This window comes from Polypterus senegalus, chromosome 12 (assembly GCF_016835505.1).
Source record: "Polypterus senegalus isolate Bchr_013 chromosome 12, ASM1683550v1, whole genome shotgun sequence".
Classification (NCBI taxonomy): domain Eukaryota; kingdom Metazoa; phylum Chordata; class Cladistia; order Polypteriformes; family Polypteridae; genus Polypterus; species Polypterus senegalus.
The window spans coordinates 146,837,108-146,981,286 of NC_053165.1; the positions used below are offsets into that span (position 1 = coordinate 146,837,108).

Sequence of the window (144,179 nt, forward strand, 5' to 3'; positions counted from 1 at the left end):
TCTTGATGAACTCATTTTAAAATACAAGTCTCGATCCACTGTACTAATTCCCTTCATAATTTGAAACACTTCAATCATGTCACCTCTTAATCTTCTTTTGCTTAAACTGTAAAGGCTCAGCTCTTTTAATCTTTCCTCATAATTCAACCCCTGTAGCCCTGGAATCAGCCTAGTCGCTCTTCTCTGGACCTTTTCTAGTGCTGCTATGTCCTATTTGTAGCCTGGAGACCAAAACTGCACACAGTACTCAAGATGAGGCCTCACCAGTGCATTATAAAGGTTGAGCATAACCTCCTGTGACTTGTACTCCACAGATCAAGGCGCTATATAACCTAACATTCTGTTAGCCTTCTTAATGGCTTCTGAACACTGTTGGGAAGTTGATAGCTTAGAGTCCACTATGACTCCTAAATCCTTCTCATAAGGTGTACTCTCGATTTTCCAACCGCCCATTGTGTATTCAAACCTAATATTTTTACTTCCTATGTGTAAAACTTTACATTTACTGACATTAAATTTCATCTGCCACAAATCTGCTCAAGCCTGTATGCTATCCAAGTCCTTCTGTAATGATATAACAGATTCCAAATGATCTGCTAATCCACATATCTTGGTATCATCTGCAAACTTAACCAGCTTGTTACTTATATTCCTATCTAAATCATTTATATTTATTAAAAATAGCAGCGGCCCCAGCACTACCCCCTGTGGTCACCACTCTTAACATCAACCAGTTCTGATGAGGTTCCTCGCACCATCACCCTCTGCTTCCTGTGTCTGAGCCAATTCTGCACCCATCTAAAAACATCACCCTGACCTCCCACTTCTTTTAACTTGATGCCCAACCTCTCATGTGGCACCTTATCAAATGCTTTCTGAAAGTCCAGATAAATAATATCATGTGCTCCACTTTGATTGTATGCTTATGTTGCAACCTCATAGAATTCAAACATATTAGTAAAACACGACCTCCCTCTTCTGAACCCATGCTGACTGTTCAGAATAACTCCTGTCCTTGCCATGTGTTGCTCAATCTTATCCTTAATAATTCCTTCCATTAATTTTCCTGTGATGCATGTTAAGCTTACTGGCTTATAGTTGCTTGGATCTGCCCTGTCACCCTTTTTATATTTAACCAAGCTTCAGAATTCCTCTGCTTAATCGGAGACCCAAACAGAATGACTACCATCTTGCCAGCAATGCATCAATCTGGTGTTTATGGTAAAGTGGACAAGATGGAAGCCACTCACACTTGAATAAAAGGTTGGACACTGAGCATGAAGTAAAAAGATGCTCTGGTGTGACAGGACAAAAATTGAACACTTTGGGCAGAATTCCACCTACTATGTCTGGCAAACGCCAGGCACTGCTAATCATCTGCCTTATAACATCCCTGTGGTGAAGCATGGTGATGACAGCACCATGCTATGGGGTACTTCTCAGTGGCATGGACATGGAGACCAATCAGATTTGAAGGAAGAATGAATGCAGCCAAATACAGAGAGGTCTTTGAAGAAAACCTGCTCCAGAGTGCACAGAACATCAACCTGGGGCAATGGTTCACCTTTCAGCATGATAATGATAATGACCTGAAACATACTGTATAGCCCAGACAATACTGGAATGACTTAAGGGAGAGGTTTCTAACTGTCTCTTAGGTGGTTCATCCAAAGCCCAGACTTAAATTCCATAGAACATCTGTGTGGAGGCCTAAAGATGGAAGTTTAGAGATGCTTCCCATGCAATCTAAAGAAGCTTTAGTGAATCTGTCAGAAACAACAAATGGCCTAAATCCAGGTGTGCAGAGCTTGCAGAGACTTACTGAAGAAGACTCAAAGCTGGAACTGCAGCCAAAGAGGCTTCTACAAAGTACTGAATCATGGCCTGAATACTTATCGGAATGAGAGATTTCTGGTTTTGATTTTTATTAAATTTGTAGTCCTTTCTGTAAACATGCTTTCATCATTATGGGTTATTGAGTGTAGATTGATATTCAAAAATGGCAAATGTATCCATTTAAAATGAAATGTACAATACAATAAAATGTGCAGAAAGTGAAGGGGTCTGAACAGTTTCTGAATCTGCTGTACCCTCCAGGACCCTGGAAGATGGCTTTGGTTTATTGGTGTGCGTTTATCACATATGCTGGATGTTTCTTTTGTCCTTAGCATTGTCTTCCTTGTTCTAAACTTAAAATTATATTTTTTGTATTGGGATGTTGTGATGCTGGTTGTCTGGTTTTTACTAGACAAATGTTTTCATTAGAATTACTTTTATTATCGTTTCATGATTTATTACTTTCACAATAAAAATTGCTACCCAAACAAAATGTCGCTAGGTGTTAAGAATGTGCTCCAAGCCTTGGCTACTTTTTATGTTTGGTCTGTATAATAAGTTTCTTAATAATTTTTATTATTCATGTATCACCATTTTCTTTAGTGGTGATGATATTTTCTGATGTTTTGACATTGATATGACCATATTGTTTGTGATGACAATGCCCATTGCTGGTCACGTGGTAATGACCTATGACATCACACGGGCATGACTTACAATATCACCACAATGTTATTATGTAAGATGGTAGGGTACAGTGAGATGTGTCCAGAAATTTGAATTAACAATAAAATGCTCTCAAAATTTCTTGATAGACAGGGATTGGATCATAGATCAAGTTTAGGACATTTGAGCTGTTTGTTTTAGGGTTTATGGACACAGGGTGCTTCTCTCATTGGAAAATGATAACTATGATTTTTCAAGCTCATGTGACAATTGAAGGCTTCCTTTCTTAAGGCAGTTTACTTGGCTTTATTACTGAAGGGAAAAGTGTTGGTTGGTGGTATCTGTGGTCATGTTTCTTTACAACATGAGTGTGAATTTCTTTCATTTTTTCTTCATCTAGTACATGGCATATCATTATTTCCAAAATGAGTCATCTCAGGGCCAAGTGAACTTCCTTGCTTACGTCTGGGTTAATTGAATGTACTGATATAAGTGAGTTTTGCTGGATTTCTAATTAATTCTTTACTTTTGTAGACTTTTAGGATTTCTGATCCCTTTGCTGTTTTTATGACAGTTCTTTGTATTGTATTTTGGGGCTATTTGCTGTTGGGTTGCCCTGTAAGGCAGCTCCTTTTGCCTTTTGTGCTCTTTAGAGCTTCCTTCTGCTACAGCACATTTTTTTCTATAATAAATAGTTTTAATTTATAAAGATTCTATGTTTGCCCTCTCATTACTAGATGGAGTTTGACGGTCCCCTCCACCTCTAGTGGGCTTTTTTGAACCTACATTATTGTGACCTATCGTACTCAGGAACCTCCAGTCCACAACAGTAGTACATTGAAGACCCTTGTCTACAAGCTTATGTTTGTTAACAGTGACTGCTCAGCTTCCTGTAATTTTGCTAACCTCAACCTACAGCACCAAACTACTGTGATGTAGTTTATGTGATGTGTTATTTTGAAATGGCCTGTGTATGGAGCTGTGTTTTTTAAATGTTCCGTGTGTATGACTCGTGTATTCCATTAGGCTGTTCTACTCATTATATAGGCAGGGCTTATTCTTGCTGTTAATTAAACCTGTTATTTAATTCCATGGCCTGTTGCTGCTCTCATTCTGCCATAGCAGACATTTCCAAAACTGTTGATTTTCTGCTTTTTCTAAGAACACCGTCAAAATGTTTTGGTGACCTGAGACATCAATCTTACTGAGACCTTCACATTTCTTTATTTTTAGATATTGTGTGATGGGCACAGGTGAGCTGGTCATGTGGCGGCTTGTTTTGTGTCTCATTATTGTTTGGTTGCTAATTTAGGAAAAAGAAACAATAAAGGGGCCTGGGTCAAGTTAATTAAAAATAAAGAAAAAGAAGTTAATTAGCAGCACTAATGGTCACTGGTCACTAATTAAGAACACGGTTAGAATGAAAACATGCAGCCTCTGTGGCCCTCCAGGACTGGAGTTCGACATCCCTGGCTTGTACTAAAAAAAACTTCCAAAAATGCCGACTAGAGGAGAGTATATCACCAAAGCCTAGCTAGATACAAGGGCGACACAAAATCTTTATAAAGAATAAAAATGTTTATATGCACAAAAATGCTTTGAAACAAAAGCATGCTCCATATAGTGCACCAAAGGCAAAACAGAATCGCCTAAAATAAAAGGCAATCCAGGTGAACAAGTTCCCAGTACAGATATCCAGAGCATGGTCAAAAACATCGAGTAATCCAGGAGTTCACAAAAGCTCAGAGAAAGACATAAGTAAACTCACCACTCCCAGGTATGTTTGAGATGCACCACCAGGAGCTGTGGAAGACGTTCCAAATTTATAGACGAGAAGTGATTGGCAGCTGGCCATGCCTTTTGGGGGATCACCCACAAAACACACAGAACATAGCAAAGGCAACTAATATACATAGTGTGACAGATTAAGGGCTTGCTCGCACTCTTGCACCCTCAGACACCATGTCAGACACCAGGTAAAAGTCCAATAGTGATATTTATTATAACAATAATGTGCACAAAGCACTCTCCACTCCCAAATACTCCAATAACAATACAATAAACCAATAACAAACTTGCTAAGAAGGCAGGCTCCATTGTAGGATTAAAGTTGGACAGTTTAACATCTGTGGCAGAGTGACGGGCACTAAGCAAACTCCTGTCAATCATGAAGAATCCACTGCATCCACTTAACAGTGTCATCTCCAGACAGAGGAGTAGCTTCAGTGACAGACTTTTGTCACTGTCCTGTTCCACTGACAGACTAAAGAGATCGTTCCTCCCCCACACTATGCGACTCTTCAATTCCACCCGGGGGAGTAAATGCTAACATTAATTTTATTTTAATTCTTTTCATTTTTATTACTATTTAATTTAATATTGTTTCTTTGTATCAGTATACTGCTGCTGGATTATGTGAATTTTCCCTTGGGATTAATAAAGTATCTATCTATCTATCTATCTATCTATCTATCTATCTATCTATCTATCTATCTATCTATCTATCTATCTATCTAATAATCCTCCACTCTCCCAGACGCTTAGCCACCCTGCCTCCCAACTCAGCTCATTGCCTGGGAGTTCCCACAGTCCTTTTATATTCCCGACCGGAAGTGTTCCCAATCCAACAGTCCACAAGTCCTTATTCCTTCCGGGTCAGGGTAAACAATACTTTTTCTCACCCCAGAAGCCCGTCGCTCTTCCTATGACGAACTTCCGGGTCATAGGGCACGAAGAACTCTTCGGTCCTCCCTGCAGCTCCCTCTCGTGGCCCCCATGGCATCCAGCAGGGCGGTGCATAAAAACTCCATTGTCCATGATGCCCTGCTGGTCTTCTGGGGACCTCCATACTGCAAGGAGGGCTCCACCTGGCGGCTTGGGGGTATTGGCCGGGGTACATGGCCAGCCATATCTTACAATAGATAAAACTAAAAATAAAGAAAGATGTACAGTATATTATCAAAATAATTCAGATTATCAAAAATGAACAAAAGAGACATAAAACATGAATTTAGACCCCCCAGCTGATACAAGAGAGTAGTTCTCTGAGTGATACAATAAAATTGGAATTCCTTTTGCGTTCTCCTTCGTTAGCTGTGCTATTGAACACAGATACTGCTAATGGTATCATTCCCTTTTTAATAACAAAATTAAGCCAAATCAAGGTCATGTGACTCACAAGGATGCCGGTCCCACTAACTGAGACCAATGAATTAAAAAAAATAATTTTCCAAACTATAGTGCCAAGGAGATAAGTAAGAAACCAAGTGAGACTCTTGCAGATCAACTGAAAAATAAGATATGCGCAAGCTGAGTAAATGCCCAACAGAGAGAATGAAAATGCATAAATTAAAGGGAGAAAGTAGGGCTAGATGACAAGAAACACAAGGCTCAAAAGGAGCTGCAAAATGGCTGGCTATTCATCCTGCATTTTCCTACAATACATACTTTCATTATTTTTTCACAGCTAATTTACTTCAGACTTGAAAAACAGCTGACTTTTTAAAATTAAACATTTATATCATTAAGCCATCTGTTTTAGGCTCTGTGAATACACAACAGCTAGCATTTTACCAGGTATAATCAGTTGTGATATTTTTATTTTTTATGTAAGGCTTTTTGAGTTGGTTGTGAAAATATTTTAATGAATTATTTTTAACTGGGATACAAATTGCTAGACATACTGTATATGTTTTTATTTTTGATGGTTTTGTAAAAAGATGTGCCAACCAAATTAACAGTGACTCATTTCTGCAATAATTGATTAGCTTTTATAGTTTTACAATTAATTGTTTTTAATTTAAGAAATTCTAAGCCAGCTAAACTTAAAATTCTCAACTCATTCTCAGACCCACTGTGGTACGGTGCGTCAGGGGTCCATGGTGAATCTGGAAAGCCTATCTCACCTGCACTGGCTCCTTACAGGGATCTCACATAATGGCTAATTCATTAGACTTTAAACTTCATGGCTGCCAGTTCAATTCTGATCTGTGACTCACTTTTCTGTAGTAAGCAAGTCATTTAACCTTCATGTTTTTCATGTGTATTGTAGCTATTTGTACAGTATGCAGATCATGTAAGTCAACTTATTTAACGGCATATGCATTCGCTCATAAATGAAACCATTACTTAAACAAATATGTAAGTCTACATGATGTGGCTGGACTCTGGAATATCTGGAGAACCCACAAGGACATGAGAGGACTAGGATCGATTCCTGGACCTGTACCATCATGCTACCCAGTATTATAATCAATCAAGTCCTTTTATAAAGTGCATTAATCACAGGAAGTACTTCACAAAACATCTAAGAATACAAAGCAAAGCAATAAGAATATTTACATACATGATGATGTATGGTGATATAAACATCTGTAAATACATTGAAATGTTCAGTTTCTTGGGAATCTGTCACATGGAATAACTGTCATTCTACAAAAACAACACTCTGACATGCTGAAAAGACTGTTTCATTGTGGCTATTTGTGTACACAGAACTGAACTTTAAGAATGCCAGTACAGAAGAGAATAACAGGTTACAGAGGTTATAACATTATTACAAAGGTTTCTCTAATAACTAATTAGCAATTAAAAAGATTAATTAAGGATAAGCTAAGGGAGTTTATCATTAGGACACTGAAAACACAGTTGCTGAAAACAGGGCTTTGTAGTTATATGTGAATAATAAATTAAAAATCAATCATTTTAAGCAGAAATGGCCATTAGCCAGAAGACAATGATCTGGAAGAGAAGCAATGACCTCAACTCGGACATTGCCTCTTGCCCTGCTTCTTCTAGTTTTACGACTTAAAGGTTCCCCTCCGGAGGATAATGGTGTCATTGCAGACTAACCACAGAGAAAGGCGCACCAGTGTGTGTTGCCTAGTTCTGTTATTTTCTCCTTATATTTTTATTTCAACTTCTCCTCATGATCAGTCATTAAACAAGGTTACCTAGTAGTACTGTGACAGAAGTAATTATATACAGTATAAAGGACTACATGAATAAACTGTCTGAGACAAATGCCTTGAAAGTGGCCTGACTTCATGCAATAAAAATCAAATATTACTTTAGTGAAATGGAACCTTGAAACCTGCAAGGACGGGAACTTCTGTTTTTGCAGTATATGACCTTTGCTTCACCTTTTTTTAATAAAAAGGGTTTTATTGATTGGAGTATCATTTTCAATTCTTAAGACCTGGCCTTGAGGGTCGGGGAGAAGGGAAGGTATAAAATAAAGAAGGTGAAAGGGTTACAGTCCGAAGAACTATGTTATGTTGTTCAGACATTTACTCGTCTTACCATTACTCATTTTTTCTTGTTTCTATTACGACATAAGAACTTTCAAGCAAAGCTAGGTCAGATATAATTTTGAATCATTAGGAAGAGATCATTAGGAGTTAAAGACTGGGATTTAAATATTCAATGTGAACTTGGCTATAAACTAGCAATGTCAGGATCACCCTGACAGAATAGCCATAGTATTTTTATTCTGCTCTCCTGGTTGACAAGCTGAACAATAAAGTACTCTCTGACCTGCCATCTCATTTTTACTGAATACGTTAGTGAAATTTTACCTTAGTGATCGCGTTTTTATATTTGTAGTTAATACCGACATATTTTAAATTGTTTACTGGGTGTCTAATGAATATTTTTGAGAAATAATATATTAGTATAATTTTTATGCTTATAGGACCAATACTGTATAATATAACACATTCAGTTTATTTAGTTATTATTTTTATTCCAATATTTTGGTAAAAGTGATTTATTGATTGGAGTATGCTATTTTATTTACTGTATGTTTGCATGATGCTCTTCACTGAATGCAGGCTCCTCCACATCAAGCAGTTACAGCCTGATTGTCGATTCCTTCACTGACCACATGGGAACAGTCTTGTGTTCTTGTAGATGTCTAACATTTACAAGATCTGACTGCATCTAACAGAGACGCAGCACGACTCCTGGTCCAGTCATCGGTCATTTCACATTTGGACTACTGGAACTCTCTCCTGGCAGGAGTACCTGTATGTGCCACCAAGCTGCTGCAGATTATACAAAATGCTGCAGCATGTCTTGTGTTCAACCAGCCGAGATGCGCACATATCACTCCTCTTTTCAGGATACTATATTTGCTCACCGTAACTGCATGTATTAAGGTCAAATCCTTGAAGCTTGTCTAAACAGTCGTCAATGGGTCAGCACCTACGTATGTAGAAACACTGGTGAGGTCCTTCTTGCTCACTTAAGTTTGCTAGTGAACAATGTCTGGCATTGCCACCTTTGTTTGGCATCAAATCATCAAATCTTCAGAGTCTTTTCATGTGTAGCTCCTAGCTGGTGAAACAAACTGACCATATCCATGTGAACTGCTGACTTGCTGAATTTGTTTAACAAGTGCTTCAGGACTTTTTTGTTCTGTAAATATCTAATTGATAATGGCTTGATAGGTTATTGTAACTAAGGCTAGACTATGTGACAGATTAGGGCTTTCTCGCTCCCTTGACCCCTCAGACCACTCGTCAGACACCAGGTAAAAGTCCAATAATAATTATTATTTATTATAATAATAATGTGCACAAAGCAATCTCCACTCCCAAATACTCAATAAACAATACAAAACAATAATCCAATCCTCCAGTCTCCCAGACGCTTAGCCACCCTGCCTCCCAACTCAGCTCGCAATCTGGGAGCTCCCATAATGCTTTTATATTCCCTGACCCGGAAGTGTTCCAATCCCCAGTCCATGTGATCTCCTATCACTTCCGGGTCAGATAAAAAAAAAGTCTTTTTCTTCACCCCGGAAGCACGTCATTCCCCTTGTCCATGTGACTCGGACGTACTTCCGGGATGTAGGGAAAATAAACACTGTCTGCTAGCGGCCCCCACGGTATCCAGCAGGGCTGCGAATAAAGACTCCAATGTCCATAATGCCCTGCTGGTCTTCGGGGCACCTCCATACTGCAGGGAGGGCTCCACCTGGCAGCGTGGGCGTATTGTCCGGGATGAACAGCCAGCCATACATCACAACTACTACACTTTCATTTAAAACTAACATTTTTAGATGAAAAGGATCTCCATCCACACTACACTATCATTTTCACATCATCTACAAAACTGTCTCCTACAACATTAAAATGACCAAAAACACATATGATGTAGTAGTGTCCCTACGCATGTCATGCATACATAGACAGAAGCATTTATTTGCAACGGAGAAAATGTAATGAGCAGAATCCAATCAGGGAAGGGACATGTAATAAGCAAAAACCAATCAGAGCACGATTAGAGTCTGAATTTTAAAAATTCTGCGTTTTCACCTATCACATTATAATGCTGACATGTCATTTTCAGAAGTCAATGGCTATGGGGAGCATTTTCAAAAGTCTCCATTTTTGGGGATGTCTACGTTTTAAACGAAAATGTAGCAGAGTGGATGTAGCCTAAGGAAAAAGTAAATTAGTCTTGTGTTTTGTTTGGTTTAAAGCTCTTCACTTGCAACGATCAATTGTTTAACTTTATCCTGTAATGCTTCTTCCTAAACAGTCCCCAAAACTGACATTTACTCGAGTATGTTGACGTCTTATGTAAGTCACTTTGGATAAAAGCATCTGGTTAATAAATAAATGTAAGAATATCTTTTAACATAATTGCTGAACTATAGCATTCATTATAAAACTGCAGCCAAAAAACAAAACAATAAAATGCAGACACGGATGTCTAAAGAAGTGTACTTGTGCCATTACATATCATGATGTTATAAATTTCATAAAATGCAATATTTTGCAGGAGTGAAAGGTAAAGTGTATAAAGCAGTGGTCAGACTAGCATTTGTATAAGAATCAGAAACCTGGAAATCTAAAAAGGTGCATGAAAGGAAACTGGATACTACAGAAATGAAGATGTTAAGATGGATGTGTGCAGTAACAAATCTTTATAAAATCAGGAAGGATATCAACAGAATTGGAGGTACATTTAAAGTGTTAAAAAAACACATACTGTAAAGAAGATTAAAGTGGTAAGGGCATGTAATGAGAACAGAGAAAAACAATGTTACAGAATCCAAAGAATAATGCAAAAGGAAGAGATTTTCCAGGTATTTAGCATTCCTTACCTGATGGAGGACATGAGGTCAAAAAGGGGGGCATGTCCTTTTTTGTCAGATATCTGCTGAAACTTCTGTAAATTAGCCACAAGCTAAATCTGGAAAAAAATGAAATCTCAGTCATTGGTAAAAATGGAAATAATGAGAGTATTAGAAATAAACTTGATCCCTTAGTATTAAAAAGTCAAAATAGAAGTTAAGAGTTTAGGTGCAATCATGGACTCATACCTAAACTTTAAATGCATTTTTCCATTTAAGGAACATTACAAAAGATGACCCCTTCTGAGAGAAATTAATTTGCAGTTGTGTTTTTAGTTGACTAGATTACTGCAATGCACTCCTAACAGGACTAATTAAGAAAGAAATCAATAGGGTGGGGCGGCACGGTGGCGCAGTGGTAGCGCTGCTGCCTCGCAGTTAGGGATCCGGGTTCGCTTCCCGGGTCCTCCCTGCGTGGAGTTTGCATGTTCTCCCCATGTCTGCGTGGGTTTCCTCCGGGCGCTCCGGTTTCCTCCCACAATCCAAAGACATGCAGGTTAGGTGGATTGGCGATTCTAAATTGGCCCTAGTGTGCGCTTGGTGTGTTTGTGTGTGTCCTGCGGTGGGTTGGCACCCTGCCCAGGATTGGTTCCTGCCTTGTGCCCTGTGTTGACTGGGATTGGCTCTGGCAGACCCCCGTGACCCTGTATTCGGATTCAGCGGGTTAGAAAATGGATGGATGGATGGATGGATCAATAGGGTGCAGTTACTTCAAAACAGAGCAGCATGAACCTTAAGCAGAAAAAGAAAGTTTGAGCAGATCTATCTAGTCTTAGCATTGTTACATTGATTATCTGTGTCATTTAGAATTGACTTTTAAAACTCTACTAGTGGTACATAAAGCCTTAAATAATCTAGCTCCTTCCATTATTTTGGAGTGCCTGTATCTCTACATTCTAAATTGTAATTTTTGATCTTCTAACAGTGATTTGCCTATTATTCCAAAAGCTAAGTATAAAAGAAGTGGTGATGCTGCTTTGTGCTGTTATGCACCAAAAATATAGAATAATGTACCAATAGAGATATGCCGGACTAACACTGTGGATCATTTAAAAAAATCTCCTAAATACACACTCTATTTTTTTTTTTTCATTGCTACATTTTAGTTATACTCCTAAGTAACCAAATATAGAAGGAATTAACTTTTATGAATTTGCAATTCAAAGGTCACAAAAAAAAACTCTTGGGGATTAATAAAAAAAAAATCATTATAAATCACTACTTTTCTGTTTTTCCCCCTTTTCCCACGGTGGAACCACCTGATCAAAGTCCTCTGCAGCCGTTTGTGATGTGGGAATGAAAGCAGATAATTCAAGCTTCCACAAGACCCACTTTGTCGAATCCTCTAAGATGAAGTCTAAGAAACAATAAGGTACTACTTAAGAACATTTATGTTTAGTAAAATGCCCAGTGAGAGCTGGGTGGTCTTTTGGTGATCTTGGTTTTTTTTTTCCCAGCCTATCTGGATTTTTATTATGACCTCCCCAGCCATCCAACCTTATCATCGGACTCATCTTTATAGACTTAAAAAAATTATTCTACATATAAGGATTTTTACAATTATATATCTATTTTCTGTAAATGTGTATTATTTCTTTTTTATGTTATTTGTCATGTATTTGTAATGCAGTACACTATCGTTGCCTTTTTTCCTTTGATAAGAACAGACGAGCAGATAGCGCGTGCCTTTTTCTTTCTTGTCTTTATTGAACAACAACCAACAAAATGTTTTTATTTTTTTACCTCAGGAAATTTTTCAATAAAATTTCATTATAGACAACATTTTTTGTAAACACTCTTGTTCAGGACCATCTACAACGTTGACAACAACATCTGTAAAACTTCTAACTCTTGATAATGCAACATATAACTGACCGTGGCTGAATGCTGGTTCTGGCAAGTAAATGGCAACTTTTTCTAAGGTTTGCCCTTGAGCTTTATTAATTGTTATGGCAAAGGCTAATGTAACTGGAAATTGTCGCCTTCTTATGGTAAAGGCTAATTAAGTAGAGGATAGAGCCAAATCAATACGGGGAATATTCTGACGCTCATTTTCTTTTTTACAATCGATCTATTTGCTCGTATTTTTTTTTGTCTTTCAGCCTTTCTTTTGTTGATGTTTACTTGATGAGCTGACCGTTCTTCCAGGAGATGTTACTTATATACAATTTGAGTGTCTGTGTCTTTTGTCCTATTTGACGTGTCCTTTTTTTGGGTGGCATGTTGTTAGTAGTTAGTTAGTAAACATGCACGGGGCAGTATGTTTGGCGTCTCCCCAGCAATGGATTTTATGTGCACGGCCGCGACTACCCAATCAGCACTCTCCCCAGCAATGCTGTCCTTTATTTGCTTATCATGCGCGGCAGCGGCTATGCCATTCACTATGTGCTCAGCTTCCAGTGTATGTGCGTCCACAATGCCAGTCGTGCGTGTCGCACCGAGCCTTGCACATGCGCACTTCTCCAAAAGTCACACACGGACACCTGGACGCACACAGGGGTTTTATTAAAGAGGATATATATATATAGTGCCATTCGGAAAGTATTCACAGCGCATCACTTTTTCCACATTTTGTTATGTTACAGTCTTATTCAAAATTGATTAAATTCATTTTTTCCTCAGAATTCTACACACAACACCCCATAATGACAACGTGAAAAAAGTTTACTTGAGGTTTTTGCAAATTTATTAAAAATAAAAAACTGAGAAATCACATGTACATAAGTATTCACAGCCTTTGCTCAATACTTTATTGATGCACCTTTAGCAGCAATTATAGCCTCAATATGAATATGATGCCACAAGCTTGGCACACCTATCCTTGGCCAGTTTAGCCCATTCCTCTTTGCAGCACCTCTCAAGCTCCATCAGGTTGGATGGGAAGCGTCGGTGCACAGCCATTTTACGATCTCTCCAGAGATGTTCAATCAGATTCAAGTCTGGGCTCTGGCTGGGCCACTCAAGGACATTCACAGAGTTGTCCTGAAGCCACTCCTTTGATATCTTGGCTGTGTGCTTAGGGTCGTTGTCCTGCTGAAAGATGAACCGTCGCCCCAGTCTGAGGTCAAGAGCGCTCTGGAGCAGGTTTTCATCCAGGATGTCTCTGTACATTGCTGCAGTCATCTTTCCCTTTATCCTGACTAGTCTCCCAGTTCCTGCCGCTGAAAAACATCCCCACAGCATGATGCTGCCACCACCATGCTTCACTGTAGGGATGGTATTGGCCTGGTGATGGCGGTGCCTGGTTTCCTCCAAACGTGACGCCTGGCATTCACACCAAAGAGTTCAATCTTTGTCTCATCAGACCAGAGAGTTTTGTTTCTCAAACTCTGAGACTCCTTTACGTGCCAGGCGGGCTGCCATGTGCCTTTTACTAAGGAGTGGCTTCCGTCTGGTGGATTGCTGCAGAGATGGCTATCCTTCTGGAAGGTTCTCCTCTCCCCACAGAGGACCTCTGACAGAGTGACCATCGGGTTCTTGGTCACCTCCCTGACTAAGGCCCTTCTCCCCCAATCGCTCAGTTTAGATGGCCAGCCAGCTCTAGGAAGAGTCCTGGTGGTTTCGAACTTCTTCCACTTACGGATGATGGAGGCCACTGTGCTCAATGGGACCTTCAAAGCAGCAGAAATATTTCTGTAACCTTCCCCAGATTTGTGCCTCGAGACAATCCTGTCTCGGAGGTCTACAGACAATTCCTTTGACTTCAGGCTTGGTTTGTGCTCTGACATGAACTGTCAACTGTGGGACCTTATATAAACAGGTGTGTGCCTTTCCAAATCATGTCCAATCAACTGAATTGACCACAGGTGGACTCCAATTAAACATCTCAAGGATGATCAGGGGAAACAGGATGCACCTGAGCTCAATTTGGAGCTTCATGGCAAAGGCTGTGAATACTTATGTACATGCGCTTTCTCAGTTTTTTTTATTCTTAATAAATTTGCAAAAATCTCAAGTAAACTTTTTTCATGTTGTCATTATGGGATGTTGTGTATAGAATTCTGAGGAAAAAAATGAATTTAATCCATTTTGGAATAAGGCTGTAATATAACAAAATGTGGAAAAAGTGATGTGTTGTGAATACTTTCCGGATGCACTGCATATAACATTATTAACTCATTATACAGAATTGAGTTTAAAATTGAACTGTTCATTTTAAGCCCCTGAATGGTTTAGCCCCATTTTATCTTACTGACCTTTTACCTTCCTTCATGATCATTGAGGTCCTCTGACATCCCTTATCTTTTAAAACTTGAACGGTATTATTTATTTTTTGGGGTATTTATATATAAAGTATATTAAAAAATATATATACAGTGGTGTGAAAAACTATTTGCCCCCTTCCTGATTTCTTATTCTTTTGCATGTTTGTCACACAAAATGTTTCTGATCATCAAACACATTTAACCATTAGTCAAATATAACACAAGTAAACACAAAATGCAGTTTTTAAATGATGGTTTTTATTATTTAGGGAGAAAAAAAAATCCAAACCTACATGGCCCTGTGTGAAAAGTAATTGCCCCTTGTTAAAAATAACCTAACTGTGGTGTATCACACCTGAGTTCAATTTCCGTAGCCACCCCCAGGCCTGATTACTGCCACCCCTGTTTCAATCAAGAAATCACTTCAATAGGAGCTGCCTGACACAGAGAACGCAGAGACGACTCATCCGAGAGGTCACAAAAGACCCCAGGACAACGTCTAAAGAACTGCAGGCCTCACTTGCCTCAATTAAGGTCAGTGTTCACGACTCCACCATAGGAAAGAGACTGGGCAAAAATGGCCTGCATGGCAGATTTCCAAGACGCAAACCACTGTTAAGCAAAAAGAACATTAGGGCTCGTCTCAATTTTGCTAAGAAACATCTCAATGATTGCAAAGACTTTTGGGAAAATACCTTGTGGACTGATGAGACAAAAGTTGAACTTTTGGAAGGCAAATGTCCGTTACATCTGGCGTAAAAGGAACACAGCATTTCAGAAAAAGAACATCATACCAACAGTAAAATATGGTGGTGGTAGTGTGATGGTCTGGGGTTGTTTTGCTGCTTCAGGACCTGGAAGGCTTGCTGTGATAGATGGAACCATGAATTCTATTGTCTACCAAAAATCCTGAAGGAGAATGTCCGCCATCTGTTCATCAACTCAAGCTGAAGCGATCTTGGGCTGCAACAGGACAATGACCCAAAACACACCAGCAAATCCACCTCTGAATGGCTGAAGAAAAACAAAATGAAGTCTTTGGAGTGGCCTAGTCAAAGTCCTGACCTGAATCCAATTGAGATGCTATGGCATGACCTTAAAAAGGCGGTTCATGCTAGAAAACCCTCAAATGAAGCTGAATTACAACAATTCTGCAAAGATGAGTGGGCCAAAATTCCTCCAGAGCGCTGTAAAAGACTCATTGCAAGTTATCGCAAACGCTTGATTGCAGTTATTGCTGCTAAGGGTGGCCCAACCAGTTATTAGGTTCAGGGGCAATTACTTTTTCACACAGGGCCATGTAGGTTTGGATTTTTTCTCACTAAATAATAAAACCATCATTTAAAACTGCATTTTGTGTTTACTTGTGTTATATTTGACTAATGGTTAAATGTGTTTGATGATCAGAAACATTTTGTGTGACAAACATGCAAAAGAATAAGAAATCAGGAAGGGGCAAATAGTTTTTCACACCACTGTATATATATATATATATATATTGTGAACCCGGCCCGGACGCAGACAGGCGGACATGTTGTTAAAACACCACCACACGTTTATTTACACTATATACAGATGATATGGTCACAAAGACCCCAGTCCATTGGTCACTCAGACCCCAGTCACGTGCACAAATACCCCAATCACAGTCCTGGCGGTAATGCCTTCCTTTTCGGGCCTCCTCCACAGCTCTCCTGAGCTGTGTCCTTCTGCCTCCCGACTCCAGCCTCGAATGAAGGGATACGGCCCCTTTTATACAGTCCCCGGATGAGCCCCAGGTGTTCCCGGCATTCCTCTTCTAGCCACGCCCCAATGTGGCGGAAGTGCCGGCTGTCCTCCCGGCAGCTCTCCAGGCGCCGTCCTAATTCTTCCCCCCAGCACTTCCTGGTGTGGCGGAAGTGCTGGGGTAACAGGTCCCCAAGGCATTGGGGTGCCTCCTGGCGGTGACCACGGGCCCCTACAGGGTGGAGCTTCCATGCCCTGTACCCGTGGCCCCCAAAGCAACCAGGAAGGCGACCCCCACATGATCCAGGGTGGGCACAGACCCACATCCGGTCCCTCATGGCGTCCCGGCCGGGTCATGGCTCCTGGCATCCCTGACAATACATACATATATATATATATATATATATTGTGGAGGCTGGCCCAGACACAGACAGGCAGACACGTTCATGTCACCCACAGCATGTTTATTATATATTATTTACAACGTCCAGTGCCACACAAGTCCCCAAAGTCCTGGCCACAACACCAGTGCCTTGCCTCTCCTCCAAGACCTTGTCTCCTACACTCCAGACTCCAGCCATTGTCTGAAGGGAGGTGGCCCCTTTTATAAGCACCCAGATGTGCTCCAGGTGCGTTCTGGCAACCTCCTACCGACACGCCCCAGTGTGGCGGAAGTGCCGGCTGCATCCCCGGAAGCACTCCAGGTGTCCCTGCTCTTCTTCCCCCAGCACTTCCGCCACACCCGGAAGTGCTGAGGTCCAGGGTCTGCAAGGATTTGCGGCGCCCCCTGGTGGTAACCATGGGCCCTTCCAGGGTAGAGCTTCAAAACTCTGTACCCGTGGCCCCCAAAGGAACCAGGGCGGCCGCCCCCACAAGGTCTGGGGAAGGAGTAAGCCCTCCTCCAGTCCTCCTGGGTGTCCCAGCTGGGTCGCCACCCCAGCCATCTCTGACAATATATATATATATATATATAAATACACTAGGGGGCTCTGCCCCCCGCTTGCCAACCCTGTGCGGGCCCTAAGCGCTAGTCATTTCCCGGATCTGCCACTTGCAACGAATCATGATGTGCTTTTGCATAAACACAAATATCAGCTCTATCTTTGATATCTCTGTCTTTCTAAACTGTTATCGCTGACAATTTCTCACATGTTGGTTTATTATATACTGTATGTGAGTGTGATCTTTCGGGTTCATACAGAAATCCAAGAAAACTTCTTTGTCCGTGTTTTTCAGAAAAATTTTGTGTAAAGTGCAATACTTTTGGACGTATGGATTTGTATCCATTATTGGCTGTAGAATTTCTAATACGTCCGATCGTTTAACTCTTTTGATTCTATGTTGCATCGCTTCTCCGTGATCATAAATATAAACCTGCCCGAATTGTGGTTTCTTTGAAATTAAACTTGTAGTAGCTTTAATTGCTGCGGGACCACAGATTCCCATAGCGTATGGTCCTGAATCGTGTAAATCTACATTTTGAGCATTGAATGATGCGAACGCGAACAGATTATTGTAGATTCGGATATTTTGCCTGTATCTCTGCCAGAAGTAGCTTCAACTCCTACCTCCGGCAGAACTTCGACCACGTCCCGAGGGAGGTGGGGGACATTGAATCCGAATGGGTCATGTTCCGTGCCTCTATTGTTGAGGCGGCTGACCAGAGCTGTGGCCGTAAGGTGGTCAGTGCCTGTCGTGGCAGCAATCCCCGAAGCTGTTGGTGGACACCGGCGGTGAGTGATGCCATCAAGCTGAAGAAGGAGTCCTATAGGACCTTTTGTCCTGTGGGTCTCTGGAGGCAGCTGATAGTTACCGGCAGGCCAAGCGGAATGCGGCTTCGTTGTTGCTGAGGCAAAACTCGGGCATGGGAGGAGTTTGGGAGGCCATGGAGAACGACTTTTGGACGGCTTCGAGGAGATTCTGGTCCACCGTCCGGCATCTCAGGAGGTGGAAGCAGTGCAGTGTCAACACCGTATATGGTGGGATGGCGCTGCTGACCTCACTCGGGACGTTGTGGGTTGGTGGGGGGAGTACTTCAAAGACCTCCTCAATCCCACTAACATGCCTTCCAATGAGGAAGCAGAGCCTGGGGACTCTGAGGTGGGCTCTCCCATCTCTAGGACTGAGGTCACCGAGGTGGTCAAAAAACTCCTTGGTGGCAGGGCCCCGGGGGTGGATGAGATACACCCGAGTTCCTTAAGGCTCTGGATGTTGTAGGACTGTCTAGGTTGACACGCCTCTGCAACATCGCATGGACATCGGGACAGTGCCTCTGGATTGGCAGACTGGGGTGGTGGTCCCCTCTTTAAAAGGGGACCGGAGGGTGTGTTCCAACTATAGAGGGATCACACTCCTCAGCCTCCCTGGAAAAGTCTATTCGGGGTTCTGGAGAGGAGGGTCCGTCAGATAGTCAACCTCGGATTCAGGAGGAACAGTGTGGTTTTCGCCCTGGTCGCGAACAGTGGGACAGCTCTACACCCTTAGAGAGTCCTGGAGGGTGCATGGGAGTTTGGCCAACCAATCTACATGTGTTTTGTGGACTTGGAAAAGTTGTTTGACCGTGTCCCTCGGGAATCCTGTGGGGGTGCTGGGAGTATGGGGTACCGGACCCCTGATAAGAGCTGTTCGGTCTCTGTACAACCGTGTCAGAGCTTGGTCCGCATTGCCGCAGTAAGTCGAGCCCGTTCCAGTGAGAGTTGGACTCCGCCAGGGCTGCCCTTTGTCACCATTCTGTTCATAACTTTTATGGACAGAATTTCTAGGCGCAGCCAGGGTGTTGAAGGGGTCTGGTTTGGTGGACTCAGGATTGGGTCACTGCTTTTTGCAGATGATGTTGTCCTGTTTGCTTCATCAGGCCGTGATCTTCAGCTCTGTCTGGATCAGTTCGCAGCTGAGTGTGAAGCGGCCGAGATGAGAATCAGCACCTCCAAATCTAAGACCATGGTCCTCAGTCGGAAAAGGGTGGAGTGCCCTCTCAGGGTTGGGGGAGAGATCCTGCCCCAAGTGGAGGAGTTCAAGTATCTCGGGGTCTTGTTCACGAGTGAGAGAAGAATGAACCATGAGATCGACAGGCGGATCGGTGTAGCATCCGCAGTGATGCGGGCTCTGCATCTGTCTGTCATGGTGAAAAAGGAGCTGAGCCGTAAGGCAAAGCTCTCAATTTACCAGTCGATCTACGCTCCTACCCTCACCTATGGTCATGAGCTATGGGTAGTGACCGAAAGAACGAGATCGCAAATACAAGCGGCTGAAATGAGTTTCCTCCACAGGGTGTCTGGGCTTTCCCTTAAAGATAGGGTGAGAAGCTCAGTCATCCGGGAGGGGCTCAGAGTAGAGACGCTACTCCTCCGCATCGAGAGGAGTCAGATGAGGTGGCTCGGGCATCTGATCAGGATGCCTCCTGGACGCCTCCCTTGTGAGGTGTTCCGGGCACATCCAACCGGGAGGAGGCCCCGGGAAGACCCAGGACACGCTGGAGGGACTATGTCTCCCGGCTGGCCTGGGAACGCCTTGGGATTCTCCCGGAAGAGCTGGAAGAAGTGGCCGGGGAGAAGGAAGTCTGGGCCTCTCTGCTTAAGCTGCTACACCCACGACCCGACCTCGGATAAGCGGAAGAGGATGGATGGAAAATGTCTTGTCCCAAGGTTTTTAATATAATAAAGAGATATACTGTATATACTGTTTGCATTGGTGTATTTATGGAAGCTGTACAGCACTTTGGTCAACTTTTGTTATTGAATGTGCTCTATAAATAAAATTGACTCCACTTCACTTGACTTAATTACTCAAATCAAATTTTTATTTTTTCTCATAGAGCATTTTGAGTTACATCCTGCATATGAAAATATGCTATAGAAGAGTTATTGTTGGCCTGGAATGAGAGCATGTGTGAGCAAGTGTACCTACAATGACAATGAAACTATTAAATCCAGGTTGGTATCTTGTGATCTTCTAATAAAATATTAATAATAAATGGAACACCTGATAAAGGCAACACAGCCAAAACGTTGTGTCTTTTACTTTATTTGTTTTTCAACATTTAGATTACTTTATCCTTTTCCCCTTACTTCAAAAAAAGTCATATTGCACATTTCATATGTGTTACCCAATATGAAAAAAAATTGAATGCTAATTATCAGTATTAAAAACTGGCGTAGGCAACATGCAAAGATTAGTGTTTTTCTTACATGTGTGCTAAGCCATTTTTTTTTTTTACCACAAATGCAAAGCATTAAGTCCCATGTGATTTTAAAAGATTTTATTATTTTTGTTTTTTTCCCCCAAACGCCTAATTGCTTTTTAAAATAATAAACACAATACTTTCTCAAATAAATGCTGTCATTTTCAGCAATCTCACAATGTTTTGAGCAAAAGAGTGCCCTAGTTGGTCGACGTCTGTGACGAGCTGACATTTTGTTTTTTCAACAGCATTCTAGAATCAAATCCCTCCATGTTTAAAACGCCGATCGGCACGTTTTGTTCTAGGTAACAACGAGCATCAGAAGCGAAGAACATCGCGACTGCAGGCCGAGCTTCACTTCTGCAGCGAGCGGGTGGATGGGGGAGGTGCGTCTTTTCCTGGGTTTTTTTTTTTTTTCTTCCCGGGAATGAAAAATAAACCCGAGTCGACCTGAATTACCCATCATCCACCACAGTGCGTTCTAGCGATCTCCCAGGGAAGGCGTCCCGGTGCTACCTAGAAAATGCTTTCTGTTAACAACAAGAGGCTTTTCATCTAATTTGCTCCGTGAGATCGCACGGTAAGCTCCTATTTCCTCTACCTTGGCCTCTTACACGAGCCGGGGCGCTCTTCCGCTGCACTCGGGATACAGCGGTGCATCGGGCAGCCAGTCCAGGCTTTGGGAGAGGCGGGCAGCGCAGCCTGCCTCTTGTCTGTAACCGAGCCGGACGCCATTTTTGGTTGTTTTTTTTTGCGAGAACAGAGCGGTGTCGCGTTGCCTATTTAACCAGACGACTGACGCCGCGAGGAAGATGATCGGCGAGACAGGAAGCTGAAGCTGGAGCGGGAGCGGGAGCTGGAGAGTCCGTTGCTTGGTGGCAGGAGGCCTCTCTCCTGCACTTTAGAAGTCGCACGTAAACGTTTCGACGTGCCTGCTTTTGTGTTGAGGATGTGCGGTGCTTCTGTTCGGAGCCCTCTTGGACCCGGGCGGGGGTTTGCAGCGCCAGTTGAATGCGTGCAGCGCTGCGGTATTGCACGATATTTGCGTGGGTGGAAACGCCGCAGGTTGTTTTTGTTCGGTGAATATCACGTTTAGATGTTGCGTGAACTAGGAGCCGGAAACACATGGCGCAGAGTTGCGGGAGATAAATGGGAAAATCGCAAACTTGTCCGTAGCGCTGATCTGTGCATTGCACAAAACGACAATTGTTTCAGAGTGCACCCTAAATGCTGATTTGCCAAGTGTAACATAACACCTCGACATGGGCTGCAAATGGCATTTGAAGCACAGTGCCATGTCTGGAATGTTTATTGTCACGCAACAAGCACATTATGAGCAAATGAAGAATCGATATATATTAAATTAGAGTTAACCAAGAGTTCTTTCAGATGACATTGTTCGACGGGTGCATTTGTTGACATTCTCCTAGTATTCTTAAGCTATTTTCAGAACAATGAAGATGTAACCTACCCTGGCAGCATTCCGTGCAAGGCAAGGACCGGTCCTTGATGGGGCACTAGTCCAAGGGCTAATTTATTATCATGAGTAACCATGCCTGACTTGGGAAGTAGGAGTACCTGAGGAATACCGTGAATAGGAGGTGCAGGGGTTCAAATTCACGATGCTGGAAGCACAAGGTGACAGGTGAAGTGTTGCACCACCCTGTAGAATAACTGGTCTTTTTTAAAATACAGTTGGACCACTGGCAGTTTAAATGGTCTGCTTTCGCTCACAGAACACTTGTGCGTAAACAAGCTTGTAATTAGAAATATTGGCTTAGCTTGCTGGCCACACTAGAAGTGAATTTACTACAGTCGTGATACACTTGCAAAAAAATAATAAACATCATGAACATTCTTGTATGTTTTAAGGATGAAAAATATTACGCAACAGCCATCATTGCAATAATAATGCGCAGAATGATGGTCAAAATATTAATTAACCAAGAGTCAGTGTTGCTTTTGTTTTATGTATGAGAGAAATCCTACTTGTGTGTATTTTAGTTTTCCAAAGTACAGTCATGGCCGAAGGTTTTGAGAATGACATAAGTATTGGTTTTCAGAAAGTTTGCTGCTTCAGTATTTTCGATCTTTTTGTCAGATGTTTCTATGGTATACTGAAGTATAATTATAAGTACTTCATAAATTTCAAAGTCCTTTATGGACAATTAGAAAACGTTTATGCAAAGAGTCAATATTTGCAGTCGTGGCCCTTCTTTTAAAAGACCTCTGCAATTCGCCCTGGCATGATATCGATCAACTTCTGAGCCAAATCCTCACTGATGGCAGCCCATTCTTGCATAATCAATGCTTGGAGTTTGTCAGAATTTGAGGGCTTTTGTTTGTCTACCCAACTCTTGAGGATTGACCACAAGTTCTCGGTGGGATTAAAGTCTAGGGAGTTTCCTGGTCATGGACCCAAAATTTCCATGTTTTGTTCCTGAACCACTTAGTCATCACTTTTGCCTTATGCCACGGTGCTCCATCATTCTTGGATGGTTGGGAGAAGTTGCTGTCAGAGGATGTTTTGGTACCATTCTTTATTCATGGCTGTGTTCTTAAGCAAAATTGTTAGTGTGCCCATTCTCCTGGCTGAGAAGCAACTCTACACGAATGGTCTTGGGATGCTTTACTGTTGGCATGACACAAAACTGATGGTAGCGCTCACGTTTTTTTCTCTGGACAATCTTTTTTCCAGATTCCCCAAACAAACAGAAAGGGGATTCATCAGAGAAAGTGAGTTTACCCCAGTCCTCAGCAGTCCAATTCCTGTACCTTTTGCAGAATACCAGTCTATCTCTGATGTTTTTCTTGGAGAGACGTGTCTTCTTTTCTGCCCTTCTTGACACCAGGCCATCCTCCAAAAGTCTTTGCTTCACTGTGCGTGCAGATGCACTCACACCTGCCTGCTGCCATTCCTGAGCAAGCTCTGCAATGGTGGTGCCTCAATCACGAGCCATGAATAAAGAATGGTACCAAAACATCCTCCGAGAGCAACTTCTCCCAACCATCCAAGAACAGTTTGATGATGAACAATGCCTTTTCCAGCATGATGGAGCACCGTGCCATAAGGCAAAAGTGATAACTAAGTGGCTTGGGAACAAAACATGGAAATTTTGAGTACCTGGCCAGGAAACTCCCCAGATCTTAATCCCATTGAGAACTTGTGGTCAATCCTCAAGAGGCGGGTGGACAAACAAATACCCACAAATTCTGACTAACTCCAAGTATTGATTATGCAAGAACGGACTGCCATTAGTCAGGATTTGGTCCAGAAGTTGACAGCATGCCAGGGCGAATTGCAGAGGTCTTGAAAAAGTAGGACCAACACTGCAAATATTGACTCTTTGCATATACTAATTGTAATTGTCAATAAATGCCTTTGAAACTTATGAAATGCCTGTAATTATATTTCAGTATACCATAGAATCATCTGACAAAAAGATCTAAAAACACTGAAGCAGCAAACTTTCTGAAAACCAATACTTGTGTCATTCTCAAAACTTTTGGTCATGTCTGTATGTGAACTTTTGGTCATGTCTGTATGTGTGTGTAATTGTTTATTATTATTTTTTCTTTCACATATCCAAGTGGGTTTTATGTATATCTCTCATGTTTTGGTGGATATAAGGAAAGTAGCTTTGTCCTGAATTGTTGCCATATTAACTTAATAAAAAAACAGTAAACTCTGTAGAATTTCCAGGTTGTATTTATTTTTTGAGTGGCAGAATATGGAAAGAAAGCAGGAGCGTTACTAAGGTTTATTTTCCATCTGGTGTTCTACTTAACAAGGTCTAAATATTTAATTAGCTATTTGGTTAAAACTTTGTGGATATTAACAAAGTGAGTTTATTCAACTAAATGGATACTAAGGTGCCACATAGAGATTGTTTTGAAAAGTAAAGTTTTAGTCTTTAGGTTAAAGAACATAAGCTAAATAGACTGGTATTAGTAATGTATATTGGTTAGAATTATTAAGCTGGTATTCTATCCCTGCGTATGGGTCATGCATTTTCTTATCCTAGGAGAAGGATGCAGTTCAAGAACTGTCTGACAATAGTTTGTTTATATGACAATAGTTTGTTTTACCCTCTGAATGGATCTGCATCAGATGATACCAAAGCAGTAAACTTTCTTGTAGTACTGTACAGTCCTTGTTTTTAATCTAGATGTTTGATTGAAGGCAGCCTCATAATTAGCCTGCCTTTAGTAGACTTGTGTAAAGCACTTGTATGAACAACAACAACATTTATTTATATAGCACATTTTCATACAAAACAGTAGCTCAAAGTGCTTTACATATTAAAGAATAGAAAAATGAAAGACATAATTATAAAAAATAAATCAACATTAACATCGAATAAGAGTAAGGTTCAATGGCCAGGAGTTACAGGACACATCACTTGAAAGATGAGTTTACAAAGTGTGTGTTGAGCAAAAGTGAAAACCTCATGTGCTGTATCAGTTTTAAAAAAAAAAAAAAGGCAGTCCTTTTTCACAGTGCACTCTGTCTTTGCCTATATTCCTCTGTTTTTGTTACTATCCAGCTAAACTGTAAATTCTCCATTCTACTCATTTCAATTTGATCAAGGTCTAGTGTTGTTGCCTTGTGTCTGGTGCTACTTAGATTGGACATGGCACCCCGTGACCATGAATGAGAAAGTGTGCTGCCTCACAACCTTAAGAATAAACTGTAATTGTAATATTTTCTTTCTTTACTCACTGGATTATTCTGGATCAGGTGCTGTTTAATCATAAAAAGGTGTGTTTGCTGTCCAGCCTGAGTATTTTCAAGCACACTGCTAAACTGGTTATGCCACACATACTCCCAGCAATTGTTATATTCCAATCATGTCGGGGTGCAAAGTCATATTTATTCATTTATTTTTTAATCTTCCTTCCTTGAAGCATGGAGGAAGACAAGCATCAAGCCAGGGTCTTTACTCATTCAGTCAGTCAGTCACTATCTGAGTAAGAATACATTCTACAGAATTGGATCAGTCTGAACCTGTATTATCTTATGAAACTAATTGCAGCTATTTGATCTCACCAGGTGATATTTGAACTGGATCATACATTGCATATTCAATGTATTTTAAGCCTGGTTTACATATAATGCTAATTACTTTTCCTAAGTTGTCACTTTGCATAAAATTATTCTCAAAATAATCAGAAGGGAAGGAATTAAATAGCACACATTACCTGAATTCACATCTGATGTGGCTTGCAGTTCATCACTTTGTATGAAACCTGTGCCTGAAAACTCAAAATCTTAAGAGATCTACAGTAGTCTTATGACCGAAAGAAGAATGTATACATTTTGAGTTCCCCTGTCTTGTAACTGAATTGCCCATCACAAGGATCATTTGCATTGCATACCTAGTTTGGAATCCCCTGGTTGATGTTACAAGAGGTTTTGCCTTCTGTAGTAGTTGTTAGCTCATAGTGAAATTAGGCTTTGCTCAGATTGTAGGTGGTTATATTTTGCATGACACAGTCATATTTACAAGTATTTTAAGTATTTTTCTTGGTTGCAGTAGAAATAAACGCAAGATGTTCTTCCCTCAGAACCTTGTATACTGTATATCCCAGGTTTGTATCTCTGAATGGCACATTTTCCTATGTCGTAAAAGCTATAATAGTTTTATTCTATGGTTCTCTGCCAGAAGAATTAGCAAGTTTATGAGGCACGAGCCAAAAAATAAAATTATACCAAGACTTAAACATATTAGTTTAAATGTCAGAAACTAAAAGGTTTTTATATAGACCATACTTCTGTCTAGTGAACTGATATCCTTTAGATGCTTCTATATATTAAGATGGATTTATTGTTAGTTAATATCCATCCATCCATTTTCTAACCCGCTGAATCCGAATACAGGGTCACGGGGGTCTGCTGGAGCCAATCCCAGCCAACACAGGGCACAAGGCAGGAACCAATCCTGGGCAGGGTGCCAACCCACCGCAGGACACACACAAACACACCCACACACTAGGGCCAATTTAGAATCGCCAATCCACCTAACCTGCATGTCTTTGGATTGTGGGAGGAAACCGGAGCGCCCGGAGGAAACCGCGCAGACACGGGAGAACATGCAAACTCCACGCAGGGAGGACCCGGGAAGCGAACCCGGGTCTCCTAACTGCGAGGCAGCAGCGCTACCACTGCGCCACCGTGCCGCCCGTTAGTTAATATTAATATTTAAATTTAAACTGAACATCTACTCAACTTTTCATTTGTTTGTAATTTAGTCCTTGGTCATCCTGCAGCTACACAATGTTTTTCACAACATCACTCCTATGTGGCGTATCATAGGGCAAAAAAAGCACAAGTAATATGTAATTGATTTGAAAAAAAAAATATGTGTATTCAGGGAAGTTTTGTTTCAAATCGGTCTTCATTTTTATGTAGTACTGTTAAAAGCATGCACTGTCACATTGTGATTTACAGGGTAAAGGACATTAAACATTATCAAATTTGACATACTTGCCAGCCACGTGTTGACTTAACAGTGCTCAGTTGTTAACGTTCATGGCTATTTTAATATATTAGCTGGCATACCATTTAAGACCATTTCCAATCTTATGCTACTGCTGCCAAAACAAGCTAACAGATTGGTGGAATATGTAAACATATATGTTGCTTTTGAAAAATGTATCATACATATGTAATTTTTGCTTTGGCATGTAATATTATGCATGAACAGAATGTTTTGTTGGTAGTTGTAAATCCCCTTGATGGTTTGGTGTGCTGAGTATGTGTCATGCATTGTGCTGCTTTTTTCCCCGTTTCCAAGGAATCATTAACTGAGACATCATGGGCTAAAATTGATACAAAAAAGCCAAGCAGTTTCTGTTGTTTTTTATTATGATATTTCAACTTTTGTGACCATGACATACTGCCAACATTTCAGCAAATGTAACTCTAGACTTTGCTTAGATTTGTGCTAGATTTTTTTCACTTAGGGCTTGAATTTCTCATAAACTGTAAAATGACTCCGTCCTGTAATATGGTTTCCGAGGCTGTTTTTTTTTTTTTCAAGCATGTACAGTTATGTTGCTTTTGTTTACTCTTGAAGTGTACTTCCAAATCACTGTTACATTTTCAAGAAGTATGTGCAAATAATATAACTACATGTAGCCAAATTGAAATATGGCAGTAATAATGGAATCTTAACAGCAAAGATGTTTTTTTGACCAATGATTTTATTTATTATTATTTTTTTTGTTTGTTTTACTGATGCTTTTCTCTAACATTGCTGCATTGTTAATTCTGGGTAGATCTGTAGCTACTAGGTCTTGCTCCACCATCCTTTATGCTGGTGCATCCTATATACCCATGACTAAAACACAGTTAAACATCTTTGGATATGTTTAGTTTACCATGTATAACTCACTAATTGTTTTTGGGCTTAATGGCCTGTTTTAGTTAATATATTTTTATGTACTTAAACTATGGTTTGGTCCATGGGAATTCTGGAGTTATCTGATGCCATGATCCTTTTTCAGTGTTGTTTGATTACACATTTCATAATACTTTTTATTCAGTTTATCTTAGGCTTTGTTCACATTACTACTTACTTTTAAAAATGGTGTTTTTAAATAAAAACTTTCCACACCCACACTAAAATGACCAAAGATACATATGACATAAGTCGGTCATCTACACTGGACTTGTACCCATCAGGCAAAAACACAAATGTTTTATCCTTTGCACGTGTATGCAGTATTGAAACTTTACAAAACACACTTTAGGTACATACAGGTAAGCAACACAACAAGTACCATGGAAAGCAGCTCCCGCATGTCTGCTATGTCAGGGAATGAGATGTTGTAATGATCAGGATCCAGTCGGGGAAGGGCCACATAAGCACATATCTATCAGAGCACAACTAGACTCTTTGTTTTCAAAACTGTTTTGTCTTTCACCTTTCCACACTGAAATTCTGAGTTGGCTTTTTTGAGAATATACACACTCTGGAAAGCAATTTCAAATGGCTGTTTTTTGGGATTAAAAACGCTGGGGTAGTGTCAACAAAAGATGAAATCAGAAACTAATGTGTGCGTTTCTAAACAAAAATGTTATAACGTGGATGTACCCCTAGTTTACATGTTCAGTTGAGCTCCAAGACAAAACCAATGATGGCACAATTGTAAAGACAACTGTGGGGCATTTGCATCTAATTACAGGGAGATGAGAATGAAAGTACCCTTAATTTCAGACAAAGCTAACAATCATCTACTGTAGTCCTTGACAAGTCCTATGGTTTGATAAATCTGAGCGCACACATCAACGTGACATAACAGATTTTACTTTGTCATTATGTTCTACAAAAATAGCCCAACATGCAAAAAAAAATGAAAGAATAATATGTTCCTGAGTAAATGGGGTTAATGAGGTTAGTAGTTATGGTGAAACAGGTCTATACTAATTGCTAACTGTAACCTTCCCCCAAATTACAACATTGTGCAATACAGTATATAAATATTGTTATGGAATGAAACAAGTTTTTTGCAATTATGCATGGAATAGTGTAATAAGATTAACAAAATCACACTTTCAGGGCAGCAAGAGCCTAAACAAACAGCAGCATGGACAAAGTAGAAATTTGGCTTCATCAGCTCTACAGGCTATCACTCAATGCATACAGACACTGTAGCACTATTTAGTATTGACAGCCTTTGTTTGAGCAATTGGAGTTAGTGTGAGCCCACAGAGGTGAGTTCTGAGCAGAACACTCATCTGCAAACTAAGCCTTTAATGCAGAGTTTCTATGTGCATATACATAATGAGGCCTGTGATGAAATTGAGACTCATATTAAATAGAATTTTATTGTAAAAATAATTACATGTTGCTTCATGTCAGTTTCTTTAACTCTCTTACTATTGTTGGAAACTGTCCGATTTGTAGTCCACTAATCCATCGGTTATAGTGTTTTGAATATTTTCATTTAGTTACATTAAATTTAAGATATATTGTGTTTAAAATATGTACATACAGATACATATATAATGTGTGTATGAGTGTCTAGGAATTCATATGTGAATGTAATGAGAGTAAATAGGGTGTCAATGTACACAAGAAAGTGTGGTTTTTTTTTAAAGAAGTTTTCACACTTTTATTGTTGTTCAACATTGAACCACTGTGAATTTGTTTTTGACATTAACAGGAAAAGACTCTGATGTCAAAGTACAAACATCTTTTCAAAGGGGCATAAATTAAATATATAACGCACAATAATTGATTGAATATGACATGCCAAATCACTGGTGCTGCAAAGTGGTTTTTGAAGATGAATAATTAGCAAAATGGAGATTACCTGTCTTTAGTCAAGGAGTTTTGCCTGATGATATCTGGAAGGTCCTGGTGGGTGGTGGTATCTGGTGGGGAGCCAGTGTGGTGGCCTAACCTACACAGTGAAGATAAAACACTCTAAGGAACCCTACATTATGAAAGGTGACTGAATAGCAGACGTCGGGGTTTGGATGCAAGAAAATAGCCAAGGCACTGAATATCCTTTGCTATTCATTTAAATCAGTCATTAGGAAATGGAAGGAAGTATGGCACAAGTGTAAATCTGCAGGATGTCCACAAAAACTTGGTGCTTGTGCAAGAACACTTGTGAGGGAGTCATCAAGAAACATCTGAGAACAATGAAGGAGTGACAGCTACAGTGTCTGAGATCAGTGAAACTCTGCAAACCTCATCTTTACCTGGGTGCTTCCTCAATTACAGCTTAATGGTAGAATGGGAAAGAGAAAGCCACTATTTAAAAAAAAAAAAAATGCACGGCATCTCAGCTTGCAGTTGCTAGAATGCTCAGTGGAATCTCTGAAGTTCACTGGAAAAACGTTCTATGGTCTGATGAGACCAAAATTGAGTTTTTTGGTCATCAAACTAAACACTAAGTTTTGTGTAAGCCAAACACTTCACATTATCAAAAACACACCATCCCATAGTGAACAATGGTGGTGGCAGCATCATGGTTCTTTATAGCAGGCCCAGGAAGGCTTCAGAGGGTAAAGGTTGAAATGAATGTAGCATGAGGCAGGGAAATCCTGGAAGAAAACCTGAATCACTCTCCAAGAAACCTGTGCCTTGGGTGAAGATTTGTTTCCTAGTAAGACAACCCCATTCATAATGCAAAAGCTACACGGGGATGGCTTCAAAACAACAATATAAATGTCCTGGAGTAGCCAAGTCAGAGTCCAGAGTTAATTCCAATTGAGAATTTGTTGGTGGACATGATAAAAAGCTGCTCCCTCATGATCTCCATGCAACCTGATAGAGTTTGAGCAGTTTTGTAAAGAAGAATAGGAGAAAGTAGCAGTGTCCAGATGTGCAAAGTTAACACAGACAAAAAAACTTGTACATTCAGGCACAAGGCTGTCATGGCTACCAAAGTGCATCTACTAAATACTGACTGAACACTTATGCAAACAATTTTTTTTTTTTGTTTTTTGATCATTTTAATACATCAGCCCAATTGACTGTTCTCATGAGCTTTTCACGCACAACCATTTCTGGGATTTACTGAAAGTGATGCAGAAGCAAAAAATATTAATGATGGGCTACGCTGTGGATAAAAACAACTTGTGATTGGACAGTTCATATATGAATAGTGTGAACAATACAAGCAAACAGTCCGGTCATAACCAGGCAAATCACAGCCTAATGTAATCTAAGGATCCAACATTAAGGCACTGTCAAATGACATGACTCTCTAGAACAGTATAAAGGGAACACAGTTTTCAAGTTGTAAATGGCAATTTTGTGCCTTCATTGTGCATTGTAGCTGTAGTCACTGTTTGCAAAATAATCGCCATACTCATATTTATCTTGATGTATTCCCATATTTCACCTTTAAATAAACGGCAAGCTGCTAGGAAAATAGAGGCTAAAAAGTTTGTTTCATCTGTTGAGCAGCAACAGCAAATTATTTCATGAATGTATATATTCCATAATAAGTGATCATTCCTGTCATTGTTTTTTGTAATGTTTTTGATAATTCAGCCAGTAAAAATTGTCTTTTAAATTTAACCCTTAATAACAAGATGCATTTATCCTAATGTAAAAACAAAACTGCAAACAAAGACTAAACCGCATACTATTAAGGAGCTAACAAATTTTTCATCAGTACCAGAGCACACTTTTTTAAGTCATGAAATGTACAAATCTCATTGTAAAGAGATGCCCTCCTGAAAAAAGGAATGTTCACATTTGAATAAATATTTTAACCAATTTATATATTTTTATTTTAAAATCAAAGATTCTATATTAACCCACAAATCAGAAATGCAGTACACATTTCAAAATATGTTTGTAATGAATAATATGTCACATTTGCTACTGAAGTACTGGAAGGATATTGCTATTTCGCTTAATAGTAACAACTACAAAGCTTGTAAAGCCTCAATACTCTTACACAATCCAGCAGGAATATAGAAGTTGTGAATTATTGAAACTGTGTGTAAAAAAAAAAAAAAAAGTGTCAAACCAAAAGTTCACGTCAAATTTTTAAGTCTCAGCTTTGATCAAGGACAAATTAAATATTAAATATGCAATCTTCTCTGAACAATTCAGAATAATTTCAGCGTATCAAGAATTTGCTGTGTTACTGTCTCTTTATGTAGTGGTTGTATGATAGTTTGTTGCCGCAATTCTCAAACTTCTGCATGGTTGCCTCTTGGACTTTTTTAAAGCAACCTTAGCAGAATTATTTATGCACTTTTTCGAATTTTTTTTTTTTTCCTAATTAACCAATTAGCCATGAAGCTCTCATATCTATAAATCCTACAAAAAACTACTCTCTCTGGAATTTTAAATTTGTACACTCTCAATATTTCTAAATAAATAGTAAAGTTACATGCCAGTTTATTTGATAGTTATCAAGTAGCATGTTGCACCTCCTTTGGCATTTAGAACATCATAGAATCTACAATGTATAGGATGCCTTGTTCAAGAATGCTGTACCATGCACAAATTGACTGGTGCAAAATGCACAGCTGCAGTCTTACTGTAAACAGCCCTTGACCCAATCACACCAAAGATACTTGATATGGGTAAGATCTTGGGACTGTGCAGATCACTGAAGCAATTAAAAAATATATATGCCGCAACATTTCTAAAACCATTCAGTGACAATGTGTGCCTTATAACATAGTGCATTGACATGCGTTAAACTGTAGGCATGAAGGGTTGGATCTGCAACAGTATTCAGATGCACTCTCCCATTTAGATGTGTTTCAGTGGGTATCAACAACCCAAATGTGTGCCAATAAAACATTTACCACACCAACACATTAACAACACTGACCTCTACTTTTGCCACCAAACGGGACAGCTACATAGGCTAACGTTGCCTGCATCAAATTCTGAACCCTCTATCAGTATCAAGCGAAATGGAACCTGGATTTATCAGACGCAGCTTGTTTCCATTCTTGTTGCTTCCATGCCTACATGATATGCACTTTTTTGTTTCTCGCTGGCAACCAACATGGTCTTCTGTTGCTGCAGTGTTTTTTAAGCACGGTCCCTTAAAACTGATGTTAGGGTGTTGTACGTAATTACAGTATTTGCCGATCTAGTCTTACAAGTATGTCATATTACATGACAAATTTCTGAGGATGTCAAATTTCGAGACTGCATGAGGTCTTTCTAGCAGTTTCATATTTCCAAAGTATCGCAAGCTCACCCATTTTCCTAATAGCCAACAACATTCTGCCTGATGAGTTCCATGGTGATGTGAAAGTTTACAGGTACTGAAATTTCAGCCACAATCTCTGCCCTGCTTTTCCTTTTTCCATTCTGTACAGGTATGGAAAACACTGGACACAAGACAGACAAATCTCTCTTCTGTTTGCAAGGTCCAAAATGCACACATTTCCTTATTATTCATCACTGTGTCAGCTCTCGTACACAGACCTATGACCTTTTTGAGTTAGTTGGGGTGAGTTGCAGGATAGGTCAGACTACCCAACTGTCAGTCACCAGAGCACACAGGATCTGGCTCGCTGGATCCTCATTTTTGAGTACCCTAGTGGCTGGGCTAGGCCAAGGGGATGCCCACATAATCCCTGGCTGTCTGCCTTTTGCCAACTGGTATCCTGTGCAGTGTTTCTTCATGTGGTGGATACAGCAACATGCTGTACCAGTGCATGCTCCCCATCCCGACCTGTCATGAGTATAAACAGAATAGTCACATAATCTTTTACGTTAAGTTGCATAGTAAACACTTTAAAAGTGTTTGGTAGTGTTCCAAAAACAGCAATTTGTGACAGACCAATTTGTTTTTTATGGCATATTAACCAAGATTTAATTAACTTGGCCCATAGTACTCTTGCTTTATCTTAACCTTAAGCCTTTTAACAATCAATCTACAATATTAGAAACATCTTTATAAGTAAAAATGTAAATCTTTTGATGTCCTTTCAAATGTTTCAGTATTGCACAGCCAAGCAATGTCAACCTCCTTTAACATGTTGACAGTTCCCTTACCCGATAGCATGTCATTTGTTCCATCACATAGCCCATGGTGTATTTAAGGCCATCTGACATTTTACCTAGCCTGCAAAGAAGGAAAAGACACTGTACCTGACAGATTTGAGCTTGTGGCTTTCATTTTTTTTTTTGACTAGCACACTGTCCATATATATATTTTTATTTTTTTTTCTGAACCTGGTAAATATTAGAAATTGTTCATTGTGAGTAATCAGTGCCAATTTTCAGTTCAGTTGCACTTACTGTTTCATAAAACTTCTAAAGATACCACAAAATGAAACTGCAGTATTTAATTACTGTTGCATATTTTTGAAATGGATAAACAACAAAGGTATAGGTTTTCACTCCTCTTCATGGTTGACTGTACTTCAAACAGGATTCTTATCTACAAAGTTTGATTTTACAGAAGCCTAAAGGTATATGTTTGCAGCATTGTGTGGAATGAGAAAAATAGAATTACAGCTTGTGTACTTTTTATTTAAAAAAAAAAAAAAAGGGTTGTCTATTTCTTTTAGCCCAAATGTTTTTGTCATTGAAGAAAAGACGCTGAAATAATTTTACATTTTTAGTTTAAGTGTCTTAGAAAATTGAAGTGGCTGGCTCATTCTTCTGTATGGCACACTTTCTCTGACCCGCTTGATTTTTATTTAGGTCTATATTAATTTACATGTATTGTTTTTTTTTTTTTTAAAGACAATGGTGCTGGTGTTTAAAAAGAAAAAAATACAGATTTGTGGGGCTTATATTGTACAATGAGAGAAGAGCAATAATTACATTAGTAACTTCTGAGTACTTCTAAGTGGTCCAGATTCTCATTTCTCAACAATTGAAGCCATGATCGTTGTAGACTTGTTCCTTTCTTCACATGCTATGGTAGTTTTTAAAGTGGATCTCATGATGTCTAATTTTCCCACTTCATTGTCTACACAGGAATTTCTGTTCAAATTTTTGAAAGACACATGAGGATGCTATTGTTGTATGAGTTGGTCTGTACAGAAATAATGTTTATGTGAATTTAAAGAAAAAAAGAAAACCCTTCAAATGTGGTTTTCCAAATACAATTAGAACACAAAAGGTTATTTTAAGCTGACCAGATCATTTTTTTTTTTTAAGTAGTAATAGGGGGCTTCGTCCCTTGCTTGCTTCGCTCGCCAACCCCTGCGTTTGTTTTTCCGGATACACACTTATAAGATTTTTTTTTTCTTTGAATTGTTACTATTTCATTAGTTTCACTTTTATTTCAGAACTTCTGTAAAAACAATATTTGGAATCTTTCATGTCCCAATATGCTAATTCTTTTAAATGAGGTCTTGTGAGACTTGTGTTTAAATGACTTTGTACCATAATTTAGGATAGTTTCTCTGTTTGGAATTTCAGCACAGACAAAACAATCCACATCATCAGCAGTTAATAATTTTTTTGCAAAGTAACCAATAAATGCATGTGAGTTAAACCCCGTTTTTGAAATTGTCTGACTAAAATTAATTTCCTTTTGTTTGCGTCAATGCGATCTGTGCTATCTTTTTTTTTTTTTTGATACTGTAGCGACTCACGTAATAAAGTGTCACAAAAGTTCTACTTTAACAATCGCCGACTGCGTAACCCCAAACACAACTTTCTAGCACCCTCTCCAAATCCTCCTCCCACAGGTCTCGACTCCCCCTTACGGCATCAAAAAGCACCCAGCTATCAGCCTGCCGTGCTGTACTCTGCCCGCCCTTGATCAGACCTAACAGTCACTTGAAACAAAAAAGGCTTCAGCTTGGCTGGGACGCTACAAATACTTTCGACTGTTACTGCTTTCATATTCTGTACCTTTCTCTGCACATGTATCGCGCCTTGGGTTTCTTCTCCGCGCTGCTCTTTCTTCTTTGCTGAGAGCACAGGATCTGTGTGTGCTAAGTGACTTAACATGACTGAATGTTTTACTGGCTGTCCGGACTCTTATTTGATAAAAAGGGCGTGTCTTGCAATAATCTTATGTTCCACGCCCCTACGAGACTGCCCTGGGACAATCTCTTGGCTCCAAGTCTCATGTTTACGGTCCCCGCGAGACACTCCATGGCCAGCCTTTTTTCTTGCGGGTCTTTTAAAATGTCTTTCGAGAACTTTCGAGAAGATCACGTATCGTCGCCTTGCTTTTACATTCCAGGATTTTTATATATATATATATATATAGAGAGAGAGATATTGACAAGTGAAAATTCAGTGTTCGTCTGAACACAGGCTCGTCTTGAGTAAATCCTATAAATTAAAAGTTCTGTTTAAATACTTACAATTTTAAATGTTAACTGGTCAGGTAAAGACCCTGTCAGGTTACATGACTTTTCAAGCAATTTTCACTTGAAGATTTGATCTACAGAATCTTAAAGAGTTGAATGCAGATGTGTAGTCTGACATACCTAGAAATTCCGTCTAATTACTCTTTGACTCCCTGTTTAATTTTGTCTTAAGTCGTATTGGTGAGCTCTGTGTATGCAAGAGTTGAGAACCAATGAGTGCTTAGTCGGAAGTACGATACAAATAATGCAGTAACAAGGAATAAGGACCATGGGTGTTTTGGACCTTGCAAACAGAAGATAGGCGCGTCTGTCTGATGTCTTGTGTTTTACATACCATGGCAGAAGGGATATCATAAAACCTGATACTTCGGTACTAATGTTCAGAAAATATAACAGTATCAGCTTTCTTTCCATTATCGGTACAACTGAGAAAATCAGTACTGCACTCATGCATGACTGCAGGTGGACAAATTACTCCCGAAGGCACAGCGGATTATTCTGTCCGCATATTAATTTGGCAAAATTTTACACCAGATGCCCTTCCTGTCGTAACCCTCCCCATTAACAAATTTTATTGAGTACAGGTAACAACAGCCAAGTAATTTTCAAATTCTGGATTTGCACACAGGCATTAGAAATAACAGTCTGATCATTCACACAAGAAACCTTGGAAAGGGCAAAACAAAGGCTGTATAACAAGACTTCTGAAATAAAGGAATAATGTAAAACTGACAACTTTGATTTCACACAGGAAGCTTTAAAGTTGGGACAAATGTATTTAACACTAGAATTACCAGAGCCTACCATCCCACCTTAAATCTCTTCTTAAAACTGTTCGCACCTCTCCACCAGCGTCTTTTGTTAATCTAAATGTGCTGATTAAAGAAAAGCTGCAAGTAGCCGGCTATTCCATCCCCCACCGACTTAGATCGTGCACAAACTTTTCCCAGCTCATTCCTTGATTGATTCCTGGGAGTGAAGTGGAGTTTTAGAGTGGAAATAATAGATCATTATTTGGAATACATGCATTTCACGTGTGTTCCGTTTCTACAGTAATCCGTGTAAACACATTTTTAAAACAGAAACGTTTTTCATATTGTAGTAGTAAATGACAAAATGTATGCATAAACTATATAATGTATGAAGCCTGAAGTCCAAATATCAAAGAAACACTTTCACAAAAGGTACAAATATAACAGAACAAGTATGCTTTTATTCAAAAATACAACTGCAGAAAAAAAGCCACCTTAGCATGCCACATTGACACACACTTAGTTACAACTACCACAGTAGCGTAATGGTATCAGCTGCTAACTAGTAATCAAAAGGTCATGAGTTTGATCCCGCACGACTCAGTTTTGAGAAGTAAACTGCTCTTATTCTTACTATTTTAGAATAAAAACATACATTTGATTTCAGTGTGTAACACCCAGTGTAATTTATGATACTTGTAAAGGTTATTATTATTTTTTTTTTTTATTCACTTTTCATTCTCTCAGTCGTGTTCAGGATCCTTCCCTACCCGCATCCATCTGACACTGCTGTTTTCACATAAAGATGCGCTATAGCTTTGCAGCGTACTTGTGACTGCATTCTTGTACCAATGCTTGCAAACTGAAGTGCCTGCGTGCAGTTTTCGTGGCATTACACGTCTATTTTTTTTTAGCATGCCCGTGTCGCTAAAACACAGGAACATATGTTGGTGTGCAAGTATAACAAAACAAGTGCACTTTTATTCTAGACTATAAGTGAAGAAAAAATAAAGCAAGTTACAGTAGGCGGTTGATACGACAGCTTGCGTGGTGCAATGCTTAGAACTGCTGATTTCCGATCCGTGCTATATAAAATCATCACATTCAAATATTAACAATTCCTACACACCCTTCCTACATTTACGACGTGTACTTGTTGCAGTGTACATATTTCTCTGTGCTATGGTTCCTATTACACTGAATGAGCACCTGACACTGTACTGTACTTCCCTATATAAATAACATTCGAGCTATAGCACGTCTCCAAATAAATCACATTTGAGCTATAGCGCGTCTTTATGTGAAAACAGCAGTATCAGAGGGGGAAGGGGGATCGTGAACACGACTGAGAGAATGGAACTGAATTTTTTAAAAAAAAAACCTAACCTTTACAATTATCATGCATTTACACTGGCTCTTACCGACTGACTGAAATCAAATGTATGTTTTTATTCTAAAATAGTATAGTACATGCAGTATTATTTGAAAACGAACAGCATCAGATCGGGCGCATATTCAAACCCGATCTGAAGCTGTTCGTTTTCAAATAATATTGCATTAGTGCAATGATGTTTTTACACATATTGTCTCTTTCATTCATCTTGCAGTTTGTAATCAGTGACCGTGTGTTTCCCAATCTTGCCAGTTCAATCATGTTGCTGTATGGTGGTGTTTCTTTTGTACTCCAGGACATGCAGAGGACAGAATAGTACAGAGCAGTAAGTTCAGCAGTACAGAGCAGTAAGTTCAGCGCTACAGTATATGCAATCAGACAGAGAAGTCCCTAGATATATAAATAGGGAAGGCACTGTATAATAGATATATAAAAAAACAGCTAAGGGGATAGATAGATAGGAAGGAAAGGCATAGATATATAAATAGGGAAGGCACTGTATAATAGATATATAAAAAAACAGCTAAGGGGATAGATATATAGATAGATAGGAAGGAAAGGCAATATATGATAGGGAGACAGGGAAGCTCCTATATAATAATAAAATTACTGTTATTACTATATAGATAGACAGGGGTTCAGGCAGGCAGAACGGCGAAGGTTAAAAATAAATACATTTTCTCCCCAGCGGGGAATCGAACTAGGATCTCTTGGTACACCAAATCTGCTGCGCTCTAAGTGACGAAATCTTGCCAGTACGCCACGGGAGCTGTTGTAATACACTTGAACCTTTTATGAAAGTGTTTATTTGATCTTTGGCCTTCAGGCATCACACATTTTATAGTTTATGCCTACATTTTGTAACATTTATTACTAAAATATGAAAACGTTTCTATTTTAACATTGTGTTTACACAGATTACTGTAGAAACGGAACACACATGAAATGCGTGTGTTCCAAATAACTATCTATTATTTCCACTCTAAAACTCCACTTCACTCCCAGATAATCGAGGCATGAGCTGGGAGAAGTTTGTGCACGTTCTAAGTCGGTGGGGGGACGGAATAGCCGGCTGCTTGCTGTATGTTTTTATCGGCACATTTACGTGACAAAGGAGGCTGGCGGAGAGGTGAGAACGGTTTTAAGAAGAGATTTAAGGTGGGACGGATCTATGAGTTTTTTTGTAGACAAATATCAGAAACTCATGGTGTTTTAATTTTCCAAATCTCTCCTGCCCTTTTTTCAACAGTATTGTGCCCTGTCCTGTAATACAGTACAGTAGTACAGTATTTTTTATATGTATTATTTGTGCAGTTCAATTAAAAAAAAATGGAGTAGGATTCCTGTTTTTGCTGCAGTATTGAAAGGTATTCAGTAAAGTAAATTTTCACAGGTATTGATATTGAATACAAAGACTCTGGTATCGTGACAACACCTACATGGCAGAAAAAAGGAAAGAGATTGTGGATAAACTCCCCTCAGAAGAGAGGGGTAAGCTCACGATACTTGGAATATGTCAAACCATACAAGACTCGATGACAGCTTTCCAGCAATTTGTAGGTGATGCGATCAGCAACTGAGTTGTCAAGTTTGACATCAATTAGTTGGAGTCCTATAATAAGCCACCAACTTTAAAAAGCAAAAGTTACTTTAAATTACAAGTAATGGCTGCAGTTGTTTATTCAGCAGTTGTACTTGTGTACTTTTCTGTCAGCTGTAAAGTGTAATGTTATTTTTTTTCTCTTTAATTTCTAATTATCCAGTCTTTCTAAGTAAGGGCACTTCATGATTTATCTGATCAGGGAAAAATATTATTGCATGCAGTATAGCTACTGTTACTTCTGAAGTGGTGATTAAGGTCTTTTTTTTATTTATTTTTCCATTTATCTTATTATTTGTTTCTGCTTGACAGTAAATGTTGTGCTACATTTTTGGAAGTACATGTCTGTTGCTCCAATTAGATCACATTAGTATGAATTGGAGATTAAAACTGCTCTACTATTGTGCAGTAATTTTTAAAAAATATTTTTAATACATTTTTGCATTTCCTTTTTACTTTTCCTTTTAATACTATGGGATTATCTACCATGAGCATATCCTGGCATGCTGTGCTGGATTTGTTTTCAGAACAACTGTGTTGCTCTGCTCTGTAATGTGAAGTAACAAACTTGTTCCTTCACTGCCAAGATCCTGTTGAAGGATTTTATTTAATAAAATGACACTACTTGACATCTTTTAAATCATTAGAATTAAGTATAGCAGCTTGTATATTGCATAATATAAAACATACTGTATCTTGCATGTTTTTATGCTGAAATAGAAATGTTGCTGTTGCACATGTTCTTTAAATGTATTTTTCATTAAAACAGTTTTAGAAACTGAACTCCTTAACTTCACAGTGCATATTTGTGGGGTTACTTTAAGTCCAGTAATCTGTTTCTTTCTAAAGCAAGGATTTGACTTGATTTAAAATGCTAAATAATGCATTCTGGAATTACAACCTAGTCATATTAGCCTGTGTGGGCTACATTATTACTGTGATAGTTATTTCAGTATTGCTGCAATTTTGAGTTTGCCTTTTGGGAAAAAAATTCAGAGTTTGATTGTAAAAATTCTAATGTATAGCTTTCAGTTGTTTTGATTGCATTGTTCAAATTACAGAAAAAATGTCTTTGAATGTATTCTTTGAAAGTTTAAATTTCCATAGCTCCTCACTTAGTCAATGCAAAATTTTACTGAAATTGTTTGTGTGAGATTTTATAATGCCTCCATAATTGATAAGAATATGGCGCAAATTACATACAAATTATACACAAGGGACTGCTGATGCAGTGCTGAAAATAATACAGCTTTGTTTGTTCTTTTCTGTTTTACATCTTTTAACCTTTCAAGCTGTACTGTGATGATAATCAGGTATTTTTGAGTTTCACTGCTACCAGTCAAAGGTTGTTGAAAACTTAATGGTTTAGCATGTTTTTGATTACTTCAGTGCTCAGTTTTACACCAAGTACTACAGTAAAATAACAATCACCAATATTCAAAAGTCCTCAATATGAGAACAGCAAAGTTCATGACCTTGTACCCTGTGGTATTTGTGAAAGGTGGAAAAAAAGGTTGTGTGGTTTTCCTCTTTTTACAGATTTGTGGTGTTATTCTAGTTATTAATCAAATTTCAAGTGAGCAAGTTGGAGAATTAGTGATGAGTGAGTCAGTCAGTCAGTCAGTCAGTGAGGGCTTTGCCTTTTATTAGTATAGATATATTTTGCTGTATATTTTAAACTCTCTCTGTCCTTTGCCATCATGCAAAAATAAGTTCCTACAATTGCTTTTCTTGAATCTGGTCCATTTTTATGAGACCGATATCAGTATTAATGGTTTAATGAAAAAAAAATGTATGTATTTTTCTCTAGCATATAATGGCTGAACTTTTTATGGAATGTGAAGAGGAAGAGCTGGAACCATGGCAGAGAAGACTACCAGAAGTGGTAGATGACGATGATGATGACGACGAACCAATTTTTGTTGGAGAGATTACCAGTTCAAAGACTACAAATTGCATGCCTCAAAGTAAGAAATGTTTTCCGTTTGGAAAATTTTTTTATTTCATTTCACAAACAAAATGATAATTTACCTGCTAAGAACACTTGCATAAATCAAAATCAATTGGGTTAGTTACCTAGTTCACTATATTTGTTGACATTTACTACAAATAATGTAAATTAACTTTTTCGGAAGTTAATGTTCATTCTTATAACCTTAAACTAGCAAAATACCTGCGCTTCGCAGCGGAGAAGTAGTGTGTTAAAGAAGTTATGAAAAAGAAAAGGAAACATTTTAAAAATAATGTAACATGATTGTCAATGTAATTGTTTTGTCACTGTTATGAGTGTCGCTGTCATCAAGGATTTGATTATCATTATTTCTTTCAGTCAGGTTCGTATTTGGAGGATGTGTTGTGTTCAAGTTATGTTCCGTGGTTGTCAACCGTTATAAAGATAACAGGTTTCATTCATCGAAGTGCTCACAACCCACATCGGTACTCGTAAATCTAAGATGTTTAACAGGCATTCCCGGTATTAAGTTGTGGATTCGCTTGTGAATATTTAGCGGTAGCGTGTCTATGAACTTAATTTAAACTTAAGCTTTACACCTTGCTTTCCTATTGATATGTCTACAAAGGCTTGTTCAGATGCATGCAAGGGTTTACCTTTCCCAGTCCTGCAAAGTCAGTTCACATGAGCCACTCGGAGTACATGCATCGAAGCTTCTCAGCTGTGCTTGTGCTATCTTGTGCGATCTCGCGATGTCCACGGCTTTATTTAATGTTAGCTCAGACCCGGCACTTAAAAGCTTCTCTCGCACTTTTGCTGAGTTTGTGCCAAACACTATTCTATCCCTGACCATCTCATCTTCGTTTGCATAAGCACAGTCCTTCACCAGCAATTTTAACTCTGTTACAAAGTGATCAAAAGTCTTGTTTATACCCTGCGTCTTATCATTAAACTTGTATCTCGCGAATATCGTATTTGTCGTAGGCATGACAAACGGCAGCTGCAGCGTGTCTATGAACTTAACTTAAACTTTAGGTTTACACCGTGCTTTGTTTCCGCAGTAGCTGCAATTATAAATATGCTTGTATGCGTCACTCACTTCATATTCTTTTGCTGCCTTCTCAATTGTGTAATGTGTTTTTTGAACAGGTTTCATTCATCAAAGTGATCACTACCCAAATCGGTACTCATGAATCTAAGATGTTTAACAGGCATTCCCGGTATTAAGTTGTGGATTTGCCTGCAAATATTTAGCAGCAGCGTGTCTATGAACGTAATTTAAACTTAAGCTTTACACCTTGCTTTCCTATTGATATGTGTACAAGGGCTTTTTCAGCGTCAGAGGGTTTCCGCAGTAGCTGCACTTATGAATATGCTAAGCACAGTCCTTCACCCGCGTATATTTAGCGGCAGCATGTCTCCCTGACCATCTCATCTTCGTTTGCATAAGCACAGTCCTTCACCCGTGAATATTTACCTTATATGGGCAGGCACGCAATAACATGGGAGGTGTGATGATGCGGGACGCAACTCCGCCTCACACTGCGACCGAGCTGCAGGCTATGGCCGTATATATGGACGTAAGTAGGTTCCAGTTATGATCGTTACGCGTAGAATTTCGAAATAAAACCTGCCAAACTTTTGTAAGTAAGCTGTAAGGAATGAGCCTGTCAAATTTCAGCCTTCCACCTACACGGGAAGTTGGAGAATTAGTGTCACTCAGTCAGTCAGTGAGGGCTTTGCCTTTTATTAGTATAGATAACACAGTACAAATTATGATGCTTGTTTAATATAGGGATTTGCAGACCCTTCATCATCTCACTTGCATATATGATGGTGTGGAGGCAACTTAAATGTATGGGCTTTAGGTGGTGGGTGGGGTAAGTTGCTGAAGACGGAATAGGCGTATTTGCTTATAATTGTGCAGTGTTTTAAATTTTGCATTATTTATTTCCTAATGCAACAGTTTGTCTGTTACATTTTCTTTTACTATCTATAAATAGCCATAGATTAATTCCTAGAATGGTCATTTCTGTTCACATGATGTTTGTGTAGAATAATTTTTTTTTACTCCATGGGCTTTGTCTTGTCTTATGCTTTCTTTAACTAGATGTGTTCTCAAGAATGATTTAAGTGTTGGGGATGGGTTTGGCGAATTGTATATTTTTGCACTTTATGTAAGTTTACCTTTTATGTATGTAATACCTTATAAAGTTAAAGAAAAAAAACTTTCTCAGAAATGAAAAATGTGCACTTTAGAATGTGCTTGTGTGTTTGCTTTGTGTATATAAGTTTGTGATAGCTGTATAATTCCTTGAATTACTGGCAGTTTGAATTGGATGGAGTTTCAAGGATAAGACTAGTAACAAAGATGTAAATCTTAGTGTGGGTCATTTTCATTCCCTAGTTATTTTTGTTTTAATCTGGGGGCTTGGATATTACTGCTGCTGTTAAGAAATTTCCTCAAATGTAATAGCTGTACTAACACTGGATTCTGTTGTCAGAGGAGCAATGTTTTTTTTTTGTTTTGTTTTTTTACCCCTATTTTTCACAGTTTACTGAATGACTTGAAAAGCAAAAGCTTTATGTTTTGGTGTAATGCCTGAACTCAAGTAAACATTTAAAAAAAGACAGTTGGCCTTTTACCATTGTGTAAGGATGTCAGCTGCAGAAACAAAAAAAAAAGTGTTAAAAATTAAGCATGAAATGAATCATTGCATTGCTAGATATTCTGAAACATATAGCATGGAAATTGGGAAATAATTGCTTTTTTTTCATTGCTGAAGCTAGTTTTGCTGTTAGTATAGCACAAACTAAGGAGCTATTTGACAATATCCATCTCTTTTATTCCTTTTATCCCTGTTAAGCCACACCAATAAAACAAGATTTAGCAGAATACCCTTTTTTCCTCCTCCTTATTTTTGGAAGGATTTTAATTGATAGCCTAGTAGTTGTTCACAGACCTCCATAGCCCATGTCACCTTCAAATGGAGCCCTGCCTGATTACAGCACTCATTTGAGCTTTCCCAGGGTGGTTTGTCAGAGGTGGTGGAACAATTTTGCTTGTATGGATGTTTCAGATAAAAAGAACGTCGCTCTATCTTGCTGATTTAGTCAAGCAATCAATTAGAGAATCCTCATATTACAGTGTATGATCCATCTAGCCATCCATTTTCTAACCCCCAGTTTAGGACTGTTGGGTGTTGGTCTTATCTCAGCTGCACTTGTTGCAACGCAAGAACAAAACCTAGACAGGGTGCCAGTTATGCACACCTTCAGAGTCACAGACACTGGGCCAATTAAGAGTCTCCTGTTAATGCAACCTGCATATCTTCAGTTTATAAAGTGTCTTTCACACAGCTGTCAGTTTCAGGCCAATGTTTTTATATATTTATATCTTTATGATCTGTATACTGTATCTTAGTGTTCATAATATACTGTAGCTGCATTTCATATCTACTACTATCTTTCTGCCTTTATAGCAAAGTAATTAACTACAATTCTGTTAAAGTCATAGTTGACCAAAATAAAATACTGATAAGCAGTTTAAAGAGCATAGTGTCATTAAAACAAGTGAAATAGTTTACATTTTGTTAAATGTAGATTATGGTAAGAAAATAGTAATATAGTTAGCTAATTTCTGATGTTTTAATCCTTCTAGTCAGTGGGGGCAGTAGACTAAAGAAAGGCTTTATTTATTCTTCAAATTAAATCAGATTAGTTTAATCTATATGTCACATTATTGCAAATCAACTAATGCAGCTAGAACATTGATCTTGGTCTTGGTCTTAATCGAAAGCTATTACCTGATATGTACCGGAAATTAAATTAAAAAAAAATGTTAGGTAACAGGAACCTGGTGACCACTTTACTGGTCAACACAGTGCCCTCTCTAACTTGAAAACCTCCTTAGAGGCAATTTATACTTCACACTCAGAATGCATACACACATGCGTCATGGCTGCCACGCATTCCCAGCGTTCATTCAACACATCCTCTGAGCATGTCCACAGAAGTTAACGCAACACGTACCTGAGTTTCAATACCAGCTAAAAATTGAGGGGTGCAGTGTGTTCAAGTTAAAACGTGATGTCAGAGTTTCTGTTTACTATCATTGTGTGACCACAAGCTGCTTTGCAGATCCTACAGGATCAATGTTTGTGCTTTGATGTCGTCTGAATAGTTTGATGTGGTGAAGCAAAATGCTGACATCCAAATTTATTTGTGGTGCTTTTATTTTCAAGCGTCGCATACTCCCCATCATAATGACGTGATACATTTTAAAGGTTTTGTATACCATCTAATATGCAGATAATACTCAGCTATACCTTTATTTTAGACCATATTACATTTCACCTATAGTCAGGTCAGGTCAGTTTGGGGAGCATGCACTGGTACAGCGTGTTGCCGCACCCACCACAAGACGAAGAAACTCGTGATCCTGGTTGGCCACCCCTCAGGCAGACATGCAGTCCAGTCCCACCCTCCAGAAATGACTCTCAATCTGCTTCAGCCAGGTGTTACATGAGCGTCCCCTTGGCTTGATCCAGCCACTCGGGTCCTCAACAACAAGGTTCCTGCGAACTGGATCACCCTCGGAGAACTGATCTCGACTTTGACTTAAATAATGAATACTGTTATTAAACAATACTCTTAATAATTACACGTGTGGGTGGCAGGGTTTTGGAGTGGTAGCGCCACCGCTTTGCATGGAGTCATGTCCCTGGTGTTCCCCGCTTGGAGTTTGCATGTTTTCCTGGTGGGATTCCACAGTGTGCTCTGGTTTCCTTTCAAAGACCTGCCGGTTTGGGGATTTGGTGGTGCTAAAATTAAGCTAGTGTATGTGTGTGCTTGTATTCACCTTGCAATGAGCTGATGCCCTGTCCAGGGATTGTTTCTTTCTTGCGCCCGATTCTTGCTGGAATGTGTGTGTCCCTGGATTGATGGATGTAATCATTAAACATCCATTCTTTTCAGAGATACTGTGGCAAGGTGTCCTCTGAATTTAATGGATGTTTCAGGCAATTCACGACACATGTTGTTTTCTCACCTTGATGATATCTTGCACCACCACCTGGTAGAATCTTCCAGATTTACGAGAAGTATGTGTGCAAGTAAAAACAGTATACCGCTTGCGAAGCAGTTGCATCTGCAGGCACACGTGTTACGTTGTGTGAAATATAAACCCAGCCTTACTCATCATTATAGGACGAAGAAGAAGAAGAGGAATGACATCTGCTGAACATCAATTAAAACACAGAAGTTGCTTAAGTAATGAAGAATGAAAAAGAATAAGAAGAAAAGATGCTAAAGCTCATAAATGAGCAAGAAGTAAATATAAAATGTTGAGGTCTGTCTGTCTGTGACGCATATGTAAAATACAAAGCTCTGTGTATCTGTCATGTGATTACACACAAACTAGTGGGTAAGAACCTTGATATTAATCCAAACGTTCTGGCCTTATTATGTTAAGAAAATGTTATCATTTTTAGGTAGTGGCATTCTGGTGGCCACTTTACTAGTAGCCAGAAAAATTTAGCGTATTTACTGAAAGTGATAGAAAAATCATGTGATAACCACTATAATGACAGAAAGAAAAAGAAGAGTAATGTCAATCGGCTGAGGGTCAAGCAAATATCGAAATATAATTAAGTGACAAAGAATAAGAAGACAAGACATTGAAGCACTAAGACAAGCAAAAAGTAATCCTAAATACAGTATATCCAGACATGTTTTGGAAATTAAAAAAAAAAATGTAAGTGGCAATTTTACTGGTGGCCAGAAAGATTTATTGCAATTGCACAGTCTGTGCAAGCCAATCTCCCAGTACAACGATACATATGTATTCAGGATTTATAATCAAGTATAAATATTGTGTTTTCTGATCATCAAACATCATTAAATGTAAATAAGTGATGGCAAGGTTTGTGTGTTTACAGCAAAGTGATTTAAATTCCAAGTAGCAATCCCCATAATGTGAGAAACAAAAAGAACATTGACATCTGCTGACAGCAGGCAAATCGCAGGATATGGTTAAGTGACAAAGAATAAGAAAGAATAAGAAGAGAAGACAATGAAGCACATAGACAAACAAGAAGTGATCCTGAATATAGAGCAGATGAGCAGCAGGCAAATGCTATGGCTCATAGGCATGCAAGACAAAGCCCAGGCTACAGAATGCAAGAACAACAAAGAGGCTGAAATGCTCGGCAACAATTGACATATAAAAGCATTGCACTACTTAGCAAAGTTACATCAATAATGTGATTAAGGTCAAGCTGTATTTTTTAATAATGACAACAAAAGAATGTGTTGCCAAAATAGAAAAGTCCAGCTTGCTGTATATGAGCCATCAGAAGTAGTAAAACACATTATTTCTAGAGGCACTGAAAAAGTAACTATTTAGAAAACTTAAGAAATATCAGCAGCTCTTTATCTTTAACTTGGTATTTATCTGCATTTTTTTAGGACTGTAGGTCTGTGTTTTTCACTGATGCATTTGTTTTTATATCGCTATTCAAAATGAGTTTAAAGTATGTGTTTTATTTTTGTAGCGCCCTTAACACTGCTATCAATTACTCATGTATCACAAAAGTTTAAAGATTTTTTTTTTTTTTTTAACCATTACAGATAATATAAATAGATCGAATTATGTTTCTAACCAACAAGTTCACAATGGAACGCTTAATAGATCTTCAGCTGTTACCCCTTATAATACAGGTGTGTATTTTATGTTTTACTCTTCAAAGACGTCTTGAATATCATACAAGTAATGTAACAATTTTTATGGATTCTTTTGTTCATATCTAGGTTCAAATGTTAATTATAAACCTGCTGTCCAGCATAGCTCTTCTGCTGCAACCAACTCGGTGTCTCCTGCCTTAGCAGTTTATCAGCCTACAGTAAGGCCAGTATTGATGAAGGCTGCACCAAGATCAACACCAGCTTCCCTACCAAATCAATCAGTCTCCCGAGGCCATATCAGCTCCACAGGCTCCCAGACAACAATCCGATCTGCTGCATCGCAGAATGTGGCAAGATCTCTGTTTGTTCCCGTTACAACACAGTCACTGCCTAGACCTGCGACACAGCCTGCAGCAACACAGCAGATGTCTCGATCTGTGGCAGCACAGCCAATAATAATAAACAATCAGGTAATATGTGCTCGTGGATTTATATTATTCTGTTCTTGATAATGAGGCTTTAAGTATGTGTAGACAGCAAGTCTCAATATTTTATCTTCTTATCTTCATTATTTTTCTGTCAAAATACTACATCTACAATATTTTCCACATATCATGTATGCTTTTAATTGAAAGACTGTAGAATTTAAGACCTAAATCTTACAATTGGCTTTTTTTTTCTTTCTTTTAGCAAATCTCAAACCTCTATCACATAAACTTTAATAGCAATGAAAAACCTGAGGTTTATTATCATGTTTTGTCATTTACCCCACTCCTTAATTCTAAATTTAAGTTCAGGTTTTAAACTGCATTTGTAGCAAATACATTAGAATTTTATTTGTACTTGTGTAATAAACACACGTAGACATGTAAAAATAAAAGGAAAAGTACTTTGGTATCTAGTCATACAATGCACAATATAAGTGCTTAAAAGAATCTTTGAAATGTGAGTGACTATTTTGTATTAAAAGTCACTGCAGCACAATTTATACCTTTGAATTTCAAGGAGAAGTAATGTTAATATTAATTTCTGAGACTGAAGATGCACAGCTGGAGTGCAAGGCAGCATGTAAACTATTGTGTTTGGGCCCTTCAGAGTAATTGTGCCCAGGATGGTGTTCTGCATGGCCCTATAAGTGTTACCAGATGCTAGCAGTATTGTGGGATATATTTGTGACCCCAGACTTAATTCTAGGCATTGGCCCTTCAGTGAAACCCTGGTGATTTTAAAAGTGGCACCATTTTATCAGTCACCGGGGGGAAGATTCACTGGTAAGGAAGAAGAGAGAAGTCAGAAGTTCTGAGTTTGACACTGATAACCCAGTGTACCATATCACTCCACACTGTTGTACTGGCCAGCTGTCAGCTATTCATTTTTTCCCCCTCAGGGGTCATATTAGCTTTTTTTAATCAATGTTCCCTTTGCCAAAAAAGGTCCTGAATGTTGGCTGAATGATCTTGGGTAGTGACATATTCTTAATATATCTATGAAACTGTCAGTGAATAGCCCTTGCTAAATCTTGTTCCTGATACACCCATGAAAGTGTATATTGCACTCTTCTTATTTCTGCATTTAAAGCTACTTTAATTTTTCGCTGTGATTATTAAAATCATGCGCAGATAGATGTAGAGAAGGTTCGTGCCTACATGATTTATATAACATTGATATGAATTATAAGGCTACTACTCATTGAGTAGTTTATTCAGTGATAAGGGCAGTCGTACCTAAAAATAGCTACTTAGATTGTCTTTGTTTTCGATATGAACATTTTTTTGTTTGGACTTTCTCATTTTAGAGTTACATTGTGAGTTCAGCTCCAATAGCTGGCAGTTCAAATGTATTAATGGGTATCAGACCATCTACGCCTGTAGGACAATATTCTGTGACTTCAGTTTCAACAGGTAAGAACATATTAAAATTGTAGCCTAATGCTTCATAATATCACCCTCTGTCTGCCACTGAAACATTTAATTTATGATTGGGAAACCTCTTTCTTCTGTTCATTTCATTAAGTACTCAAATTTATTTTAAGGAAATAGATGGATTTATTGTAGCTGGTGCTTTCAATATAAATTATTCAACAAGGATTTTTCCCAAAATATATGAAATTTTCTTTTTCTGAAGTGCTGCAGGCAACTTATTTTCTTAAAGGGAATACCTCCAGTAGATTCTGTATGTAGAGGTTGGCAAGTCTGAAAGAATAATCTAAGGAGTTAATTGACCTTTGATAATTTAATACTAGATACCAAGGATTAAAGGCCAGAGTCCGGAGGGGTGAAATGTCAAAGATGTGGTACACTGAGTATTAAATTAGAGGCCCTCACAAAATGAGTAATGTGAGTCAGAAAGTATTAGTTTACTGCAAACTTCACAGTTATTAGAGAATCTTTTGGTTAAGACAAAGTTGTGTTAGCAGCTAGGAAATTACTGTGTTTCAGAAATTTGTGGAGTGCCACATCGCTATTAACTTTGTGGGCATAGAATAATGGGAAGGCCTTTGTGAATGAGCAGAAAGTCAGATGTATTGTTTTATTATTTAGCAGTGAGCTGGAAAGTCATTACATATATACAATGTATTCAGAAAGTTTTCAGACCCCTTTGTATTTTTCACAAATTGGCTATGTTGTAGCCATGTGTTAATGTCATTTAAATTTTTTTTCAACAACACTTCATACCCCATAACACTTCTCTTTATGCAAAGAGAAACTGAAAACAAGATTCATTTTTTTAAGATTTATTTAAAAAATAATAATAAATAAAATATGAATGATGTGATCCTCAAGCTGACCATCATCAGCGCAAAATTACATTTACATTGCTCAGACACGTTAGTTTATTATGTACTTAATTAAGCATTTATTTGTAGCAGTCTAGACTGCTAGCCAGTATTGTGGATGCTAAATTAGTATGCTTAATTACGTGAGAAATGGGTCTAAAACTTTTACAGTGGAAAACAACATCTAGCGTTCTTTCAGACGGTAGCAACTTTTGCTTAATTTTCATGCCTTCCTGCTCTGCTTCTGTTTGCTTGTTGTGGTCACTCTTCTTCCTCTGTTAATTTCAGCACTTCTTCAACAACAAGTATGTCTTTAGTCCAATCAAATCTCATCTCTTCTCTGAACTCACTTTGATGTCAGCCTGGAGAGCCCACATCCAGTCAAGCCAGGGCTTTCACTCCATGCTGCGTTGGATGAGCACATCAGTGCTGACTGGCTGGCTGCTGTCAGTCAAAATTCATGACTATGGGAATTGTTATGAATCACTAGCTGAAATCCTGGGACTTTGAAATGCATGTACAGCAACACTGGATTTTATGTGAAAAATACTAAATACATTTCTCAAATGTATTTTATGAAAGGCCATGCAGAATTATACCCATGGGTGACAGTCAAGTGGTCTGCTTTTAGATTTGTCTTTAGCAAAGAGATCCTTGTTCAAAACTGTTTGGATAGCACAGAGCTAGGGAATGCTTTATTTTCCCTTTTGCACTTTTCAGTATTGCTAGAGTGCATAATTGTTGTGTTTTTTTTTTTGTTTTTTTTTAATAATTATTTGTCATATAATATGTTTTTAATGGGCAGGTTTACATGTTTCACTTGAGCAGTTGCTGAAGATACCTTACAACATATGGTTTTAGCTTGATTTTTCTTTTAGTAAATCCCTGTTCTGTTTCTTGGGTGTCATTTTCTAATTTGACATTAGAGAAATATAGTCTGTTATATTATCTTTCATTCGTTCATTTTTACCAAGCCTGCTTATTCTGTAATAGGATTGTGAGGATTTGGAGCCCATAACAGCAGCATCAGATGCAAGTCTAGCATCAGCTTCAGATGGGTTGCGTATCTATCAGAGAGCATACTCGCGTACACTCCCATGCTGTTCATACATGGCCAATTCAGAATCAATCATGTCTTAGAATTGTTGGAGTAGACAAGAGAATCTGGGGAAGACGCATGCAAAACTCCAGACAGATAGTGGCCAAATTGAAATTTAAAGCTTAGATTCTAAGGGCATCAGTTTTTAAACTTGACACTACTGTGATGCCCTCTTTTTAACCTAAATTGCCATGATATTATTTACCTGAAATCCTAGTTGTTCTGATTTTGTTCAGAGTAAAGATCACTGAATTAGTTAGTACAGCATGTGTGGTCGAAGATAAAGGATCTTCCATTTTACTCCAGATCACTTGGAGTGCAATGGAACAGAATATAGGAGAACTGCCTGTATATGAAATATCTTTGTATTCCCTGAATGGTCACTTTACTGTATTATGTCCACCCACAATTCTCACATAATTGCTGAGTAACATCATAAACTAAAGCAAGACTTTTAAAATGGGTATCCCTGAATGTGTATGTATGTGCAACTGAGAAGACTTAAGTAAGAACGACGATTTAAGGACCTGTCTCACTACACAACTTTTCCAGTGATATTTAATTTTTTTTCCTTTCTTTCAGTCACAGACTTCATTTACATAACATTACTAAATCAGATGCCATTGTGGCGCACTCTCTGCGACAACCAGTTGTGTAGTCCAACATGTGAGTCCTACCAGTCTTTCACTTGCCCAGACAAAATCAGGCGGGTTTTAGTTTGCCTTAAGTTGAAGTTGTGAGCCCTGTGTGTGTGACAGCTGAGAACCAATGAGTGTGCATACAGGAGTACAACACATATAATGCAGCTACGAGGAATAAAGAATATGGATGTTTAGGACCTCACAGACATAAGAGAGACTTGTCTGTCATGCTTTACATATCATGACAGAATGGGAAATGACAAAATCAAGAGCCAAGATTGACAATGAACTAGCTGTACTTGGAAAGCATTCAGACAGTACCGGCTTTGTCAGGCAACACATTATTGGCTGTTAGAAAAAGGGGCAAACTTGTGATACTTTCAGCATGTCAAACTGTGCTGGCATCTAATGACAGAGCCCTGTAATTTCTACATACGTAAACTGACCTCTTTGGGTGACAAGATCATCAACCGCAGTCATCAACTTTGACATCATTTCCAAATGGAAGTTATGTAATGTGCCTCTGATTCTGAGTTCCTTTGCATGCTGCCAGATATGTAAACTTGAGTGTTCCTGTAGCAGAAAGTCTACTTGGTTTCCATACACTAACTATGCAGTGGGTATATTGGAAATTGGCTATTACTCTAAAAGTCAATCAGATAAGAGACCCTTGAAGTAAGAAACAGACATTACTGTGTCAGGCTCTGAAGTACAACCACTGAACACTGGAGAACTTAAAAGTATGGCCTGGTCTCGGGAATCTGTTTGTGTTTTTATTTATGCTGATGTGGGAGGAGTGAAAGAACCATGAATCTATTGGCTCTGTCCAATAAACATTCTGTCCCTTCATATATGAAGAGCAACATTTAAATGTAGTTCCCAATTAGGTACATCCTTCCTGGGCCGTAGTATACCCATCTGTAAAAAGTTTTTCAGAAGGAAAATCCTTCTTGCTGAAAAGTCCTGGAATAGTTCCAAGAAAATGACCACGAAATACTGCTTACTGCTGTACTCACAGACACTTGCTCAAACAAATATCTATGGGATTAGGTTCAAGGTACAGATCTGATCCCACCTAATCTGCAATAACTCAAACATTTTATAATTAATATGGGCCAGTATTCTTAGCCCACACTTTTAACACCTTAAATCTTTTTCCTGATGAATTCAGGATTTCCAAGGGCATACGTGGGAACGTATTCACACGTAAAGTGACCACTTATGGATATAAAAGTAAAAGTGTTTTAAGATGGCTAAATGTATTTAAATAAGGTTTTGTCATAATTAAGAAAGCATTTTATGTATCTGTGTGTAATGCAGGAGTTTCTCCTAACATGGGCAGACCAATTCAGCCGCATTCTCAAGTACGCCAAGCTTTACCCTCAAGAACAGTATCAATTGGTGTACAAAGACCTCTGTTACAACCTACTCAGAATAATAACGTGAGATTGACAAGTGGACCAAATTCTGCAAAACTGCAGACGCCAATACAGGTGAATTCTCCAAGGATACAGTCTCCTCACATAAGCTCTCCAAGACTTCAGTCAGCAACCCAAGTTGTAAATAGAGCAGGTATGTGCATCTGTTAAAAAAAAAAAAAAAAGTTTGCAGTTACTGAGACAGCAGCTTCAGAGATCAATCTCTGATCCCCATCCTGGCCACTGTCTGTATGGAATTTGCACATTCTCTCATGTCTACACATGGTGGTGTTTGTCCAGGTTAGTCCAGTTTCCTGTCATACCACACTGATTTACATACTAGATTAATAGTCACTGATTTGGTTAATATGAGTGAGTGTACACTGTAATAGATAAGCCTTTATCCAAGACTGACACCGACCCTCAATTTTTGTTGCTGGAATTGACTCCATTTCCCTGCATCCCTGTATTGGAATCATTACTTAAGATGGACGGACAGATGTACATTTGTGATAGTGTTTTTATTTGGTTGTATTTTTATGAATGTTCCTTGTGTTATTTTTATAGGTAGTGTGATGGGCAGTTCAAGCAGTAATTTGATAAAACGTCCTGCTACATTTGAGATTAACTCCACAAATCCAAAAAAGCAAAGTCTTGAGGTTCTTACTCCTCATCAACCATCTACTATTTCATCTCCTCTTCCAAATAATATTTTAAAAGGTAATACCGCTATCATACAATTTCTTTTAGAAAAGCTGTTTGATTCTTCTGTCAGATGTTTTTATGTACTGTGATGTAGATGACAACTTACAATGTACATAAATATGTGTTTCATCTGCTCAGGATTAATTAGTAGAAAAACAATATCAGTTATCTTGGTTGAAGTTTTGCACATTTGTTTCTAAAATGTAGGGATTTATATCATGAGTTCGTAAACAATATCTGGAAAGATTTTCCCATGATCTCCCTCCTTTGGTCCAATCTGAGGACCTCTTTCAATGCAGATCAGGCAATTTGGTTACCTTTAGCACCTAGTATTTCGTATGATTCATGCACATAAGTTAGCAACCGCACAGCCTCTGACATCAGTTTAGTTTACGGAATATAGCTTAACATTGAGTATTTCTGAACTTGACATATTATATAAGGTAACCATTTTCATTCCATCTTTTTATTTCTGACACCAGTTGTGATATTGTTAGCCTTGTCAAGTATGTAGAAGTTGACTACACAACTGACAGTTGATTTTCTTGGCATTGTAAAATAACAAACTTGTTGTTTCTCCTGATTGCCTTTTTAGTATTGGTCTTTAAATCTTTGTTTTGTGTAGTTTCAAATTGACAGATGGGTAATGTTTTCCCCATTTTGCAAAGTAATGAGCATATTACAATGTCATGAAAAAGTATTTGCATTTTTGTGAGTTTTCTCTATTACTGCAAGGATTTTCATGGAATAGTTTCAGTTCTTCAAACAAAATCTAATAGTAAAGAGCACAGGAATGAACAAAGCTTTTAAAATAATTTAATAAATAATTGAAACTGTTCGATAAATAGTTTTTGATGATTTTATCAGGACATTTTATGTCAAAGAATAAAAATATTGAAGTCCATTGAGTAAACAGATACATAATGAAGTCTTATGTAAATTGCTGCAGTTCAGTTATGTTAAGCAGTTGTATCAAATATACACATTTTATCCTTTAAATTTGCCTTTGGAATCCATGTTTCAAAATACTCTGTGCCCCTTAGTATTTACAGAGGACTTTATTTAATCATAGTGAAGAAAGTGATTTGTTACAACATCATTCCCTTACATAATGTTAATTGGCCATTTAAAAAGTATCTAACTAAACAATTTTCTGTTTTAGATACATCTGACTCTACTGGTTATACTAACAATGGAGAACCTATTATTAAAGCTTGTCCAAAGTGCAATGTACATTTCAACCGTATTGGGACCCTTAAAAATCACATAAAGGTGGGTGTGAGTAAACTCCTAAGTCAAAAGGGTTTTATTGCTTGTTGTCTATTTGTGTATTCAGTCTCCAGCACAGTATCATGAGATGGTTGTCTATTGTATAGAAATATTTCAAATAATTTATAAATTCTCTCACATTTATTAATCTATGTTTTGTTTCAGTTTTGTTGCCCTGATATGATGAATGACTATTTTCCTACAACGTCCAAACAAGATATGCCATCCTCTCCTGTTAAGCTTGCTGATGCAGAAAAAGGAAAACTTGTCATGTTAGTACAAGACTTCTATTATGGAAAGCATGAAGGAGACCTGCGCTTTTCTCTGCAAGAGCAGAAAACAAATACCACATTCAAGTGTTGCAGTTGCCTAAAAATACTCAAAAACAACATAAGGTGATAATGATTATTATAATTCTGTAACATTGTTTGATTAATGTTTTTGTTTTACAGTGTGTTGTCCACTTCTTAATCAGTTGAAATTTATTTTACCATAAGAGCTCAGTTTCCAAAGTTAACAGTATCATGTTTAATATTGTGTTGCTTGATGCAACATAATAGTGGGTGCAGAGTTATTATTGTCCTGTAACATGCATTTCAGAAATGTAACACTAATTTAATTTCACTTTTGGATGTAATCATTTAGTATTTTATATATTTAAAAATGTCATAATGGTGTCATACAGAATCTGTAACTTATTTTGGTATAAATTTTAGCCACAGCAAAGCAATACTGTTTTAAAACTCTGAATTTAAAGTAAGAAAATATACAATATGTGAGAGAGACATAATAAAAAAAAAATTACTTAACTTTTTTATGTTTTTTCATAAAATTTGTGATTTGATTTTGGTATACTTTTGTTAATCCCAAGGGAAAATTGTCCTTTTGCATGACCTTTGGTGGTTCAAAGTACATGGTCAAGCATTGTACAGTTCTCCTGGTGCAATCTTTCAGGTTAAGGGACTCCTGGCAGTAACAGAATTTGAACCAGCAACTTTCCAGATATCAGTGCACTGTGCAAGTGTGTGTGTAAAAAGAAAAAAAAAATATGTGTGTGTGTGTGTATATATATATATATATATATATATATATATATATATATATATATATATATATATATATATATATATATATATATATTATTATTATGTATATTATTATTATGTATATATTATATTATGTATATATATATATATAAATATTATGTATGTATGTGTATATATAATATATAGCATAATGAAAATTGCATAATTAGATCTAGACCACCCTATATATAGTTAATAGATTTTACATGCCATTTGCTCAAAAGTAACCCATCATGGCTTTAAGCTCCACATTATTCTTTGAATTAAATATTTAAAAAGAAAAAAAAAAAAGACCCATTGTGGTCAGCATTATAGTCTGAACCATACTGGTGAGCTCTGCTTTTCCAGTGCTTGTTCAGTCAATTTGTTTTACAGTTAATTCTGTGCCCACATATGACACGGTTCCGAAAGGCAAAGTATGCTCCTTCTGAATTGGAATTCTGGACAATTCTTTATTTTGGTTCTTTATAATACCACCTGTTTAAGGTATTGTGGCTGGATTCTAAAGTTATTCCAGAAACATCGCAGTCCTAATTATCAATACAGCCTTGAACATCATTTTTTTAATGTGAGCTTATTTATCTATAAATCTGTTTAATTGGGTCAAATTGAAAAAAAAAATCATTATATGTGTAATTTTCTATTTGTTGCTTTAATGGAAGCTCAAAAATGTAAGTAGGTGTGTGAGTGAAAGTATGCTGATAGACTCTAGGGAGAGTGATTAGATTATACAAGGCTCAAATAGCATGAAACATTGCTGTTTCCACATACAGATTGATGACGTTATCAGTAGACTTCAGCTCAATTCCCTTTTGGGAACAGCCATGAATAATAGTTGGTAGTTTACCCAGTGTAAGAACTGTTCTTTTGATTAAATAACTTTATTTTCAAATGCAGCAAAAAGCTTCTGCAAGCTGTTTTAATGGGTAGCCCCGTTTGTATTGTAGGCGCTCTCTGGCAGTTAAGGTCATAGTTCTATCGCATAAGAATCCCTTTTATAGGAGCTGAAGTAGCAGAATGTGAAACTGAAAAATGGGCCATGCCTAGTCAGGGAACAGCATATAGGATGAAATGAGCAGACTTCAACCAGCAGAAGAAATGTACATCATTAGGTAAAACAAAAGGTTCTTGTAATTGCTGTTATTACAATAGCTATTACATGCACTTAGAAAGTAAGACACAAGGAGCAGCTTTGGTAATTCATCTTTTAAGCAGGTGGAAACAAATGTGCACTGTCAAGTCCCAGAAAGGGTGCACTCTTGTGACTTGTGCATTCTATTTTCTGTGGAATACACAGTCCATTAGTAGTCAGGCGATGAAGTAATTGTGAAGAGAGCATAAAATAGTTGCCACTTGTTTTTTGTATGGTATTGTAATTCTGCATTAGTTTACATTTGTCTGATGCATTTATCCACTGTCACTTACAAGAGAAGTTATTACTGTTTTCATATTTTTTTTTCTTTTTATATTGCCTTATGCAACTTGCCCAGGGTCATACAGTATAGCAGAGGTAGCAATTGAATGAGAAGCCTTTGGGTTCCAGTGCCTTAGCCACTACACCACACTGCCTGAGTATGGATTAAATATGTTACCACTAAAAAAAATTATGAGAATTAAATGCCAAATCCACTCATTGAGATAAGAGGGTTGCTTACTGTTAATCAACTAAGTTGTGATTTGCTAGACTTGTAATAACTTTCTTTTCACTTAGTGTCAGCTTGTTGCCAGAGATGGTAGGCTGTTGATTATAGAATTTCAGCTGCTGAATAATTAAAAAAAAAAAAAAAGATTTCCAAAAGGTTAGTTAAAGAGAATTACAAAGTGAACTGTATTGCTAAACAGCTATCATAAACTAATGATGGCTAAATTCTTTTTTTTATGCAAGTAATACCAGATATTATTCTAGTTAATATGATGCATGTAGAATGTCCCCAGCAGTTTTGGTTTGCTCCTAAAATATTGTACTGTATTCTTTTCACAGATTTATGAACCATATGAAACATCACTTGGAACTGGAAAAACAGAGTAACGAAAGCTGGGAAAACCATACAACATGCCAGCATTGTTATCGCCAGTATGCCACACCGTTCCAGCTGCAGTGCCACATTGAAAGTGCCCATAGTCCTTATGAATCTACCAGTATGCTTTGTTCTTGTATATAAAGTTCATAGACCTATATTGAATATCCATCCATTATTTTTCCACTTACAAGTGTACTGCTTTAATATTTAAAATAGAGGCAAGGGAGTCTTAGATGAGTAATGCTTATTTTTGTACAGCTTATTTATTTAAATAATTAAGAATGATGTCTTTTTTTTTTCTTTCCAGCCACTTGTAAAATATGTGAATTATCTTTTGAATCTGAGCAAGTGCTTTTACAACACATGAAGGACAATCATAAGCCAGGGGAAATGCCCTATGTCTGTCAGGTAAAGTAAAGAAAGAAAACATTTTTATAAGCATCAGTTAGCTTTTCATTTATTCCTTAACACATCCATTGCCACTTTTATAGCAAATCCTCAATTTGTAAATATTTGAAAGGGATAGCAATCTCTTGTTTCTGTTCACAGGTGTGTAGCTATAGGTCATCCATTTTTTCGGATGTGGAAAATCACTTTCGCACAACTCATGAAAACACCAAAAATCTGTTGTGTCCATTTTGCCTTAAGGTGATTAAAAGTGCAACGCCATTTATGCATCATTATATGAGACACCAGGTAAGCTTGGATTGTTGTTAAAATGCAAGTCCCAGCAGCTTTTATTTTTTCCTCCTTTCTAACATGTTACATAATTTGCTGTACTGCTTAGTAGCAGTCGACACACCTGTCACTTGAGTTAATAAGACCGTCTGTACTTGGCAGCTTTTCATGTAAATAGGACATTGTCCAATTGCTCTCTGTTCTTTGAAATACTATCCATCTGTCATTTTTTGCTTGAGGATCTCATAGCTCAGAAAATTTGAACGTAGTCAGCATAACAACATAGGCGCCTGTGAATTGCTCTGTTCAGTTATGTTCTCAACATGGATTGATTAGTATTCCATTGAGCACCTTGCTGCAATATATAATGGGCTGACAAATTCGACAGAAATGTTTTTATTTATTTTTTTTATTTTGTTGTTTAACTTCACAAAACAAATTGTTTCTAAAACCTAAGCTCTCCAGAGCTATTTTTCTTTGTCAGTGGTAATTGTGAGATGTTTCTGAAAGAAAGAGAGCAGTTAGCTGGATATTTATTGGTGAAAAACCATGTCCTGCTTATAGTTGGGTTTACAGAAGATGGAGGGAAGGAAACAACCTATATCTTGCCAGGACAGGTCTTTGTATTACAGAATTACAAAATTGTGTAATTTCAACTATTGTCTTCTTAGTTACTGTTGTTAATTGCCTCTGTTGTATGCCCTTTTAAAGCTTCTTTTTTCATGTACTCCTGTTAATTTTTTTTATTCCCAGTAATGTAAAATATCCTAAAATGGTGTGTACAGTAGGGCATAGTTGTTCCTTAGGGAAAGTTTTGTCTTGGGTGTTTTGAGGGCCCTTTTTTCCAAGTTGCCAGCAACAATTCCTTTATTTAACTAACATTTAAATGAGTATTTTCATATTATTCCCTTGTACCTTTTAAAGTACAAGGTATTTTAAGTTTAAACCCTATCATTTTAACAGTTGTGTGTGTGTGTTTTTTTTTTAAATATATCCTTTCACTTGGTAGCATACTAACAGTAACGAGCTTTGTATACAGTATTTGGAGTTGAGATTTATGGATTGTAAAGATGTATTTATGGCCCTTAAAAAAATCAAAACTGCACTTGTCAAAGCATCATCATGTAATTTACAAAAACACAAACTCATTTTTAATGTTTAATGACAGAAGTAACTTAGTGTAAAGAATGTACCATTGCAGAACTGATAGACATTATTCTGAATGATTTAATCTCTGCCCATACAAAATGTACTGTAAATTATCTGTAAGTGATGCCATTACTACATTACATTCATTTAGTACATATAATGGTGTCACACATTAGTAAAAAGTTAATCGTAACAGACTACAGGTATTTCTTGTGGGTGGTAACTTATTATGCACGTTAAAGAAATTGCTATAGAGTATGAATTTTTTTTTTTTACCACGGGCTAGTCTGTACAAAGTCTTGATGTGTTAACTTGTGTATTCACACATGCATATATAAATTTCAGTGTAATCTCTACACGATAATAATGACCATATAAATGTATTATTCTCAGTAGCATAAAAATAACCATTTCCTCTGTAGTTTAGTAGACAAACTAATATTCTCAGTGAATTTTTATTAATGCTTTATTTAGTAAATGTACTGAGTGTATGGATTTGTTCTGAAAGTACAACACCTCCACCTCTAGTTTTGTTTGTAGTATTTTTTTTTTTATATTTTTTTTTAAGAATCAAGGATAATGTCTGTCTGATTATTAATTGACTGAAGCAAAGTGCAAGAGTTAACCGTGTGTCACTTCCACGTACCTCTGTTGAGAAGGTGAACATAGGCAGTTTTGAGTTATTTTCTGTTACTGTCTAAAAAGCTAGAGCTTGAACAATCATCCGCATGGCGCTTTTATTTTGAAAGGAACCATGTGCCAATGTCATCACTTCTTGGATAACACTGTTAAAGGTTTGCTCCAAGAAATCTGTTGTTCAGTTGTTTCCAAGCCTGCCATCTGTACTAAATAAATCAATGAATGCAAGCCCTTGTTCATTTAATCCTGTATCACTTCAGAACTTGTGCAGAGCTAAAGTGCAATCCTTCCATGTGGGTGATTACTTTGGCTTTAAAGAATTTTGAAATTGCTTTTTGATCATCCTACCACTTTTATACTGCCTTTTAATTAAACATAGGTGGTTTGAAAAAAATGTTAGTCATTGCACTAGATCTTTTGTGTTCACTTCAGTCTTTTGGTATAATGAATGTTGATTTGTACTCATTTCAATTTAATGTTTTCATTGTTTCAGTAGCTTGTTGGTTTTCCACAAGTTTTGTAAAGAAAATAATTTGATTACATAAAGTTAAAAAAAAAATGCATAAAAAAATTATTTTGACATAGGATAGAAAATCTATTGCATGTCTGGCTGGGGTTTTATGTGTTTATAATGTATACATCATGTTATACATGAAAATATATTTTCTTTTTCTTTTTTTTTAAGAAAAAAGGAGTACATCGTTGTACAAAGTGCAGACTGCAGTTTTTAACCTGCAAAGAGAAAATGGAACATAAATCTCAGCATCATCGATCATTCAGGAAGCCCAAGTCCTTGGAAGGTCTGCCTCCTGGAACCAAGGTTAGTTGGTGTCAAGTTGTAAGTAGCCAAGTCCTGAATATTCTAAAGTCACACGTTTGAAAATGTAGGCCAGTATTTCAGTACATCTCATGGTTCTTAACATCCCATGGTTTAAGGCCTCCTGTTCTTGCCTTGTGCCATTTCTTTATCTGTTCAGGTATTCAGGCAACATAAAATTTTGTTTCTTTGATTGAAGTGTCCAAATTCTGGCTATTATACTAATTAGATAGATAGATAGATTAAAACATAGAAGAGTAATGAATCATCCTTTCATAAAGAATAGTCTTTTCTTGAATTATGTTTTAGGTTTATCTTTTTCACTTCTTTAAAATGCTATTTCACAAAAATTCTGATTGCAATTCTTGTCAAAAATAACTCTAAATTGTGACTTTGGTTATCTACACAATTATTAGGCAAGTGAGTATTTTGACCATATCATAATTTTTATGCATATATTATGACTCCAAGCTGTGTAAACTTGAATGCTTATTGTATATAAGCATATCAGGTGATGTGTATTTGTGTAATGGGGGAGGCTGTAGCATAAGGAGATCAACGCCTCACATCAAGGTGTGCATAATTATTAGGCAGCTTGTTTCCTTAGGTGAAATGGGCCAAAAAAGAGATTTAACTGACTCTGAAAAGTCCAAAATTGTAAAAATGTCTTTCAGAGGGATGCAGGAACTTGCTAAGATCTTGGGGCGTGATCACAGAACCATCAAACATTTTGTTGCAAATAGTCAACAGGGTCACAGGAAACGTGTTGAGAGAAAAAAAGACACAAATTAACTTTTGAGAAGAAGATTTGAGAAGAATGAGATGTGAAGCTGCCAGGAACACATTATCCTCCAGTGCTGTCATATCCCAGAAATGCAACCTACCTGGAGTGCCCAGAAGTACAAGGTGTTCAGCGCTCAGAGACATGGCCAAGGTAAGGAAGGCTGAAACCTGACCACCACTGAACAAGACACATAAGTTGAATTGTCAAGACCGGGCCAAGAAATATCTGGAGACAGATTTTTTCAAAGATTTTATGGACTGATGAGATGAGTGTGACTCTTGATGGACCAGATGTAGGGGCCTGTGGCTAGATCACTCACGGGCACAGAGCTTCACTTCAACTCAAACGCCAGCAAGGTGGTGGCTGGATACTGGTATGGACTGGTTTTATTAAGATGAGATAGTTGAAACTTTTTTAGTTTAAGGATGGACTCCGACTCAGCTCCCAAACCTACTGCCAGATTTTAGAAGACACTTTCTTCAAGCAGTGGTACAGGAAAAAGTCTGCATCTTTCAAGAAGACCATGATTTTTATGCAGGACAATGTTCCATCGCATACATCGAAGTACTCCACTGCGAGGCTAGCCAGTAAAGGCATTAAAGATGAAAAAATAATGACATGGCCCCCTTCCTCACCTGACCTAAACCTCATTGAGAACTTGTGGGCCCTTCTTAAGCGAGAGATTTACAGGGAAGAAAAAAAGTACTCCTCTGTGAACAGTGTCTGGGGGCTGAGGTTGCTGCTGCACAAAAAGTTGATTGTCAACAGATCAAGAAACTGACTGACTCAATGAATGGAAGGCTTATGGCCCCTTTATTTATTTATTTATTTATTTATTTATTTTAAATGTCAGAATTTTTTATTTGTAAATTTTGTGTTCCTTGTTTATTATTTTCACTTTAACAGATGAAAATAAACAATTGAGATGAGAAATTTTTCATTTTTCCTTTAGTTGTGTAATAATTCTGCACACTAATAGTTGCCTAATAATGGTGCACACATATGTATTCCCCTGAGAATGATCACAGTCACGTTTCCTTTGTAAAACATTCAGGCTTCAGGTTTATTAACATTTTGGATTGACTGATAGCACTGTTTTTGTTCCATATTAAAATTAATCCTCAAAAATACAACTTGCCTAATAATTGTGCATATAGTGTAAATGCATAACTGCTCTAGATGTGAAATAATTATTAGTTAAAGCTATCCAATATTTAACTTACAGGGTGTTTTAAATTGCATTTCTAATATATTACATTTTTAGCATTTATATTGCATATATTTTATAGGATTTTCTCGGAATGAAATCGGTATACACTTTGTGCAAACCAGTCAAGTCCATATTGGAGTAAACATTAGTTAGAGAGGTTGTGTGAAATGTGCTTGACTCAGACTTTTGGCTCACATTGCCAGAAGTGTTAGTAAATGTGATCTCACCTTGAGTGCTCACATGTTAGTGTGATAAGTTGCACATACAAGCACTCTGGGCATTTTCTAGAAATAAGGTTTATCTGCCTAATGTAGAATGTTTTTGTGTTTATGTTGTCACAACACATTATCAGCCTCTGGGCAATGTTCTGTAGTAATTAAAAAGGCTAATAAATTGTGAGGTTCACTCCCACAAACTGTATAATATAAATCAAGCTAGTCTCTGTTCAAACTCCACAATTTTCAAATAATTCTTCTTTTTTTTATTCCTTAGAATAAATCTTGTTGTTCACTTGTTTGTATGTTCATATATGGCTCACATAAATGTTACGTTTTTGCAATGTATCTGGGCAGCATTGGACCTATCTCTTATTATTCCATTTTCTCATATTACCATGTCTGCTGGAGTTTTATACGCCACAGAGAAAATATACAAACTCCAAACCGACAGCACTCAGGCCAGGATTTGAAGCCATAACTCTAGAGCTGTGAGATACCAGATCAAATCACTGTGCCAGTAATGAAGGAAGAAGAGGAGACAAATATAACCTTATTATTTCTTTCTGGAAACATTTAACAGTAATTAATAATCATTATGCAAGTATAATTTTATTTTTATTAATCTAATCCCTTGTTATCGCTTTATTCTTACAATCCTCATTTTAGCAAAACACTTTTGTATAAATTTATATATAAAAAAAATAAGATGAGTTGACATGAGGAAAATTGTGAGGGTCTCAGGAGAATTTAAATCTTCAGAAACTGAGGTAAGTAAAAAAGAATGTAAAAAAAAATGTTTATAAAAGTCACACCTTCTGCAACACATACTTAACTAAAAACTGGAGTAACTGTTACAGGCCTGTATATCTACATTACTTAAAATTTGCACAGGATTCATAATTTAAAATTTTATTGAGGTGACTAAGAAGGAATGACTAGAGACGTGTTTACATAGCAGACCAATGTCTTCTCCCAGGAAGCTCATCATACCAACTGACAGATACAAGTTTTAAAAAACTGCAGTTACCAAATAACAAATAAATCCTACCAGTGGGAACAAATTAATGTTAGGACAAAACTTTACAATACACTGAGAAGAGACTTGTAGAATTCACGGATTTCCGAACAGTTATGTGTGTTGCTCCAGAGTTTAAAGCAAAAATACTTTAATATTTTTAAATGTTCATGTTCATAATGATACCATTTGTCACATTTTTTTAAATACCTTTCCCATAGTTGATAGAATTTAAAAATGTTCAAATGTGCCCAAGCAAAATCAGGTATGTCTACTAGTTTTAAATATAAGATGTCAATGGTGATGTGTACAGGAAGCAGTCTATGTAAAAGTATTCAAGGTTAAAAGGGACACTTTGTAGAAGCTAGGGTTGTTAGCAATTAAACACTGTCTGATTATCTTCCATTGAGTATAAACCAGATAATCTTACTGATTATATTTGACTCTGGAAATTTAATTGCTTTGCTGTTGTTGCTATACCTAATATATAGGATTTCTTTCATTTAAATGGACACACAAAGGCAGTATTTAAGCCACATGTCAGATCATTTCACGTACAGAAACTGAATAGATTCCTTCAGTCAAAATAAGACCTACTGCAAGCAATTTGAATTTGGAGCTTTACAAATAAAAATGTTACAAAGTTTACTGCAGACTGTGCAATCTGTGTTAAGATACCAAAAAAGCAGGACTACCATGTACAAAATAAGCATGCAGTTTGCATGGTTGGACTATAGCAACCAGTCCATCTTAACAGTACCAAAAAAAAAAAACCTACAAGACAAGATTATAAAGTGTTACACAGTAATAGAACATGACATATTACCCATTCATTTTGGTAACAGTGGACACATTTGGCAGTTAATCAGTTATCTTGAGCCTTGGTATCAAAATCCATCAATGAGCTCCGTTACTAGCTGTATAGAAAAACATTTTACCAAGAAAATACAAGAGCTGAAAACTAATTTTGACATACGGGACTGCAATTTGAATATGATTAAATTATATAGGCTTGTGCTTATATTTTTTTTGCTTGCTTTTTGCACTGGTGTAACAACCAAGAATTACATCACTGTAATGTATCACTATATTGATAAAGCATGGAAAATTTAAATTTATATTCTACGTATACAACATATACTACGGGTGTTTTGCTGGTTAACTGGTTGTGCGTGTCCCTCTTTGCACCTCTTTTTGACTTTTATCAGCGAAGCCTTTGTAGAACCCTACAGCAGGTTCCCAAATTATAAAATTATTTTAATAAATTAAAAGTAGCAGTTAAAAATCAAGTGGAAGTGTATTTAAAGTGGAAATAGTTTCTACATACAGAATAAGAAGTATATGAGATATCTGGATACCTAAATATAAGCTAACCAGACAAGTTTATGATGGACAAAGGATTCCCCTTTTTATACAGTTTCTTAGCTATGACTTTTGTGAATCTCATCATCTCTCTAATATTTTGATAAGTGTTGTAATAATAAGACAGGTGAGAGAAACAGAAAAGAAAAACTGACCTATTGGTATCATCTTGTTAACTGGTTGGGTGGGGAAAAAACTGAACAACCCATAACCATTATCAAAATAAACCCTTTTTTATTACATACGACTTTAACATTTTTAAACTACAGTATATTCACATTGTTTGTAACACTCAATAGCTATCCATTAGAGATCATATAATACGTAGCAGTGAAGTTAAGGGGCTTGTGTCCAAATTTATTATCAAAATTGGTAAAAGTATACATATAAGGTGATCTTAAAACTGTTACGTTTTCAAGGCCATAGATTTAGACAGCTGCCTTTTTCCCTTTTTCTTTGTCATTGGCAGTTATTGGAGCCTGTCCTAACTTTTCCCTGGATTAACAGAATTATTTCTTTTTTTAAAAGAGGACTAAAGTAGTTGCAGTGGTGGGCACAGCTGAGACAGAGCTGAAAGGTTTCTGATCTGGTCTAGAAAGGAAGACGGAAACATCAGTGTTTCTGCTCTCCCTAGTAAACATGGTTGACATTCACCTTTGACATACATAGCACAGTTCATGCCTTCACTATTTTTTAAAAAATAAGTTTAAAACCAATTAGTCTTCAGTTTTGATATATGCTTAACATTTCTGCTTTTGAAACCTCTCAACCCTAAACTCCCACCCCATCCTTACCACCTCCCAAAATATAGATTAAATCTTTTTTTTTTTTTTTTTTTTATTGTCTTCTAGGTTACTATTCGAGCATCTCTGTCTTCCTCAAGTGGTTCACCATCGTCTCCCGGTGCAACCAGCAAATCAGTTGTCAGCCTTGTTCCTGACAGTCCTTCTACTAAGCAGATGATCAGGCCCCAAACAAATCAAGGAAAATCGAGATCAACATATTACCAAAAAAAGCAGGACAGATTTAGTATTTCTAAATCCTCCGAGCAGCCTAATGTGTCATTAAGGAATATAAGGTAATATTAAATTGGTGAATATGCAGCACTGATGCAAGTGGGTTATTTTTTGTATATGTCATTGTTAGTACACACAACCATAGTGATTAATTTATTTTCGACAATTCCTAAAGTGGCATTTTTGCATTCTTTTGAGGTATCTTCTTTTTTGTTTATAGAGTTTCATTTTAATAATTTGGTAATGTACCCTTCCTTTTTAAAAATACGCATATAGTTTTACATATTCTATAGGTTTGAATGGTGTAGCAGTTATTAAATGGCTATATACATTAGTCAACATAAACAGATTTCTTGTTAGTTTAAATTGTCTGCCTGCTCTGGTCCTGCCCAACATAGTAAACTATTGACTGATGATATATTTTGTAGCATATCACTTGATACTGACTCTTTTGGTTGTCATTCATTTCTTGATTAAAGCTTACATTTGCCTTAACCTCAACACCATGTTGTTATTAGGGTTAAATTAGTTTGTGTTTTCTGCCAGGCAAGTAGACCTTCTATATGACTTTATAATCATGATGTTTTACACTTATTAAATTGCAATTCAGGGTCTGCACCACTCTAATGAGACCTTCAAGAGATTAGCCTTTGTACTAGCTTACTAATTAATTATCACTTTTAGAAGTAACCATTCTTAAATCACCTAATCCAGTTGCAGTATGTAGGTCTCTAAATCCTTTGCAGGCAGTATCTGGTGCAGGATAGAAACTAACGAACTCTGTAAGATGACAACATTTCATCGCACTCCCCTACTGTGGGTTTACTATTTAGACACTAATACACCAACAGGAAATCACATTTCCTGTCTCATTTTGGGGGCATGGCACTTAAACTGACAACACTGCATTTGCTCAGTGGCTTTGCCTTACCAAAGACTGACCCTTTTTTAGCATACCCACCAGCTATCTTGCTCATAGTCAGTTTTAACTTATATGCACAAAATTACTGAGTGCTAAATGATAGGTTGGATTGACAGTAACCAGAAAAATAAAGTATTAGGGAACCCCAGTTGAGGCACAACTATGGTGATGACCAGCTAGCATAGGTATGGTTTATCCAAAGCAAATCTGCAATCTTGAAGTTAAATCTTGTAATACATCTTAATAAAGATAAATATGATGAAGAGAACAGCCTCTGATTGGTTTACATAAATTTACCACTGACTGACAGAAAGCAAAGGAAGAAGCAAACAGCGAGGTCTGAAAGGCCCTTCATGAACCAAACAAGAAAATCAGGCAGAACCAGAGTACAAAATAATTTGAGGTATGCAAACTGTTTTTTTAATCCTCTCCCCTCCTGGGTTATCTGGTGCTATACTTTTGAGGACTTGTAAAATTTCCTTTGAATGCTTTTAATATCTTCAGAAATTAAGATCTTGTTTTCCAAATAGTTTCATTTTTTACTTTTATTTTTTTCCAGAGGTGGACCTGGACTCCTGAAATGCATTGAATGTTCTTCTGTTATTAAGGATTTTGCGGCTCATTATCCTTCATTTGTTAAATGTCGTATGTGTAGATATAAAACCAGTTGTAGCAAAGCCTATGGGAATCACATGATACGGTATGTATGTACAACAAAATGTATTTATATAGCACAACTTCATACAAATGGTATAGCTTAAAGTACTTTTCAAGATGAAGAAGGAAAAGTTTATATGAAACAAAAATCAAAATTAGGCAATACTAAGTAACAAAGAATAAAGTAAGGTCAGATGGCCAGGAGGACATAACAAACCAGAAAAACTCTAGATGGGCCAGTGGAAAACAACAAAATCTGCAGGGGTTCCCAGGCCAAGAGACTGCCTAGCTACCACTGGGCATTCTACCTAACATAAATTATCTAAATCAGTCCTTTTTGGCATTCAAACTTCACGTGAAAGAATTTCATGATGATGGTCATGTGGATATCTGGGGGTACTGCCTTCTATCAAATGCCTTGATCAGGTGGGGGTGACACAGATCGTCACTACAGAAAACTGGCAAAAGAACAGGAGAGAATAGTAGGGATAGTACGGATTTTGGAGCCTTGATGAAAATGATAATTCAGTGCACATATAGCTTAACAGGGATACACTAAAATGTAGCTACGAGAAAGCCATGTTAAAATAATGGGTTTTTAACAGAAATGCACCACTGTATTAGCCTGGCAAATGGCCATTGATAAACTATTCTAGATTTTAGGTGCCGATCAGCAGAAGGCTGCCTCACCACTTTTAAGTTTAGCTCTTGGAATTATAAGCAGACACTCATTCAAAGATCTAAGGTTACGATATGGAGTGTAAGGTGACAGGCTTTCCAAAATATAGGACAGAGCGAGATTATTTAAGGCTTTGTAAACCGTTAGCAGTATTTTAAAGTCAATTCTGAATGGCATGGGTAACCAATGTAATGACATTAAAACTGGAGAGATGTACTCAGATTTCTTTTTCCTAGTTAAGATTCTAGCAGCAGCATTCTGCACTAGTTGCAAATGATTGATGTCTTTCTTGGGTAGTTCTGAAAGGAGTGCATTACAGTAATCTATTCTACTGAAAACAAAAGCGTGAATAAACTTTTCAACATCTTGCAGAGTTATATGGGATCTAATTTTTGCTATATTCCTTAAGTGAAAAAAATGCCGTCCTGGTAATCTGATTAATGTGATTTAAAATTTAGGTCAGAGTCAATAATTACCCCAAAATTCTTTACGTCCATCTTGACCTTTAAGCTAGTAGATCAAGTTTATTTCTAATAACCTCACTATATCAATTTTTTCCAATAACTAAGATTTCTGTTTCTCCTTATTTAGTTTGAGAAAATTTACTACTCATCTATTCAGAAACACAACTAAGACATAACTTAATGGAGAATTATTGCAAAGTGAACAAAACACCAGAATCACAAAATTAGGAAGGCCATGTCTGTCTAGCTCCAAAAGACACTTGCCTGTTAACGTGAACACATCTCTAGTCATTCCTTCCTAAAATGATATTTGCATGCAAAGGAGCTCTGAGACATTCTCAAGCAAAACAAAATCCTATTTGAAATGTTTTGATTGGGCACTGAACAAAAATGAAAACTCTCCCTCTATCCTACCAGCCATTATGTAAGTTCATTTCATATTGGAAAGCTATGGTGGCCTACTGTAAACAAGCTTCATAGGCATATCCTTAGTTTAAATGAAGGCTTGTTATATACTTGAATAAGATTCAAATCCTTGGAGAGAGTACTGGTACACATAATAATTAATTTTTACTAAGCGGCTTCGCTCGCCAACCCCCCAGCCTGCGCTATACGCCAGCCACTCAGTGTCTCTGCCGCTCGCGTACATGGATTTCACTTTCTCTGTCTTTACTATCAGTTTCTTGAGACTTTTGAATTTTAGTATTTTCACAATCTCTAATCTGCTCTGCATGTGTATTGCAGCAATGTTTTTGAACCTTTTTACGACATTCTACTTTGTCTTCTACTCTTTGTCTTTTACTTCCGACCCCGCTTGCAGCTTAGAGCGCAGGAACTGTGTCTGACAATAGCATTCACATGAATGAGAAGTGAGTGGAACATGGATTTCACTTTCACCAAACACTAAATATTTTAATTCTCGTGGATGCGCCTTTTCATTGGGAAGAAACGCTACTTTTGCCTGATGGCAACACAAATTAGATGATCTACAAGTCTCTGACTTAAAGTTTAAAGCCGAACAAAATCTAAATACTTCTGTCATATCATCTATGTGCCTGGAGCATGGGGAAAGGCGCTATATAAATAAAATGTATTACTATTAATAATATTATTATGTCCATATATTCAATCTCTTTTCGCTGTTCCGTTATTTCATTGAGTAATAATTTCTGTTTTTTAGTGCTAATGCCATCTTTATTATCAATTTTTTGAGACTTTCAAATTTTAGTACTTTCATTAACAACATTCCACTTTGTCTTCCACTCTTTGGATTTTCTTCTTCTACTGTTTGTCTTTTATTTCCACCCCCACTTGAGCCTGTTAGGTTTTCACTTCATCTCTTGGCACAAAGTCATGTCTTGCAGGACATGAAATTGTCTCTCTGAAAAAGTCTTGTCTCATCCCAAGGTTTTTTTATATAATAGAGAGATATTACTCTTATGAGAATATACTAAATTTGTTACATTCCTTTGCGTTTTCAGTGGATGAAATATCTTTTGTGTGTATGTGAATAGTTTTCTGGGGTTAGAATGAAGTCACTGTTCCTCTTCCTTGTACAAAAACGAGGATGGCATCAGGATGACCATCTAGCTGTAAAAATTTCTGCTCCGGTACTACTTTTAACGAAGAATACTGGGCAACCTGGATGAACCCATAATACTGTCATTATGCAGGCTCGGAAAGAGCGATAGCACAGTGAGGTTTTAACAGTTGCATGTAAAAATTATGTAAAGCTTAGTAAGTAAAGGGATTACAGCTCTCTACTCTGTTTTCTGACCAGTAATGCTTCATTCACTGTTGAAAAGAATTTTCTGAGATATGTTTTGCATAATCTTGTATCATTACTGTGAGAGTTTGGAGAGAATTGTGTTGGTGCTTTTTGCGGTTAGGTCTGCACAAAAATCAAGATTGGCTATAATTTGTATTTCTGGAAATGAAAAAGGAACAGACATGCATTAGGATGGTTTGCACCAAATTGCATCAAATGCAGCATGACTGTCAGCACAGTTTCTGTTTGAGCTGGAGTATTTTTTTTTATTATTATTTTATGAAATGAGGTGATACACTACAGCTCATGAGATTTCACTATAAAATCATCTCTGAATTGTTTAATTGTTTCACTAGAAGCTTCCACTTGCAAGGGCATTTATATGAAGTCTCTCATTACTAATTTCATATTTCCCATTGTGTATGAATTCTGCAGAACTCCTCAGTCTTACCCAGCACCTGTTTTTAAGCTGACAGTCAGAAATGTCCTCTTATCCCTAATATTAAGCATCGTCTAATGTTTGCAGTTTTAATTTGTTGTATTATGTGTATAATTTAGAAATTGTTTAAAAGTGCAAACAACTGGATTTTTAGCAGTGATATCCGCCAACCTCGCACACCATCTCCTATTTTGTTTTCTTTTCATAAAGGCACAGGCTGGAACACCATGACCTGCTGTTTCATTTGCAAATGTGACCCTTCTGGGGAAGCCAAAGCTTTTTTATGTTTGTTTATATATAGAAGTTTAAAATGATATAGAAACTGAGCTTTTTTAAAAAATAGAAATCAGTCTTTTCTATGAACATAATGATACTGATAATCGTTGCATGTATGAAAAATAATGTACAATATTCTTAGTGTAACTATCAAATGGGGTTTTTTTAGTAAACAATTTGACCCTCTTGACACCGTCATATACTTAAATTTTGTTCTTATTCTTTATTTACTTCTGTATTTATTTGAACAGTATTAAAATCACTAGAGCATGGTAAAATAAAGTTTTATGGTTACAGAATTGCACAATGCAAAATCTAATGTATTTTTTATTTCACAAGTAGAAATTAAGCAGCATATGAATGTTGATCATTCAGTAATAACTAAAGAAAACTGCAGATAGATGTAAGTAAATCCTAGAAGTTCTGTTCCTTTGGGCTGTAGGACTGTTCTTTTCAGAATGTCTTGCTCATTATTATGGGGTGAACGTGATTTAGAACTTTTGATTATGTGGCTTGTGTCACCACACCATTCCACTCACAGAGCTCAAGTGCTGTGTCCTTGAGAGCACCTGATGTAAAGCTGATGAACCAACTACGTTCAAGTATTCCAGTCTTGTTAAATGTTACTGTGTTTTATCAACAATATAAACCTTACTTGCAAAATGCTTCATATGTTAAATTGTTTTCCTTCAGAGCAGTTAAAACAAAGCAGGCTTTTAGCCACTGTTGACACAGAGATCTCTGTGGACATGAAAACCGATTTGCCATATAAACAGTGGCAATTTCGTCTTTACTACTGTTTTCAGGAGACCTGAGCTGCATATGAATGCAGCAGGGTAAATGCAGCAGTCATATGAGAAAATAGACTTAATATTAATATAATAATATTCTTTGCAACTTTTTGAGCTTTAGACCACTCAAGGTTACATAGTAGTGTTTAGAAATCAAGCAGCAAGCTTACATTTAAAGTTAGAGGCCAACAGGCAACACTGCCTTCTAACCAAAGATGAATTCATGAAAAAAAACAGTTTATATATGCTTTCTTGTTTAAAATAATTCAATTTTATGTTGGTTGCAGGTTCCACAGTACTGTTTCAAAGGAGCGCCTTCGGAAAGAGAAGAAATATTGCAATTACCCAAGGTATAGGACCTTTCTTTCTATCTGATTGTCTATCTATCTGTCCGGAAAATCCATCTTTTGACAGTTTTTTTTTTATATATAAAGATTGTGTACTTTAAATAGTAAAATGATAGGCTTTGTTTATGGGTAGCCTTTTTCTAAGTTGTGCTCTTAAATATAACAAGCAAATGGATGGATATGCTATTGATAGCCATTAATTTTGCCTTATTCCTATTCAGGCAAGCTAAAAAAAAATAGAAGGAGGCACAAAACAATATTGTAATTGTGAACAATACATATAGTAAGTACACAGTAAAATACATAGATATCGTAGGTATAAGTTTAGATTTTTGCACATACATTTTTTTTGTGAACTAGATTATTAATGCATTAAGTTGTTAATTATTTCTTATTTCTGTCCTTCTCAGTGGTGTCACGCTAGTTTGTCTAAACTGTGATTTTCTAACTGATGCTGCGGGTGCAGATGACATGAGTAAACACCTTAATGACCGACAGAACCACAGCTGTCAAGTTATTATAGAGCCCGGTAAGTGTGTGTTTAGGCACATGAGACCTGGTATAACTTAATGAAGAAGTTTAATTAAATTCACTACCAATTTTCTGTTTTTGTCATAATAGTGCCTTAAATGTAACCTTGCTCCTTTTGGTAAGCATCGCTTTTAAATTGAAAACCAGTTTTGAAATTGACTTGTACATCCTAACTGTTCTTTAAAACGTTTTCATACTTGTCCAGTATAAGTCTTGATGGGTTCAGTGACTTGGTCAGTGTCACCCTGAAACTCATTTGTGGGTACTAAATGGGTAGCTTTGTACTTTAGCATTCTAATTTGAGAGTCACTGCATATAAAGGTTTATGGGCACCACAATGCATTTTGATTTTCCCCTCTACCTATGCTTTTGCTATTGCAATCATTCAGACGCTTGATTCAAATCTACAATTTTGTTTTAACTTATTAAATGAAGCATGACAGTAATTGCTACATTTCTTGATTTGTTTTTATTTCTCTCTAAGTTAATTACTCAAATCAAAAAAGTCGTCATGTAATTCTTATTTAATGTTTTCTTAATATTTTAGATGCACCTAAATCCCGCAGAGAAAAAACACAAAAGGTTATGTAAGTAAAATGATCATCCTCCATTCTCTTAATAGAAATGCCATATGAATTGCCAATAGAAATGCCAATATGCCAATCATATTGATTTTCTCTTAAACTGTAGTATTTAGTTTAATGATATGTTCTTTTGCCACCTAAATTCTTGGTATAAAAGTAATCATTATTTGTTTTTTAATATTAAACTGCAGTATCTATATATTGAAAGACAACTGCAAATCATTGTTACTGTATGCCCTTTGCCTTGGCTAAATTCAAGAGAATCGGAAATGTGCGAGGCTTCTCAGATATTCTTATATGCTTTTTGTTGGGAATGTTCTGTTTAGTCAGTTTATAATTATGAATTTTGAAATTTTAAAGAAGATGTATAAATATCAATGAAATGTTGGTACTTTGTCTGGTATCACTTTGCATTGCCTTGCTCTCTTTGCCTGTTGGTAGGAGGAAACCTAAGCTCTGTGTCTTGAAAGTGTTCCCTTAAGCCATAATTTTTGTAGTACTGAATTGAACTGAAATGTACTTTTCTGAGCACTCTTACTATATCAAAAGTGTAAGAAAAAAAAAGGAACTTTGTAAGTAATAAAGAAAGGGCAGATTCTTGGTATGCTTTTTTTTAGCCACAGGTAAAACCTGAAATGAACAACTAAATTGTGTATGCCATCTGTCAGTTTGGTTGTCCATTTCGTGCATGTTTTCATAAAGAACTGTGTTCAGCTTATGTACGCAGAAAAATTCAATAGGAATTACTTTGTCAAGTATTCTATTATAGGATAGTTTTAGAGCTTATTATATAGGACTTAAGAATTATTTACCATATGATTAGTGACGCTCCAAGCTGAATGCATAAAAATCATGTTCCATGGGGCAGTAAATAAAAACTGGTGCTTTTAGCACCACATAAAAACAGTATGCAAAAACAAAGCTTTTGAAACGTTAACCATTGAGTTGCAAGTTTTCATATATGACTGAATTTTGTGTTTAGATTTCTGTAAATATATAAATATATATATATATATATATATATATATATATATATGAAGTTGTTAATGTGCTTTGTGGTGGTGGTTTTCTTTTTTAATTTTCAGACCCCAAAATACTACTTCAAAGCTGGAAGCAGACACATGTCGGGTAATGCTGGTTTTAACAATTCTCTTTGCTCTCTTCTGTTTCATTCTCAAGTCTTTCTAGTATTTTCTGAAACTTTATACTAACAAATTTGGGCATTATTTTTCCTTTGAGGTATCCTTTATGCAGAAGTATTTCTGTTAATAATTTAGCAAGGTGCAATGAGAAAACACATAGTACTGTTGTCTTTCCTCTTTCAGGACCTTGATTCTGAAACAGGAGGCACTGTCTGTGTGGAGTTAACAAATTCTGCCTTGTTTTTTTTTTTTTTAAATTGGCAACTGTAAATTTGTAACGGGATATCTGTTTGGGTCTTTCCTCAAGGCTTTTCGGTTTTCTTCCCACATCCCAAGAGCCTTGTGTTAGGTTAATTGGACATTCCTAATTGGCATTGGGTGGGTTTATACGTGAGTGGGACTTACAGTGGGCCAACACTCTGTTCAATGCTGTTTTCTGTCTTCTACCCAATGCTGCCAGAATATTTATTTATTTATTTATTCCCTTTCTTACTATGGCACTATAACTGACCAGGTACATAAATTTGGTGAATGGAAGCATCTTTAGAGCTGAATTAACATTGTGCTTCACAACGAGTAATACTTGTGAAGTGTTTTGTGTGTTATACATTATTTGATTCAGTTTACTCTTCAAATGCACTCTTGCTGTGCCACACATAATCCCAGGATACTTTTCTTGTTCCCACTTTATAAAGGACCTACAATCTATGTAAATTATTCTACACATTTCTCAGCTTGTTGAGTGATCTGGATTGGTGAAATTACATTACATTACACTACACTACACTATTTTCCCCTCATGCTGAATCCTTTTCTTTTATTATCTATCCAGATAAGTAGAGTGATCTACTGGATTATGGAGGACAAAACGTTTGTTCTTTTGGCACTAAATGTATACCCATAAAGCTTTGCAGCACCACATAATGCTGATTAAAAAAAAATTGTAGCCTTGAGCAGCTAGTTACTTTCATTATTTTATGGAAATGTTCTTTGTTATGGCTTTTGTTTAATGTGCATTAACTTTATACCATTACTTTCATAAGATCAATATACTTTGCCATATTAAAAATCAAAAAAATATTTATGAAGTTGTGAAATATTTTAATTAACTAATGTGCTAATTTCATTTTACTTGTCATCTTTTTTGATTTCAGACAAGCAAAAGCACAACTGTAGTTCAAGAAGGAGCCACTCCTCTGCAATGTGAAAGGTAATTTACTTTAGCCAGACATAAAAGAGAAAGGGTGAGCTTTGAGGGTGTTAACTCATTACAACACTGGGACTTACCAAAAGAAAATCTACATTTCCCATCAGATTAAGGAAGTTTTTTCCCTGGTAAAATTGTTTTTGGTGCTCAGCATTGCTACTGTTTATTGCACATTATAAATGGTGGAATACTTATTTTTATACCACAACCCCATTCAACATAGCAAGAATGACAGAAATAAGTATTTAGGAAATAAAATCTAATGAGTGCAACAATTTAGTTCTTACTGTGCCTTAGCATTTTTGCCTTCTGGCATACAGACTGGAGTGGCAAAAGTGTATCACTTAGTCTCCTCTGTAGTGTGTGTGTGTTTTCTTTATATGTTCAAGTAATAGTGTTGGTAAAGAAGAATTTCTAATCTCATTTTCATGGAGAACAGAAACAGATTTATGATAAAATGGGAACCCACAGTAAATAACTCGTGAACAACTGCAGACAATATCAATAACATCAATGAAAAAAATCTTAAATTGCTCATGTTGCATAATCCACACATCAAGTCATTTAGTCATATGCATTCAGTGCACAAAATGAATTAATCTTTTACTAAAATATTAATTAAATACTTCTGGAAAAAGAAAGTAGTCAACAAACAAGATGGCTTTAACATTGAATTGCACTTTTGAATTTAAGACTGTAGTCTTGATCAGCAAATGAGGGGAGAGGAGGGTCTTTAATTCAAAAGCATGGCTATCACTAACACACCACATGATGTAAGTAACATATAAAAAATAAAGTGTTTGGGTGGAGTAATGACTGACTATTCCTTTAAGATCATTTGTTTCCAGTTATTTTATGTCTTTATAGTTATAAAGCAATCAATGCAGTTTTAAAATACAGTATGTGGATTAAATGAAATGTATCATTCATCTCTTAATTGCACCTGTCCATGATAAGATGTCAAGATATTTCTTCTTTGATGTTGTAATATTTTATTTACTTGTCTTTTTTTAATAAAACAAATGCTGCACCTTTCTATGCTAAATAACATCCTAAGAGTATTTCACAATTATGTAGTGTAGTTCTTCATAAATATTTTGCACACTTGGAGAATTGGCTAGACAAGTGACTTCCTTGGGTTTCACGCAGTAAGTCAAAAGATGTGAGGACTGAAACCTTGGCCAAAGTCTAGTACCTAAAGAACTAAACCTTGGTCTCGGGTATTAAAGCATCAGTCTGTCCATTATCAAACCTTCTTAATTCAGTTCAGGGTTGTGGACACGGAAACATCAATTTCTAGCAAAGAATTATATGTATATTCAGGGACTGACCCATAGCCAGAAAAAAAAAGGTTGGTGTGATTTATTTGTACCAATTTTAGGTTCTATAGAGTCATCATTGTCACATGTGTAGATCACCGTGAAATTCTAACTTTCATGTGCTAATCAACATGAACATGTCACCACTGACCACGTAGCATGCACTGTGCATACTTCAAGAAGATTAATTCTTTAAAGTCATTGTACCAGTAAATTCATTCAGAGACCAAGACAACTACAAAAGAACTAGTTTGTTCATTCATTGCATATCACTAGTGTTCACTTTAAGAATAACATTTAAATAAATAACTACTTAGTGTTTGTAACAGCAAGATAACAATTCACATAATTTATTAGGGCAGAAAAAATATATTAAATAATTAATTTAAAAAAACAGTAACAGTCCTTTGTGGTATAGTGATACAGTAAATATCATCAAACTGTTACCAGATCCACTTAATTCTATTCAGAATCACTAATCACATTTGACTTCTTGTCATTTTAAACATTTTTATCAGAGTAAACTGTCTATCCTCCACTTCAGGAACAATCAGAGCTGTCCCAATTTTCCCTGCATTATTTGCTCTTATGGCATTCTTGTGGGATGTACTAATATTTTGATCAAGTTTTCCACCTGTGACTGGTTGGTGGCAATGGTTAGCACTTCTGCCTCATAGATGAAGTGATGATGGATTCCATCACCTGGTTACTATCTGAGTAAAGTTTGCACCTTTTCCCTTGTGTATGCTGGAGTGTTTCTCTATATAGTTTGGTTTTGTACATTCCAGACACATGCCTATTAATTACTAATTCTGAGTTAGTTGAGTGGGGTGCAGGTTTATTTATGAATGGTCCCAGCTATCTGTCCGGGAATGGCGGTTCTTGCATTATGCCTATTGTTGCCTAGAACTAGCATCAGAATGTTATGTTACATATTTATCACCAATGGCTTGATACTAGATATCTCCTCTTTTTCAGGCATACATCCTCTAGGTAGGCAATCACTTTGGCTACATCCTCTCACTCCATTAGTTGAGGTGCAGATTCAAAATGTAGCTTTTTCTTACAAGTGTTTGAAAATTAAACATGACTCTAAACACTTCAGACATACTGTACTTAAAAAGAATTACTTCATGAGTTTCTCTTTGTTATACCAATGTTTAATTTAATTGGGGTCTTGCCAAATACTGTTGGCCTAGGGTAGAATGCAGACTTGAACGTTAACACTTCCATGACATTTATACAGTTGTTGTTTTTTTTTTTTTTTTTTCTTCTTCTAATAAAGGCTTTCTTTTTTGTCAGCACTGTAAACGATTCAAGTTTGGAGGAAAACAAGAATGAAAAAAGTGAAGCTGTTCCTGAGGAAACAGACAAGGCAACTTCAGAAAACATAGGAAAGTGTGAAATGCTTGAAGGGTGTGACAAAAATGGAGAACATCTAGATAAATTAAAAAATAAAGACAGTTTTTCAGCCAAGGAAGTGCCAGAAACAACTGAAACTAAAACAGATAATGGTGAGAAGCCTGCATCATGTGAAAACTCGTCCAAGCCAGATGAAAAGGAGGAATTGGAAAGTGAGAATAAACTTGAAAAACCTTCTGCAGCGGAAAAGGAAGAAGATGATGTAGATCAGAAAGAAGATGCAGAAGAGGCTGTTCCCTTTGAACAGTTTTTGCGGAAGGTAGACGAGCCACAGTCAGTTAGTTCTGATGTTAGTGAACAAGGCAGCGTTCATCTAGAGCCATTGACTCCTTCAGAGGTACTTGAACATGAAGCTACAGAGATTCTACAGAAGGGCAATCCTGGGTCTTCTGAAATGAAGACATCACCTGTTTGTGAAAAAGATGATGATGATGATGATGATGATAACACCACCAATAATGATAACAACTCACCAGGCAGCCCTGATGCTTCAGAGGACAGACCTGCTGAAGTAGAAGAGAAAACTGAAAGTTAGAGGATAAATGAGCGTTCTTTGTCACCATTTTTATTTGTCTAGTCTCCACTTCCAAATGGTGTGAAAGCATGTGGTTAACACAAAGCTTTAGGTTCTTTGGAATTTATATATATATATATATATATATATATATATATATATATATATATATATATATATATATATATATATATATATATATATATATATACATGTAAAATATACACACGTCTATACACCTATGTGAGGGTGTAATTCTGCCAGGCTATAAGCTTTCTAAGTAAACTTTCAATGAAAGTTGGACCACATAAGCATTATGTAAATATATCATTAAGCTTCAGTGCGGAAAATAGGACACGTTTAATTGAACAAAAAGCAAACTAGTTAGAAGTTTGTTGGTACTGATTTACAAGTCTGGCTTTGCTTGGGACCTGTTGGAGTGGTTAGTTTAACCAAAGTATAGATCTTGATTTTTCCAGACATTTTTAAAACACTGTATATATTTTTTTAAATGGCATGTGTTTTACCATATGGCAGCTACTTCTAGTTAACTGTATGTTACAGTAAATGGCTTCTAGGCATGTAGCAAGAATGTAAAGTGAAAACTAAAATGCTCCGTAGAATTATGTTGTGTATTGTATATGAGGAGGAAGCTTTGGAACTGTGATCTTGAGTATTTTTGCTACACCTTTGCTCGTAGATCTAGAATTGTTGACCGTGGGTGAGTTGCATAGCTTGCATTATATCAGTTTGTTAAAACTGTTTTCCTCATATAAAAATATTTTTTTCTTATTTGGTTTTAATGGATTTTTTTTCTTATGTGTTTATTTTCAACTTTTTCAGTGCAACATCACAAAATACTGGAGCCTAACCTGTCACCATCCAGCAAAAGACAACAGCCAACTCCAAATGGAGTACCAGTCCTTCACAGGACATACTCTCCCATACAAGGCTAGTTTAGATTTTCCAGTCATACCAACCTTCACATGTTTGGGACAAAGAAGTAAATAGGAATTCCCTAGGAAGAAAACCAGATACTGTAGAAAGAAAAGGGACAGTAACAGTGTAGACCACCATGTCATCCTTTATTTTGAACTGTGGGCCACCAGCACTTCCCAAATGCAGATGTAGCACTGATTTATTTCTTCCACAAGCAATTTATGAACCCTCCTCTGTCATTGTTGATGATATTTAAAAATAAAGATGCTATATGTAACCTTACATTTAAAAAACAGCACAAATATATCCAGCAGTTAGCAGTATTTACAGTAGGCCCTATATTGTTTAGTTTTAGATAGTTTACATTTAAAGTGCCACACTTTCAGACCTACCTTTTACTTCGTCACCAACACCCTAACTGCTGTTGACCTTGCTTACCACTTGTGCTGTGTGCCTCTGGCCACTCCCCCATTCATTTATTTATTTATTTTTACTTTTTGGCCACTCCCTCCTTGCATTCTTTGTACTTCGGTCACATTTCCCAACTTGCACTTGCTTGACAACTGTAATTATCTGGCTTGCAATAACTTGACACCATTTATATTATACAAGATTTAATCATTGAATTTGTGGAGCATCTCTTAGATTTTGTTTAAGCCTTTTTTTTTTTGATTGGTCATACAGTGTTTTTACTTTTCCTCCTCTGTTTATTGAGTTTTGCCTTGGATTGCTTGCTTTTGATTTTTTCTTCAATGTAGGGTTTTGAACTTTTGCCAGCCATCCTTTTTTTTTTTTTTAACTTAATTCACAGGTTTAGCGATTAACCTTTTTTTGTTTTTTGACTGTTTCTTTTCTAGCAGTTTTCAGTCTTGTATCTCCACTTATACCTATAACACACAGCCATCACCCATTCTGTCTTTCTCCAGTCTTACATTAAGAATGGGGTCCAAAAGAGTAAAGAGGGGCCAGTCTGGTGTTGCTTTGTTGTTGACTGGAATAGAAATCATTTTTGCAGCAATATGGAGGCAGGTTGCACAAATGAGCTGTGAACGCTTTTAGGATCTTCACACTGCACCAATAAAGAAAATTTAAAAAAATCTGACTGTCAAAAGGAAATGTTTAAACTTCCCCAAAATACTTATTTAACTTGCAAATTTTGAGCTCCGTATTCAGAGTTAATGTAAGCTGAAGTGTCATGCTCACTGTGGATGAATTGGTGCTTTTTGATTCCATTTGGTTCTTATCAGATGGTTGTTTTTTAATCTAATGAGGACCACAGCTTCCTGATGTTTAAAAAACAAAACAAAATATCTGGTTCCAATGAAACATCAGCTAAAATCAAAATGCCTATTGCTTCAGTTTCTTACCCCATCCAAAGTATGTCTTGTGTGAGTGCAAGTAATAGAAGTCAGAGCGAGAGATGAAACATTGCAAAAGTAGCAGCCTCTCTATTTAAAATTAGTTTTTCTGTTTACACAAGGAATTGGATTTCTACAGTAGAGGGCATCGTGCAGGCCCTTTCACATCAAATCCCAATATGTGTTCCACATGGCAGAGTTGTTTTATGCTATTTGAAAATATTTATTTACAGTATACTTTAAAAGTGACATTATCTCCATCAATATGATGATTTAATAAAAGCAGGACAGCTTCTTTCAAAGTAGTTGGTTAAGAGAAACAATCACAATGCCATTACACCAGAAACGATGATGAATCTGACAGAAGAGGACAGTTGTAAAATAAATCGCTATGGAACTGTTCCCTAGAGTACCCCATTATAAGAAGAATGTGTTTCAGCGATAAGACAAGTACCAAAAAATTTAATAGTGAACACCAAAAGGTAAGTCAGCGTTTCTTAATATATTTATAAAAATCAATAGAGAATACATGTCTGACATGGACTCCTAGTTTATTACAAATGACATTAAAGAGTCTCTTTCTGTCGAATAATTGCAAATTAGACAAATTAAATACACTCATCCCATGTTCTATAATAATAAAATGTGAAATCCTCCAAGGAATGAATGTATTTTAGAGGCACTGAAAATTGTATTCCAGAACGCTGAAAAATGAATCGACTCCCATCAGGGTCATCACTGAGTGAGCCGTGTAGACTAAACTGGCAAATGTGACTCTGCTTCGCATCTTTCTATGGTGAATGGCAGCCCACAAATACAGAACTGACTAAACATTTCACCGTTGGAGCTTGGGCATGTTTGGGGTCAACAATGGCAGGGCAACCAATTGACTGACTCATTATTGGTTAGTGGCGTTTTATGGTAAAAACCATTCTAAAGTGACCAGCCCAACACTATTTAGAGGTTAATGTTTTACAATTGGGGCACATGCTGTGGATGGTGAGCAGTACCATAGAAGTTATCTACAATTTATTTATCTAGACCTGTTGCGATTGAGATTACCCCCTGGTTGTCATCTGTCTTAAGTGCAGGATTAAGTGATCTGCTCAGTGGAGCCAGTGTCCTGTGAATTGAGGCAGCAGCCCTGTATTTTATGTAGCACCTTCCCTAGTGAACGCCTCCCAAGTAAAGAGCAATGGAGTGATTGATTATAGAGGCTGGAGCAGCGGCCGGTTAAAGCGTCTTCTGGTCGTTGTCGAACAAGTCATGTAGACTGAACAGTCAAATGGGACTTTATAGAAAACATTTAGACGGACTGATGGACAGATGCCACTGTATTTGTCCCAAGGCAATTGCGAGGTGTAGTGCTATTGATTACATGTCTGATTTGCAATTGGGAGGTCAGCCAGGCCCAAAAGTAGCTCTCACAGTGAAAAATAAAACCGAAAAGGGAACTGGAACTGGAACTAGCTAACAGTGGATTTTAATATTGTGCCTTTCTATAGGGAATGTCATCTCAAAGCCAGCAACGTCCTTTTTTTTGGTGAATATACTGACAAGGGAGTTGAGTCGCTCAAAGTCACTGGAGATTTTTTTTCACGTATGTATAATAAAAACTGCAAGGCCAGAGTCCTGTTAATAGATGACAGCTCAGCTTTTCACACTGTTGTACCATCAAAGCTGACCACCAAACTCCTCAGTTTAACACAAGGTGTGGATTGGCAGCATCACATCCTCCAGCCTGGTCCTTAACACGGGCACTCCTCAGTTTAGTGTGCTAAACCCCCATCTTTACTACTTGATCACCTTTGACTGTGTGCCCAAACATGGTTACAACTGACCCCAGCAATAATGAGAAGAGGCCTGCCTGCCTGCCGGTGCTGTGATGCTAGAGCAACAATCCGCCACACTTAATATCCGCAACACCAAGGACCTGGTCATAGACATTACAAAGCAGAAGGCATACCACAGTGACGTAAAGATTGGAGGGTGAGCGGCGTGGCCATCATTTAGTAACTACAGTGGACACAACGTATTTTGTCAAGAAATCTTACCTCTTTCTCTGACGACTAAGCAAAGCTTAGATTCCTCCTCCTCCTCAACTCCCAAACCTATTCTGGTGCAGAATGGAGTCCATCTGTCACATTCTAGGATGGTATCTGCTTGGCCCACGAATCAAAGCAATGGAGAGGTGGGCAAGGAATATTACCAGCACCCAGCTGCCTTCTGTTCAGGACAAATTCAACACTCGCAGACCTGGAAAGGTAAACGGCATATAATAAAACCTCGGCCATCCTGTGAGTTCACTTTTATCACTTCCCCGTTCTGGACCATTGGTGTCCACTCGAGGAGAGTCAGGACAGTCTCCTCTCCAAGGTCCTAAGTTACTGAACAGCCAGTCATAATGCCATATGATTTGTTGTATTATATACAGGATGGCACAGGGAAATGGGAAATTTTCAATTAACGTTCAATACACGAATAAACATTAAAAAATATATTTAATGATAAAATGTATCGGATATGCAATTAATGAAGAAAACTTCATGAAAGTGGTGTCATTTCTCCGTAGACATTCCAGCAGCCTGTTGTGGAAATTCTGCATTGCTCAATGTAACACATCAAGAAGGATGCCAGCGATTTCCTCTTCAATCCTCCTTTTGCGTTCAGCTATGGTTGCAGGGTGTGTGCGGTACACTTGGCCTTTAAGATGTCCCCACAGATAAAAAATGACAAACGGGGGATCTCTAAGACAAATGGATTGTCACCGTTGCATGAAATGACACGTCTGCCAAACAATCGTCGATTACCTGCCATCGATTGATTGTTGGGCAGTAAGTGAAGTGGCTCCACCAGGGGACTTCTTTTTTTAAGGCTGAACCCGTTTCTTCTAAATTACACGGCCATGTTGTAATTGCATGAGCAGACCGGACACGATCACGACGTTCAAACTGGTTATGACTCTGAAATTGTCTTTGCCCAGCGGTCACACTATCGCCATTCTTATAAAAGGCTTTCACAGCGAGTGCTCGTTGCGCACCACTCCACTGCTCCATTATAACTAATGGCAAGGGTCCCAAACAACTACCGACACCCCAGGGTCGCCAACACCTAATTCCATCGTTTCCTGTTTCCCTGTCTACTATATGGCCATAAGTTTTTGGACACCAGACAATCGCACCTATATGATCTTACTGGACATGCTATTCCAAAACTATGAGCACTAATACGGAGTTGAACCCCCTTTTGCGGCTATAACATCGTTAACCATCTGGAACGACTTTAAACAAGCTTTTAGGGTTTATCTCTGGGAATTTGTGTCCATTCAGTCAAAACTTCGTTTAGGAGGTCAGGTACTGAAGCTGTACGAGAAGACCTGACTCACAGTCTGCATTTCTGTTCATCCCAGTGGTGTTCAATAGGATTGGGGTCAGGTCTCCGTGCAGGCCACTCGCGTTTCTCCATGTCTTTATGGTCCTGCCTTTGTACACAGGACCGTAGTCATGCTGGACCAGGTAGACGGCCTTCAACAAACAAGTGTCGTCTTTGTATGCTCTAGCATTAACAGTACCAGTCACTGAAACCAAGGGGCCTACTCCAGAACCTGCCAGAATCCTTTCACCAAACTACAGTAGGAGATCTACAGTCCAGAAGGTAGTGCCAGACTGCCAGATAGTGGAGTGGGACTCGTCACTCCATAGAATGTTTCCTCTGCTCCAGAGTCCAATGATGACGTGCTTTACATACTCCAGCCAACATTAGTCATTGTCAATTGAGATCTTTGGCTTGTGTGAAGCTACTTGTCTATGGAAACCAGTTTTAGGAAGCAACTGATGGTTCGGTTCTTGTGCTGACCTTGCCTCCAGGGGCACTTTGGGACCCCGTTGTGAATGCTTATTGATTTTTACACACTTCAGCACTCGGTGGTCCTGCTCTGTGAGTTTGCATAGTCTACCACTTTGTGGTGGAGCTGTTGTTTCTCCTCAGTGTTTCCACTTCACCATCATAACACTTGCAGTTGACCAGGCCAGATCTAGCAGAGCATACTGACAATGAATCAAAGGTGGCGTCCTAACACAATGCCACATTAAAAAGCACTGAGCTTTTCAGTGTGACCCATTCTACTGAATGTCAATGGAGACTGCGTGGCTATGTGCTTGATGTTATGCAACACCTGAAATCAAAAAATTGGAGGGGTGTCCGCATACATTTGGGCGTATACTGTGCATGTATCCACCTTAACAAAAGGATAAGTATCTCTCTGTGTGTCTGTGTGGTTACTACGCCTCTGTCATTCCAACAGACGGTTGTGGCGAGTGCCCTCTTCTACGCGGTGGTGTGCTGGGGTGGCAGCATAAAGATGAAAGACGCCTCACGCCTGGACAAACTTGTTAGGAAGGCAGGCTCTATTGTAGGATTAAAGTTGGACAGTTTAACATCTGTGGCAGAGCGACGGGCACTAAGCAAACTCCTGTCAATCATGAAGAATCCACTGCATCCACTGAACAGTGTCATCTCCAGATAGAGGAGCAGCTTCAGTGACAGACTTTTGTCACCATCCTGCTCCACTGACAGACTGAGGAGATCGTTCCTCCCCTACACTATGCGACTCTTCAATTCCACCCGGGGGAGTAAATGCGAACATTAATTTTATTTTAATTCTTTTCATTTTTATTACTATTTAATTTAATATTGCTTCTTTGTATCAGTATACTGCTGCTGGATTATGTGAATTTCCCCTTGGGATTAATAAAGTATCTATCTATCTATCTATCAAAAACATTTGTAGTAATAAAGTGCATTGCTTTTGCCATTCCAACAGAAGGCGCATCACAAACATTAATGCTGCTGTTACAAATTCCACACCACCAGTACCTCCTTCCTCTGCATCATTTCCCACTTCTGTGTGAGGTCGATGTTCTTGATCAGCCTCCCTAATCTGACTTTTCTCATCGGATCTTTTACTTTATCCATCCACCTCTGCTTTGGTTCCCTCTTGGACTTCCATTCCCATCACTCTTGTGCCCACATTTTCTTTGTCTCTCCTCTTCACATGTCTGTACCACTTCAGTCTACTTTCCTTTACTTTCTTAAGCTATAACCCACTTTTGTTGTACCTCTGATTGTCTCATGTCTTATTCTGTCCTTTTTCATAACTACATCCATCTCAACATCTCTGCGACATCCAACTTCTTCTCCGCCGCTCCCTCTCCTGCCCATGTCTCGGCTCCATACATCATTGCTGGTCTCACCACAGTCTTGAAAACGTTCACCTTTAATTCACACAATACTCCTGATACCTTCTTCCAATTGCTCCATCCGCACTGCACTCTGTTTTTCCATCTTGGGTTACCATTGATCCTAGATGTTTAAATGTATCTACTCTTTTTAATTGCGCTCCCTGCAGGCTAACATCTGAATCCTGATCAGCATGAAACCTAATATCTTCCGTCTTCTTCATATTTAGATTCAATCTTCTCCATTTTTTCAACTTCCCCTCCGTTTTCTCTTTTCTGGTGCTACACAACACAATGTCATCAGCAGAAATGCTGCACCTGGGGGATTGCTCTTTTCCCCTTTGACTCGACACATCCATTACCAGTTCATGTTGGTAAGGACTTCAAGAAGATCCCTGGTGCAGACCTCCTCTAACTGCGATCTTGTCTGTTTCCCCAACCTTGTTTTGAACTCGAGTCCTCACTCCCTCATACACAGTGGTGTGAAAAACTATTTGCCCCCTTCCTGATTTCTTATTCTTTTGCATGTTTGTCACACAAAATGTTTCTGATCATCAAACACATTTAACCATTAGTCAAATATAACACAAGTAAACACAAAATGCAGTTTTTAAATGATGGTTTTATTATTTAGGGAGAAAAAATCCAAACCTACATGGCCCTGTGTGAAAAAGTAATTGCCCCCTGAACCTAATAACTGGTTGGGCCACCCTTAGCAGCAATAACTGCAATCAAGCGTTTGCGATAACTTGCAATGAGTCTTTTACAGCTCTGGAGGAATTTTGGCCCACTCATCTTTGCAGAATTGTTGTAATTCAGCTTTATTTGAGGGTTTTCTAGCATGAACCGCCTTTTTAAGGTCATGCCATAGCGTCTCAATTGGATTCAGGTCAGGACTTTGACTAGGCCACGCCAGAGTCTTCATTTTGTTTTTCTTCAGCCATTCAGAGGTGGATTTGCTGGTGTGTTTTGGGTCATTGTCCTGTTGCAGCACCCAAGATCGCTTCAGCTTGAGTTGACAAACAGATGGCCGGACATTCTCCTTCAGGATTTTTGGTAGACAGTAGAATTCATGGTTCCATCTATCACAGCAAGCCTTCCAGGTCCTGAAGCAGCAAAACAACCCCAGACCATCACACTACCACCACCATATTTTACTGTTGGTATGATGTTCTTTTTCTGAAATGCTGTGTTCCTTTTACGCCAGATGTAACGGGACATTTGCCTTCCAAAAAGTTCAACTTTTGTCTCATCAGGCCACAAGGTATTTTCCCAAAAGTCTTGGCAATCATTGAGATGTTTCTTAGCAAAACTGAGACGAGCCCTAATGTTCTTTTTGCTTAACAGTGGTTTGCGTCTTGGAAATCTGCCATGCAGGCCGTTTTGCCCAGTCTCTTTCTTATGGTGGAGTCGTGAACACTGACCTTAATTGAGGCAAGTGAGGCCTGCAATTCTTTAGACGTTGTCCTGGGGTCTTTTGTGACCTCTCGGATGAGTCGTCTCTGCACTCTTGGGGTAATTTTGGTCGGCCGGCCACTCCTGGGAAGGTTCACCACTGTTCCATGTTTTTGCCATTTGTGGATAATGGCTCTCACTGTGGTTCGCTGGAGTCCCAAAGCTTTAGAATTGACTTTATAACCTTTACCAGACTGATAGATCTCAATTACTTCTGTTCTCATTTGTTCCTGAATTTCTTTGGATCTTGGCATGATGTCTAGCTTTTGAGGTGCTTTTGGTCTACTTCTCTGTGTCAGGCAGCTCCTATTTAAGTGATTTCTTGATTGAAACAGGTGTGGCAGTAATCAGGCCTGGGGGTGGCTACGGAAATTGAACTCAGGTGTGATACACCACAGTTAGGTGATTTTTGAACAAGGGGGCAATTACTTTTTCACACAGGGCCATGTAGGTTTGGATTTTTTTTTCTCCCTAAATAATAAAAACCATCATTTAAAAACTGCATTTTGTGTTTACTTGTGTTATATTTGACTAATGGTTAAATGTGTTTGATGATCAGAAACATTTTGTGTGACAAACATGCAAAAGAATAAGAAATCAGGAAGGGGGCAAATAGTTTTTCACACCACTGTATACCCTGCACAATCCTCACATACTGTATGCCTCTGGTCCTCCTTCAGACCTCTTACCACGTGTAAACCTTTCTGTTTTTCTTGAAGCTTCTCTCAGAGTTGCCTAAGTGCAAAGACAGCATCAGTTGTTCTTCCCACTGGCATAAAATGGAATCCCACACCAAATGGCATATAACAGAGGCACAGGCATTGCAAACATTAATGCTGAGGTATATATATGGTGATTACTTCGAGTTCGACTCATCTAGGACGGGTAGCATAGCTGGTCTTATACAGTCATGGCTGAAATTATCGGCACCCCTGGAATTTTCCCAGAAAATGCACCATTGCTCACAGAAAATTGTTGCAATTACAAATGTTTTGGTATACACATGTTTATTTCCTTTATGTGCATTGGAACAACACAAAAAAATTTTAAAAAAAAAAAGCCAAATCTGACATCATGTCACAAAAAACTCAAAATCCGGTCTGGACAAAATTATTTGCACCCTCAACTTAATATTTGGTTGTACGCCCTTAACTGAAATCAAGCGCTTCCTATAACCATCAACAAGCTTGTTGCACCTCTCAACTGGAATTTCCGACCACTCTTCTTTTGCAAACTGCTCAAGGTCTCTCAGATTTGAAGGGCGCCTTCTCCCAACAGCAATTTTGAGATTTCTCCATAGGTGTTCAATCGGATTTAGATCCAGACTCATTACTGGCCACTTCATAACTCTCCAGCGCTTTGTCTTCAACCATTTCTGGGTGCTTTTAGAGGTATGTTTGGGGTCATTGTCCTGCTGGAACACTCATGACCTCTGACGCAGACCAAGCTTTCTGACACTGGGCCCTACATTACGCCCCAATATTTTTTGGTAGTCTTCAGATTTCATGATGCCTTGCACACAGTCAAGGCATCCAGTGCCAGAGGCAGCAAAACATCCCCAAAACATCTTAGAACCTCCACCATGTTTGACTGTAGGTACTGTGTTCTTTTCTTCGTAGGCCTCATTCCGTTTTCTGTAAACAGTAGAATGATGAGCTTTAACAAAAAGCTCTACCTTGGTCTCATCTGTCCACAAGACATTCACCCAGAAGGATTTTGGCTTCCTCAAGTACATTTTTTGACAAACTCCAGTCTGGCTTTTTTATGTTTCTGTGTCAACAGTGGGGTCCTCCTGGCTCTCCTGCCATAGCGTTTCTTTTTGTTCAGATGTCAACAGATAGTTCGAGCTGACACTGATGCACCCTGAGTCTGCAGAACAGTTTGAATATGTTTCGAAGTTGATTGGGGCTGTTTATCCACCATTCCTTCGTTGCAGTCTTTTATCAGTTTTTCTCTTCCGTCCACGTCCAGGGAGATTAACTACAGTGCCATGTGTTGTGAACTTCTTGATTATGTTGCGCACAGTGGACAAAGGAACAAGAAGATCTCTGGAGATGGACTTGTAGCCTTGAGATTGTTGATATTTTTCCACAGTTTTTGTTCTCAAGTCCTCAGACAATTCTCTGCCCTTCTTTCTGTTCTCCATGCTTAGTGTGTGTCGGAGATGGCTGGGGTGGCGACCCAGCTGGGATGCCTAGGAAGACCAGAGGAGGGCATGTGGGGGTGACTACCCTGGTTCCTTTGGGGGCCACGGGTATACAGCTTAGAAGCTCAACCCTGTAGGCGCCCCCGTGCCTTTGGAGCCCTGGATGTGGCGGAAGTGCAGGAGGGCAGAAGACTGGGGACACCCGGAGTGCTTCCGGGTACGCAGCCGGCACTTCAGCCACACTGGGGGGTGTCGGTGGGAGATTGCTGGGAAGCACCTGGAGCACATCCGGGTGTGTATAAAAGGGGCCGCCTCCCTTCGTACGGGAGTGGAGTGCACTAGAGCTGGAGAAGAGAGCGGGAGGCGGTCCGAAGTGAAGGCATTGTGCTTTGTGGCCAGGACTTTTGGAGGTTGTGCTCTGCACATAACGTTCGATAAACGAGTGTTGGGTGAGTTGAACGTGTCCGCCTGTCTGTGTCCGCGCCAGTCTGCACAGTGTGGCACACTCACACACACAACACAAAGGTTCAGTCAGCTTTTCTCCATTTTAACTGCCTTCAGGTGTGATTGCTGTGTTGCTAGCACCTGCTTCTTGCCACAGGTGAGTTCAAACGAGCGCCATATGCTTGAAAGAAAACGAGTTACCCACAGTTTTGAAAAGGTGCCAATAATTTTGTCCGGCCCATTTTTGGAGTTCTGTGTGACATGATGTCAGATTTGGCTTTTTTTCTCCGTTTTTTTTGTGTTGTTCCAATGCACATAAAGAAAATAAACGTGTGGATACCAAAACATTTGTGATTGCAACAATTTTCTGGGAAAATTCCAAGGGTGCCGATAATTTCAGCCATGACTATATATAAACGTCTATGTGTGGAAGTGTCTGTCTGTCTGTCTGTCTCTCCGGTCTGGAAGTGAGAGGCGGAGCCGGGGAAAAGGCTCCACCTCCAAGGAAAGAGAAACTCACTTAGCCGCTAATAACACCAGCGAGGCGAGCACGTCGGCAAAATGAAACCTCCTCGGATAGAGACGTCCAGAGTAGGTCCTTTCATTACCTGACCTCTCAACATTTCAAGTTTTTTTCTGATGATTTCGATAGTTTCTAGGACCCCGGACTTTTTACAGCACGCGCTTACACAGCTAGTTGGATATAATGATAATGATAATGATATGCATGTGCTTTATTCCCTAAACAATACAATACAATTTCATTCTGTATAGCTCAACATCACACAACAACATTTATTTATATAGCACATTTTCATACAAAAAAAAAAAAAATGTAGCTTAAAGTGCTTTACATAATAAAGAACAGAAAAATAAAAGACACAGAAAATAAAATAAGTCAACATTAATTAACATAGTTACTATATATAACATATATGAAATATATAATATAAATATAAAAAAAATATATAAAAATATGTTAACATATTAACACAAGTGTCGCAATGGGCTTAACAGACCCTGCCTTTTGAAAGCCCCCCCATCCAGCCTTGACTTTCTAAGAAGACCGGCGGCGTCCCTCAGCCTTTAAGTATTTGCAACCCAAGTTTTCATAACAGATTTAATCGCGTCCCCCTAACAATTCTTATTCTATGTTAATTAATGTTGACTTATGTTTATTTTTTATTGTGTCTTCTATTTTTCTATTCTTCATTTTGTAAAGCACTTTGAGCTACAGTTTTTTGTATGAAAATGTGCTATATAAATAAATGTTGTTGTTTTTTTTTGAAACCGTAATAAAATTTATTCCTATATTTTTTGCTGCCAATACACCGCTACAAGTTTTATTATACCTACTTAACTTTTATCACCATTTATCTAACTCTATATTTACTTTTCTAGTATCAGAATGTAGTTTAAGTTCATTTATATTGGTTTCAATAGATGCATTTTTCATATTTTTGATTCTTGTTTTCTTTTTTTTCCACATCTTTGTGTCCCTTTTTTTGTTATTTCATGCCCCCCACAGGTTGAGAACCACGTTGTATGGAAAAAATGGAAGAAGCCTTGGGAAAGGCAGTTCAAAGGGAGACCCCTATCAAGGAAGGCTGGGCGTGCAGTGGGTGTCAAAAAAATGGGGGAAAAATACAATACAATACAATACAATACAATACGATACACTCCAATACACTCCAATACAATACAATACACTTCGATACAATACGATACACTCCAATACAATACAATACAATACAATAGACTCCAATACAATACAATACACTCCAATAGAATACAATATAATACAATACAATAGACTCCAATACAATACAATAAAATACAATACACTGCAATACACTCCAATACAATACAATACAATACACTCCAATACAATACAATACAATACAATACAATCCATCCTTCCATTTTCCAACCCACTGAATCCGAACACAGGGTCACGGGGGTCTGCTGGAGCCAATCCCAGCCAACACAGGGCACAAGGCAGGAACCAATCCTGGGCAGGGAGCCAACCCACCACAGGACCAATCCAATCCAATCCAATCCACAGACCAGAACACAAGTAGTCCTCAATACGATACAATAGTGCAATCGAAATAGTACAAGTGCCGAGCAGAATTCAACAAATAATACGATTTCTATGTTTGTGCGTGGCTTTGGTATTGTTCTGCCGTCACTATTCTAAAGGAGACATACAAGTAAGACTTCACGCGTTCTGTGTATGCATCCATAAATGTGAGCCAGTTGAGTAAGTCATGTAGACTGGACAGGCCGGTGTCATTTTTAAACAGCACCTTTGTGTACAGAACAGAACAGAACGGCATCCCAAGGCACTTTACAGAAGGACAGCGAGTGATTTACAGCTGAACATCAGCCAGCTAAAGTTCCAGTCCTGGAGGACCACCGTAGCTGCAGGTTTTCATTCTAATCCTTTTTTTTAACGAGTCCCCTGTTTGTGCTGCTAATTCACGTCTTGTAAATTCACTTTAATTGAATAGCATTTTTAAGATTTGTTCCCCTGAATTTCCTCATTTCTTTCCTTAAATGGGTCCAAAAAAGAAATGAAATGTGAAGTGAGTGAGCCAACAGAAAACCAGCTAAGACAGGGCCTCAAACTCCAACCAGTTTCACTCCAACCAGCTGCTTAATGAGGTCCCAGTTCTTGTTGTTTATTAAACTCGTTCTTTAATTCCGTGGCTTTGTTGCTCCTCTCGTTGTGCCATAGAAGACATTTCTGAAATTGTTACTTTTCTCTTTCTAAGAGCCCTGATAAAATGTTTTGGTGACCTGAGCAAATTGATATTCCTGAGACCTTCACATTTCTTTATTTGCAGATATTGTGTGACGGACACCAGTTGTTTTGGCTCATTTTGCATCTCATTATCGTTTGACTGCTAGTTAAAGAAAAAGAAACAAGGGGGCTGAGTCTTCAAGAGCGAGTCAAATAAAACAATTTCAAAACAAGTGAATTAGCACCAGAAACAGGTCACTGATTGAGGAAAGGGTTAGAATGAAAACCTGCAGCCACTGCGGCCCTCCAGGACTGGAGTTGGCGACCCCTGAGCTAAACGACGTGCTCAGGCTCAGCCAAGTGTCACTTGGAGATCAATTCAGCAAACATCAGATTTTTATATCCATCCCATCCATCCATTATCCAACGGGGGTCTGCTGGCGCCAGTCCCAGCCAACACAGGGCTCAAGGCAGGAACAAATCCCCGGGCATGGCGCCAGCCCACCGCAGGACACATGCCCACCCACCAAGCACACACTAGGGACAATTTAGGATCGCCAAAGCACCTAAACTGCATGTCTTTGGACTGTGGGAGGAAACCCTCGCAGACACGGGGAGAACATGCAAACTCCACGCAGCGAAGCGAACCCGCGGCTCCTAACTGTGAGGCAGCAGCACTGCCCACTGCGCCACCATGCTGCCAGATTTTTATTTTATAAAATATATTACTTTTAGCAAATTTCTATAGTGAACACCATTCCAAGTCATTTTACTAGAGTGACTGACCACAGGCAGGCTCTTATATAGCGCCTTTCAGAATATAATGCACCTCACAGCTAAGTGGTGGTGTATGAAACACTTGGTCATAATAATAATAATATATTTTATTTATTCATAGGTGCCTTTCTAAACACTCAAGGAAACTGAACACTAGATAAAAAATACATTAGAAACAAAAAATAAAAATACAAAGAAATAGAAAAAGAAAAGTTAAAATCAGACCGAGCAATTGTAATCAAAGAGAGACAGCAGTCTTAAAGAGAGGAGTTTTAAGTTCAGATTTGAAAAGTGAAAATGCTCTGATGGTAATGAGTGCCAGAGCTGGGGAGCAGAGTGGTAAGACTGGCGAAGGGGACAGTCAAGTGTATTGGAGGAAGAGGATCCGAGGGTGCGGGAGGGAATGGCAACATGGAGGAGCTCGGACCAATATGGAGGGCCAAGGGTATGGAGAGCCTGGAATGTTAACAGGAGAATTTTGAAGTCAATGTGGAACTTAACAGGAAGCCAGTGAAGCTGCTGCAAGACGGGCGTGATGATTCGGTGAGTAGAGGGGGTCCTAGTGATGATGAATCCTGGACCAGTTGAAGCTAATTGAGGGATTTGTGAGAAAGACCAAAGAAAAGGGAATTGCAATAATCGCATCGGCTATGAACGAGGATAGCAGTGGTGTGGGCAGTGAGGGAGCGGCGAATACAGAGCCCTTTAGAACAATGTGCATCTCTAACTTGTAGTTTGTGAAATAAATGCTCCTTAGTCCGACTTGCTCTTATATTGTAGTTTTCATACGCACGATTACAAAGTAAAATGTCAGCTTGTGAAACACATGGTCTTCAATCAATGTTAATCTTATATAGTGCCTTTCAGAATAAGTTGCGGAAATTCAGTCCACCAAGATGGAAAGTCTTTATTCCGAATTCGCAGTTTTACGATCCCAATAAATCATTAGTTGGCGTTGACATTGACGGAGATCAGGAAATAAATGCAATACATATATCTGCCAAATGGAAAAAGGTAGAAAGTTTTCTGCCATGTCATTCGTGTCTCGGCTCGGCTGTCTGTAGCCGGCAGGGCTGATTAATCTCAACGGAGGCTCATAAGCGCGAGGCAGCGAGGTATCAGGGAGCAGCCCCACTATATGAGGGCACATAAAACTGATTTATTTTTCCTGATAAATCCCAGGCGGCAAGGAGCACAATGTGTGCATTTTAGTGCTGGCATCGAGTTTAATTGCAAGCGAGTAGAAAGGACGGTTCTCAAGCACAGAGATCAAAAGCAGAGCTGGAGATGGGCTTGTATCTGTCCAGCCATCCAGCAGTTCTTTGGCAATATGAGCCTATTATCACAACAGGAAAAACACCTGAGCTCATCCATTTGTAATGGAAAGGAGAGGAAGAGAGACGTGCCGTGAAAGGCACAGGCTGGAAGTGATGCCCTGCAACTCCGCTGAATTTCCCCCTTTTACTCAAACATTTCCATCCTAGACTGTCCAAAAATGTAAAAAATGAATAAAAATACACTGTGTTCATATATGTGTAACGTCGTCATGCTAAGAGGTAACGTACACATAAACTGTCCCATGGGGGCACAAACAACTATTTAATATCAAATAAGAGACACGGGGATTGTGGAAGAGAAGTGAAAAAGAGAGTGCAGGCAGGGTGGAGAAGAGTGTCAGGAGTGATTTGTGACAGACGGGTGTCACCAAGAGTGAAAGAGAAGGTCTACAGGACGGTAGGGAGACCAGCTACAGTGGTGTGAAAAACTATTTGCCCCCTTCCTGATTTCTTATTCTTTTGCATGTTTGTCACACAAAATGTTTCTGATCATCAAACACATTTAACCATTAGTCAAATATAACACAAGTAAACACAAAATTCAGTTTTTAAATGATGGTTTTTATTATTTATGGAGAAAAAAAATCCAAACCTACATGGCCCTGTGTGAAAAAGTAATTGCTCCCTTGTTAAAAAATAACCTAACTGTGGTGTATCACACCTGAGTTCAATTTCCTGATTACTGCCACACCTGTTTCAATCAAGAAATCCTTAAATAGGAGCTGCCTGACACAGAGAAGTAGACCAAAAGCACCTCAAAAGTTAGACATCATGCCAAGATCCAAAGAAATTCAGGAACAAATGAGAACAGAAGTAATTGAGATCTATCAGTCTGGTGAAGGTTATAAAGCCATTTCTAAAGCTTTGGGACTCCAGCGAACCACAGTGAGAGCCATTATCCACAAATGGCAAAAACATGGAACAGTGGTGAACCTTCCCAGGAGTGGCCGGCCGACCAAAATTACCCCAAGAGCACAGAGACGACTCATCCGAGAGGTCACAAAGACCCCAGGACAACGTCTAAAGAACTGCAGGCCTCACTTGCCTCAATTAAGGTCAGTGTTCACGACTCCACCATAAGAAAGAGACTGGGCAAAAACAGCCTGCATGGCAGATTTCCAAGACGCAAACCACTGTTAAGCAAAAAGAACATTAGGGCTCGTCTCAATTTTGCTAAGAAACATCTCAATGATTGCCAAGACTTTTGGGAAAATACCTTGTGGACTGATGAGACAAAAGTTGAACTTTTTGGAAGGCAAATGGCCCATTACATCTGGCGTAAAAGGAACACAGCATTTCAGAAAAGAACATCATACCAACAGTAAAATATGGTGGTGGTAGTGTGATGGTCTGGGGTTGTTTTGCTGCTTCAGGACCTGGAAGGCTTGCTGTGATAGATGGAACCATGAATTCTACTGTCTACCAAAAAATCCTGAAGGAGAATGTCTGGCCATCTGTTTGTCAACTCAAGCTGAAGCGATCTTGAGTGCTGCAACAGGACAATGACCCAAAACACACCAGCAAATCCACCTCTGAATGGCTGAAGACAAACAAAATGAAGACTTTGGAGTGGCCTAGTCAAAGTCCTGACCTGAATCCAATTGAGATGCTATGGCATGATCTTAAAAAGGTGGTTCATGCTAGAAAACCCTCAAATAAAGCTGAATTACAACAATTCTGCAAAGATGAGTGGGCCAAAATTCCTCCAGAGCGCTGTAAAAGACTCATTGCAAGTTATCTCAAACATTTGATTGCAGTTATTGCTGCTAAGGGTGGCCCAACCAGTTATTAGGTTCAGGGGCAATTACTTTTCACACAGGGCCATGTAGGTTTGGATTTTTTTTTCTCCCTAAATAATAAAAACCATCATTTAAAAACTGCATTTTGTGTTTACTTGTGTTATATTTGACTACTGGTTAAAGGTGTTTGATGATCAGAAACATTTTGTGTGACAAACATGCAAAAGAATAAGAAATCAGGAAGGGGGCAAATAGTTTTTCACACCACTGTATGTTATATGGGCAGGAGACGGTGGCACAGGAGACAGAGCTGGAGGTGGCAGAGTTAAAGATGCTAGGATTTGCACTGGGGGTGATGAGGAGGGACAGGATTAGAAATGAGGACATTAGAGGGTCAGCTCAACTTGGACAGTTGTGAGACAAGATTGCGAGATTGTGTTGGTTTGGACATGTGCAGAGGAGAGAAGAGATGCTGGGTATACTGGGAGAAGGGTGCTAAGGATAGAGCTGCCAGGCAAGAGGACAAGAGGAAGGCCTAATAGAAGGTTTATGGATGTGGTGAGAGAGAACATGCAGGTGATGGGTGTGACAGAACAAGATGTAGAGGAGAGAAAGATATGGAAGATGATGATCCGCTGTGGCGACCCCTAACAGGAGCAGCCAAAAGAAGAAGAGGCACCTGAGATGATGAGGATGAGGATGTCTGCGTCTTTTCACTTTGGGTTGCATATGCAGTGCCCTGCTTTATGTCTGCATCAGCAAACATTTGAAATGAATTTCACTATTGTCATTTGGTGGAGGCGGGTTGCTGCTTTTGGCCAAATTCTTTTCCCTTCATTTTGTATTTCAGGTGGGTGGCACAATGGAATAGGCAGTGCGGAGTAGTGGTTAAGGCTTGGACTGCTAACCCTGAGGTCGTGGGTTCATATCCCGCCACTGACAGTGTGTGACCCTGTGCAAGTCACTTCTCCTGCCTGGAAAAACAAAAGAAATCTAACAGAGTGTATCACAACAGTTGTAATTTGCTTGAATGAAGGCGTCAGCCAAATAAGCAAGTGTGTAAATGGTCACAAGTCTGGGGGTTTAGGGTTCCGGTGTGATTAGCCTACTTTAAGTGACAAGCTTGATTTTCTAGGTTCAGTGTGACCACTGCCAGGTCTCTACAAGCCTGTAATGGAAGAAAGGGGTTCAGAAAATGGGTAAGGGTGATCGGTGCTGCCCCCTGAAATCTCCAGCAATCGAGGCTCGACTTCCAGACCTGAACACTGTCTTTGTAGAGTCTGCATGTTCTTTTATTTTTTTTGTTGGTGGTACTACAGTGTTCCCTAATGAGCGTAGCATCATGGCTTCCATCTTATTTACCGTATATACTCACGTATAAGTTGGGTCTTGAAACCCGAAAAATCGATCATAAAATCAAATCCCGACTTATACGCCCATTCAAAAATGTGACTAAATGTGAATAAATGTATTTTTATTTTTTTTTTTACATCATCTTGCCTCCTCCGATCTCGCATCAGTTTCTCAGAAGTATCAAATTTTGTTGCAGCAGCTCAGTTACCAATTTCTTTCGCCACTTCAATGACTTTTAATTTAAAACCAGCTTCATATTTTCTTCTGATGGAACGCTCCATCGTAGATAACGGATGATCTTACAATAAAGGTGTAATTATGGAGGAATATTTCGGACAAAATTAAATAAATAAATACATGCGCAAATAAATAAAAGTTCTGTGAAATGTGAGCATAAATAAATAAATGTGTCATGAAATGAGAGCCTAAATAAATAAATGTGTCACGAAATATGTTTTTGTTGCTTATTTATTTATTTATTTAATTTTGTCCGTAACATTCTTCCAAACCGTCATGAAATAACGACTTGAAATAAAAATGTCACTTTCACTCGTCAAAGTTGAGAGGGTGGGCTCTAACACGCCCTCTAGTTACTGATTGGTGAATCGATAGCACAAGAATTAATTAGAAAAATGCTTTCTACTGCCGATGAAATGGATTCTGCCGCAGATATTACGTATTTCAGAGAGAGAATTGAAGATTTATCGGAAGAAATTACAATGTTGGCGGCCCTTTTAGACTCCGATATAAATTAAACTATTATTAAAAAATATCGAAGAACTGGTGGAAAGGACTCGACTACACTCTTTGCCACTGATCAGAGCTGTAAAGTTGTTTGAAAAAGTAGCTGCGAATGTGCGCCTGACTTTATACTCGTAAAACAAGGGTCAAATACTCAGTTCAAAATATTAGTTGGCGATGCTTTGGGCATTCCATGTCAAAGTACTGTACCTAAACTAAAACAGCCGTTGCAGCTTACCGTATATCAAACTGGCTCATTCGCCTTGTGATCGTCTTCCCCGATACACCATATAGATCTGCAATCTGTCGTACTTTTAAACCGCATAACAGAAGGTGTTCTATTGACTCAGCTGGAATGTCAAAGGATGGACGTCCAGAGCAGGGTACTGCATCACCTGAACTGGAGTGTAGTAGAGTCCGTTCCACCTGTTCTTCGATAATTTCAAAAACAGTTTCATCTATATCGGAGTCTAAAAGGGCCGCCAACATTGTAATTTCTTCCGATAAATCTTCAATTCTCTCTCTGAAATACGTAATATCTTCGGCAGAATCCATTTCATCGGCAGTAGAAAGCATTTTTCTAATTAATTCTTGTACTATCGATTCACCAATCAGTAACTAGAGGGCGTGTTAGAGCCCACCCTCTCAACTTTGACGAGTGAAAGTGACAGTTTTATTTCAAATCGTATTTCATGATGGTTTGGAGGAATGTTACGGACAAAATTAAATAAATCAATAAATAAATAAGCAACAAAAAACATTTTGTGACACATTTATTTATTTATGTTCTCATTCCATGACATATTTATTTATTTAGGCTCTCGTTTCGTGACACATTTATTTATGGTCACATTTCACAGTACTTGTATTTATTTGCGCATGTATTTATTTATTTCATTTTGTCCAAAATATTCCTCCATACTTACCGTGTGGTCACGCAGGCACAATACATAGAAATAAAAGTCTGTGTGCTCTGAGGTTACTCTCTCAGGTTGGCGTTAGCATAACATAATCCCTTGTACCAATTGCGTGAGTTTTCTGCATTCGACTTATACGACCGACATTATAAAATACCAGAAATTATACGATAAAATCAAGTCACGACTTATCCGCGGGAGAACTTTTTTGCGTGTATATACGGTAACTCTTTCAGCGCGGTAGAGGACAGTAATCAGCCGTAAACTGTGAGAAAACTTGCCGTTACATTTTAGTTCGACTCTCTTTGCTAGAAGGAAAGTGAGCTTCATTGATTTGATCTCGACCCCCTGCGTGTGCATGAGTAGCGAAGAACAAACAACCACTAAAATGGCTTTGACATCTGGCGAGAGACCAAAGCGAATGCGCAAAGCAAAATACTCCGTGGATAACGTTTTACGTTTTATCGCTGAATCGAATTTTCTGACTCTGAAAACAAAAGCGTGGTACCAGCGTCAGCTGATCAGTTCCCAGCTGATGGTGATGGTGAACACGATCATGTAGCTGACGCGCCTGGGAGGAGCACCACTTCCAATGACAAGAGCTACAAACCAGATTGCATGAAACTGCGACTGCCACCTGCGACACAAAGACAGCCAGGCACCCAGGGTGCCCGCCATGCGTTTCTGCTGGGAATCGAGCTGCCCCTGCGCAGTCGCGGCTGCCAGAGATGCCAAACAGGCGCCGGCAGCAGCCACAGCATGCAGCAGCAGATGTTTTATATTAATTTATGTGTGAAACGATCGCTTTGAGTGCTTTTTAGAAAAAATATTCAGCTGTCAAAGAGTTCAGAGCCAGTCTTGTGTTTGGTTACTGTCTAAAGTTTGTTTTGATAAACTAAGTATCTGTTTTAATTAGAGGGAACTATTGTAGCTTCTCTAGGAATTCCTTTGGAAGGCAGGTTTTGACTTTTGGTTGCAAGTCTAGTTCATTTCACACTCGTTGTTCTGGCAGCTCATTTCTTCACATTTCAGTCCCGACAGCCCTCTCTGTTTTGCCTTAAGACTTAGAGTAAATTTAACGATGTATATTTTAGTTGTAGTAATGTCACGTGGGTATAGAGTACAGTGAAATTCTTACTTGCACGTCAAATCAACATGCAATGCGTCACCACCCACCCATACCATTGAAAATAATCTATAAGCTCTGTAGAATTTAGATTTAGATAGAACTTTATTTGCCCAGGGGCGGCACGGCCTAGTGGGTAGCGCTGCTGCCTTACAGTAAGGAGACCTGGGTTCACTTCCCGGGTCCTCCCTGTGTGGAGTTTGTATGTTCTCCCTGTGTCTGCGTGGGTTTCCTCCCACAGTCCAAAGACATGCGGGTTAGGTGCATTGGCGATCCTAAATTGTGGGGGTGTGTGCCCTGCGGTGGGCTAAGCGCCCCATCTGGGGTTTGTTGGCTGAGATTGGCTCCAGCAGACCCTGTGTTAGGATATAGCGGGTTGGATAATGGATGGATGGATTTATTTGTCCACAATAAAATCTGGCTTTCAATAAATAAATAAACACATATTAAGACACACTACGGTCTGAGCAAACACCAGAATGACTTAAAAAGAAGGAAATTTAAAAGCTGTCCCTTTCTAGTGAGGTGGGACACAGATGTATTGCTGTAATTATAAAGGAGCCCCCCGTAGTGTTTCTTGACACACTTCTGCTGAATGGGTCGTAGGCTGAAAGTCCTCCGTGTTGGTGTGTCAGAGAGAGGGAGGATGTGTAGCATTGTTTATAATGGCATTCAGTTTTGTCTTCATTCTCTCCAACACTTGCACCCCGGGGGTCTCCAAGTGTGTCCCATAACTGAGCCTGCCCTTTTAATTAGCTTGTTGATTCGGTTGGTGGGCTCTCTCTTGAAATGATGTTACCAGCTCAGACACACCACAGCATCAAAAATTGCACCGGTAATCACAGAGGTGCAGAAGATGTGAAGGATGTCAATCCTTCATTAAAGAAACGGAGTCTCCTAAGAATAAAGGGCTGCTCTGCCATTTCTTATATAGCTCCTCTGTGCTGCGAGACGCTGATGTGGACCCCCAAGTACTTGTAGGAGTGCATCACCTCTACATCCACTCCCTGAACAGTAACCGGACACAGAGGCCCTTTGGTGTTGTGAAGGTCAAACACCAGTTCCTTGGTTTTGCTGATGTTAAGATGCAGACAGTTCTTTTTGCACCAAGAGACAAAGTTCTCCACCTGAAATGTCTCCTCTCTCCTCATCCACCTTCCTTACTGATACGCCCCGTCGGAGAATTTCTGCAAGTGACCTGACCGGGTGTTATATTTATAGTCGGAGATGAACAGAGTGAAGAGAAAAGGAGACTTGAAAAGGAGAATGATCATATTGATGTGCTCTCGCGCCACCACCACCAACTAGTGTGCCAACATGCTGCGTCGGACATGCAAATAAGAATTTCATGTGGTCCGCTCAGCCAAGGAATGACTGAAAAAAAGGAAGATCAATAGAGCAACGGACCTCAGTTGTATACAACTATGAGGACTCTACTTCTCTTAATTATAGATCTATCTTATGTAAGTGTGCATTATTTATTTTTGGTATACTATTTATTCATTATTATTCCTATCTAATTTTAATTTGTTTTTTTTCTCTTTGATCTTTCTATCAGGATCCAGGCCTTTAATGACCTCTTGGGCACGGTCATCAGCAGTGTGTCTGACTGCGGAGAGAGTGTTGACCTTGTTGAGAGGTTTTCTTACCTCGGCAGTGACATTCATGTGACTCTGGTGACTCTTCCTGTGAAGTCAGTAGACGGATTGGGAGAGCATGGGGGTCATGAGGTCGCAGTAAAGGGGTGTGTGGCGCTCCCGATATCTATGCAAAAGGACGAAGGTCCAAGTCTTTAGAGTCCTGGTGCTTCTCGTCTTGCTATATGGTTGTGAGACACGGACGCTATCCAGTGACCTGAGACGAAGACTGGACTCCTTCAGTACTGTGTCTCTTTGGAGAATCCTTGGGTACCGTTGGTTTGACTTTGTGTTGCTCATGGAGTCCTGAATGAGGCACATTGTGAGGGAGCGCCAGTTATGGCATTACGGCCATGTGGCGCGTTTCCTCGAGGGTGATTCAGCTCGTAAGATCCTCATTGTTGGGGACCTGAGTGGCTTGACCAAGCCAAGGGGTTGCCCACGTAACACCTGGCTGCAGCAGATAGAGGGTCATTTCCAGAGGGTGGGACCGGACCTTGCGTCTGCCTGGGGGTTGCCAACCGGGATCCCGAGTTGTTTTGTCGTGCAGTGGGTGCAGCAACACACTGTACCAGTGCCTGCTCCCCAACTTAACTTGACTTGACTGTCTTTGACAGCTTACAATGCACTTTGACCTATGTCAAGTTAAATTTAGAATTAAAATGTGTTTATTGCTGTTTGCAAACTTTCCAGAATGGCATAAAACATCTGTTGTGCCAGAGTCTGCAGGCTGTAACAGGTTTGAACATAAGGGGCCTTCTCGCTGTCTGAGGCACAGCTCCATGCCCACTGGTGATCAGATAAATGTACACATCTATGTGTTTAAATCCTTAACAATTCATTTCATGGATTCTCATTTGGAATGTTTCTCTGGAAATCTCAGAGCGGTCAGTGGCAAGCCCAGCAAGTGCTTCATTAGGATATTTCTGGCAAGTGGTGCCCAAGTACAGTATATCCGGAAAGTATTCACAACGCATCACTTTTTCCACATTTTTTTATGTTACAGCCTTATTCAAAAATGGATTCAATTAATTTTTTTCCTCAGAATTCTACACACAACACCCCATAATGACAACGTGAAAAAAGTTTACTTGACGTTTTGCCAAATTTATTAAGAATAAAAAAACTGAGAAATCCCATGTACATAAGTATTCACAGCCTTTGCTCAATACTTTGTTGATGCACCTTTGGCAGCAATTCCAGCCTCAAGTCTTTTTGAATATGATGCCACAAGCTTGGCACACCTATCCTTGGCCAGTTTCACCCATTCCTCTTTGCAGCACCTCTCAAGCTCCATCAGGTTGGATGGGAAGCGCCAGTACACAGCCATTTTACGATCTCTCCAGAGATGTTCAATCGGATTCAAGTCTGGCTCTGCTCTGGCTGGGCCACTCAAGGACATTCACAGAGTTGTCCTGAAGCCACTCCTTTGATATCTTGGCTGTGTGCTTAGGGTCGTTGTCCTGCTGAAAGATGAACCGTCCGTCGCCCCAGTCTGAGGTCAAGAGCGCTCTGGAGCAGGTTTTCATCCAGGATGTCTCTGTACATTGCTGCAGTCATCTTTCCCTTTGTCCTGACTAGTCTCCCAGTTCCTGCCGCTGAAAAACATCCCCACAGCATGATGCTGCCACCATCATGTTTCACTGTAGGGATGGTATTGGCCTGGAGATGAGCGGTGTCTGGTTTCCTCCAAACGTAACGCCTGGCATTCAAGCCAAAGAGTTCAGTCTTTGTCTCATTAGACCAGAGAATTTCCTCATGGTCTGAGAGTCCTTCAGGTGCCTTTTGGCAAACTCCAGGCGGGCTGCCATGTGCCTTTTACTAAGGAGTGGCTTCCGTCTGGCCACTCTACCATACAGGCCTGACTGGTGGATTGCTGCAGAGATGGTTGTCCTTCTGGAAGGTTCTCCTCTCTCCACAGTGGACCTCTGGAGCTCTGACAGAGTGACCATTGGGTTCTTGGTCACCTCCCTGACTAAGGCCCTTCTCCCCCCATCGCTCAGTTTAGATGGCCGGCCAACTCTAGAAAGAGTCCTGGTGGTTTTGAACTTCTTCCACTTACGGATGATGGAGCCCACTGTGCTCATTGGGACCTTCAAAGCAGCAGAAATTTTTCTGTAACCTTCCCCAGATTTGTGCCTCGAGACAATCCTGTCTCGGAGGTCTACAGACAATTCCTTTGACTTCATGCTTGGTTTGTGCTCTGACATGAACTGTCAACTGTGGGACCTTCTATAGACAGGTGTGTGCCTTTCCAAATCATGTCCAATCAACTGAATTGACCACAGGTGGACTCCAATGAAGCTGCAGAAGCATCTCAAAGATGATTAGGGAAACAGGATGCACCTGAGCTCAATTTTGAGCTTCATGGCAAAGGCTGTGAATACTTATGTACATGTGCTTTCTCAATTTTGTTATTTTTAATAAATTTGCAAAAATCTCAAGTAAACGTTTTTCACGTTGTCATTATGGGGTGTTGTGTGTAGAATTCTGAGGAAAAAAATGAATTGAATCCATTTTGGAATAAGGCTGTAACATAACAAAATGTGGAAAAAAGTGATGCGCTGTGAATACTTTCCGGATGCACTGTATGTTTGCTGACAGCCGCTGGACTCGGCCATTGAGAGGGATATTTCTGAGGCAGCGTACACTTCCTTTTAGGTGAGATGTTGCCAGCATGTATATAAAGTATAAATATACATTTATTTAAAATTTTAATCTTATGTCACTTAAAATCCTTCCAAGATGATGTTTGATTGTTTAATTAAATTCAAAACGATTCAAATATATGTGACAAAGAAGTGACGTTTTGTTACCCAGTGTAACCTGTAGACTGGCTGTACACCAGGGGGGTCTCTCTGCCACAACTTGACTGAGCTTCACCCCTTCTGCAAGGGAAACTGTGAATAGACAGGCCGATCCAAAAACTCACAAAATACTATTCAGATGGTCTGTACATTCAGGCCAACAAGGTATTTTTTCTTATTTTTTTTCTTAAAAATGATTTGTTCAGTCAACTATCATTGGTTAATAAAGAAGAAAAAAATGTCTAACATAATTTGTCTTGAGTTCAGCCTTAACACTAACAAAATCTGACATTTCATTAAGAGTGCACGCTTTTGATATCCACCAGTTTGCATATAAATCTTTGTGTGTGCATATATAAATAAGTGTAATAACGAAATGATAATAATTATTATGCTAATTATTTCTGAGCCATAATGGATTGTAACTGGTTGTTGCTTCAAATTGCATTCTCTTTCAGTATAACTAATCTCCTCAGACCTCTGACCCCAGAATTACTTTAATATAAATATGCTATCCAATTTACCTCATCTAAATTTAAAAAATGGATTGGTTTTACCTAACAGGTAGCAGTGTGTGGATGGTTATGAGCTGAAAGCCATTACCTAATAAGCCTAATTTGAGGACTAAGAAAAAGACAGATGTGCACTAGAATTGAACAGGCAAAGAGATGCGATGATAAGGTTACTGTGGCATGGAAAAAAGAAAGAAAGAGCTGGAAAACGATTAACTTCCAAATGCTTCATCTTCTAGTAGGTCCATCTAATTCTAGTGCCTTCAAGCTACAATAAAGCTAATGCATCTAATTACATCAAATGGCACTCTGCTTTTTGTCAAGGTTTATTTACTCTTACAATTGGTATTTCTGTACAGGCTCAGCACTACTGGAAATGGCAGCCACATGGGTAATTGCAAAGTAATGCATTTGGTTTTCAATTTAGCCCGCTTTAATTCCGTTCACAATTAAAGAATTAGCAGTTCATTATCCGCTGCCGTCTCACACAGCCATGGCGATCAGATAGTGAAAGTCGTAAGGATTGTAATGGGATAACATTAGGAGAGAACACACAGATTAGTTTCTAAACTTTGCCAGCAGCACTCTTTAGCCTCACGTTGTCGTGAATACAGCTAAGAACATTTCTGTTTTATTTCTTAATGCTGCTGACAGTAGAGGATGCACTTGACTTTTTTCCCCCCTAATTGACTTGGAAAAATGCTGCTTCAGGGATGGTGGAACTGATAGGCAAAGCAGCCGTCTCTTGAATATCCTGTACTGCACTTTAACCTGTTAAGGGAAATTCCCTTCACGCTTTCCTAGTGAAAAAGAATAAGACACTCTCAAATATGAGCATTTGACTTTTAGGAGGCGTTAAGAGTAAGGGCCACTTTGCCAGTAGCAATTTAGGCTCTTGTTCAGAAAGTGGACGCCACTTGGTTGTTTCACAATAATTAACATTAGGTATATAAGTAGGTTTCACGTTTCTGCTATCATTTTAGCCCTAAAATAGTGACTTAACATCAGGGACCTATTTATTTGAACTTAGGGTTAGTGTTTGGGCGAGGGGAAGGCCGTCTCAAGTGGCGTCCGCTTTCTGAACAAGACCAGCAATTTATTTTACAACTTCACTCTATTAGAACTTTCGGCTGTTCGGTTTAACTTCTCTTCTTCTTCCATTATATCATCTCTTAAAGGAGTCAAACTTACGAAGAACCATTTGTTTTGCTTTAATGTTGGGCGTCATGGCATCAGAAAAGTGCTCCTCTTTCTCTCTCTGTTTGTTTCTTCTCTCAGTCTTCTCTGAATGACAAAGAAGTAGGGACCGATTTGAAGTAGAGTTCAGGAACAGGTATCTTGGGACCAATGTGGATGTCAAGGTGTCTGTCTGTACCACTGTCGGTGTGCTACTATCTGAAAGTTTACCTTTTGTGTTTGCATAGAGGACACAGGTTGGCTGGTATCTCAGCCAGGATGGATGTCTCCTCCAACATAATAGGTGGCAACATCTCCCCAGTGGATCTCACATGTGCACATCCGCTGGGCAGCATGGCAATTGGAGTCCCGATGGGTATCTTAGGATGCACCAGGGGTTACTTCATGGATTCCTTGTTTTTAAGGAGGTTCTGCCAGACCTGGAAGTGCTTCCTGGGTGCAATATAGTGGCACCAGAAGTGATCCTGGGTCTGGCGTAAAAGGAAGCTGCTCTTGAGTTAGAGTTAGGAGAGGACAAGGAAAACGCTTGTCTGGGAAAGAAAAAAAGAATTGTGCTTGTGAAGAAGAAGAGAAAACAACCTGTGATAAGGTCAGTCAGTCATTGCCTAACCCGCTTAGTCCTGAACAGGGGTGCGGAGGGTGCAGGACCCTATCCCAGCTAGTATGGAGTGCAATGGGGGAACAAACTCTGGACACTGCCGGGTCTGTGATAAGGTATTATAATAAAAAATAATAAATTGTCATTTGAATCTTGTGCCTCGTGTATTTGTGTCTGGAGTTTGGGGTCTGAGATCCCCACTGTTGACGGCAATAGTTTGTTTTTGAGAATTTTCAAATGCATTACAGTATTGTTATTCTGGTAATGTTCATGGTTGCTACATCCATTGCCATTCATGGGACATTATGTAATTTTATCCCGCCTATATAAGTCGGGGGCACACAGATTCTGCCACACAAGTATTGGATTTGCTGCAAATTCAAAATATTTCCATTCGCAGATAATTAGTGGTAATTAAAACAAGTTAGTGTCAAGACTTTTGCTGGTCTTTTTGGACTATGATTTTTGCTCCGGTATTTTCTACCTGATAATTGATATTTTGAGTTTTCCCAATATTCATATCTAAAGCCTATTCCTGACTTCACTTCCGCCTCCTCCATGTTTTTACACGATTTTATTCAACTTGCCCTCTACATTTGTCTGGGTCAAATTTTACAATCAATTTTTACCCATTTTTACTGAACCGATTTCCTTCAAACTTTGCCTGCATGCTGATCTCCGGTGACAATGCAATATTTCGTCAGTTTTCACTTGGGATCTGTACATTAGTCATTTCCTTATTTTATACTTTCAGCGATTACACATTTATACATATGAGTATCTATATACATATAGTGCTTTTAGCCAAAACTCATTTATATATGAAAAATGAGTTGTGTTGGTCAGGTGGTTAGTATTTTGGACTTTCAATCAAATGGTCTGTGGTTCAAGACCAATGTAGATAAATTAATATATAAAAATCATTTTGAGGGCGGCAAGGTGGCATAGTGGTAGTGCTGCTGCCCCGCAGTAAGGAGACTTGGGTTCACTTCCCAGGTCCTCCCTGTGTGGAGTTTGCAAGTTCTCCCCGTGTCTAATAATAATAATAATAATACATTTTATTTATAGGCGCCTTTCAAACACTCAAGGACACCGTACACTTTACACAACACCCAACACACAATACAGTACAGTGTTTACATAGAGAAGGCAAGTTTAAAAAGATGAGTTTTAACTGAAGACTTAAACAGAGAGAATGAATTAATGTTTCTAATCTCAGGAGGCAGTGCATTCCAAAGTCGGGGGGCAGAACGACTGAAAGCTCTGTTCCCCATTGTGGAAAGACGAGCGGAAGGAACAGTCAATTTAATTGAGGAGGATGATCTAAGAGTACGGGAAGGGGTGACGATGTGGAGAAGGTTAGACAGGTATGGGGGTGCTAAATCATGAATAGCTTTAAAGGTTAGCAGAAGGATTTTAAACTCGATGCGGAACTTGACAGGGAGCCAGTGAAGTTGATGCAGAACAGGAGTGATGTGGTGAGTAGAAGGAGATCTCGTGATAATACGGGCGGCTGAGTTCTGGACTAATTGAAGTTTGTGAAGAGTTTTTTGAGGGAGACCAAAAAGAAGAGAGTTACAATAGTCAGGGATCCACGATGAATGTATCTCCGGCGTGGTTGGAAGATGATGTCCGGATGGAGATGCAGAGAAGCAGGAGGAGGCGTTGACATGGAGCGACGCAGCCGGAGAAGTTCAACAGCAGAATACTGGAGCAATCCCAACGCAAACCGATGTACAGGCAGTAGGAGAGCCCAGATGATCACAAACCAGGCAGTAGTCCACATATTTGTCGGCGTCAGGGTAAGCAGACCCAAGACGATCAAACAGAGTTGCAAACAAACAAAGTTTTACTGGTTTTACCGGTGAGCAGCGGCAGCCAAACGCGCTAGCGTCCACTCAACCGGAAGCACTATATGAGCAGGAGGAGACTTTTTTGCGTGGGTTTCCTCCTTCAGTCCAAAGACATGCAGGTTAGGTGCATTGGCGATCCTAAATTGTACTTGGTGTGCTGGTGCCCTGCCTTGCGCCCTGTGTTGATTGGGATTGGCTCCAGCAGACCCTCGTGACCCTGTAATTAGGATATAGTGGGTTGGAGGATGGATGGAAATCATTTTGATTAATTGATATTGAAGTTTTCTCAAATTACTTCAATATGACAGTTAAGCAGCAGTGATCAAGTGGTTAGTGTGATGGACATTCAATTAAATGGTCGAAGGTTTGAGATCAAAGTTTTTGTTTTTTTTTTAATTTTACCAGTTTTTCCTCATTTAAATACAAATTTGGCAAAATCGGTGATTTGGTGATATTGGCTCAGTGGATAAAGTGTTTGGCTTTTCTAATAAACATTGAAGGTTCGATTCTCCAATGCACATTTCCAGGACAGGCAGCATGGTGGCACAGTGGGTAGCATTGTTGCCTCACAGTAAGGAGACCTGGGTTCACTTCCTGGGTCCTCCTTGCTTGGAGTTTGCATGTTCTCCCCGTGTCCAAAGACATGCAGGTTAGGTGATCCTAAATTGTCCCTGGTGTGTGCGTGTGTGTGTGTGTGTGTGTATCTTACGGTGGGCTGGTGCCCTGCCCGGGGTTTGTTTCCTGCCTTGTGCCCTGTGTTGACTGAGATTGGCTCCAGCAGACCCCCGTGACCCTGTAGTTAGGATATAGCAGGTTGGAAAATGACTGACTGACTGACTGGCATTTCCAGGACTTCACACGTATGTAAGGTTTCTGAAGGATTTTCTGAAATGAGAAATGAAAAGGAATGAATGTTACGTTTGACTTTAAGATCGTACCTTCGACTCCACTCTGTCGCTAATGTCATTTCTGTCAAATCACCTTCCCACCCAAATCAAGGTTTTTGTAATGTGTGGCATTAGGGTGGCTACAGATTCCTTAAATAACTCTTACAATTTGAAAATATCTCCAGTTTTAATCATTATCTGATATTCATTGATCAACTTTAATATGATGTGTCATTTTCTTTCCATAGCTAAGCTGGTTAGAAATTCCACTTTAACAAATCTGTGCATTTTAATTGACTTTAATTCATTCTTTTATGGGCGCCCTACCAATTTATTTTTAGTCACATATGACCAACAAAATCTTAGTACAAGAAAAAATATTTTTTACATTCTAGTGTATTTTTGACTAAAATTGTGTCATTTAAAAATCTTTTTTCCATATATTTTTTATTTATCTCCTGATAATTAATCATACCATTGTCTGCACTCATCCCATCTAAGATCATACAAAGGTGTACTGGTAACCACTGGAGAGTAAAAGCTCCAGCTGTGCCTGTCTGCCTGTCGCTCTGTCTGTCTGTTTATAAAGCTTTATAGTTATTCAGCTATAATACTATGTATATATTTAGTGGCTGCAGTGGGCTGGCACCCTGCCCGGGGTTTGTTTCCTGCCTTGCGCCCTGTGTTGTCTGGGATTGGCTCCAGCAGACCCCCGTGACCCTGTAGTTGGGCTATAGCGGGTTGGATAATGGATGGATGGATATATTTAGTGGTATCTACATGACAATAAAAGAACACTTTTGTCTGTCTGTGTGTAACACTGTAGATGTATTGACAGCCACTGCACTACCATATTGCCCATGAATTTAATATGTTTTGCACAACTTTGTCTTGCACGATTTGTTTCCTTTTAATTACCGCAGGACACACACTAAGATAATGGGTCTCAAGTTTTTAGGATCAGTCAGATCACCTCATGTAAAGGAAAATTAACCCATCACACCAATACACCACTTTTAAAAAAAAATACCAAAAATATCTAAGCAACGCTATTTCAGTGTTATCACAAAGTCTTACCTATAAAACACATAGCAAATATACAATACATAAAACAACATACATAATAGTAAATAAAAAAAAATAAAAATAATCAGCGGTGTTACTGATTTACATGAAGAAATCTTACTGTCTTACTATTTTTATAGCTCCTTCTAATAAAATAAAGCACAAGAACATATGCTACTGATACAACCATAATCATTTACAAATAAAAATATAATGAAAGAAATATGTATTATGAATTTAATATTTTTTATACACAAATATGCATGCCTCAAAACAAAAATTACCTGGATTTTCTCATTTTATCTATTTAAGTCTACAATATTACACAGCTGTGCCCTTTCATGATCAAGAAAACATTATAGTCTCCATCAATCAAATGACAGCAAACACATACTTACTAAATGATGGAGAACATTTCATACTAAAAGAGACTAAAAGTCTCATCTTTTCCCCTAACAGGTGTTCCCTGCTGTATGTGAACTTCCTAAAATGTTTATCCTCTGGAGTTATTTGGGTTTTTTTTTAAATAAAGTGTCCGGCAATGTGTTAAGAGCACCACCAGGATTCCCCAGGGCAGGGCAAAGAGTACCACGTGTTGTGATGTAAGATTTTGCATATAAGTTGATAAATATTTTGTATGTCTTTATTTGTAATTTAGGCAAAACTAAGTCAGGAAAGTGAATTTTACAACAGAGTTGGGGGAAGTTGCTTGAAACAAATGTTTCTCTGCCAGAGTCTCTCTCTCATCCCCCACACAAAGCCAGGTTGCCTAACTGCCAAGGTTTACCTCAACAAATGGTTTTGGGGGGATGGCAGGTGTTAAGATAACAACAACAACATTTATTTATATAGCACATTTTCATACAAACAGTAGCTCAAAGTGCTTTACATATTAAAGAATAGAAAAATGAAAGACACAATTATAAAACAAAATAAATCAACATTAATTAACATCGAATAAGAGTAAGTTTCAGTTTGTTCAAGATTCAATTCAAGATGTTCTATTTCCCCATTGGTCTGAAGTATGGCTGTTTGGAATTGGCTTGTAACAGAACCATGACGTCCTATTGGCTCTAGGGGTTGGACAGAACATCTATAAATTTGCTCACTCACTCACACTCTCTCTCTGTTACTAACATCTGATGAAGGAGCATCTCTCTCTCTTACCAAACTGATCCATGAACTGAAAGGACAACACAATGAAGAGCACAGCTCCGCAGCCATATTGACATATTGAAACAGACATGCAGCGAGCTAACCACAAATGAGGCCTTAACTAGAGACATTTTAAGTAACTAACAAGTCCGTGTGCCGCCTGAAACTACACATCAACATTTAATCAGGTTGTATGGTTGCCAATATTCAAATGAACTATGCATATTATTATTATTTATGAATATTACCAATAATACATTGTTTAAATTGTAATGTAACTCCTGCTTGTCTTTTACTATACCTAATTGCCTGAGGCTATAGATATAGAAGGGAAGGTGGGGAGAAGTTATATACTATAATACCTTATAAACAATGGTAAGTCTGTGAGATTTGAGGCGTTCTGACAGAGGCTACATCTTAATAATACAAAAGGGGAAAGTAGAGCAATATAATACTCTATCAAGATAAAACACCACGTATGCCAGTGTGGGCTGGCAGGGGCTTCTAGGGGAAGCAGAGTGAGCATTGTAACGGGTCAGGCCAGGGTCAAACTGGGGAACATGCAATGGTAGAGCACATTACTGCACCCACCACACAACAAAACAGCTCGGGGTCCCGGTTGGCAACCCCCCCAGGCAGACACGCAGTCTAGTCCCACCCTTACATAAATGACCATCTATCTGCCACATCCAGGTGTTACATGGGTGTCCCCTTGGCCTGGTCCAGCCGCTCGGGTCCTCAGCAATTAGGATCATGCAAGCCACATCACCCTCAGGAAATTGTGTCACATGGCCATTGTGTTGTAACTGACACTCCCTGGCAATGCAGGTAATGTTCCTTATTTGGGACGCCATGAGCAACCACTCGTTCGACACAAAGTCAAACCAGCGGTACCCAAGGATTCTCCAAAGAGGCACAGTACCAAAGGAGTCCAGTCTTCATCTCAGGTTACTGGAGAGCATCTATGTGTCACAACCATATAGCAAAACAGGGAGCACCAGGACTCTAAAGACTTGGACCTTCATCCTTTTCCAGAGATATTGGGAGCATCAGGCACCTCTTTCCAGCAACCTCATGATCCCCCCATGCTCTCCCAATCCGTCTACTGACTTCATAGGAAGAGTCACCAGAGACATGAATGTCACTGCTGAGGTAAGTAAACTACTCAATGAGGTTGACACTCTCCACAGACAGACACACTGCTGATGGCCGTGCCTAAGAGGTCGTGAAAGGCCTGATGATGGTTTTTATCAGGACAGTTGCAGGCTCAGACACTCAGACTCCTCACTTAGTCCCAGAATCAACTGGGAAAAAAAGCAGAGATTCTGCCTCCACTCTGCTCAGCACTCAGTGTCAGTATACAGGCCAGCCATGAAATCCAGCAACTCTGGGAGATCCCCAAAGTCTCATAATGTCACATAGGACAGCTCGGTCAACAGTGTCGAATGCTTTACGAAAATCAGCAAACACAGCAAAGAAACTTTTCTGATATTCACGTACAGTATGTGCTTCATGAGATCCCTCAGTGCTGGGATGCAGTCGATGGTAGACTTCTTAGGCATAAAACCAGACTGCTCCAGTTGCAGGTAGGTGAGGAAGTAATCACAGATTGTATTGAGGATGACCCTAGCAAGGACTTTACCCATCAAAGAGAGCAATGTTATGATGCCCGTCTCCTAAATGGAAGCAAAGATTGCTTGCAATGCCAGGAGGACAGCCTTACCACCAGCCTGCAGAAGTTCACCCCGGACACCACAGATCCCTGCAGGCTTCCCCACCCTCAGCTGGAACACCACCTGTGCAAGCTAAGTGAAGTTAGGTAGTTAACAGCTATTTGGAAGAATGGCCTCAAGAACCATGGACCCAGAGATGTCCAACGTCCTAGCTGAAGGATCGGCTTTAAACAGCTGCTCAAAGTAGCCAGCCCAGCAGGTAACAACTGCAGCATCATCCTTAAGGACCACTCCATCACCTGCCCTCACTGTGACTCTATGAGGAACAGAATCAGATGTGCGTAATGCTTTGATTCCTCTGTAAGCATGCCATGGGTCACTAGACAATAGATGGTTTGTTACTTGCTCACAGACTCCTCTATCAAACTCTTCCTTATCTGCCCTCAGAGCCCTCGCAGTCATCCTTCTCAGTTCCCAGTACAGACCAGAGTTGTCATCAAGCTGTGTGATGCAACTCCTCTTGATGATATCCAGGGTGCCCTGCAATATGAAATACATCCTTCTGGGAACACCGGCAACACCAACACAACTTACAGCAACTTTCAGGGTCTTGTCACAGAAGGTCTCCCAAATCACATTAGGATTGGCAGTCGCACCTATGTCTGCAAATTCCTCACAAGAAACAGCCTGATCTTGGTGTCTGGCCAGGTCCAGTCTCATTCTCCTAGTAGGTGGTAGCTTACTGGACCTAAGATGGATCTTCAGAGTAGCAACAAATCTGTGGTCAGAATTCACAAATTGGTCTCTTCTGTAGGAGCCTCCAGTTTCTGCCCACGAGGATATGATCGATCTCCTTCATGGCACCACCAATATTGGAGTGCAAAGTCCAATGATGCAGCTTAGGACACTGGAACCAGGATCAAGCAATTAGTAGCCTCTGACTTTTTGCAAAGTCAAGAAAGCCACTTTCACCACGGTCACCAGACCTATGGGGACCATCACAATCCTCATAGCCATCCCTGTCAGTGCCAGTGGTCGCGCTGAAGTCACTCATGACAGAAGAAGAGTCACCTCAAGGGCAACCATCAACCACCGAGTTCAGTTGCAAATGTCTCCCTCAACAAGACGTCACTCACCACAGTCAGACCATACAATAAGACAACAGACAAGGCACCCAGAGAGTACTTTAATCTGAATTTCATAATACACTCATTGAAAGGAGCGACATCGGACACCATCGGAAGATGCCAATCCGCAACAGCTGCTCCCTGAGTATGACAGCCATCAGAGCGATCAAACCAGCCTGTGCCCAGCTACAGAGATCTGGCCAGTCCCAGGTGTGCACAGAGAGTGTGCCACCACTGAAATACAGTTTACGAAGCTCCGCTGACAGCAGAGGAAGATCATCAACATGTCAGAGAGACATTGAGGGCCGCCTCAAATTGGGACCCGAGCACTGTTGTGCAGCAGACAATGCCTCCGCACCATAACAGTTACGATCCCCAATAGGCCTGACCCCACTGGCTCTCCAGTGGTTTAGACTCTTCCAGGGATGACACCTGGGGGCTTTCCCTTACCTTCTTCATAATGCAGCACAGCTATTCCCGCCGAGAGCAGAAAGGAGTCTTGTTTGACGTTTCGGAGTTTCAAGAAGTTTTTACTGTGGCTGGAGTTCGAATCCTGCCATCATCCCCCAAGTTGTCCCTGCAAGTTGGAGGAACTCTTGCAGAGCCAGATGAAGTTTAACATCATATACTGTAACCTGGCAGGAAATACTGATGTTCTTATAGACCGCTAGGGGGCAGGTGACCCAGGCGTATCAAGAATGACATGAGGAACCAATAGATAGATTGTGGATAATAGATGTAAATTTCCCATTGGGATTAATAAAGTATCTATCTATCTATCTAGATCTATGGACTGATGGTAGCTGGGATGCTGTAGCCAGGTTATCCACTCAAGAAAGAGCTTGGAAAGGTTAATTTGTTTCTGATCTTATGTTTGTAAAAATTGATTTATTTATATGGAATGTTGTGTGATTTTAATAAAATCAATAAAATAGAAAAAAGAGATTAGGAAGGACTGGCATAAGTTCAGTCATCTGCCTTTTAACTGACATGGGTCAGCAAACTGTCCTTGATTTGTAGTGGTCAGGCCATGCAGCCTCTTTTAGGGAATGAACAGAGGAGAAAGCAGCATTGGAGGCCCAGCCCTATAAGACCTCCGGAAGTGTTGGGGCATCATGGCCACCCACTTTGGGGAGATCAAGCCTGATTTTCCTCTGATTAAGGGTTACCCCTAACTTTAGAATGGTGGTCACAACTGAGATTTATTCACAATCCTATTTAATCGCTGTGTTACAGGCATGATCAAGAATGTTTTTTTTTTCTAGGCATGGATGAATCCCTTACATTTAGTGCACCATTGTGTATCACTGTGAAACGGCAATTTTTCTGATGACTTAGGGTGTATTGATTTTTAAATGATACGAAAGGAGGGAACACAGAAGGTTCATCACTTAGTCTTAAATTGTGCTTTGATCTTCAACGTACTTTACACCAGATCTTTTACTTTGTTTACCATTGTTAATTGTGTTTCATCCTAAAAGTTCTCACTCTTTTCTGAGGATAAGCAGGTTCCTATCATCTAAACCCCTAAAGCATGGTCATAATCCAATAAATGACATTTTGAAGCTGTAAAGAGAACCAGACCAGCAGCGTGTCCTAGCTCTAGCCAAGAAGCAATCAACAAGGGCTTGATCAGAAGTGTGGATTATTTTTTAAAGGTGGGAAACACACAAATGCACAGTACAGGGGAGGAATAAAATGTCTTTCCAAGCTCACCCTACAGTAACACCGTGTGCCACTCTAGTTTTTTAACTTGGCCATCCTCCTAAAAGACTTCTGCTGTCTTCTGCTCCAGTGTCAAAGTTCTCATGTCTACCTCAGTATATAAGGAAACCACTCTTTTACCAACAAATATATTGACAACTCATTTGATAAATAAGACCAATCATTCAATTGACAAAGTGAAAATGTAACTATTTCAATTAAATAAAATAAGCCATTCAGTAGTCACAAAATCAATTATTGACTCAATCAGTCACAGTATCAGTCATCAATTGAGTAAGAAAGAGCTATCTAGTACTCATCCATCCATTATCCAACCCGCTATATCCTAACTACAGGGTTACGGGAGTCTGCTGGAGCCAATCCCAGCCAACACAGGGCACAAAGCAGGAAACAAACCCCGGGCAGGGCGCCAGCCCACCGCAGAGCACACATACACACCAAGGACAATTTAGGATCGCCAATCCACCTAACCTGCATGTCTTTGGACTGTGGGAGGAAACCCACGCAGACACGGGGAGAACAGGCAAACTCCACACAGGGAGGAGAACCCAGGTCACCTTCCTGTGAGGCAGCAGCTCTACCCACTGCGCCACTGTGCTGTCCGCTATCTAGTATTACATCATTAAATATTGACTCGGTGAAAAAAGGCACACCATTAACCACTGAATAAATACATTCACTTAATTTTCCAAACATTTTATTCCATTAGATAGAGTTGTTGGGGCTGGGACCTATCCCAGAAGCATTATATGCAGGGCAGGAACCAATCCATAACAAGGCTCAATCAAAAAATGGATGATTTAAATCATAAATGTAACTGAGTAATTCTAATAACCACAATATCAAAATTTTAAGCAATCAATCCACCTTAATAAAAAGGTGCCTATGTGTCCATCTGGTTGCTATGTCTTTGTCATTCCAACAGACGGCGCATCGCAAACATTAATGCTACTTTTATGAATCCCATACCAAATGGCATATAACAGAGACATATGCATTTTGTGGTACACAAGCTATGGCACCATTCGAATGAGTCACTCATTCATTCAATGGATCTATCCATCAATTGCAAAATCAGTCATTCAGTTATATAAATGAAAAACACATTTTATAGGGAATAGTTAGATCATAAATTTGTTAGAACTGTCTGTCTCACCATATTTTGTTCCTTTTATAAATGATGATGTGTGTATAATACAGTATTCCAAAGTTAAACTTCTTTGTACTTAGCAATTGACATTGTCAAAGATGAAGGTCATAGAGACTAATACCAAAATGACAATGACTGTAGTCATACCACTGTGTCCTTAGGGATTAATGATAACCAGTCGGCAATATGCAACTGGACATATCTACACTCGGGGGTGAGAGTGTGTGCACTGCTACACCTAGTGATTATCACCCGGTCATTTGCACCCATTAGGCTTGGCACTTGTCACTTTTCAAATGCTATTTGTCCATATTGATGACATCTCCTTTTTCTGGGGTTTCTCCTAACCAGTACTTTTGTCTTTCATAAAATTTTTCTTTGTTTTTGCTGTTTTTTTCTCATTCATTTGCTTTTGATTTGTCTCCATTTGTGCTTATATTCCTAATCTCTTAACTTAACCTTTTCCAGGTAGGACTCTCGGGCGCTACGTTAATTCAGTCTGTGGTTACCTGAGAGTCCGCTATGAACCGCCTGCAGCCACAGCCACTTTCCTGTAGTTTTAGTGCGCTTTGTTGCGTTCCTTGCTTCCTTTTGTGCCTCCTTTTTTGTAAAGTTTACCGTCTTTTCATCATTTTCGTTTTTTTTTGTTTTTTTGATTTTGTTTTTAATGCTTATGATTTTGAATTTTATTTTGTGGACATTCGCTTTTGTTAGTTAGTTACTGCTAACTATTTCTTTTGATCTTTTGTTTATGGACTTTGAAATGTTGGATTTTGACTTCTTTTTGGAATTCTCATTTTATTAGTAGAATTATTATATAAGTTGAATAAATTAGATTGATGCTGGGTTAAGATTTTTAATGGTTTTGGCCTTTAAATAACTTTCAAGGCTGATTGAGAGGTACCAGTGCTTCTGCAAGGCCTCCACTGCAGTCCTCACGGAGTTGGCATCGGCAGCCAAGCCTCCTGACAGCTGGGCACAAGAAGCTGTTTTTTTTTTCCCCTCTCTTTCCTGCACCTGCAAGTGTGAGAAATGCGATAAAAAAAAAAAGAAATGCTGCGTTATGGAGTGCCTTATGAGAAAAAGAAAATCCAGTGAGCCATGAAGCTCAGGGGAGAACGCTGACAAGTGCTGAGCTGTAAACATGCTTGAGAGGGGTTTAATTCTTTTGACAAGTGCCAGTGGTGGCGTTGTCTCTGGCGCACACAGGGAAACGCACCGCGCTCTGGAGCAATGTCAGATCTGACAGGCCTATAAATAGCCAGGAGGATCAAGGAGAAGACGCCAGAGCTTGCAATTTATGCCTTTTTAACCATATGCGTCCCATAAAACAATTTAAGGTGATTTTTACCTTGTTCAGGCTACAGCAGGCAGGATCTACTCTGACGTATGGACCACAGCGACATGAATTCTGTCTGACTGCTGTCACCATCAATCTGCCAGGACATCTGGAACTTGTGAAGCTCCTAAACAGAACGTGTTGTATTCGGCTTGACTCCATAACTCGCTTCTTGACTCTGCAACGGGTGTAGCTGTAATTCTGAAATAAGCTTATGAGCAATCAAATTACACACAAGAGGGGACAGCTCAAGATCCTGCGGACACCTTTTTTAATTTTCTAAAACGAATAACAACATGAAGCTAAAGTAATATATCAGTTTGGCTTTTACTGTTTGGAGGGCCAGTTACCATTTCCAGCCCACTCTATGTCATATACACGTTGGAGGATCTTTTTTGTACCTGCATATTTTTCCACTTTTTATCTAAACAACCCCATGGATCCAGTAAAAAGGATTTTATTATATCCCATTGTATTATCTTTCTCTTCTTATTGACTTATATCTGGGTTGGATAGGATTCTTAGTCTCATTGGAAATATTCGTAGCCATAACATTTTTTCAATGGTGGACATGTAATTATGTTTTTTGTGTGATGGTGACACGTTTTTCATCCTTCATATACCAGACTGGCATGTATAATCATTATGGCCCCATTCCATGTGTTTTTTATTTAAAAAAAAAATATTAAAGCACATACATTCATGCTTTAATTTCTATTCACCTTATATGGCATCATCGGAAGTAACTAACTAGAAGTACTCAACACTGAAACAGGTCTGGCAAACATAAGAAAGCCTTTCCAAAATAAGTTTGAGTATTTCTGCCTGGTTTGAAAGATCAAGAAGAGTGAAAACCAATGGGTAACATTTCTGATCCCTTTTTATGATTTTAAAAATTCAGCCTAAGAACTGTCTAAGTAATAGCTGTTTACTTTTCTTCCCTGATAGAGCTGAAGTATAAAACAATTTCCTTGCTCCTGGAAGAGTATTTTCAGACTGAATATTATAGTCCATGTTATTTGACCAATTCACAACTCTTTACCTTGTTATCTTATCTGTTTGAGCAGAAGCAACTGCTCTGACCTCCCTAGTAGTGTCCCAGGAGGGTTCTCTCAATATAGTATATTGCAACTTGGTTGGCACAGTGGCTGGCACTGCTGCCTCACATGTCCAGGGTCCTGGGTTGCTGTCTGTGCGGCTTTTCCATATCAAAGAGGATAACTGGCAAGTCTCCATTTGACCTGTGATGGAGTACTGCGCTATCCTGGGTTACCTCCTACCATGTACAGAATGCTGCCTGAATAGCTACTACTACTAACAATATTAATAATAATAATTATACATTTTATTTATATAGCGCCTTTCCCATGCTCAACGCGCTTCACAGAGTCTTAGAAAAAACAGCAGGGTATATGTAACATTGGAAACAAATATTTTCCTGAATAGAACAATGAAACAGATAACAAAGCATTAAATAGAATAAAGGACAATAAACCAGAGTAAAATACTAAATTCAATACTAAAAGAAAAACCTAACAAATAACCTCCTTTGTGATATAACAGACACACACATTATCCTGAGCACCTGGACAGAGAGGTGAACTGAAAGAAAGGGCAGAATGTTACATTTATTTAAAAGCCTTCCTGAACAGATGAGTTTTGAGTTGTTTTTTTAAAAGAATTCATGGAGTCAGCTGACCTGATTAATTTCGGTAGGTCATTCCAGGGTCTGGGCGCTTGCTATACAGCTGAAGGCCCTGCTGTCACCCATGGAGTGTAGATTAGTGTGGGGCACAACAAGATGGCCAGAATAAGAGGCACATAGTGATGGAAAAGGTCACTGATGTAGTCTAGTGCGAGGTTATTTAAAGCTTTGCAGGTTATTAGCAGAATTTTATATTCGATTCTGTAAGACACAGGGAGCGAGTGAAGTGTGGAGCAGGATGGGTGTGATGTGCTCGCTGCTGCTGGTTCTTGTAAGGACTCTTGCAGCCGCATTTTGAATAAGCTGAAGCTGTGATATAAGATTAGAAGGGACACCTGCCAGCAGCGAGTTACAATAATCAATGTGGGATGTGATAAAAGCAGGGACAAGTTTCTCAGCGTTAGAAAAGGAGCGGAAGGAGCGAACACGGGATATGTGAAGGAGGTGAAAGTAAGAAAGTTTCTTAATGTGGTTTATGTGGGAGGAATAAGAAAGGGAGGAATCAAAAATGACACCAAGATTCTTTGCAGTAGAGGGAGGTCTGATGAGATCACCGCCAAGAGTTGACTCAAAACACTGATGATGATTTAGCAGGTCTGAAATATTGTGTTATATTGCATAACTGCTTTCCAATTTACACCTTTAACTAGAGTCTTACTAATAAAAGTCTCCGGCATGGATAAAATAAATGACTAATTTATCCTTTGGAATTAGTGATTGATTTATTCTTTGATCTTTTTTTTCATTTTTCATTATTTATATCAGGATCTGGCACCATTTTGAAACATTTTCTTTCCATTTAATCAATTCTTTATGTTATCACACATGCGAGTAGGTGGCAGCTAAAGGGTCTGAGTAAGTGTAATAAAACATCCGACCGGGGGCGGTGGAGTGCGCTGACGGTCTGTCTCAGTTCCCTACAGTCCTTTCCTGGGAAATCTTGCAAGGTTCCAGCGCCTCAGAAGACATCACTTCTGAAGCCGGCCCCTTTGATGACATCACTTCTGAAGCCAGCCCCTTTGCTGATGTCACTTCCGAAGCTGGCCCCTTTGATGACGTCACTTCTGAAGCCAGCCCCTTTGCTAATGTCACTTCCGAAGCCGGCCCCTTTGATGATGTCACTTCTGAAGCCGGCCCCTTTTGATGACGTCACTTTTGAAGCTGGCTCCTTTGATGCCGTCACGTCCGAAGCTGGCCCCCCTTTGATGATGTCAATTCTGAAGCCGGCCACTTTGCTGACGTCACTTCCGAAGCTGGCCCCCCTTTGATGACGTCACTTCTGGTTCCGGCCCCTTTGCTGACATCAGTTCCTCTCCAGATCTTTAAAGCCTTCATCTTGGGCTACTATAGTCAATTCTGTTTTGGACTCTGTGATATGCACATCATGCTTCTGATTTAAAAACCCTTTTGCATCTGGGAAAAACAATATACAGGTAGCTGCCACAAACCTTTATGATGTCTTGGACTCTTAATTCGTACAATGTTTATGCATATCTTTAATGTTTGCTTTCTGGCATTGTACCTCTGTCACATATTGCAAGCACAGAAAGCATGTCACACTGCTAGGTAGCTGTTGCTGAGAATGTAGTATTTCATGTCATTTTCTTACAAGCAGGCCCTACTACACTATCTGTGAGAACTTTGATCAATGTGAACATAATGGTGTCTCTCCTTTTTCTTTGTTATAGAGAATCAAATTTTAAAAAATAACAAGTCTGTTATGTTTAATCCAAAGTTTTTCCCCTAGCTTATGTTTAATTTTTTTTTAATGTATTTCTGTTTCTTTTTGATTAATTCATTACAGTTAATATTTACTTTTGTTTAATTATGTATAATTATGTATTCCCTGTCAGTTTTATCTTATCGATTATTTTGTTTCTATGTGGATAATCATGTTCTACTGTGTTCCTTCTGTATTGTATGTGGAACCCCAAGGGGTAGGATCCACTCATGCATTACTGCTAGAGATCCCTGCCAGCTCATTTAAAGCAGGCAAGCGAATTCCAGCTGGTTCATTGACTGGGTTTTCTGGAAACTGTGAGCACTGCTGTATTTGTGCCATAGATATTTTAGTATTTTGACAATTTTTCTCTGCCGTTTGACTTCAAATGATCAGATAAACTAAGCAGGACTTTGTGAGCTCTACTATAAGGTCATTGTTTCTGCCTGCTCTAATCAAGCTAGTGTCATGGACTGTGTGGATTGCATTTTGCCATTGCAATGCCTTTGCAAAGAAGGCAGATTTTAAAAAAGAAGAGACCAGAAGTTGAGCCATTGTTAAAATACAAGCCAAGAATCAGTATCCATAAAGTCATTCCTATCCTTTAGTAGAACCTAAAATGCTATTCAGAAAATCACAATGGAGAATACAAGGCAAAAGTTCTTTATAGGTAAGTCAAAACGAGATGCAAAGGACACAGCAACAAGCACAGTTTTACCTACAGTCTCAAATAACCAGTAAATGCAGTGCTCACTTTTATACACCTACGCATAGCAATGCTGAAGCGATGAGATCAAAATAGAGTCTCCCGTACCTAAAGAAATATGCCATTGAAAAAGACGTGAAAATATTTTGACAATCTTGAATCATTTTTACTACCTGAATTCTGCACATCTCAAAACCTCCAAAGGAAGGAAGACCAGCACTAAAACAAAATAAAGTCAGGTAAAAATCAGAAAGAACGGCAGATTACAACAGCCATGTGCTGACTCTTTAAAACATTGGGACAGTCTAGATGAGGACGGGCCGTTCAGCCCAACACAGCTCTCCAGTCCTATTCACTTAATTCTTCCAAAATAACGTTAAGTCTAGTTTTGAAAGTCCCTAAAGCTCAACTGTCTACTGCACTATTTGGTAACGTATTTCACGTATCTGTGGTTCTCTGTGTGATGTTTATGCAAAATTTACCATTAACAAGTTTCCCTATGTTCTTGATTAACTCATTTTAAAGTAACCGTCTTGTGCTAATTCCCTTCGTAATTTTAAAAAACTTCAGTCATGTCTCCTCTTAATTTTCTTTTGTTTTAATTATTCTATAATTTCATCCCCTGTAGCCCCTGATTCAGCCCAGTCACTCTTCTCTGGACCTTTTCCAGTGCTGCTATGTGCTTTTTGTAGCCTGGAGAACCGAAGCTGCCTACAGGACTCCAGATGAGGCCTCACCAGTGTGTTGTAAAGGCTGATCATAACCTCTTTGGACTTGTACTCTACACATCAAGGCGCTATATAACACAACATTCTGTTAGCCTTCTTAATGGTTTCTGAACACTGTTTGGAAGTTGATTGTGACAAGTCCACTACAACTCCTAAATCCTTCTCATTGTGTCTCCATGGGATTTTTTTTAAACAGGCAGTAACAATTAATAAAGCTTACTGCCCCTTGGTGTCTGTGTGGTTTACCTACTCTGACATGTAGATTATTTTTAACAGAAATGCGTACTCATTCAAAGTGTGAATAGGTGAACTGAATTATTCTTTAATTTTTCTTATTCTTGAATTATTCTCTGAGCCAGCAGTAGAACTTGAAGACACCGCCTTGAGAATTTAAATCTATAAATCTGACTTATACAGTGCATAGCTAACTGATCGATAAAGGAATAAAGATATCACCTTTTGACTATGTGCCTGCTTGTATAGAGCAATAGCATGCAAGTCCACTTTGAAAGAAATGTCATTATTAATGTGTGAGTTTCTGATTACTTTAATTGCATTGGAGTTTTATAAGATTCGTTTTTTCTGCCTGACATATTAACTTGCTTCACCCAGATCGCGTATTGCGTATGCAATATTTACTAAAAACACAAGTTTTTATATCGAACCTCCAGTCAGAAGAAAATATCCAACCTTTACCTAACTTTCAGTTCTTTGGCAGAAACAGTCAAAGTGCTGGTCATTTCAGGTGGCAGTGATGAAGACTGTGTGTGCAGGAGGAAAGAGACAGCTTCATTATGGTCTACCATGATACCACAATCAATGTGCATTTGTCAAATTAATAATCCAAAGTTAGAGGCTTTTTATCTAAATGGAAGAAAAAGCTTGGTTTTGCGGAATTATTAATTACAGCTCACATTACGTATGGCTATTATGGTATTTTAATAGTCTATTTAGATCCCTGTAGTCACGGCGATGCTTGCTTCTAATTTTATTTTTTTATGTGTAATGCAGCTGCTTTCAATGATGAAAGGAAAAGTCTCATTTCATCTAGAAAAGAGATTTCTTCTGACTATTATTACGTATGAAAAGAGGTAGAGGCAAATACATTCAGACAAGCTATCATCAGAAGGAAAAATTAGCCTTGAAACAATATTAGATAAATGCAGGCCTCACCACATTAATTTCAATCCTAGGTGGAATTGTGAGGCTTAGATGGGTAACCTGTGAGATTCGTCAAAGCAGCGTGTCTAGCTCATTCCCAGTCGAGCATTTGAACGCTGACAGCTGGTGAAATTCTCCACGTGAGGCTTCACTTCCATATTGCCTTCATCTCAGACACCTGTAATGTGATTCATCTGTTTTCCTTGCTGCTCCCTGAGCTCATTTAAATATCATTTGCATTTTTCACTTTTCTGTATGTCTGTTTTTTTTTTTGTTTGTGTTTTTCTTTTGTTTGTTTATTGCCTGCTCAGACTTAAGAAGGGAAAAAAACACTTACTGAAGTAAATAAAAAAGGCTAAATTAATGAAAAGGAAGTAAGAATTCATTAGCAACACAACTAATGCAAACCTGTCCTGGATAAATGGATGGATGAATAAAAAGAAATTCAAAAGTTAAAAAACAAAGATTATCCTAGTGATGTAAACCAACAGAATAAAGAGTGCAGCAAACAATGTTACACTACCCCAAAGCAGCGGACAGTGGTTCCATACAACTCTTTATGTGTATTTCGCAATGGGAGCAGAGGGGGGTCATATGGTGCGGACTGATCTGGCAACTTTATGGTTTTATACTGTGCCTGAGTTCTGCTCAAAATGTTTCAGTTTACTCTGTTTGATTATTTTTAACCCTGTATTATATTTTATCTATCTCTATTTTTATTCACATTATTAATTAGTTTTTCACTATAGCTCTTCTGGATTTACATAGGATTTCTTGACTTTAGTTTACGTGCTCCCAATGTAAATGTCATTAGAAAATATAACATTCACTTTCATCCGTATGCAGATAACACTCAGCTATACCTTTATTTTAGACCAAATTACATTTCTCCTATAGTCAAGTCAGGTCAGGTCAGGTCAGGTTGGGGAGTATGCACTGGTACAGTTTATTGCCACAACCACCACACAATGAAACAACTCAAGATCCTGGTTGGAAACCTCCCAGGTAGACACGCGGTTCAGTCCCACCCTCCGGAAATGACCATCCATCTGCCGCAGCCAAGTGTTACATGGGTGTCCCCTTGGCCTGGTCCAGCCACTCGGGGCCTCAACAATGAAGACCCTGTGAGCCGAATCATCCTGGGGAATCATGCCACATGGCCGTAGTGCCGGCTGACATTCCCTTACCATGTAGGTAATGTGCCTCATTCAGGACTCCGTGAGCAATCGCTAATTCAACACAAAGTCAAACCAGCGGTTCACAAGGATTCTCTGAAGAGACACAGTGCCAAAGGAGTCCAGTCTTCGTCTCAGGTCACTGGATAGTGTCCATGTCTCGCAACCATATAGCACCAGGACTCTAAAGACTTGGACCATCATCTTTTTGCATAGGTATAGGGAGCACCACACACCCCTTTCCAGCAACATCATGAATATACTCTCCCAATCCGTCTACTGACTTCATTGGAAGGGTCACCAGAGACATGAATGTCGCTGGCAAAGTAAGTAAACCTCTCAACGAGGTCGACACTCTCTCTGCAGACAGACACACTGCTGATGTCTGTGCCTAAGAGGTCATTAAAGGCCTGATCTTGGTTTTTATCAGGACACTCACAAGCCCAGACACTCAGACTCACGAGAGCCCTGATCAGAGCCTCTATCTCCTATAGTGTCTTTAATTAAATGTGTCAGTGAATTAAAAGAGTGATTGTAGGACATCTACTTGTTTTTCAATACAGAAAAACTCAAATGTTGATCTAAACAGTAAATGTACTAAATTGGCACACAACTTGAGTTGTATCATTCACACAAGTATATCTTTTAAAACACACATTACATTACTACCTAAAACTGTTTTTTTTTAGTTTAACAATATTAGAAATTTAAGAGGGTTCTAATTATGAAAGATATTGAGAAATTAATTCATGCATTTATTTCCAGGATTCATTCCTGCAATATATTCACTGGCTGTTCAAACTATTAATTATGCAACTATTAGTCAACTTAAAATGCAGCTGCAAAAATCATGACCAGAACTCGAAAGTATCACCATATAACAACTCCTGTACTTACGTTGTTACACTGGCTTCCAGTTAAGCAGAATTCAAAATCCTCCTTCTTACTGTAAAGCTTTAATTAGCTTAAGCACTACTTAACTTATCTGAACTTATCATTACATATGCACATTAAGATCTCAAGATGCCAGACAACTAAATATTCCAAATATTAAAGATCTTTCTGCTTGTATAAGAGAAGCCCCATCTGTCTCAGCTTTTAATTCCAGTCTGAAAACACACAACTTTAGACTATAGGATAAATTGATTAGAACTGCTGATTAGCTGTACTTATTACATCTTAATTTGTTCAAACATGTAAGTATCTATATATATAATTCACTAAGGCAAGACACCCATGGAAAGCATGGCTGAAGGGGCGTGGATTCACTAAGCCACCAACAAGTAAGACATCTATGGTGCATGCAGGGAAGAGCCACACCCACCAACTCCAAGACCATTGGATACGACGACAACTCGCAGAGCCACGCCCACCAACTCAGACGCGACAACACAGAAAGAATGGCGTCATTTATATTCGTCTGTCGTAGAAGCCTCATGTACCTCCGAGCCACCTTGACTGTTCATAGGGGCATGTTTCCCGCGGAGGTGAGTCGCCATATGCAGCATGTAAAACGGTTTGCAAGGGATATCCCATGGGATCCTTAAAACAAACCTTTACAACTGAGGTTAAAACACAATGAAGTAAGCAGTCTTTAAAAACCGAGTTTTCGGTTACGACGCATGACGGCGTGCACCATAGCAAACTGTTTTACACGCTACATACAGCAATTCGCATCAGCGACAAACATGCGTCTTCTTCACTCACGGACAATTATATGTTGCTCTCTCCAGAGTTCCATCTTTTCATTCACTTTCTGTTGTATCCTCAAATCCTCCCTTTTTAGACAACTGTGTCTTTCCAGAAGTGTTCAACCATCAATAAATAATTATGCAGCGTTTGTTATGCCGTGGGTTCACTATTGTGTTGTATTTTGCTCTCTCCAGAGTTCCATCTTTTCATTCACTTACTGTTGTATTTTCACACCAACCCGTTTTAGACAACCGTGTCTTTCCAGAAGTGTTTAGCATTCAATAAATAATTATGCATGAGATTGAGCGTGTGTCTACTTGGCACACAGAGGCGTGGGTAAGCCGTTGAACCCCATTCGGGCTGCAAACCGTGGAATTCCCACTAAGTGCGACTCATACGCTTCCACTGGTTGCGTCCCTACCCTTTGTACACACCCCCCTTGCTACTACCGTGGTCAGGTGTCTTGGGGGATTATATATAGAAAAGCAGCCAGATCCGCACAAAGCAATGAAAAGTCTACGTGAGTCGCAGGTTCATCTGGACTGTGTAAAGACGACAACTCAAGTGACGAGTTGAAGGTGGGCACATGAGCGGGCAGTGCATACTGAACGAGAAATCAGCAGACTAGCATGACGGAGGGAGCTGAATGAAAGTCCTTCTCCTCTCCTCCCGTTCCAAACTCCGCGACTGCGCGCCGTGCACCCCCATCCCTCCGTCTGGCAGGAAACCGGCCTGATTGTGCGGCATATGGTACGCCGCGGGTTGGCTAGTTACAATAATTATGAACCGTTACTGGTCCCTCTCTATTCTGTTTCTCTTCTCAGTATCCTTTTTAAGATGTTCTGCTGCACTTGGGAAATATGGGAAATACTGAGATGGGAGTAGATTCATATCTGGTGGCATGGATTGTGGATTATCTTACAGACAGACCTCAGTATGTGCATCTTGGGAACTGCAGGTCTGACATTGTGGTCAGCAACACACGAGCGCCGCAGGGGACTGTGCTTTCTTCGGTCCTGTTCATCCAACATGCATCAGACTTCCAATACAACTCGGAGTCCTGCCACAAAAGTTTGCTGACGACACTGCTATCATGGGCTACATCAGGAGTGGGCAGGAGGAGGAGTATAGGAGCCTAATCAAGGACTTTGTTAAATGGTGCGACTCAAACCACTTACAACTGAACACCAGCAAAACCAAGGACCTGGTGGTGGGTTTTAGGAGGCCCAGGCCCCTCATGGACCCCGTGATCATCAGAGGTGACTGTGTGCACAGGGTGCAGAACTATAGGGAGCGCAGCTGGATAATAAATTGGACTGGACTGCCAATACTGATGCTCTATGCAAGAGAGGACAGAGCCGACTATACTTCCTTAGAAGACTGACGTCCATCAACATCTGCAATAAGATGCTGCAGATGTTCTATCAGACGGTTGTGGCGAGCGCCCTCTTCTACGCGGTGGTGTGCTGGGAAGGCAGCATAAAGAAGAAGGACGCCTCACGCCTGGATAAACTGGTGAGGAAGGCAGGCTCTATTGTAGACACGGAGCTGGACAGTTTGACATCCGTGGCAGAGCAACGGGCGCTGAGCAGGCTCCTGTCAATCATGAAGAATCCACTGAACAGGATCATCTCCAGACAGGAGCAGCTTCAGCGACAGACTGCTGTCACCGTCCTGCTGCACTGACAGACTGAGGAGACCCCACACTATGCGACTCTTCAGTTCCACTCGGGGGGTTAACGTTAACATTATACAAAGTTATTGTCTGCTATTCCTGCATTGTTATCACTCTTTAATTTAATATTGTTTTTATTGGTATGCTGCTGCTGGAGTATTTCCCCTTGGGATTAATAAAGTATCTATTTATTTATCTATCTATCTTTAAGTGATGATCAACTCTTGATATATGTTATATGTTAAAAAAAATAAGATGCTGCAGATGTTCTATCAGACGGTTGTGGCAAACAGCAGCAAGAAGAGGGACGCCTCACGCCTGGACAACCTGGTGAGGAAGGCAGGCTCTGTTGTAGACACGTAGCTGGACAGTTTGACATTCGTGGCAGAGCGACGGGCACTGAACAGACTCCTGTCAATTATGGAGAATCCACTGCATCCACTGAACAGGATCATCTCCAGATAGAGGAGCAGCTTCAGCGACAGACTGCTGTCACCATCCTGCTCCACTGACAGAATGAGGAGATCGTTCCTCCACCACACTATGTGACTCTTCAGTTCCTCCCGGGGGGTAAACGTTAACACTATACAAAGTTATTGTCTGTTATAACTGCATTTTTATCACTCTTTAATTTAATATTGTTTTTTATCAGTATGCTGCAGCTGGAGTATGTGAATTTCCCCTTGGGATTAATAAAGTATCTATCTATCTATCTACTCAAGAGGTATTGGAAATCTTGGAATCCAATGATACATTCAAACAATAAAGAATTTTGTCTTCTTATTTGACTGTCCTACTCACATTTACATTATACTAGAGAATGCCCAGGAAAGGGTGGGTGTCAAGATGACCTTGGTCTCCAGACGTGTGACTGTACGTGACTTGGTCTTTTAAAAATGTGTTAGACACGACCATGGACACCCCACAAAGGCTTATTTTCTCCAGGATTGGTGCTGCTGGAGTTTTTCTTTCCCTCTCCTCTGTTGACAACTGGCCATATCTCAGCAATAATATTAATGGGCACATATTGTTAGGATTCTTTCATGTCAATCAGCTTCAAATTGCTTTGTTGTTTTGTGTATTTAAACTAACAATAACAACATTTATTTATATAGCAAATTTTCCTACAAATAATGTAACTCAAAGCACTTTACATGATGAAGAAAGAGAAAAAAGACAAAATAAATAATAAAAATAAAACAAAACTCATTAACATAGAATAAAAGTAAGGTCCGATGGCTAGGGAGGACAGAAAAAAACTCCAGACAGCTGGAGAAAAAATAAAATCTGCTGGGGTTCCAGGCCACGAGACCACCCAGCCCCCTCTGGGCAACAAGTATGTATTTTAATGTGTGTGCATTATATGATTTTTCTTTTTTTTCTTTTATTTATTTATACTCTTATTTATTTTTATTTTTTATTTAATTTTATTTTTTTTATTACCTTTAACCTTATTACAGCACTTTGGGTCTGCACTCAGTGAAGGGTGCCATATAAAAATGAATTGAACTGAATAACTGAATATACACAATCTGCCTGGTATATTTCCATACAACATTTCTTGTATCTACTATACTGTATGTCTGTTTATTCTTAACACTTTATAGTTTGTTAAATTTGATATTCTACTATAATGTGAAGGTCCATACTGTTAATGGTGCTATACAAAATAAAGATAGATGGACTGAACGCTTTCTAAGTGTGCTCTACAAGTACAAGTAAGCTATTCTTAAATTATTTGTATATCCTTTTCAGATTGCAAAAAAAAAATCACTCAGGTACACACAGTGAGTCACAGGCAGTGACTAAAGTGGTTTCATCCACCAGCAGAAATACAACAATACCAATAAAGTCGTTTCATCTATTTTCTGAACCTGATTATTCCAGGACAGATGATGTAAAAGAAGAAAGAATAAATAAATGAACAAACATCAAAAAAGGAAATTACACAATAAATATTGAAGAAATAAATTATTATTATAATAAGATCTTTCTCCACTTAAAGCTATGACTTTAGCTGTAAAATTCTGTAAGAAAATGTGCACACAAAATAGAAAATTATCCTCTCTGTAGAGCAGAATCTATAGAAGTGATTTAGCTAAAGATCAAAAGGCTTCCAAGATGTAACAATAATAATAATAATCAGACTTGATGAATGATTTTTGAGCTATGGGTCGGATATACTCATATTCTGACATACAAACATCACTTCATAAGTTGTCAAAACACATAAAATAAAATACAGAAGATAAGAAGTTCAAATTGGTGGTTTGATAATAACCATTTATTGCTGAGATGCATTGATGTGTGATCATATACTGTGTGAGATTGGCGCTGACCTGACACAGACTGACACAAGAGGCACAGGTAAAATAAACAAAAAGATTTATTTTTCTTTTTTACCTGTGGGGCACGTCTTCCCCGTGAACCCCACAGCCACAACACAGCCCAAAAATACAAAGACAAATCACCCCAAATCACACTCCTCCCGACTCTGGCACCCTGAGTAGTGTCTGCAGGCTCCTCTTATAGCCCACCCAGAAGTGTTGCAGGCGCTCGTTGACCTACTTCTGGCTGCACTTCCAGGTGTGGCTTCGCTCCCGCCCAGATGGGCTTGTTAAGCCGTGCAGCTCTATGCAGTCCCCCCTGGCGGAGGCCACGGAGCCCAACAAAGATGAGCTCCGGTGTTTCATGAAAGTGGCCCTGACGCAACCCGGGGGGGCTGCCAACAAAGGTTTGTAGCGTGGTTCCCATGGCTGCTCCCCCGAATCTAGTGACAAAGGGGTGTCCTGGCCAGGCATGGGTCCCGGCCGTCCGCCACAACTGTAAGTGCACAAGTACACCACTAGCAGTGTGTGTTACAGTATGAAAGTAGCACAAAGAACTGTTAGGGTAAAAAGAGCACCTTTTATACTATTGGTCAGGATGCGTGTGGCAGATGATAGACAAGTGGGTGGAGTCAGGTTGAAGTCACTGTTCTTCCTGCAGGTAACCAGCTTCTAAACTGTGAAGGAAACAGATGGAGATCCTATATTCACCTATGTTCAGTCCCTCAGCCTGAGCACTGGCAATGCAGGTCCAGAGGGTTGTACACATGGATACATGGAAGTAACCTCTGAGTATGGCTTAAAAGCACCTTTCATATAAGCTCCAGTAACCTTAATTCAACCACCAGCTAGATGTGAGATGGAATTTAGACCAGAGTCTTAGACTTAGACAACAAGGGGTTCAATACCTGTGGAGAAAGTCATTTGTTAATTCCCTTCCTCATTACTTTAATTTTGACAATAAAGACATTCTTTTTTTTTTTATAATTTTTCTCTACTCAGCTTAATTTCTGGATTCAGAAATGGGCATGAGGACAAGAAAGAATGAAAGAATTAATGACACTACTCATATGTTAATATGGTATTATAGAAAAGATGTTATAATAGTGCTCATTAATTAAGGTATTATATAACTGAAAAGGGTCCAAATAGAACATGTTCATATAATATAGAAGAAAAAGGCTGCAGGAGAGTTTTTACCCCCAAGCTGTTAGACTCCTTAACACCAGCCTGCCCCCTGGGACCTTCCACACGGCCTCAACCACCTTTAAAAACAGAACTTTTATACATGAAAACCACTGTCCTGCAAAGATGAGCGTGCATGTAGAAAAGAACTGAAAATCTCATACTGACCTTTAAGTATTTTGACACTCTTGATATCTTTCTGCTGTGAAACATTCTGACCTGTCATTGTGTACACACGTCTTAAACAATTATTATCATACACTGAGAATTTCTGTATTATCTATATCTATTATTTATTTATTTATTATAGTACATATCTTACACTTCAATATTGCTGCTACTTCTTTGTCCTATCTTTGCACAATGTCTTGTCTTGTTTGTGTTTCAATTTTTAATTTTTTAATTTTAATTCAATTTTTAATTATTATTTGCACATCATTTTGTTACACTGTGGACCCTGAGCTTTGCAATTTCGTCTATCTGTATACTTGTATATGGTTGAGATGACAATAAAGTTCACTTTGACTTTTGACTTTGAAAAAAAAAAAAAAACAACTTTTACAGTGCTCATAGGTTAAGATATAAAGAAAGAAAAGATTATAATAGTGCTTGTTAATTAAGGGTGGCATGTTGGTAGAGTGGTACTGCTGCTGCCTTGCAACAAGGAGACCAAGTTCTTAGTGCTCCTTGCCTTAAGTTTATATGTTTTCACCATGTCCAAGTGAGTTTCCGCTGGGTGCCCTGGTTTCTTCCCTACAGTCCAAAGACATGCAAGTTAAATGGACTGGCAAAGCTAAATTTTCCCTCTGATGTATGTGTGTGTCATCCTGTGATGGACGAGCATCCTGTGTTGGATTTGTTTCTGCTTTGCATACCCAGTGTTTTCTGGAATAGTCTTCAGCCTCCCCATAACCCTGCTCTGGATGAGTGGGTTTAGAAAATGGACAGATGCTCATTAATTAACTGACTATATTAGTTAAAGGACTCAAATGTAAAAATTCAGTAAGAAAATGAGGTAGTGGTCAAGTAAAATAAGCAAAAGGAGACACTACAGTTTGGAATCAGTCCAGGAAGGCACTGATTATAAGAAAATTAAAATGTCAGTCCTACCATCAGTGGGACATACAGTAGATCAATAATGTATAATAAAAACACCAGAATTAGGAAAGTAAAAATAATGAAGAAAGAATTAAATAACTAAGTAAATAATACATGAATGTAAAAAAGCAGCTATAAAAATGATGTAATATACTAAAAACATTATGGCAAAATAGTTAATACATCTATGAATAAAAAGGCCACAAAAAGAATATGTGAGTTACAAAGTTAATGATAGGTCAGTTATGAAATACCGTAACTAAAAGCAGAAGTAATATACTAACAAAAGAAAAGGAAAAATTATTGAGTATAAAGAGATTAGAACTTTTATTAATGTGTCAACCATATAGGGTTGTATCAGGTGGAAGGCAGGAGCCAACCATAGATGGACCACCAGTCCTATGCTTGGTGTACTCATGAATACACCCACACTGTGCCAATTTAGCGATTCCAAATGACCTAAAAAACAAATCTTTACGATGCGGAAGGAAAATCGAAGTTCGTGGGAAAAACTTTACAAACATGAAAAGAATGTGCCAACTCCACACAGATAAATTAGAGAAACATCTGAGCTGCAAAGCATTACAGACATACACAGGCTAAACTAAAGCACACAAACACATCAAAGGCATTGATAACAATCTGACAAAAGAAATGAAAATGTAAGCAAGGCATGACATTCTACACAGGGGGTCAGGAGGAGTCTTAGGAAGTCTTTATCAAGACGAGATAACATGTGCTTTGTACTTAATTTTGGGCCATAAAGGATGGCTATCGTTATCCTACATTAGTCGAGCATTCTGGTTATTTGTTAAGGGAAGACTCCACCCAAAAATGATATTCTGTGAATTTATAAATGTAATGACAGACAGTGGGTCTTCAATTCAAATGCTTGGGTGTGTTTGAGCGAATGCCATTGTCATTCACAGGAGCATTTTCCAGAAGTGGTTTGTTTAAATGTATTTTAGTAAAAAGACACTTGTTTTGTACTATGCGACCATTCGAATGGATGATGTGACGGGATTATGTGACATAAAGAATGTGAGATTTATTTATTTTTTTTGTTTTACTTTTTGATATTGTTTGTCCAGTTTTGGTCATCTTAGACTCCTTATTATAACAGAAAATGTGTTATGACTGTTATGTATTAAAACATGAGATAACATTTTTTTTCTTGGCCATCACTACATGGGCTAAGCAACCTATAAAAAACCATCCACGAGTTTTCCTTGAATGCTTTCCATACGGTACTTTTGTTTTTAAATGTTACAGGCTTGTCTTTGATAAGTCTGCATTTTTGGAATGTGGTCCATGGTCGGCCTTTTATCCCGGCCAATACCCCCAGGCCGCCAGAGGGAGCCATCCCTACGACATGGAGATGCTTCAGATTCCAGCAGGGCATCATGGACTATGGAGTTTTCCTGTAAAGCCCATCTGGACAACATCGGAACCTTCAGGGGTCGCTCCAGGGAGAACCAGGGACTGCTATTTGCCCTACAACCCGGAAGTACTTCCGAGTCACATGAACGGAAGGAATGATGTACTTCCAGGGTGAAAAAAAAAGGACTTTTTTTCTGACCCAGAAGTGATAAGGAATTATGGACTGAAGGATGAGAAACACTTCCGGGTCAGGAACTATATAAGAACTTTGGGAACTCCCAGACAACGAGCTGAGCTGGGAAGAAGGGTGGCTAAGTGTCTGGGAGTTGGAGGATTGATTATTATTGTATTGGTTATTTATGAGTAGTGTGGAGTGGAGGGTGCTTGGTGCACATAATTATTATAATAAAAAGAAGTATTGGACTTTTACCTGGTGTTTGGCATGGTACCTGAGGGTTCAAGGGAGCAATAGCGCCCCCTACTGTCACAGGAAGTTGGGGTGCAAGTGCCAGAAGTCTACATACTACTTATCATTTGTGTTGACCATTGGCTTCAGTTGTTTGAAATATCATTCATTGCAAAAGCTTCCATTTACAGAGTTGGGTAAGGACATTCAGGAGAGATCAGGTGGTGACAAACAAACACCTGCTGTATGGAGTTGGGGGCAGCTTTGTCTTTAGAGAATTGCCTTATTTTTCCCATTCACACTGTGATGTGGCTGCATGTTTGTGAGTTTGTGGGATAGGCTGCTATGTGCTTTAATTTCATCGCTTGTACGTTTAGATATTTATTTTTAACATGTTTTAACTTTCATCCATGCTTTTTAAATAAATTATTAAACAAATTAAGAGTTATTTAGCTGATTATAATTTCCAAAATTCAAGATACATGACTGAATGAATGTCAGCATTCTGCATCCAGTAGGCACACTCAGTTGAGCTTGCCACTCAGTAAACGCCTTGCCATAAACGCTATTGCCATTCCACCATTTTATATATTTCTGACTTAGAATTGGGTGCCAAGTATGAGTTCAATTGGAGACACTCATCCCATCTGGGGCAGGCGCTGAAGTCTGGATAGAAATGCAATACACAGTGGATTACCAATACAACAATAAAAGGAGTGGCAGCAGCTGATCCTTAACCAGAGACAGACAGCATTTCCTGAAGTTAAGTTTTTCAAAGCTTTCGCAAGAACTCATTCGGACTAATAATGCTCCATGGGACAGGATTCAGCATTGATTGTCAATGGCTTCCTATCATGTCACAGCAGGAACCATCAAATCCTTCCAGGGGGACCTCGAGGAGACGGAGGCTTAGCTTGTTTCTTTGATCCAGGCCTTGCATGGCAAAGTCTTTCATCCATCATTTAAAATAAAAATAAATAGCAGCAAGGCCAACTTGCCCCCGATTTGGTCCTTGTCACATGTCATTCAATAAAAGGCAAATGAGAGTGGCAATAGAACGGGGGCTTGGAATTGACTTCCTTGTACTGCACTGCCGGCTTTCAATCATTCAGGGGATTATTCTAATAATAACTGTGCCCACTGTCCTGCTCCTTTTCAATTTTAAATGGATTCGAGAGGGAAAGGAAAATGACGAACATATCAATGCTTATTGTGCTCAAAGCACCATGCACTGCAGCTCACCCACCACCACTTATACAGCAAGCCCTATGGCTTCCTAAATGTATGCTCCTCGCAAAATATGGATGGCACTGAGATATTTGGGAATCTAAGGCAGATGCTGGCATGATGTACATATATAAAAGGCTTTGGGGATAATTTCAATGGAGGGACTGTACTCAAAAGACATAGCTTCTGTACTTCTGGGGAAAACAGAAGGTGACAATCCGGTCCAGAGCCCAGGAGGGGATTCATGAGAGAACAAATATCAATTGTGGGAATGACTTAGTATCCACGAGGGTACTGTTTACTTATAACGTACGAAGTAAGGGAATAATCACTCTGGCAGCAGATTACTTATTTAGTACGAGGTGGAGAAAGAGTTCGTAAATCATGGACATCATTTCTTTAATTGATTTTGCCATTTTACACTGTATTGCTTCATGTAACTGCTGCAGTTTCAAAATTCCTATGAGTCAGAAAAATATCCTACCAAGAACACAAGAAAATCATACCTGCAGTTTATTAAATCATTTCTAAGGCTTGAGCTATCATGTAAAGTATTTGTTCCCCATGCAATTGTAAATTATTCCCACAATATGAGCAAATAAATCTTAGTAGTAAATCATTTCCATAATATAATAACTCCCCATGAATCCCCATAAGTCCATTATTCCTGTAATATAAGTAAATTATTTCATACATCTTACCAGATCATTCCTATAACAAATTGAGGGTTATGGGTAATATAGCTAAACTTCTCTAAAATGTAAATGTCCTCAGTGCAGTTCATAAGTAATGTAAATAATTTCAATAACTAAATCATTCCCATAAGACACTTACATTTTCTCATACTATAAGTAAATAATTCCCCAGTCTGAAAAAATGGATGGCACAGTGCTAAGCATTGATGCCTCATAGCATCCTTAATCCAAATCCCACAGCCAGTCTGTGCCAATGTAGAGTTTGCAGATTTCTTCTGTTTCTTGGTTGGTTTTGCTCCCACAAGCACGTTAGGATAAAACTTCAAAGTGGGTGAGTGTGTAAGATGCACTGGTACACTGTCTCCAGTGTACCAGTCTGTCTCCAGCCCCCATGATCCTTGATTGAGGTAACATTGTTTGAAAATGTTTTGTCATGTTATGTTACTAATTCATTTTCCACTTCATATAATCACATGACCACAACATACTATAAATAATTACCTTAGAATAAACAAATTGTTTTCTATGAATTTCTTTAATCAGTACATTTTCTGAGGAAATTTCATAGAAAAGACAGATCCTATGCCAGTAGTAACAGGAGCAATGGGGTGAAGCTCACTGCAGAGCGGTGCCAGTCCATCAACATTTTATACTTATGCATGCAAACTGGGAGCCAGCTCTGGAAGGAATGCCAGCCCATTGCAGCCACACACATTCACCATGAGTCGGATTAGAGTCTCCAAAAAAAGTTACAGCATGTCCTCCGGCTATAAGATGGCAGCCACATGAACTTAAAAGTAACATCAAAACTCAACTGGAGAGCAATGCTAATTAACATGCCACTTGGCTACTCACTCTAATTTTTCATCAGATTTTTATTTTTTTTAAGTTTGAATGTTGAAGAAAACAACATTTCATACAATCGTGTCAAATTTAACAAACCATAATTCAACCCCCCAACCGAGAAAAAGAGACAGCAAAGAAAAGAGAATGTCCTTTACCCAAGTATAAATGCTTAGATTCTAAGATTTGATTAATTAGATCTTGCCATATTTTTAAAAAGTTTTGAACAGATCCTGTAAGTGAGAATTACATTTTTTCCAATTTCAAATAGTATAGAGGATCAGTTACCCACTGACGTATAACAGGGTGGCTGGGATTGTTTCAGTTGAGCAAGATAAGTCTATGTGCTAGTAGTGTGGTATAAACAATTACAATCAACTTGTCCTTCTCCACTTTAAACCCATGCAGAAGTACACCAAAACCCCGCTATTAATGGATTAGGAGTGATTGTGACACCAAGGCTATTTGATAGACAACGATTTTTGTCCAAAATAATGTTAATTTGGTACATGCCCAAAACATGTGGCCCAGTGAGGCTGCAGCTAAATTTCAATGTTCACATGTTGAATTTTGCCCTGGATACGTGTTGGACAATTTGAAACAAGATAAACATGCTCAATAAAAGATTTTAAGTTGGGTGAATAAATGCTTTGCACATATGGAGCTAGAGTGTATTCTATGCATGGCTGCCCTAAACTCCTTTTCTGAGACATTAAGTTAAAAATCCTATCCCTGACGTACCATAGGATCTTTGAGAGGAAGAGATTTTAAAGTGCTTTTACATATTGTTGACATGCTGTCGGAGTTTTCAAGACTGATCAGTATTGGCTCTGGAATAGAAATGGGTGGGAGGCGAGGAAAATTGGTCAGGTTCCTTTTAGTTAAGGTAACAATCCATCCCCGTTTTCCGGGGACAGTCCCCTTTTTCGGACAACTCTCCCCACTCAGAAACATGTCCCCCGTTTTGTCCCCGGTTTAAGATTTCGTCCCCGGTTTCAGCTGGTTCACTTTTTTGAATGTATCTCATCACCATGATAATTTGAACTCGGCGCGTGTGCACGGTGTTTTGACGGAGGTTATGCATTACCGCATTCTGCAACTTTGGCGAGGAATCACGTGATAAGCTTTCGCTTTGTGCTCTATAGTGTTTAGAGCCCCTACTCGTGCTCTGCCTCTGCCTGTGTCTACGCGTGGCTTGCTTCTGGATGCGAGAGCAGCATGGCGGCTCTTTTCTTCCACCTGTTGTTTCTGCATTTTGGCGCGGTGATCCCTGTAATTTTCGTATTTGCGTCCGACCCCGGATGCTTCTGTTGTGATCTGCAGCGTGTGCGACTCAAAGTTTTCCATCGCTACTGGTGGGAGAACTTCAATCACGGAACACGAGGGGAGTAGACTACGCTCCTCTAGCCCCCCCATGTCCCCGGATTGGCCCAAAAAATTCTGGTCACCTTATTTTAGTGAAGTTTCGGAAAGTAGTGCAAAAATTGTGTTGATGGGAAGTTAAATTTGAAGTGTAATTTTCATAAGCTACAA

General features: G+C 38.9%; 1 protein-coding gene across 3 annotated transcripts; it reads left to right on the plus strand.

Annotated features, from left to right (window-relative positions):
• The first annotated feature begins 20,853 nt into the window (after positions 1–20,853).
• znf280d (zinc finger protein 280D) lies at positions 20,854–82,675 on the plus strand. 3 transcript variants are annotated; one of them, XM_039770246.1, is made up of 22 exons: positions 20,854–21,335; positions 42,095–42,251; positions 48,866–48,955; positions 49,046–49,389; positions 50,715–50,820; positions 54,756–55,007; positions 55,421–55,573; positions 56,721–56,830; positions 56,993–57,222; positions 59,894–60,051; positions 60,241–60,341; positions 60,483–60,629; positions 63,085–63,219; positions 68,657–68,883; positions 70,054–70,146; positions 70,303–70,443; positions 75,105–75,167; positions 75,575–75,693; positions 76,243–76,282; positions 77,365–77,407; positions 78,576–78,631; positions 81,250–82,675. In XM_039770246.1, exons 2-22 carry the CDS (start codon positions 42,101–42,103, stop codon positions 81,902–81,904), a joined length of 3,414 nt encoding a protein of 1,137 aa, XP_039626180.1. In that variant the 5' UTR covers positions 20,854–21,335; positions 42,095–42,100; the 3' UTR covers positions 81,905–82,675. The 3 variants fall into 3 exon arrangements, with proteins under 3 accessions (XP_039626180.1, XP_039626181.1, XP_039626182.1); XM_039770247.1 differs by lacking the exon at positions 70,054–70,146 and having other exon boundaries at positions 20,855–21,335; XM_039770248.1 differs by lacking the exon at positions 54,756–55,007 and having other exon boundaries at positions 20,855–21,335.
• Positions 82,676–144,179: the final 61,504 nt, after the last annotated feature.

Coding starts and splice junctions, on each gene's coding strand:
- znf280d (XM_039770246.1), top strand. CDS start 42,101: ATGGCTGAACTTTTTATGGAATGTGAAGAGGAAGAGCTGGAACCATGG. Junction 57,223..59,893: donor ATACTCAAAAACAACATAAG/GTGATAATGATT, acceptor TTCTTTTCACAG/ATTTATGAACCATATGAAAC. Junction 60,630..63,084: donor ATCATTATATGAGACACCAG/GTAAGCTTGGAT, acceptor TTTTTTTTTAAG/AAAAAAGGAGTACATCGTTG.